The sequence below is a fragment of the Heterodontus francisci genome, chromosome 40 (genome assembly GCF_036365525.1).
Source record: "Heterodontus francisci isolate sHetFra1 chromosome 40, sHetFra1.hap1, whole genome shotgun sequence".
Taxonomy (NCBI): domain Eukaryota; kingdom Metazoa; phylum Chordata; class Chondrichthyes; order Heterodontiformes; family Heterodontidae; genus Heterodontus; species Heterodontus francisci.
Window position 1 is genome coordinate 18,556,502 of NC_090410.1, and position 119,999 is coordinate 18,676,500.

At 44.2% G+C, this 119,999-nt stretch overlaps 1 protein-coding gene across 3 annotated transcripts; it reads left to right on the forward strand.

The window, feature by feature from the left end:
- The first annotated feature begins 24,687 nt into the window (after nt 1-24,687).
- On the forward strand, nt 24,688-105,125 carry LOC137353229 (regulator of microtubule dynamics protein 3-like). 3 transcript variants are annotated; one of them, XR_010969820.1, is made up of 14 exons: nt 24,688-25,249; nt 32,091-32,213; nt 34,954-35,203; nt 46,806-46,908; nt 48,921-48,981; nt 50,045-50,117; nt 69,735-69,778; nt 75,641-75,728; nt 85,081-85,130; nt 86,445-86,523; nt 87,672-87,721; nt 94,742-94,829; nt 99,131-99,539; nt 104,642-105,125. XR_010969820.1 is itself a non-coding variant. In XM_068019306.1 (13 exons), exons 1-13 carry the CDS (start codon nt 24,774-24,776, stop codon nt 104,675-104,677), a joined length of 1,521 nt encoding a protein of 506 aa, XP_067875407.1. In that variant the 5' UTR covers nt 24,688-24,773; the 3' UTR covers nt 104,678-105,125. The 3 variants fall into 3 exon arrangements, 1 of the variants encoding a protein (XP_067875407.1); XR_010969819.1 differs by having other exon boundaries at nt 99,131-99,534; XM_068019306.1 differs by lacking the exon at nt 99,131-99,539.
- The last annotated feature ends 14,874 nt before the right edge of the window (nt 105,126-119,999 follow it).

Sequence of the window (119,999 nt, forward strand, 5' to 3'; positions counted from 1 at the left end):
TCCTTTTGTAGGTAGTTCTTGCTTGCAGGTAATTCTTGCTTTTATTCTTCTTAAGCCTTGTTCACTGTAGGAGACTTTTCTCTCTTGGAGATCCTATGTCTTCAATGGATTCCAAAGCTGGTGAAAATGAGATGAGAGCAGACAGGAGAGAGATGTTCTCAATACAGGAGCCAGGAGCTTTCTGAGTTCAAATTCTTTGTGGTGAGTCCAAAAAAAGCTGCAACAGCCAGTTAGTCATGTGATTAAACTGGTCTGACCATGTCTTCTGGTATTGTTAGTAGGGGATAGCTGCTTTATTCCAACACTATCTGCCAGTATGCAAAACATGTCTTTCCAGTCAGGGACTTGGTAATCCTTTGTAATAGGCCTTCTTTTCGTCCCAGCAACAATTTGAAATCTAATGTCCATGTGGCAAAATTAATATGCCTCATTTTTAGCAGGTGGGGGCCTCCCTGACACCATCCTAAGGTAAGGAGACCAAATCTGTACACAATACTCCAGGTGTGGTCTCACCAAGGCTTTCTACAATTGCAGCAAGACGTCTTTACTCCTGTACTCAATCCTCTTACAATAAAGGCCAACATACCATTTGCCTTCCTAATTGCTTGCTGCACCGGCATGTTAGCTTTCAGTGACTTAAAAACAAGGCTATCCAGGTCCCTTTGGAATTCAACACTTCCCAATTTCTCACCATTTAAGAAATATTCTGCATTTCTGTTTTTCCGACCAAAGTGATTAACTTCATATTTTTCCACATTATATTCCATCTGCCATGTTCTTGCCCACTCACTTAGCCTGTCTAAATCTTCTTGAAGGCTCTTTGCATCCTCCTCACAACTCACATTCCCACATTGTTTTGTGTCATCAGCAAACTTGGAAATATTACACTTGGTCCCCACATCCAAATCATTGATATAGATTGTGAATAGCTGGGGTCCAAATACTAATCCTTGCAGTACCCCACTAGTCACAGCCTGCCAACATGAGAATGAATCATTTATTCCTATTCTCTGTTTTCTATCCGTTAACTAATTCTCAATCCATGACAGTATATTGCTCCCAATCCCATGTGTTCTAATTTTGCTTACTTACTGTGGGACCTTATTGAAAGCCTTTTGAAAATCCAAATACACCACATTCACTCGTTCCCCCTTATCTATTCTGCTAGTTACATCCTCAAAAAACTCTTAACAGGTTTGTCAAACATGATTTCCCTGTCATAAGTCTATGTTGACTTCATTTTGTACTCTATGCCTTTATTTATACAGCCTTCTCAACTTGTCCTGCCACCTTCAAAGATTTGTGCGCACACACCCTCAGGTCTCTCTCTGTTCCTACATTCCCTTTAAAATTGCACCATTTAGTTCACATTGCCTCTCCACATACTTCCTACCAAAATGCATCACTATACACTTCGCTGCATTAAATTTCATCTACCAATTGTCTGCACATTTCGCGAGTCTACGTCCTCCTGAAATCTTCTATTGTCCTCCTCACTGTTTACTACATTTCCAAGTTTTGTGTCAACTGCAAATTTTGAAATTATGACCAGCTCATTAATATCTACCAAAAAAAGCAGCAGTCCTAAAAACAACCATTCACCACTCGACTCTTTCTGTCTTTCAGCTAATTTTTGTATCCCATGGGCTTCATGGGATGTAATGTAACTCATTGTAGCTGGCTTACAGTTGCATTAAGGGAGGCCTGGAAGCAAATCACTAACGAGGCTCTGCACATGACTGAATGTTGAGTGAATACAGCATTATACTTGATTGCAATGCCGCTCATGGTGGAATAGCTTGCTGACACTATTGTCTGGAGTCAAAATGCTTAAGGTGACTGGCATTGCTGTAATTTTGGATGCCAACTTGATTAAAGTTATAGGGAAAATAAATTGAGGGGGTTTATTAAACTAAAATAAAAAGTTTAAAAGAACTGTACAAAGTCTATCCACATGTACCTTAAGTAATAATTACAAATAGGGATAAACAATACAGATGTATAAATAATCCCTCCACCACTGGAACACCGTGGCTGCAGTGTGTACCATCTACAAGATGCACTGCAGCAATGCACCAAGGCTCCTCAGACAGCACCTTCCAAACCCACGACCTCTACCAACTAGAAGGACAAGGGCTGCAAACACATGGGAACACCACCACCTGCAAGTTCCCCTCCAAGTCACACACCATCCTGACTTGGAACTATATTGCCGTTCCTTCACTGTCGCTGGGTCAAAATCCTGGAACTCCCTTCCTAACAGCACTGTGGGAGTAGCTACCCCACATGGACTGCAGCGGTTCAAGAATGCAGCTCACCACCACCTTCTCAAGGGCAATTAGGGATGGGCAATAAGTGCTGGCCTGGCCAGCGACGCCCACATCCCATGGATGAATCAAAAAAAAAAAATTTGGGATCCTGATTAAAATTTCACAGCGCTTGGGAAAACAGTCAGTGAATGGGAGGTGGGAGCTGTCAGCTTCACAAGATGGGTAGATGCCTTTTACAGCAGTCCATGTGGGCCAGGAGAAGCAGCAGTGCTCCCCCCCCAGACCCCTAAAGGAAGCCTTTGGCCTCCCCCAAACATGACAGTTAATTTCTCCCTCCATCTCACAGTCACAGCCCTTCCAACCCCAATCACCAGCCTCCCCCAGCCCTCTTGAACGATGACCACTAACACCCCTCCCAGCCTCGATTGATGACCTCCAGTGCCACCCACAACCCTTTGCCCCACCCCCACCTCCCAATTGCCAGGGACCTGCCCCAAGTGTCCATGCTATGGCTTCCTCTTGCTGGTGTTCCCCTCCAACCTACCCACCAGACTTTTGGGCAGGAGACAGAACTACAGATATTGATGAAGTCCTGTGGAGACATCGCCCCATATGCCTGGCCACGCCATTTTTGGGCCTCCCCCATACCCTCCCTGTAAATATTGGGGCCTCTAATCATTTATCGCAAGTACAGCAACTAACCAGGAGAATCCCAAAGGAAATGCTTGGTGAACATCTTTGACATAAATAAACATTCCATGGTGCATCATGGAGGTGAAAACACTGAGCAGCAATTAAAGAGTTGGGGAAGGAGATTGAAAGCTCAATGGATGAGGCAGGTTTTGTGGAGGCTTTTGAAGGTGTGGAGAGAGGTAATCAGGTGGAGGGGTTTAAGGAGTCACAGAATGGAGTTAAGTCTCTATCACTAAAGGGGGAGCGGTGCAGAGGAGGCCACAGTCAAAAGAGTTGTCACATAGGACTGGAGCAGATTGCAGAGGCATCATGAAGAAGTTGCACCCTCAGTTTCAGTCTGGCTGAGATAAGCTCATTTCTTACCTCAGATTGATGACCTGATGAGGAATTGTACCTGGACCCTTTCAGGCCTGTATACTTAATGCAACCAAGGTGATGCATTTTACCCACTTGGGCATCTGTTTTGCTCTTTGTAAAGTTAGTAGTCCCCCAAAGCACCCATTCGTTCAGTCACCCCAATCCTGCCTGCTTGAAATTTATCCCCAAATCACTCCACCTTGCCGCCTATTTCAATAGCCTGCTGTAAACTTCTTTTTGTACATGCTTTCATCCTTCATCCTCCATCCCCACCAACCCCCATTTCTGTTCCCCTTTTTTCTGCTGGGTTGGCCACGTTTCTGCCCCATCCTTCATACTGCCAATTCAAGGCCTGCTTCCTTTCTTAATTAGGAAACGTTCATGTAGGAGATGCAAACACCACCCTCCCATAGATCCTTCACCTGGGAAGTATATTATCAGTTGGCCAACTGAGCTGTCAGGGAACTAGCTTTGGACATGAAAATAGTAATCAGAATAAATTACGTGGGCCATTGTTCGTCTACATAACAACAGTTAGTGAGTTTCAAAATTAGTTCATTGTGTGAAGGACTTTGAGATATTCTGTGATAAGATAATGTATAAATGAAACTAATATTATTTTTCTTGGATTCCTTTAATAATTTGAAATATCATCAGTCACAATAAACAATTGACAGCTTTAATCCCTTGCATGATGGAAAATGCCTTGGTGCCTGTGTTTACTTTCTCGTCTCTAGCAAAGGAAGGATGTTCTATTTTCATAAATCAGATTATTTTCTAGGGTTTTACCAGGCAGATAAAGTGCCTGTAAATCACAGCTGTTTTCTTAATTCCTTTTCCTTATCAGTGTTGTGAGAATATCCTGTAAATTATCTCATCGTTATATCATACCACTGATAACAGGCAGCTGAAATGATCATTCAGAGCTCGTCAACCTCACCAAGGCCAGACGACTTTAACCCCTTCTGCTGTTGTGATGAACTTACCAATGCCACTGTTTCTCCCCGAGGAGCGTTATTACTTGACTGAGGTGATCTGTTACATCATTTTATTCATGATTCTTTTCAAATATATTTATATTTCCTCCAAGCATTTTTTCCAATTATATTTCCTTGCTTGTCCACCGCTTACTTCTTTCAATCTTGGAGAAGGATCCACACCCGGAAGGTAAACTTCTCTGTTCTCTCCAAAGATCCTGACCCACTGGTTGTGTGATTTCTGTTTTCTCCCCTTCTAATTTTCTCCCTTCCTGAAGACACTGGCTCAGACTAGGGTGTGGGACCTCCGTTATAAGGCAAGAAGCTGGGGTTGTTCTCATGAGAGCAGAGAAGGTTAAGGAAAAATTTAATAGAGGTGTTTGTAATAATTAGACGTTTAATAGAGTAGGTAGGAAGAAACTGTTTCTGCTGCCAAGAGGATCAGTAACCAAAGGCACACATTTAAGATAATTTGCAAAAGTACCAGGAGGTAGACAAAGAGATTTTTTTTTTCAACCACAATCTGTAACCTCATGGCCCGGCATATCCCCCACTCTACCATTACCATCAAGCCAGGAGACCAACCCTGGTTCAATGAAGAGTGCAGGAGGGCATGCCAGGAGCAGCACCAGGCATACCTCAAAATGAGGTGTCAACCTGGTGAAGCTACAACACAGGACTATCTGCGTGCCAAACTGCGTAAGCAGCATGCGATAGACAGAGCTAAGCGATCCCAAAACCAACGGATCAGATCTAAGCTCTGCAGTCCTGCCACATCCAGCCATAAATGGTGGTGGACAATTAAACAACTAACTGGAGGAGGTGGCTCCACAAATATCCCCATCCTCAATGATGGGGGAGCCCAGCACATCAGTGCGAAAGATAAGGCTGAAGCATTTGCAATGATCCACCTCTGCCTCCTCCTGAAGTCCCCAGCATCACAGATGCCAGACTTCAGCCAATTCGATTCACTCCGCGTGATATCAAGAAATGACTGAAGGCACTGGATACTGCAAAAGCTATGGGCCCTGACAATATTCTGGCAATAGTACTGAAGACCTGTGCTCCAGAACTTGCCGCGCCCCTAGCCAAGCTGTTCCAGTACAGCTACAACACTGGCATCTACCCTGCAATGTGGAAAATTGCCCAGGTATGGCCTGTACACAAAAAACAGGACAAGTCCAACCCGGCCAATTACTGCCCCATCAGCCTACTCTCAATCATCAGTAAAGTGATGGTAGGTGTCATCAACAGTGCCATCAAGCGGCACTTGCTTAGCAATAACCTGCTCAGTGACGCTCAGTTTGGGATCCGCCAGGACCACTCAGCTCCTGACCTCATTACAGCCTTGGTTCAAACATGGACAAAAGAGCTGAACTCAACAGGTGAGGTGAGAGTGACTGCCCTTGACATCAAGGCAGCATTTGACCAAGTATGGCATCAAGGAGCCCCAGCAAAACAGAGGGCAATGGGAATCAGGGGGAAAACCCTCCGCTGGCTGGAGTCATACCTAGCGCAAAGGGGTTGTGGTTGTTGGAGGTCAATCATCTGAGGTCCAGGACATCACCTCAGGGTAGTGTCCTGGGCCCAATCATAAGGTCAGAAGTGGGGATGTTCGCTGATGTTCAGCACCATTCGTGACTCCTCAGATACTGAAGCAGTCCGTGTAGAAATGCAGCAAGACCTGGACAATATCCAGGCTTGGGCTGATAAGTGGCAAGAAACATTCGCGCCACACAAGTGCCAGGCAATGACCATCTCCAACAAGAGAGAATCTAACCATCTCCCCGTGACATTCAACAGCATTACCATCGCTGAATCCCCCACTATCAACATCCTAGGGGCTACCATTGACCAGAAACTGTACTGGAGTAGCCATATAAATACCGTGGCTACAAGAGCAGGTCAGAGGCTAGGAATCCTGAGGCGAGTAACTCACCTCCTGACTCCCCAAAGCCTGTCCACCATCTACAAGGCACAAGTGATGGAATACTCTCCACTTGCCTGGGATGGGTGCAGCTCCAACAACACTCAAGATGCTCGACACCATCCAGGACAAAGCAGCCCGCTTGATTGGCACCCCATCTACAAACATTCACTCCCTCCACCACCGACGCACAGTGGCAGCAGTGTGTACCATTTACAAGATACACTGCAACAATGTACCAAGGCTCCTTAGACAGCACCTTCCAAACCCGCGACCTCTACCAACTAGAAGGACAAGGGCAGCAAATACATGGGAACACCACCACCTGCAAGTTCCCCTCCAAGTCTCACACCATCCTGCCTTGGAACTATATCGCCGTTCCTTCACTGTCGCTGGGTCAAAATCCTGGAACTCCCTTCCTAACAGCACTGTGGGTATACCTACCCCAAATGGACTGCAGCGGTTCAAGAAGGCAGCTCACCACCACCTTCTCAAGGGCAATTAGGGATGGGCAATAAAGGCTGGCCTGGCCAGCGTCGCCCACATCCCATGAATGAATTAAAAAAAAATTCATGCTCATTTTAGAAGGGTGGGAGTAGGCAGGGAGTGTTCATGTGGACTCGGGCAGTTCCATTGCAAAGACTTGAGCACATAATCTAGGCTGACACTCCCAGTGTAGTACTGAAGGAGTGCTGGGAGCAAATGATTCACAAGCAAGCAGCTGACTCAATTTAGTGCTGGAGGCCACCTAGTTTACCATTTACTGCCTTGGGCTTAATTATATTTCTGAGTGGTACAATCTTAAGATGAAAAGATCTGCCATTGTTATCTCAACATATTTTATACCTGCTTAGAAAGGTTGGCTGAAGATTACATCCTTTGGGGGAAATTTTAACCTAACTCATTGGACGGGAAACCCACAGGGATGGATGCAATGCTGGTTTTATATCCTGTCCAATTTTGCTCTCCACTGACTTCAATAGAAAGTAAAATCAGGCAGAATGTGAAACCATCACCCAATCCCATTAGTTTGCCAATAACAACAACAAAGTGTATCTATATAACAACTTTAATGCAATAAAATATTCCAAGGCAATTCACAGGAGTGTTATGAAGCAAAACTTGATACCGAGCAATATAAGGCAATATTCGAGCAGATGACCAAAAGTCAGAGATAGGTTTTAAGGAGCATCTTAAAATAAAAGACACTGGGAGGCGGACAGGTTAAAGGAGGGAGTTGCAGAGCATAGGGCCTTGGCAGCTGAAGGCATGGCTGCCAATGGTGGGACAATTAAAATTGGGGACGCACAAGAGGCCAAAATTAGAGGAGTGCTGAGATCTTGGACAGATTGAGGCTGGAAGAGATTACAGAGATAGGGAACCTCTGGAGGGATTTGAAAACAAGGATGAATTTTTGTTAAATCAAAGTGTTGCTTAACCGGGAGCCAGTGTAGTACAGCGAGCACATGGGTGATGGGTGAACAGGACTTGGTGCGAGTTAGGACAAAAGCAACAGTGTTTGAATTACCTCAAGCTTACAGAGGTAGAACATGAGAGTCTGGCCAAGAGTGCTTTGCAATAGTCAAATCTAGATTCAAATTCTATGACTCAAATCCATAACAAGGTCATGGATAAAGGTTTCAGCAGCAGATGAGTTGAGCTGGGGCAGGGATGGGTGATGTACTGGAAGCTAAGGATGGGTTAGGTTAAGATTTCCCCCATAATTTCAGAAAGTGGCTGTATTTTGTTCAATGTTTGGTGGATAATAGTACTGTAATATGTAGCAGCCAGTTCCTCCTTGATGCCAAAGATATTTTATAACTAAAGAAAGAATAGGGCTATTGGGGACCATAAAGGTTACCTGCGTTTGGAAGCAGAGGATGTTGGTATGGATCTTAATGAATACTTTATATCTGTTTACACAAAAGAAAGGGCCAAAACATACATTGTAATCAGGGAGGAGGAGTGTGAAATATTAGCTTAAATTAACATTGTGAAAGAGGAAGTACTAAGTAGTTTAACATCTTTGAAAGTGGATAAATCCTCAGACCCAGACAAAATGTATTCTCAGCTGTTAAGGGAAGCAAGGGAGGAAACAGCAGAGGTTCTAACCATCATTTTCCAATCCTCTCTTGCTACAGGTGTGGTGCCAGAGGACTGGAAGACAGCTAATGTTGTACCATTGTTTAAAAAAGGGAGAAAAGGCCAGATCGAGTAATTACAGGCCAGTCAGCCTAACCTCGATGGTGGGAAAATTATTAGAAAGTATTCTGAGGGACAGGATAAATCTTCATTTCGAGAGACATGATTAATTAAAGACAATAAGCATGGATTTGTTAAGAGAAGGTTGTATCTGACTAACATGATTGAATTTTTTAAGGAGGTAACGGGTGGGGGTTGGGGCAGCGTCCATGAGGGTACTGCATTTGATGTAGTCTGTATGGATTTTAGCAAGGCTTTTGATAAGGTCCCACATACAGATTGGTCACAAAAGTGAAAACCCATGGGATCCAAGGCAAAGTGGCAAGTTGGATCCAAAATTGACTCAGAGGCAGGAAGCAATGGGTAATGGTCGATGTGTGTTTTTGTGACTGGAAGGCTGTTTCCAGTGGGGTTCTGTAGGGCTCAGTACTAGGCCCCTTGCTTTTTGTGGTCTATATCAGTGATCTGGACTTTAATATGGGGGTATGATTAAGAAGTTTGCAGACGATACAAAACTTGGCCGTTGTAGTTGATAATGAAGAAGAAATCTGTAGACCGCAGGAAGATATCAGTGGACTAGTCAGGTAGGCAGAACAGTGGCAAATGAAATTCAATTCGGAGAAGTGTGAGGTTATGCATTTGCAGAAGGCTAACAAAGCAAGCGAATACACAATAAATGGTAGGATACTAAGAAGTGTAGCGGAACAAAGACCTTGGAGTGCATGTCCACAGATCCCTGAATGTGGCAGGACAGGTAGATAAGATGGTCAAGAAGGCATACAGGATACTTGCCTTTATCAGTCGAGGCACAGAATGTAAGCACTGGGGGGTTATGCTGGAACTGTATAAATCATGACTGAGGCCACAACTAGAGTAATGCATGCAGTACTGGTGACCACACTCTTGTTAACTCTGTTTCTCCCTCCACAGATGCTGCTAGACCTGCTGAGTATTTCCAGCATTTTCTGTTTTTATTTCAGATTTCGAGCATCCACAGTATTCTGCTTTAGATTTCCATCAGTGGTGCTCTGGAGTGCCCAGTTATATTATGTTCCCACATTGAGCAATGGGGCTTGGACAAACAACCCTTTGACCCAGAGGCACAAGTCAGTGACTGTACCAAGCTGACAGCTAAGTGTTCTAATCGGTTGAAAGCAGATTAATTCCTAAATTGCACAATACAATCGCATGGATGCAAAACAAAATCATTTTGCCTCAACACAAATCCTGTTGTACAGCTGTTACATAAATTTTCAATTTCATCATGAGTTGAAATCCTGCTCTGCAATATTAATTATGGGTGAATTAACATACATATGGAATTGCTTTGATTGTTATTTAACAATAACAACATGTGGACATTAACCTTTCATTATAACAGTGGACAAAAGAATTTGTGAACCCTCAATGTGTTAATGATATCACTCGATATGATTTAAAAATCATTAGAATTATAAGAGTATCATTCAACTATTTGGTTGAGAAGTTAGTACTATTTTCATGTAAGCACAGGATTTAATCTTTTGGCCAAATGGTAATGTGGAACTAGCATTATAGCTCAGGTCTGCCAAATTCTTCACCCCTGCACTCGCTGACCTACTCGCTCCTAGTCCAACAATGCCTCAATTTTAAAATTTTAATCCTTGTTTTCAAACCCCTCCCAGCCTCCTCCAGTGTATAAGCCTCCAACAACTCTGCGTTCCTCCAATTCTAGCATCTTGTGCATCCCTGATTTTCATTGCTCCACCATCAACGGCTGTACCTTCAGCTACTAGGCCCTAAGCTCTGGAATTCCCTCTGTAAACCTCTCTGTCTCTACCTCTCTCCTGCTTTAAAATGCTCCTTCAAATCTATGTCTTAGACTGAGCTCTTGGCCACCTGTCCAAATATCTCTTTATGTTGTATGCACGCTCCCACAAACTGCAATGTGATAATGACCAGATAATCTGTTTTTGTGATGTTGATTGAGGGATAAACATTGGCCACTCCCTCAGTACTGCACTGGAGTGTCAACCTTGATTTTTGTGCTCAAGTTCTGGAGTGGGACTTGAACCCACAACTTTGTGACTCAAAGGAGAGTGCTACCAATTGAGCAACAGCTAACACAATAGAATGCAACTGGCTAAGAAACTCTTCGTCAAAACCAGCAAAGACAAACAAGACTGTATCAGAATGGTCTCAGTCCCTTACAATGCAGTCTGCAAACTCCTATTAATCCATGGAATAAACAACAAAGTATAATAAAAGCAAAATACTGCAGCTGCTGGAAATCTGAAATAAAAACAAGAAATGCTGGAAATACTCAGGTCTGGCAGCATCTGTGGAGAGAGAAGCAGAGTTAACGTTTCAGGTCAGTGACCCTTCTTCAGAACTGACAACTATTAGAAATGTAAAAGCTTTTAAGCAAGTAAAGCAGGGGGTGGGGCAAGAGATAACAAAAGAGGTGTTGATAGGACAAGGTAACTGACCAGAAGGTCATGGAACAAAGGCAAACGGAATGTTAATGGTGTGCTGAAAGACAAAGTGTTAGTATAGAGAGGGTATAATACCTTTTGCCGTATGGTGACAGTTTCCTAATTTCTGCATCAAAAGTACTTTAGCTTTATTTCAGCCAGCCATTTTTTTATTCGTTCATAGGATGTAGACCAGCATTTGTTGCCTATCCCTAATATTACACCCATTCTCATGCCTTATCCTCATAGCTCAGATATAGTTTAGTTTAGAGATACAGAACTGAAACAGGCCCTTCGGCCCACCGAGTCTGTGCCGACCATCAACCACCCATTTATACTAATCCTACACTAATCCCATATTCCTACCACATCCCCACCTGCCCCTATATTTCCTACCACCTACCTATACTAGGGGCAATTTATAATGGCCAATTTACCTACCAACCTGCAAGTCTTTTGGCTTGTGGGAGGAAACCGGAGCACCCGGAGAAAACCCACACAGACACAGGGAGAACTTGCAAACTCCACACAGGCAGTACCCAGAATTGAACCCGGGTCGCTGGAGCTGTGAGGCTGCGGTGCTAACCACTGCGCCACTGTGCCGCCCATATATAGGTAAAAAATAAAATCTATTATTGCAATCAGCAGATCAGATCTCATTCCCAAATCTTAATTGTTTTGAATCAGCTGTATCTACACAAAATAATGAAATAAGAGAGCAATTCACATCAAAATATTTGGCTCAGAATAAGGCTGCATTTCAAAACCAAAACTGATTACATGATTACCATTGTTATATGGGTTCAATAATTTAATATGACATAATTCTGTTGGTGATATCATATTTCTCCAGCTTTATGAATACTTCACCCTCTTTGATTCACTTTTCAAAATATTGTCAATATATTACTACATTACAGCAGTGACTACAGTTCTAAGATGTTTCATTGGCTGTAGAGCACTTTGGGACAATTAGATCATGAAAAGTGCTATAATAATGTGAGGTTTTCTTTCTTTATTCTTCCGCTATTCAAGAAAGGAGGGAGAGAAGAAAAACAGGGAACTAAAGGCCAATTAGCCTGACATCAGTCATCAGGAAAATGCTGGAATCTATTATTAAGGAAGTCGTAACAATGCACTTTGAAAATCATCGCATGATCAGGCAAAGTCAACATGGTTGTAAGAAAGAGAAATCCTGTTTGAAAAATTTACTAGAGTATTTTGAGGATGTAGATAAAGGGGAATTCCTAGATGTAGTATACTTGGATTTGCAAAAGGCATTTGGTAAGGTATCACACAAAAGGTTAATACACAAGATAAGGGCTTCTGGAGTTGGGGATAATATATTTGCATGATAGAGGATTGGTTAATGGATAGGAAACAAAGAGTAGGGATAAACAGGGCGTTTTCAAGTTGGCAGGCTGTAACTAGTGGAGTGCCGCAAGGTTCAGTGCTGGGGCCTCAGTTATTTACAATCTATATTAATGACTTAAACGAAGAGACCAAGAGCAAAATATCTACGTTTGTTGATGATACAAAGTTAGGTGGAAATGTAAGCTGTGACATAAAGAGACTGCAAAGAGATATAGACAGGTTAAGTGAATAGGCAACAAGGTGGCAGGTGGAGTATAATATGGGGAACTGTGCGGTTATTCATTTTGGTAGTAAGAATAGAAAAGCAGAATATTTTTAAAAGGTGTGAAACTTCTAAATGTTGATTTTCTAAATGTTTAAATGTTCAGAGGGACTTGGGTGTACTTGTACAAGGAACACAGAAAGTTAACATGCAGGTACAGCATGCAATTAGGAAGGCAAATAGCATGTTGGCCTTTATTGCAAGGGGATTGGAGTATGAGAATAAGGAAGTCTTACTACAAGGCTTTGATGGGACATGGAGTACCATGTGCAGTTTTGTTCTCCATATTGTCAGGGAAACCCTATATGTCAAATGGGACATAATAATTTAATCAGTTGGAAACTTACCTTAGAGTTTTAATGGAAAAATTCCTACAAGTTAACTTTTAAAAAACTAGCAGCCAAGATGGCCACTGCAATTTACATATCAAATACCAGGAGAGTGAACTGGAGGCAAAAAGTCTAACAAGAAGCCTAGCCAGAACAATGCTTTGGCTATCTGAGTAGATTAGCCAGATCAGCCTCATTAGTGGGACATTCAAAACCATTTCAAGGAATTCATAAATGGAGACTTCCCTCCTCTGGGTAAACACTGCCAACTCCACCTAAGTGAAGTTTTGGGTTTTAGACTTTGGACCTCATTAAAAACAAAGGGGAGTGAGATACCCATGTGACTGTTTGTTCATCTCTGAAGAAACTGAGGAAGCTTTATTATACAGACAAGCAGTAACCGAGTGGACAGTAGCTGAGAAGGCTGCTGCTCTCCTGTCTCTCTCTCTCTTCTGTCTCTCTCTCTCTCTCCCCAGAAATCACCACATGAAAACCATCTGCGACTGGGGACCCTCCAAGCCTACAAACTGCTACAGCCAGCGACAAGGGGAAGAGAGCCAACTGCAATTCTGCCTTCAAGCAACCCTGAGCAAAGCAGGCCAACCAAAGTGCACTTTGACCATCGAGGTCTTCAAGAATACAGCTTCAGCCGAGGACTACTGGATTTACAGACTGTATTTAATTTCCATTTATTCTGGACTTTAATCCAACCATCAAATCTATTTTCCCTCCTGTAATCTATTTGTGTGTATGTGATTCTTGTGTGAATGTGTGCTGAATGTGTAGCATATTTTTAGTATTTTTAAATCGAGTTGGAGTGTTAAGTATAATAAACTTACCTCTTTCTTGTTAAAACTCAGGAAAACCTGTTCCATCATTGAATATATTTAAGGCTGAGATAAACAAATTATCGATCTCTCAGAGAACCAAGGAATATGAGGAGTGAGCAGGAAAGTGGAGTTGAGGCAAAAGATCAGTCATAATCCTAATGAAAGGTGGAGCAGGCTCAAGGGGCCGTATGGTCTACTCCTCTTGATTCTTGGTTGGTTGGCATCCTTCCATCTACGAAAGATGATGGACACGCAGCAAACAATCTATTTAAGTGGGGTGTCTTCTCTTGGTGCGCCTTTGTTGATGGCTGTGAAGGCCAATCTTTCAGAGGCAGGTTCTGCCACAAGTGCTGCACGTGAAGCTGCCAAGTGACGCTGTGAGTTGTTTTTGACATTGGCGCCTATTTCCAATCTGCTGTAGCAACTGGTCATCGTGGTAGTCACACCAGTCCACAGGACGTGTCGTCATTTCCCTCTTTCGCCAGCTATTGACTCCCAGGTGCGAGTCGACATTTAGGGCCTTCATGCCATGCTCGCAAGCATCCTTGAAGCAGAGCTTTGGGTGACCCACTGGTCGTCTAGTCCCGGCTACCTCACCATACAGAAGGTTCTTGGGTATGTGACCATCTTCCATCCTGCGGCCATGTCCGATCCATTAGTTTGATTAGTGCCAACACACTTGGGAGCTCTGGCTTTGAGAGGACTGCCACATTTGTGACTTTGTCCTGCCAGGATATACCCATAATCCGCTGCAGACAGGGAAGATGGAAATTATTGAGCGTCTTTTCCGGGTAGCTGTAAGTCGCCCATGTTTCACAGCCATACAGCAAGGTGCTGAGAACACAGCCCTTATAAACCGTGAGCTTAGTCCTCAAAGATAGTAGCTGCTTTCCCTATTCGTGTATCGAGAATAGCGGAGCAGGTTCAAGGGGCCGTTTGGTCTACACCTGCTCCTGTTTCTTACGTTCTTATGTTTTGCTGCAAAAATGATTGGATGAACTAATCAGATATGGATCCCGTTACGATAGGTGAAATGTTAACCTGCCTGTGATTCATCCTAATTAATCTGGTGGTACAGAATTAACTGTGGGCCATTCCAACTTCAAACTAGCCAAGTATCTAGGCACAGTGAAAGAGGAATGGTATTTATCTGGTACTTGAAGAATGCCACCTTCAGGCCTTTCCAGTTGGAGCAGCCTGTGAAAGAGAAAATTTTTTTAAACACTTTGACAAAGAGTCTGCTCCTGTCAGGTTAACCCTGCTAGTCTCTCCACTGATGCTGTCTGATAAGTTAAGTTTTTGGCATATTTTGTTTTTATTTAAGAAAATCCTGTTATATATTTTGGGGAAATTCAGTGCGGAACAGAACCAAGGCTGAAAGGAATGGGAAGACAAGGTAAATCAGTAACTAGCGGCGCTATCATTAACCTTAAAACTCCTGTAATGGAGAGGAAAATCAACCAGAGCTCCTGCTTCTGATCACAATACAGCAACCTGCATTGGAGATGTGTGTGTGTATGTTGGGTGAAGAAAGGTTTGGACTTGCCTGTCATGTCACTAGGTTGTAAGGAGCACTCATGAATATAATGGCTATTTAGATATAGAACTGTACCTCAATGAAGGAGTCAAAATCTTCAGGGGAAAGCTGGGACAAGGCTGGAGATGTTACTATAATATTTCACAAAATCTTGCAGCAACTTAAGTAAATCATTACTACTTTAAGACTTTTAAGCCTTTCTTCGGTATGTCATCAATATTTTTGGGTTTTTTTAGGTGAGCTGAAAAGGAGCTTTGAAAATCAGCATGACTCACATCCATTAAGCCTGAAAAATCAAAAACACAAAAAAATTAAATATATTCAAGAAAATTAGATATAGTTCTTAGGGCTAAAGGGATCAAGGGATACGGGGAGAAAGCAGGAACAGGATACTGAGTTTGGATGATCAGCCATGATTGTATTGAATGGTGCAGGCTCGAAGGGCCAAATGGCCTACTCCTGCTCCTATTTTGTTGTGTTTCTATGTTTCTACAAGTCAAGCAAGATTCACTCACTCACAAACCTTATATTTGTTTCATTACACATGGGCTACACTAGCTCACTTCCAATAATTGTCCACCCTTAGTCGCCCTGATTGCAATCAGGCCACTTCTGAAGGCATTAAGAGTTAATTCTATAGACTGGATTGCAGTCATGTTGAGGCGAGATGTAGCGGTGGCAAGTTCCTTTCCCTGACGTGCATCAGTGAACCCAGTAGGGTTACTTCTATAATCTGGCAGTTTTTATGGTCATTATTTCTGCTAACAGTGCTCAAATTGTCACATTTACTGAATTCAATTCACAATTTCCCATGATGGAATTTGAACTCACCACCTCTGGCTTGCTCGTCCATAACCATTATACTACTCATAGTTTTAGGGGTTCAATCTTGGGGAGACTGAATTTTAAAAATGTATATTTTTCTGAAGTAAATGCTATTGAATCAATTCACTTGTCTGCAAGTGATTTGGGGTAAAGGCCTGCTCGGGTCTGCAAAAAAAAAAAACTCAACCTGAACCCGACAGAACCACATCCAACCCAAGCCCGACCCAGCCCGTGTCCTTTCATTTTTTCCCCCGCCCGACCTGACCCAACCATCAGTTAACTTACCTTCCATTTTTCACTTTCTTGCTGAGCTGCACAAGCTTAAAATAACTGTAACAAAACCACCTTTCTAGTCCAAAGATTAAACTAACAGTGGAGCCACTTACTTGTGATAGAAAGTGTCCGACCCGACCCGAATGCCAGATCTGGAAGTGCAACCTGACTCAACCCAAACCCGACACATGTCGTCGGGTCACGTCGGGTTCAGGTTGGGTAGCAGGCCTTTAATTTGGGGCATAAAACCTCTTTAAAATATTTTTTCTAAGACTCTTCCAACTGGTGACTATGTCCCACAAAGACAGCTGTACTTTTGCAACTCAAGAAGTGATCACTGTCTAACTACATCATACAAGCCACTGCAAATCGCTGCATGTCAGCTGTGGCTCAAGATGCCTCTAAGATGGAAGGATGTGGGTTCAAGACTTAGTCCAGGCTGACATTTCAGTGCAGTGTTGAGGGAGTGCTGTGTTGTTGGAGGTACTGCCTTTCAGGCAAGACATTAAACCAAGGCCCCATCTACCCTTTGAGGACATAAAAGATTCCATGGCACTACTTCAAAGAAAAGCAGGAGAGTTCTCCATGGTATCCTGGTCTCAATCACTAAAACAATATCTCATTGCTGCATGTGGGATCTTGCTGTGTGTAAATAGGCTGCTGTGTTTCCTTCATTATAACTTTGACTTCACTACAAAAGTACTTAATTGGCTGTAAAGTGCTTTGGGACATCCTGAAGTTGTGAAAGGCGCTATATAAATGCTTTTTTTCCCTTCTTTCTTTGTATCCTCCCAGCAAGATAAAACTTTAACTATTGTTTAAAAACTATTGTCACAGTTAAGAAAGTTTTTCTTCCTGTCGTTAAACATATTCTCTAATGACACAATTCTTGTCCAAAAGGCATAATTTGTTGTTTTAACACTGCACTATCACATGCACTGTAATATAATCATCCAAACACTGGAGACGGATCTAGAAGTGTTCTGTTGGAATACTGATGTTGGAGTGCTGGTATCACCTGTCAATACCAATGTCTTTTCCTGAAATTAAATAATCAGTATTTATTGAAAAATAATGAATATGACTTGCAGTCTTATTGGCTCTTTTCTTTCCTGGTACAATAATGATGTGCCCCTTTGCAAAAAATTGTGGATCTCCTGTGGCATTCTGCACTGAAAGTCAGGATGGAGTGAATTTCATTTGGTGCATTAACAATGCTGTAGGGAAGGTTTAGGGATCTGCAACTTCTGCAGCTCACGAGGCTGCATCTAGTGGTGGAAGTGTGTAGTTGCATATATGACCAGATTCCCAAATAAGAAGTGCACAACTTCCAAAGCAAATTTACTAATTGTTATGAAAAAAATACGTCACAAAATATGACTGATCCTTGATCATGGCTCACCATAACTCATGAACCAAACTGTAGAAACTTGCCAAACAAAAAGTTATCACTCAGTTTTGAAATGTTCAGTCCAACAGCTCCCAGCCTCAACAGTTTTTTGGGAGAGTTCCAGATTTCCACTACTCTTTGTGTGAAGAGCTTCCCAACATCACCCCTGGGTGACCTAGCTCTAATTTTAAGGTTATGCTCCCTTGTTCTGGAATCTGTCCACCAGAGGAAATATTTTAATCTATCCTATCAACTCTTGTAATCGACTTAAACATTCCGATCAGGTTACTCCTTAATTCATACTGAAGGGAATACCAAGTCTAGTCTAGGCAACTTGTTCCCATAATTTAACCGTTTAGCCCTGGTAAAAGTCTGGCAAAATTAATGACCATTCCCTGTTCTGGAAAGTTTCCAGCTATGTGCACGATGCAGACACATCAAACACTTAGTGTACATTAGGCGGGTTAAACTAAAGGAGCTGGTATATAAATCAGCATCAACATCCTGGGGGGTCACCATTAACCAGAAACTTAACTGGATAAGCCATATAAATACTGTAGCTACAAGAGCTGGCCAGAGGCTGGGAATTCTGCAACGAATAACTCACCTCCTGACTCCTCAAAGCCTGTCCACTGTCTAGAAAGTACAAGTCAGGAGTGTGATGGAATACTCTCCACATGCCTGGATGGGTGCAGCTCCAACAACACAAGAAGCTCGACAGCATCCAGGCAAAGCGGGCCGCTTGATCAGTGCCACAATCACAACCTTAAGCATTCACTTCCTGCACTGTGGCAGCATTGTGTACCATCTACAAGATGCCCTGCAGCAACTTGCCAATGCTCTTTCGACAGCACCTTTCAAACCTGCGACCTCCTACTTCCGAGAAGGACAAGGGCAGCAGACGCACAGAACCACCACCTGCAAGTTGCCCTCCAAGTTGCACACCATCCTATATCACTGATCCTTCATCGTTGCTGGGTCAAGAACCTGGAACGCTCTCCCTAACAGCACTGTTGGTGTACGTATACCACATGGACGACAGCCGTTCAAGAAGGCAACTCACCACCACCTTTTCCAGGGCATTTAGGGATAGGCTATAAATGCTGGCCTTGCCAGCGTCACTCACATCCCTTGAACGAATAAGTAAGTAAATAAATACCTTTTCATTATAGTACACTTGCCTGGGCTTTGTAATCTCTCAATCGCCAGTCGTGCATTACATTGAACCTACTTGGAAAATTTCAGACATACCTGTGACAAGTTTAGAGTGTAAGGTTATTTTCCTACTGGATTAATCCTATTTGTTAAGATGAGTTGTCCTTGTGCAGTGTCTGCTGAGTTTTTATCTTTTTGCTCATTTGGCACACACTGACATGCTGATGCAATTTGCGCTAAGCTGTATAAGTTCATCATCAGAACATCATGGTGTGGCATTTGGATGATGAAACTCATGTGCAGCTGCTCTGCCTCTCCTTCAATATGCTCATGTCCAGTAGCAGTTACCAGCTGGAGATAGAACAGAAAAAAAAATTGCTGGAAATCAGCTGGTGTTCTGCTGAAAAATTCACATAAAAAATAATCCTTAACCTGTTTCTCTCTTTCATAACCTGACTGACCCGCTTCGTGCTTACAGGATTTCTGCGCCTCACTCTCACCTCTGATCACCTGATCGTGGGTTCAAGTGCAACTCTAGAGACTTGAGCACGTAATATTTTTATATTTTATATTTAGATAGACAGCACTGAAACAGGCCCTTTGGCCCACCGAGTCTGTGCCGACCATCAACCACCCATTTATACTAATCCTACACTAATCCCATATTCCTATCACATCCCCACCTGTCCCTATATTCCCCTACCACCTACCTATACTAGGGGCAATTTATAATGGCCAATTTACCTATTAACCTGCAAGTCTTTGGCTGTGGGAGGAAACCGGAGCACCTGCCGAAAACCCACGCTGACACAGGGAGAACTTGCAAACTCCACACAGGGAGTACCCAGAATTGAACCCAGGTCGCTGGAGCTGTGAGGCTGCGGTGCTAACCACTGTGCCAATGTAGGCTGACATTCCAGTGACGGAGTGCTGCACTGTCAGAGGTGCCGTATTTTAGATGAGATGTTAAACTGAGACCCCGTATGCCCTCTCAGGTGGATATAAAAGATTCCCTGGCATTATTTCGAAAAGTAGAGTCATAACAGCAAAGAAGGAGGCCATTTGACCCATTGAGTCCATGTTGGTTGATGGACAAATAGTAACCAGGACATACCAGGAAAACTCCACTGCCCTTCTTCAATATAGTGCCTTTTACATCACCTGAGAGGGTCAGGGGAGTTATCCCCAGTATAATGGGAACATAGGAACAGAAGGAGATCATTTAGCCCCTCTGGCCTGTTCCGACATTCAATGAGATCATGGCTGATCTGCAACCTAAATCCATACACCCACTTTTGCCCCATATCCCTTAATACCTTTGGATAACAAAAATCTAGCAGTCTCACGCTTAAAATTAACAATTGATTTAGCATCAATTGCTATTTGTGGAAGAGAGTTCCAAACTTCTGCCACCTTGTGTGTAGAAATATTTCCTAGTTTCGCTCCTGAAAGATCTGACCCCAATTTTTAGACAATGCTCCCTAGACCTAGATTCCCCAACTAGCAGAAATAGTTTCTCTATATCTACCATATCTGTTCCACTTAATATCTTGAAAACTCCAGTCAAATCATCCCTGAATTTTCTAAATTCCAGGGAATACAATCTAGTTTGTTTAATCACTCCTTGTAATTTAATCCTTGGAGTACAGATATCATTCTGGTAAATTTATGCTGCATGAACTCCAAGTCTAATATATCCTTCCTGAGGTGTAGTGCCCAGAACTGGTCACAATACTCCAGGTGTGGTCTAACCAGGGCTTTGTACAGCTGAAGCATGGCTTCTATCCCCTTGTATTCTATATATAAAGGTGAGCATTCATTAGCCTTTTTGATTAATTTCTGCAGCTGTTCATGACATTTTAATGATCTGTGTCCCTGAAATATCTTTGGACTGCTACTGCTTCTGGCTTTTCACTGTTTATAAAGTACCCTATCTTTTTAGGTCCAAAGTGAATGACCTCATATTTGCCTACATTGAAATCCATTTGGCACAGTTTTGCCAAATAACTCAATCTATTAATATATCTTTATAATTTTATGCTTCTATCGACACTGCTTACAGTGCACCTATTACTGTGTCATCAGAAAACTTGGCCAATATTTATCGACCAACCAACATCACTAAAAAGAACAGATTATCTGGGCTGTTAGTGGGATCTTGTGCGCAAATCGAATCATAGAATGGTTACAATACAGAAGGAGGCCATTTGGCCCATCGTGTCTGTGCCACCTCTCTCTACGAGAGCAACTCAGCTAGTCCTACTCCCCAGCCTTGTCCCCATAGCCTTGCAAATCCTTTCTCTTCAGATAATTATCCAATTCCCCTTTGAAAGCCACAATTGAATCTGCCCCCACCACACTCGTAGGCAGTGCATTCCAGATCATAACCACTGATTCTCGATCACTCTGCTAATGGGAATAGTTTCTCCCTATCCACTCTGTCCAGACCCCTCATGATTTTATTTTATTTTATTTAGAGATACAGCACTGAAACAGGCCCTTCGGCCCACCGAGTCTGTGCCGACCAACAACCACCCATTTATACTAACCCTACAGTAATCCCATATTCCCTACCACCTACCTACACTAGGGGCAATTTACAACAGCCAATTTACCTATCACCTGAAAGTCTTTGGCTGTGGGAGGAAACCGGAGCACCCGGCAAAAACCCACGTGGTCACAGGGAGAACTTGCAAACTCCGCACAGGCAGTACCCAGAATCGAACCCGGGTCCCTGTTTTGAACATCTCTGTCAAATCTCCTCTCAATCTTCTCTTCTTTAAGGAAAACAGTCCCACCTTCACCAATATATCTACGTGACTGAAGTCTCTCGCCCCCGGAACCATTCTCGTAAATATTTTCTGCACCTTCTCCAATGTCTCATATCCTTCCTAAAGTGTGGTATCCAGAATTGGACAACACTCCAGTTGAGGCCAAACCAGTGTTTTATAAAGGTTCATCATTTTGTACTCTATGCCTCTATTTATAAAGCCCAGGATCCTGTATGCCTTATTAACCAATTTCTCAACCTGCCCTACAACACTTTTTTGCACATATACCCCCAGGTCCCTCTGCTCCTGTATCTCTTATTACACTCTTATTTTTATATTGTCTTTCCTCATTCTTCCCACCAAAATCACTTCACACTTCTCTGCATTAAATTTCATCTGCCACATCTGCCCATACCACCAGTCTACATCTTCCTGCAGTCTGTCACTATCCTCCTCATAGTTCACAATACTTCCATGTTTTGTGTCATCTGCAAATTTTGAAATTATCCCTTGCACACTCAAGTCTAGGTTATTAATACAGAACAAGAAGTGGCCCTAATACCGACCTCTGGGGAACACCACTATATACCTTCCCCCAGTCTGAAAATTAGCCGTTCACCACTGCTCTGCTTCCAATCACTCAGCCAACTTCATATCCATGCAGCAACTGTTCCTTTTATTCCATAGACTTCAACTTTGATGGCAAGTCTATTATGTGGCATTTTATCACACACCTTTTGGAAGCCCAAATACACCACATCAACCACAATACCCTCATCAACCATGTTACCTCATCAAAAAACTCAATCAAATTAGTTAAACACAGTTTGCCCTTAACAAATCTGTGCTGACTTCCCTTAATTAATCCACGTGTCCAAGTGACTGTCAATTTTGTCCCAGACTATTGTTTCTAAAAGCTTTCCCACGATTGAGGTTTAACTGACTGGCGTGTAGTTACTGGGCTTGTCCTTACACACTTTTTTGAATAAGTGTAATATTTGCAATTCTCCAGTCCTCTGTCACCGCCCCTGTATCTGAGGATGATTGGAAGTGCCTCCAGAATTTCCACCCTTACTTCCCTCAGTATCTTGGGTTGCATTTGATTTGGTCCTTGTGACTTATCAACTTTAAGTACAGTCAGCCTTTCTAATACCTTTATATCTTTATCAATTTTTAGCCCATCCAATGTCTGAACTACCTCCTCTTTCACAATGATTTTGGCAGCATTTTCTGTCTTGGTAAAGACAGATACAAAGTATTCATTTGGTACCTCAGCCATTCCCTCTGCCTCCATGCATAAATCGCCCTACTCCTCCTTTTACCACCTTTTTACTATTTATATGCCTATAGAAAACTTTTGAATTCCCTTTTATGTTGGCTGCCAGTCGCTTCTCATACTCACTCTTTCCTGCTTTTATTTCTTTTCTCACTTTTCCTCTGAATTTTCTATATTCAGCCTGGTTCTCACTGGCATTATCAACCTAATATCTGTCATATGCACCCTTTTTCTACTTCATCTACTCTCTATGTCTTTTGTCATCCAGGGATTTTTGGCTTTGTCTGTCCTCCCTATTCCCCTTGTGGGTATTGGTTGCTGCATTTCCTAAATTACAACAGTGACTGTACTTCAAAAGCACTCAATTGGCTGTAAAACACTTTGAGTCGCCCTGAGGTCATGAAAGGCACCATATAAATTCAAGATCTAGCTTTTCTTTGATTTCAATTCACTAACTTTAAAAATTGGGAAAACAAACTAACAGGAGTGGGACAAAATATTCTCTGACACATTTGACATCTTGCTGCATTTTACCAATTCTAATATTTCACTCAATCTCTTTCAAATTGTTAAAATATTCAGCAGATTTCAACAGCAACAAATGAAAAACAAATGATATTATCCTTACTCACTAAATTCCCATGCAACTACAAGAGGACCAACTTTTATGTCTAGAGGGGCAAGTCTAAATCCATGGTCAAATTTATTGCATGCAATCTCCCGGAATTTACAGGAATCCTTACCATTCTCTTTTCCAACTGCAAAAGGAGGACCTGCTGGGGAATTGTAGCACCATAAAAGGTGAGTGTGTTCCCCACAATTCAGAATGTCAGCAGGAATTTGCCATATCCTATAGCAGCAAAAGTAGAAACTTTCACCTATATAGCCTCTTTCAAAAATTTAAGACAGCTAAACCATTTTACGGACAATGAAGCACTTTTGAAATGTAGTCACTGCTCGAACATTGCAGCGCAGCACAGTCAGCTGCCATTAACAGCAATGAGACAATGACCAAATAATCTGTTAAAAAAAAACTGTTTTAATGAAGTTGGCTAGGAAGTTAGGAACAGGAGTAGGTCACTCAGCTCCTTGAGCCTGTAACACCATTCAATTAGATTGTGGCTGATCTGTATCTTAGCTCCATCCACCGGCCTTGTTTCTGTAACCATTAATACCCTCACCCAACAGCAATCTAACAACAGCAGATATAAAATTTTGGTTGTCTTAGAGTCATAACTGCATAGAAGGAGGCCATTCAGCCCATCAAGTCCACGTCAGATTTTGGACCAATATTAGTCAGGGCATCCTGGGAAAGATCCAATGCCCTTCTGCAAAATAATGCCTCTACATCGGCCTGCAAGGGTCAGTTTAATACCTCATCTGAAAGCCGGCCTCCCTGCCAGGGCCGCAATCCCTCAGCACTGGTGCCAAAGCACCTCATGCCCTTGCTGACTGACCCTGGTGCACAGCACCTGTAAAACTCTGCCTGATCCTCATTGCATTTACCTACAAGTTTTGACGGAAAAAACACAAACACAATTTAAATAAATAAAAGTAACACCAGATTTCAGTAAAACCTGGCCCATATTTCAGGGTTTAAATAGGTTTTCCAAGTGATGAACAGCCTCAAACTGGCCTGCTCACGTGCGACACCCTGCCAGGCGTTGCCATGGCGACGGGGCGGGCGGGCGACAAGGTCAGCCTTGCAATAGCGTTACTCTCGCGCCCGGTCCCGCGAGATTTCACCCGCTGTCTCGCGCGTCCCTAGCAACGGGGTGGGGCCTCATGTGAGCGGCCGCCCGTCACTCCGCGCTGGCCGGCTGTGCGGGAAGATGCTGTGGAGGGGCAAGATGGTGTGACTAGCCCTTCCCCATGTTCAGTCAGGAGAGGTTCAAGGCCCTGGGGGTGCTGGCGGGGGCCGGGGCCGGGCTGGCCTCGGGATTCCTGGGCTTTTACTATTTCTGCAAGCACCAGAAGAGCCACCTGGTCTTGGAAGGCTTGGTGCAAGAGGACAGTCTGAGGTCCCTGCCCCAGGACGAGCCGCGGGCCTCAGCCGAGAGCCAGGCCCAGATGGCCCCCAGCGGTCCCACAGAGGAGCAGCTCGAGATCCGTTGGCACCTGGACTCCATCCAAAGTTGCCTGGATGGCCTGAAGGAAGAGGTGTCCTCCCTGAAGGAGTGCATCCAATCCATTGTTGAGAAACAGACCACCCTGAGAAAACCCAAGAGTGCCAGGAAGAAGAAGCGGAGATACGAATCCAAGCGAGACAGCGACGATTCTACAGAGTCTGTGTCCATCTACTTCACAGCAAACGCGGGGAAAGCATCAGACAGCGAGAGTGAGGCGGGGTTAGTTAGTTATAACCTGCTCCATGGGGGAGGGGGAACATAGTGGCATCCCTCTGCCTTTTTTTTATTTCATGGGATGTGGGTGTCGCTGGCAAGGGCAGCATTTGTTGCCCATCCCTAATTGCCCCTGACAACTGAGCTTGCTAGGCCATTTCAGAGGGCAGTTTCGAGTCAGCCACGTTGCTGTGGGTCTGGAGTCACATGTAGGCTAGACCATGCAATTCCCTAAAGGATATTAGTGAACCAGATGGGCTTTTAGGACAAGCCATGATAGTTTCATGGCACTATTACTGGGACCAGCTTCAATTTCAGAATTGTATTAATAAATTGAATTTATTAATTGAATTTAAATTCCACCAGCTGCTGTGGTGGGATTTGAACCCATGTACCCAGGGCGTTAGCCTGGGCCTGGATTACTAGTTCTGCAAAATACCACTACACCACCATCTCTTTCTTAATATTCATTTTGTTAATTATGTGACTTTGAGCTTCATTTACATGAATGTTTTGCTGTTGGCCACCCTCACACTACTCCGTATAATACATATGGGTCTGTACATGTGTGTATGGAAATATTCATGTCAGCAGCATCTGTTGGGAGAGAAACAGTTAAAATTTCAGGTCTGGAATATTTCATCAAAACTAGGAAAAGGTAGAAATGTAATAAGTTTTGAGTAAGTGAAAGGAAGGAGAGTGGAAAAAAGAATAAAAGGGAAGGTATGTGATAGGGTGGAGGGCAGGAGATTAAATGACAAAAGGTTTCATTGTGCAAGGCCAAAGGGAGTGGTAATGAGACAAGTAAAGAAACAGAAGATGTGTGTAGAGGAGGGTGAATGGCAGGATTCTGAATAGCTGCTGTGTAAAAGCAAAGAAAAGGAAATGAGAGAGAAACAAAACTAGCAAAGAAAAAGAAAACAAAATGGGGGCAGGGATTATGATCTAAAATTGTTGAATTCACTTGAGATCAGGAGGCTGTAAAGTCAAAAGATGAGGTGCTGTTTCTTGAGCTTCATTGGAACACTGCTGGAAGTTGGGACAGAAAGGTCAGAGTGGGAATAAAATGGAGAATTAAAATGACAGACAACAGGAAGCTTGGGGCCATGTTTTCAGACTGAATTAAGGTGTTCTACAAAGTGGTCAGCTGATCAGCGTTTGGTCTCCCCAGTGTGGAGGAGACCACATCATGCACAGCGAATACAGTATACTAAATTGAAAAAGGTACAAGTAAGTTGCTGTTTCGTCTGAAAGAAGTGTTAGGGGCCTTGGATGGTGAGAAGGGAGGAGGTAAAAGGGCAAGTGTTCCATCTCCTGCACTTGCATGGAAAGGTGCCGCAGAAAGGGGAGGGTGTGTTGGGAGTGACTGAGGAGTGGACCACGGTATTGCAGAGGGAACGGTCCCTTTGGAATGCTGAAAGGGGAGGGGAAGATGTTTGGTGGTGACATCATCCTTGGGGTGCTGGAAATGAGGAAGGCTGATCCATTGAATACAGCGGCTAGAGGAGTGGAGAAGTGAGAATCAAGGGACCCCTACCATGGTTCTGGGAGGAAGGGCAAGGGATGAGAGCAGAAATGCATGAAATAGAATGGACACAGTTGAGGGTTTTGTCAACCACAGTGGGTGAGGATGGGGGTTGCTGGCGGAATCCTTGATTGAGGAGAAAGGAAGACATATTGGAAACGAAGTAACAGAAAGTTACACTGTCCAAATAGATGCAACGGAGACGAAGAAACTGGGAGAATTGAGTCCTTACAGAAAGCAGGGTGTGAGGAAGTGTAAGCAAGGTAGCTGAGGGAGTCGGTGGGCTTATAGTGAATATTGGTTGATGGCCTATCCCCAGAAGCAGGACGAGACTGGAGAAGGGGAGAAAACATAGAGTCGAGATAGGAAGTGTCACAATCGTGACTCTTTCAATGCTGTTCATCACTTTAACAGTTTACAGTTTCCTGCCCTTAACTGTCTCCTTTTCACCATGAGCTTACACTTTGCTCTTGTATTTGCTTTCGGACGGCAGCTATTCAGGGTCCTGCCATTCATGACTCCGATAGACACCTCTTCTGTTTCTTTATTTGTCCCATTACCACTCTGTTTGGCCTTGTACCATGAAACCTTTAATCTCTCCTGCTTTCCACCCTATCACAGACCTTCCCTTTTGTTTTTGTCCCACCATCTCCCCCACACCCAGCCCTTACTTAAAACCTATTACATTTCTTTTTCCAGTTGACGAAAGATCACAGACCTGAAGCGTTAACTCTGTTTCTGTCTCCACACATGCTGCTGAATATTTCCAGCATTTTCTGTTTTTATTTGAGTTGTAGCATCCACAGTATTTTGCTTTTGTACGTGTGTATATACGTACACATTTGAGTTTTTATCAATGTATATTATGTGTATATACATTTTCGTGTATATACTTCCATATGCTTACAGGTATGTGTGTGTGCGCACCTGTGCCGGTATTTGCATGTGTCTACATGTACTTGTGTGCAACTGTGCGTCGGTTTGTTTGTGTGTACTTGTGAGCATGCATGTGTGTAAGCATGTGTGCATAAGCACCTGTGTGTAAATACATGTTTGTAAGTGTGTGTGTGTAAGCATGCACATATACCTATGTGCAGGTGTGAATGTTTATGCATACATTTGGACGTTTGTGTGTATGAATGTGCACATCTGTGTATACGCACGTGTGCAGCACATGGGTATGGGTAGCGTGCGCTTGTTTTGTGAATGCACTTGTGTGTATATGCATGTGTTTAGGTATATAAATGTATTTAAATAAGTTTGTATGTGACCCTACATATATGCATATCGTCAAATATCTATATAAATATGCACACATACGTTTGTAGATGTATATATGTAAGTGTATGTATAGGTATATAGGGGCATATATGTAGATGTATATATGTCAGTATGTATGTATATGATATTGCATGTGTTATATATTGTTACAGATAAGTGGTACGGGGTGTGGGTGGTACCCACTATTCACCTCCCAACTGACTGCAATCGTATTTTGTTTAAAATGATGAGTTAGCCCCAAGTGTTTTTAGGGTCAAATAAACAGACAAATGACAAGTTTTCTTGTAGGTTTAAAACAGAAGAGTAACTACTTATTGAACAATATTCATTCCCTGAAATGTTCGCAATACCACTCACACTCATTCGCTCTCATGTGCACGCTCAAGAGAAGCTACATAGAAGGTAAAGGATAAGAGTTCAAGGTGTGGTAGGTGTTCATGGTTTATAGTAAACCTATTGAAATCTTCTAAGTAGGATAGTCTCTTTTAAAAGGTGTTTTATTTATGAACTTATTGAGATGTTGTATGTTTCTGGTGGTTAAGGTTTCAGACTGGAGGTGGCGGTCACTTTCAGTTCTCTGCTACACCAAGCTGAAATGTAGAATTAGCAGCAGGGCTTCTTCTTGTTTAGGCTGGATCTTTCCACAGCCCCTTTCCTGGACTGTCTTCTGTGATGTGGCTGTGATCTTGTCCTCGGTTACCTTTTAAGGTCACAATTCATCATATTACCATTGCTATTATTTGACCTTCTCCCATGGTGTGACCCCACAATGGACCAGGATGTGGCATCCATGGCTACCTATTAGTGTCTGCGTGAATCTCATTCTGTTATGATGTGTCTACTTCACACCACCTTTGTCTCAGAAGAATTCCGTTCAATTCAGGAATGTCCCTTGATGGTTTCAGGATGGGTGTAGTGGACACCTCTTAGTCTGGAATGTATTCTTTTGTCACTTCGAGGCAGTGAGGCAGTGTTTCAATACACGGGCAAGGTCATCTGACCTTCAGCCATCTTTTGCAGCACATTGAAACGTCATATTTCAAAGAGTCGACATTGAATAAAGTTTGTATCTTAAAAGTAGGAATATGGCATGGCTACTGAGCATGACATGATCCCGCCGCACAAAAAAAGAATCTTGATTACTTTGTTTTGCATTTCTTTCAGGGTAAGGTAAGAGAAACATGAGCACACATTCTGTGCTCATTTTGACATCCACACCCCAATATTACAACTGCTACAGCTGGCATTGTCTGCAATAGCCATTTCTTGTTCAGGTTTGAGTTTCTGATCACCCTTGTTTGGATGATACAATTATAATTGAAACTAAGAAGACTTCTCTTTAGAAAACTTGGTGCCTTCTATCCGTTTCCAACTTTTAAATCCCAGTTATATAATGTCTCTAGCATCTGTTTGCAGTACTTTGGGAATTTTAATACCAACAGAAATGTGGCTTTTGGTGAGTTTTGGGCTAAGTGGTAACTCAAGTTTGACTCGAGTCCTTGAAGATATTGAATTTCACAGGCTGCTGTTGAGACACCTTTTCTGTTCCAGGGTTTGTAATATGCAAAATTTAGTTACTTCATTGTTCCTCGCTGTTGTCAAATTTAATTGCCTTACAAGCCTTAACCCATTAACTGCTGTTTGCACAACTCATGAATTTAATAGTTCAGGTTCTGACACATTGGTAATTCTTATCTCGAGGGTGGTAAACTGTTTTTTAACCAATGTGAGGAGACTGGGTTCTCCTCCACTTTGTCCAGTTCTGAATCTAATTTGCTGGGTTCGGTTAGCTTTAGAAACTGATCGTTTCATTCTTCAGTGGGCAGATCCACACTGACCTCACTTTTACTTTTCTTGCGGCTTTCACAAGTGCTGTTTATCTTGTGGCATATTACCTTTCTTTTTCCCTTTACTTCGGGATGGGATTTTTTTCCCAATGTGCCCCATGTCCTCTGGGACACTACTGCTTGCAGGTGGCTGTCCAGCTTCTGCTGCATTCCCCTTACTCTTGGCTTGCCTGTTTGGGAACTTTCCTTGTCTCTATTTAAATCTTTAAAGAAGATTTCTGCTAATTATAGCTCTGGTGTATTCCCTTCAACCTCTGCTGTTTTTATCTCTTCCCTTTAGCTTTGTCTCAGCCTCTTTAAATTCTATTGGCTCCATCTTGGCCTCCTTAAATTCTACTGGCTTTCCTTTAGCCTCTTTAGTCTTTATTTGCCCTATTGCCCTCTATGAGATTTTTGGGATTTCCTCAGCCCTCTGCAGCTGCGCAGAATTTTACTTGTTCCCCTCAGTTTCCCCAGTATCTGCGGACTGCTCTGGACTTTCTCGAAACAATACTGTGCTCCCTGCCAAGTCATTGCCCAGCAATTGGTCGACCTCCTGCATTGGTAAATGCCAGTGACCAACTTACTCTGTAGGTGATTTTTAACTAAGGGAATCTTCAAGCATTTCCAGTAAGCCCGTTACCAATATTGTGGTATTTGTTCTGATTTTGGGTAGCATCTCTGTAACCTTTCTTGCTGCTTCCTCTCCTTTCTCTCTTCTCTGCAATTGTATTTCCTCCCTTTTCAAATGAAACACCCTTTCTTCTCTTTCCTTTTGATGCTAAAACACTCTCTCTTCCTTTTCTATTTGCATTTTCTTTTTATTTGCATCTCTTCCCTTTGCAACTGAATTTTAGCTAGGATTATTTTCTCAGATTTAGATTCTATGCTTCCTTCTTTGGGTTCAGAGCTAAGTTTAAAATGGTTAGCAGACTCTTCAGTATTTCAGCTTTCTTTGCCTTTTGTTTGAAAGTGACTCCCAACTGAGCAGCTAAGCTTTTTAAATCTTCAATACTTAATTTATTTAACTTATCATGGGATATGTCTCCCAGCTACAAACTCTTCAGCATTAAATGTGGCCATACTTCTGAGTAGGCTAGTCTCTTTTAAAGGTTCAAGTCTAGGTGTTTGTAGTCTTGAACTTGTGTTGTAGGTTTAGGGTGGTGAAGATTTCAAACTGGAGGTGGCGGTCACTTTCAGTTCTCTGCTGCATCAAGTTGAAGTATAGAATTAGCAGCAGGGCTTCATCTTGTTTCGGCTGGATCTTTCCACAACCCCTTGGCTGAACTGTCTGTGATGTGGCTGTAATCTCGCCCTCAGTCTCCAGAGGGTAAACTTTTAAGGTCACAATTCATCGTAATACCATTTCTGTTATTTGACACATGGCTTTCTCCCATGGTGTGACCCCCCCACAATGGACCAGAATGTGGCATCCATGGCTATCTATTACTGTCTGGATGAGTCTCATTCTGTTATGTGTCTACTTCACACCACCTTTGTTGAAGAAATCCATTCAATTCAGGAATGTCTCTTGATGGTTTCAGGATGGGTGTAGTGGACACCTCTTAGTCTGGACTGTATCCTTTTGTCCTCTTGAGTCAGTGAGGCAGTGTTTGAATACACAGGCCAGATCATCTGACCTTCAGCGGCCATCTTTTGCAGCACATTTCCTTTAAAGAAAAGTGGACAAAGTCAATTTCAAAGAGTCTACATTGAATAAAATTTGTATCTTAAAAGTAGTAATATGATATGTCTTTACTGAGCATGACAATATACAAGTATGTATGTATATGATTGTGCATATGTGTGTGTATATATCTAGATGTACATATACAAGTAAATGCATGTATTTGTATGTGTGCGTGATAGTATTAGTATAAACACTAAACTCACACACTATAAGAATGTGATCAATGGATCTGTTAAAATACACCTGTGTAAGAAACAAAATCCAGCAAAAGTAAACCACATGTCTTTCAAAGCAGTATATGCTGTTTCAGAACACATAGGATGGGGAACAGCTCCAATTTAAAGCTTTCAACTAGATAGCAGCAGTGTCCAGGAGATCTTAAGGTTAATAATCATAATTCTTTATCTTATGTTGTGAAAGCATCCACTTAAGAATTTTTTTCTCCTGGAATATTAATCTAATAAACCTTGCAGAACCTTGGTATGGAGCGAAAGTAAGAATTTATGTTTCCTTTGTAATCCACAGACAAATAGAAAACCCTGCATCATTAGACTGTTCCATGCTTGCCTTTGCAGCTGAATCATTCGCAGAGGACAAGACTGGACTGGATGTTGAGTCTCCATTTCTTCAATATCAGCAGGCAGCTGGGTAATAAATTGAACTTAATGCTATTATAACGTTATTCTTCCCTCCCAGAGGCCACTTTTGTCATGTGAAAAGTGTAAAAAGACCATTTGCCAAGAAGGGATTATAAATGCTCGAATAAAATTTCTTATTTAATTTTTTTTATTGAAGAGCGCTCCATAGTAAAAAGTCAGAGTAACCAAATGCAAGCCTCCTAAGCAGGGAATAATGAGTCAGTGGGACCTAATACTTTCATAAAACTGTCTGAAGTGTTTGCATGGCATTATTTATCTTGTCTATGCATCAGTGCTGGTCAAACTATTCACCATCTTCAGTGCATAAATGTCTGGACACAATCATAGTAGTTTGATTCAATGAAATGCTTCTAAGTATCCCTTTCTGCTGTATCTAAATGCACTTCCGACTTTAGGCACCAGCTTCGCAACCCTACAGTACCTCGACCAAGTGGTCATTCTTCATTGTGAGCCAGACACTGATTGTCAGTATGTTATTCAACTGTAGAGGCATCATAGCTGATGCAGCTCCTGTTTTCATCTTTCTAATGCACAAGAGAACAGGACCCTTCATTGGCATTTCCTCTCCATAACCCAGGATCGTTGAGATCACTTGTAGCACTCCTACCGTTGCCCTAGCTGGTACCATCTGACCCAGCACAGACTGCTAATTGAACCAGGAGCTTTGCAGTCTGCAGTTAAGTTCCATACCAGACAACATTTTTACCAACTGAGCTGTGGGGCAAACTGTAAATGGAATTTTAATGGCGAGATGCTAACGCTGTCCCATTGGTGTTGGACCTCTATGTACAAGTTGTAAAACTTTGTATTAAAATTATTCGTATAAGGTAGGCTTTGGAATGGCTGCAGAAAAGATTTACTAGAATGGCTCCAGAGATGAGTGATTATAGTTACTTGGATAGACTGGAGAAGCTAGAATTGTTCTCCTTAGAGAGAAGGCTAGGAGGAGATTTAAAATCATGAAGTGATTTAGATAGAGTAAATAAAGATAAGTTGTTTCCAATGACTGAAGGGTCGGTAACCAGAGGAGACAGATTTAAGGTGATTGTCAAAAGAACCAGAGGGGACATGAGTTAGGATTTGGAATGCACTGCCCGATAGGGTGGTGGCAATGGATTCAATAGTAGCCTTCAAAAGGGAATTGGATAAATAATTGAAGGAGAAAAAAATTGCAGAGACATGAAGAGTTGGTACAGACTCGATGGTCTGAATAGCTTCCTTCTATGGTGTACTATAATTCTATAAGGCAAAAACGGACCCCATATACTGTACACAGACAATATATAAGTCACTGTCCATATTTTGGTGAAATACATTCATTTATATTATTCACAAATGATACTTTCATGAGCTATTTTTCAGATCGCACCATAATTGGAACTATTTTTCCTTTAGAAACTTCTTGAGGAAATGTATATTCAGTGTATCATATAATAGCAAAATGGAGTATAGTCAATGTCTTTTAAATGGACTGAACATAAACTATAAAAGGAGTATAAGCCTTGAAATTATAATTTGCTTTATTAAGCTATGGAATTCCTCCATCTTTGAGACCATTTAAATAACTGCCACACTAAGGTTTAATGATTGAGACAACCACAATATTATGAGAACACTTAGACTATGACTGATTTAATACTGGTGGTGCTGACCCATAACTTAATTACTACTTTGTCGCTCACTTGTAGGGTATAAGTCATATTCTGCAAATCTTCGTAATGCATTCTCCATATATATCAACCTATATAAAACATTTTCCTTTATTTCAGAATTAGATGAAAGGCACACCCCCAGATCAAAATAGTCTCTTTCCTCCTTAAATATGCTGACTGATGTGCCATATATGTCCAGTTATTTCTGCTTTTATTCCCAATAAATCTGAGATGCAAAATAAAAGATAATTAACCTGCATGTCCTAGTACAAGAATGTACAGATTACAGGTTTTCAGAGGATAAAACATCAGTCTGAGCATTTTTCCACTTTTAGCTCCAGGGTTCAGCTGTCCTTAATTTGTTTACCTTCTCAATATTATGCTACACTCAACTTCAATATTGCCAATACTCAAAATTATTGATTCTGCACTATTTTTAATGCATGCATTTGATAGGGATATGAGGAAGAGAGATCATTTATTTAGAATCATAGAATCTTACAGCACAGATGGCCTTTCAGCCCATCGTATCTGTGCTGGCTCTTTGAAAGAGCTGTCCAGTTTAGTCCCACACCCCAGTTCTTTCCTCAAAACCTGGCAAAGTAGTCCTATTCACATACATGTCTAATTGTCTTCTGACAGTTCCTACAGAATCTGCTTCCACAGCCCTTTCAGATAGAGTTGTTAAGATCTGGAACGCACTGTGTGGAAACAAAGTCTCCTCATTTCCCCTCTACTTGCTTTGCTGGTAGTTTTACTCTGATCTCTGGTTACTGACCCACTTGCCAATAAAAAGTTTCTCCTTACTCTTTTAAAACCTTGCATAATTTTAAATACCTCTATTAAATCTCCCCTTACCCTTCTCTGCTCTCAGCAGAATAATCTCAACTTCTTCAATCTCTGTACATAACTGTCACAATGTGTGGGCTTTGGCTGCTAGGCAGTTCTGTGGGCCCAGTTTCTAAAATGTTTCTCCCAACTCCATTGACATCTCGTATATTAAAATAAAACTTGCGTTCGTCAACTGAACTTGGTAAACACCACTGAAATTTATAAGATTTTGTACATTTATTCCAGTTACACCACAGCACGTACTGACGTAGAGGTGGAGAAGGACGAAGAACACGACAGCAATTTGGTGCAGGTTCTGAATTTCTCCCCTGTTCTGGAACCAGAACCAGAGACTGGGGCCATACAATGCTTGATACCATCAGAAGTAGATCAGAATGAAATGAGTGCACTGCTGCAAGAAGTAGACAGGCTACACGGTGGAAGTAAAGAGGAACAAGAACAAGGATTTAAAGTCCTTTTAGACAATAAAAATAAGGTAAAAGCAATGCAAACCTTTGTTACACAATTATTACTGAGACAAACTAGCTTGCAATAATGCAAACAACTTGCAAGAAACAATTCATTGGATCCGTTTCTTTACTATTCACAATTTTGGCCCCAATGCTCATAATTCAGGAGTACAGTAGCATAGTGGTTCTTTACTGAACTAATAATCCAGAGGCCTAGATTAATGATTTGAAGACATGAGTTCAAATCCCAGCATGGCAGCTGGGGAATTTAAATTCAATTAAATAAATCTGGAATGAAAAGCTAGTATCAGTAATGGTGACCATGAAACTACCAGATTATTGTAAAAACCCATCTGGTTCACTAGTGTCCTTTAGGAAAGGAAATCTGCTGTTCTTACCTGATCTGGCCCAGCAAACCATTCAGTTGTATTCAAGAAGGCAGTTCATCACCACATTCTCAAGAGCCTTTAACTCTCAGGATTACATGGGAGTGATTCTCAGCATATTGGTGTGTTTTATGACAATTGAATATGTCTAACTGGTCAAGAAGGAAACAAGAAGGCTAAGACCCAACAGAGACTGAAAAGGTTTCACATTCCACTCAGTGTCCCATTTTAGTTCGGTGTGGGTCCAGTTCTGGGCCGAAGTGTCTGCCAAAAGCGATACTAAGGGCTGGATTTTGCTGCGGAGGCAGGTTAGAGGGTGGGTGAGCTAGCAATTTCACGCTGCAGCTTAGCGTGCCGGTTGCTGTCTTTGCGCGATTTTTTTCCCCGAGGCAGCTTCTTGGGAAGGATGGCCACCTGCCTGTTAGTGGTGGGTAGATAATTATGCTTGTTAATCAGGCAGTTGAACTAGTTTCAGGCAGGATAGCTATTTTATCAGCGGTGCACGGGCCCCAGGCTTTGTCAGCATCTTGCCCAAGATGATGAGGCAGCTGCACAGCAGGATGCCTTTCACTGAAGAGTCAGCCATAAAAACTCTGTATAAAACAAAATATAAAACAAAGGATACAATTCTAAAGGGAGTTCAGGAGCACAGGGACCTGGGTGTATATGTGCATAAGTCATTGAAGGTGGCAGGACAGGTTGAGAGTGCAGTTAATAAAGTATACAGCATCCTAGGCTTTATTAATAGGGGGTTATAGTACAAGAACAAGGAATTTATGTTAAACCTGTACAGAACATTGGATCGGCCTCAACTGGAATATTGTGTCCAGTTCTCGGTGCCATACTTTAGGAAAGATGTGAATGCATTTGAGAGAGTGCAGAAAAGATGCACGAGAATGGTTTCAGGGATGGGGAACTTCAGTTACAAGGCTAGATTGGAGACAATGGGACTGCTTGCCTTGGAGAAGAGAAGGTTGAGAAGAGAATTTGATAGAGGTATTCAAAAAGCATGAGTTGTCTGGACAGAATAGATAGGGAAAAACTGTTCCCACTGGTAGAAGGATGTAGATCAAGAGGGCACAGATTTAGGGTAAGTGGCAAAAGAAGCAATGGAGGCATGAGGAAAAATCTTTTCACGCAGCGAGTAGTTAGGATCTGGAATGCACTGCTGAGAATGTGGTGGAGGCAGGTTCAATCAAGGCATTCAAGAGGGAATTGGATTATTATCTGAAAAAGAAGAATGTTCAGGGCTACGGGGAGAAGGCTGGGAGTGGCACAAGGTGAATTGCTCCTTCAGAGAGCCAGCACAGACACGATGGACTGAATGATCTCCTCTGTGCTGTAACAATTCTGTGATTCTGAAAATGGGGAGCTAGCAACCAAGAGCTCATGCACAGCCACTGATTTTCCTTTGTTGAAGTAGAGCTGTAGGATCAGATATGCTAACTGTATACAGCAGGTGGTCTTGGAAAACTGCTCATTCATCAGGTGCAAGGGAAATTTGGCAGCTGACGTTCTAGTGCCTGAGGCTGTATGTGATAATGGAGCCACCTACTCAGAGTTGGGCTGGAGCAGTGGCTCCAACAATAAAGGCAGTCACCTGGTGCGCAGAGATGCTAGTCAGGGGGCAAGAGGAGCCAGCAGGTGATACCCGGAGAACCAAGCGTACCGCCAGAGGATCAGCTGTGCCACCAACAGCTTTGCTATCGAGGCAGATGGTGGCTGAATTGTGCACACTCTTGGAGGATGACCTTATCCCACAAGGCGCAGGGGACACCCCAAGTCAGTAGTTGTCAAGCTGACAGTGACCTTGAAATTTCTTGCTTCTGGCTCGTTTCCAGGGTCAGCAGCTGACCTGTGTGGGATCTCACAATCGGCAACCAACAAGTACACACCGCAGATGATGGTTGCACTTTTTTTGAGGGCTTCAGACTTTGTCATCTTTGTTAGAGAAACTTCCAAGCCGGTTTGTGAAGATACTGAGACTGGGACTGGGATGCTTTGGAGGAGACTGTTTGTTGATTGCCACAAAACTTGCTTCTCCACTCCTAACATCCAGCCATTGCTGGCTGGCTCTTTATATATACATCTGAGTACAATTAACAAATCACCCAACACCTGTTCACCCTATTACCTTCATCTACTAGGTATTTAACATCCATCAACAGAACTTCAGACACGAACAGATTCCCCTCTTTTCTTTAAATTAAATACATATATATACAAAAAAAGACAAAATATAAAGAAAAATGTCTTACATTATACCATCAACCTTCAACAGCACCAGCCATTAACATACTGTATATTCCCCCCATTAACAAAATAAAAACTTGTTTAAAGAATTACAAAGCAATTTTAACATTAAAAAATTTCATATTTTCCTATCTCATCATAAAACAAGATGGCCCGCATCGAGGACATCCAACAATTTCTTTGAACAAGCACCTCTCTTCGTAAAACAATTTGACAACTGATGACTTGTGTCGACCCATTTTATTTTGGAAATTTCTTTCCAACATTTATACTCGTGAGATCAATCCTCAAACTCCTTTCCGTGACACTTTTCATCAAATGGATGTTGTCCCAGAGAGAATGGTGATGTAGCATTCTATGTCATTTTCTGCAATTGCCCCTTCTGAATACTCAATAAATACAAACCCACATCTAAAGCTTCTTTCGGTGCAAGTGTCTCAACAGCGAAGATGCTTTTAACTATTCTCTTTATTTTCTTCGATTCCCAGGTTAATTGACAACATTTATAATTTCTTCCCGCCAAAAATATAATGAACCGTGCTGCGCTCAAATAACCATTGGGAAGATTAGCATGTGAGGCGTCACTAAAGTTGACGAGTTTCGTTTCTTCTGGGTCACCCAAGGCTGGAAACTTGAGAAGTAATTTGTCTAAACTCAGTTTCTTCAATGTCTTATTTGCTTTCATCACTTCCTTAACAGTAGGATGTTTCAGCATGGTGCTCAATTCTAATACATCATAGCAAGCATCCAGTTAGTTTGTGTGCACAACCAGTTTAATTGCCCGATTAAGTTCCGAACTGGTCTGCTTCTTCCTTGGTTGCAGAGTCTTCCTTTTGAGAGGATCTGGCTCGATTTATTGGGATCCTATTAACATTCTCTAGGTAAGACTGTTGATTTAGGGTTACCCTCAACTTCGTCTGCCTAATATTCAACCCTATATATTTTAAAGCTCCGGAAGCCCAATTTCCAATTTTAAATTCCTGTAGACCTTTATCTACCACAAATTCCTCAAATTTCGCAGATCTCCCAACAGAAAAATCGTCTAAGTACATCAAGAAAATGCCTGCTAGTTTTTCTTCATAGTACCAATAAAAACATTGCCGGATCAGCTTTTAGTAGGACAGACCTAACTGAAAATTACCACACCCTGGATACATCATTTAGCCTATAAACACACTTGTTCAGCTTCCATAATTTCCACTCTATATCTCCAGTTTCTTTTGGTGGCTTTAAAAATACTTCCTTTTCAAATTTCTCCCCTTGCAAAAATGCTGCTTTGATTTCAATGGACTTGCATTCCCAATAGTATGTCGCTAAAAGGGCTAGGAAAATCCTCAAACTTGCTTTTCCTGCTGTTGGGGAGTCTACTGTAACTTCTTGGTCACCTAGTCTTTCCTCAAATCCCCGAGCCACAGGTCTGGCCTTAGCTTTATACGTACCATCGGGAAGTACTTTCTCTATACAGATCCATCTATGGGACAATGCTGGTTGTCCTCTCTGGCACTTCCCTGTATACTCCAAACTCTCTCCAACTGTCAAGCTCTTTGTTTTGCATCCTTTACCAACTTGGCATCTAACTTGTTAGTAGCCACTAGAGCTTCTACTTCTTGTGGCGCTCCTCTCCTGCTCTCTGGTCCTTGCTCTTGTGAAACCATGTCTCGCACTAGATTTCCTATCCCTTTCTGGACTGCTACTACTCAACCTGTTCCTCCTACGACCAGATTTCCTTGGACTGTGATCATCTTCAGGCTCACGGTCTGAACTTACAGTACGTTTTCTGGCCTTCCACATTTTTACTTCCTTCTGCCAATCTATAGGTCTGATATCCTGACCCATGTCTTGCACATTCAGCCAATGTTTGTATTTCCCTATGGCCTTTCTTGCCCTTCCTATAATGGTGGCTTCCCTCCATTCACTAGCCCCTTCCAGCATATACGTCACTAGTCCCAACTTTCGGTAGTTGACCTTTGGGATAAATGGCCTTAACTTGATCTTCACTATCACTTGGTCCACTCTCAGTCAGTCCATTATCTGCCACAATCTGTTGCTCGCATAGGTCCGACATGTGTATGCGATTTACATGGTGCATCATCAGCAACCATCATTTGTTCAGTTTCTGTCAACGTTTAATCAGTGCCAATAAGCCACGAGGAATGTACTCTAAAGGTTTGGTTGCCATGTTGCAAAATTAACGTTTTGCCATCTGTACCTATAACTTTTCCTGGGCCTCTCCATTCTTTCTGCCCTTCTCTCTTGTAATACACCATATCCCCGGTATTAAAATTCTTTTCTGATGGCCTGATCCGATACCTCAAAGCTCTCCTGATTTTTTGTGAAACCTCCACCTTAATAAATGCTCTTCTCCCTGCATGCATGGCATTCAAATGTTCTGCAAAAATTGAATGAATTATAGTCCCCTCTAAAGCCAGGGGATGATCCCACATCACCAAAGGTATTTCTGGATTCCTGCCGTAAGCTAATTGATAGGGGCTGTAGTCCACAACCATTTAAAGAGTGTTTTTTGCATTTACTGCCCACACCAGAGCAGTTGTCAATTTACAATTTGGTCGGGTCAGCTAAAATTTTTCGGAGCATTTCATCAATTACGGCATGATTTCTCTCACAAATCCCATTACTAAAATGATTTTCTGCTGCCGTGTGCATTGCTACAATATTCATATTTTCACACGTACTCCTGAACTCATCATTGGTGAATTCTCCTCCATGGAGAGTTAGAAACCTAGCCAGTGCTCCCAGTCCTGTTCCTATCCGTCTTTCCATTATCTTGTCCACTATTAATTTTTTGTCTTTACTATAAACTACCATTGACAGACTGAATCTAGTCGCTATGTCTATAAATTGTAGCAAAAAAATGTTTGTCTTTCTCCCATACCTTCAGGTCCATGGTTTCATTAAAGTCCCTTGCTAATGGGAGACTCGTTACGGGTCGAGATGGCATCCTCCTGTATTTTTTACAGATATCACATTTTTAACTGATAGCCTCAATAAGTTTAGTCACCATCTATTACCCCTGCATCTTTTAACAGAATCTTTAACCTATGACAAGATGGATGTGCAAATTGTCGATGTAATTTTGAAATAATTTGCCTTTTCTCCTTTAAAGCCCTACCCCTGGATGCCATTAATACTCTTTAACATCCTGCTTAGAGATGTTAGGTCTTGCTAAAGGAATACAATAATGTTTCAACTGTGTAAACTGCAAAGCTACAGATTTCCCCAAAGACAATCACCTCATCATGTTCCATATCCATTTTTCATCTGAGCCTTTTTCATAGACAGTTTACTTAACAGCAAAAGGTATTTCACTGGATATTACATCCGTACTCATAAACTGGTCTACCCCTGCTATTTTACATGGAATTACCACGCTTTTTAGTGATTTAAACGTGTTGTCATCCCCAAACCTGAAACAGGTAGAACTGCCATATTCTTTGATCTTACTTTGGTCTTCCTTACTTAAAGAATCCATGTAACACTTTAACCAGTCCACTCCACATACCGTGGACATACACCTACAGTCTCGTACTGCACAATTGAATCTGCGACTAGGATGCTTATTCCCGGACTGAAGCTTCGAGTGACCAGTACAATTCCTTCTGATTCATCAGTAGCGTCATCCTCACCTTCCACATCGTGTGTCATCTCAAAAACCCTGTTATTCCTTTTTGGACAATGCAACGCATAATGATACTTTGAGTCACATCAGAAACACCTGTTGAGAACCCCTTGGTTGTCCCTGGGGTTCATCCTTCTGCCATAATTGCCCAATTCCTGCTGTCTGTTATAGCTGCCAAAAGGGTCTCTATCCTCATTCATTTTGTTTGTGACTCTCCTTTCATACTGATGTTTGGGCCCCATATTTGAATGGCCTCAGAATGCTGCTAGCATTGTATCCTCCATCTTCAGCGTCACCGCTGAAGAGCCCATTTGTGTCATGAAAGCGGCCGGAGAGGAATGTTTTGCTTAAAAAAATTTTCAGGGCTTCAGACATCTGATCAAAAAGCATATTTCTTTCTTTGAATCTAGCTCCAGTTAATATCAAGAGCCTATCCATGTTCGCTTTCCTAGCACATTCCAACAATTCGAAGGCAAGTACTGATTTAGGAATTTCCAAGTAGAATCACTACAACCTTGCATATAGTCAGTTAAACGACATAATATATTCTTCTATGGAAGAACCATCCATTTTTCTAACTTTATCAAAGTCCAACCATGCCTCATAGGCACTCAATAAGTCATTTTTCATATTAATGTTTTGAGATTGTCTAAACCTTTATGTCCAAATGATGAGCCTCTAGCTCTGAGAACACTTTGCCCCTGATCTTGCTTCTGGTGGGAAGCAAAAGCTATTTGCAAAAGGCTATTCCTTGCTTCCTTTTTGGTAAAGATGTAACCCCGTGTCCATTGATCAACTTCATTCCTCCATTGATCGTAAGATTTGGCTTCACAAAACAGCGGTGGAAAATCATATCCTGACACCTTCCACCCGATTTTAGTCATCTTACTTCAAAAAAAAACTCCAATTGCAGTCTTCCAAGAAAAAATTAACTCTAAGTCAAATCTCTTGTCTAAAAACAAGTCTTAGTCTCCAATCTTCACTTTTAGGCAGCCAATCTCTGCTACAAATGTTAGAGAAACTTCCATGACTGTGAAGAAGATACTGAGACTAGGATGCTTTAGTGCAGACTGTTTATTGCTTGCTTCTCCACTCCTAACAACACCAAGACACTGCTGGCTGTCACTTTATATATACATCTGAGTACAATTAACTAATCACGCAACACCTGTTCACCCTATTACCTTCAACTACTAGGTATTTAACATCCATTAACAGAACCTTGTAGACACTAACATCCTTCAACACAGTTGCAGCTCGTCAGGCACAGAGAGCTGTGGCATTTGCCTCAATGGTGGTATTCCCTCAGGAGCAGGGTGCGATCAACTGCACATATGGCCATCAAAGCCCCATTGTCTCAGGCTGCAGCATCCTTCAACAGGAAGGGGTTCCACTCATTAAACATGCAGCGGTTCCATCAGGTGTGTGCAAGATTTCCTGGCAGCTGTCAGGATCCTTTCATTCTGAGGCAGGTGCTGCAGTTGTTCTTTCCACCACGCAGACTCCGTGGATGACTCCCGGCAAACAAAGAGTACCTGATAAAGAGACGGCTGATGACCCCATTGCGACCCCCCAGACTAATGCACAGGAGCGATTCAACCGCTGCCATCTCAGCACAAGGGTCACCATTAAGGAGGCCATCAATCTCCTGAAGATGCTGTTCTGATGCCTTAACCCACTGGAGGCGGGGGGGGGGGGGGGGGTTCCCCCAGTATGCCCCTACAAGAGTTTCTCACATTGCTGCGTTCTGCTGTGCCCTGCACAACATGGCCATTCAGAGAAGAGTAGACCTGAAGGAGATCCATGGGGAAGACTGTGCTGCCTCATCAGAGGATGAGGACCAGCCGGAGGCGTGTCAGGGCCAATCAGAGATTGGACTCATGCAGCTGCACGTTGATCAGGGTGGCAGGGAAGCCCGGAATTCCCTGATTCAGGAACACGTCTGAGCACAACAGACCTTCCAATGGAAAAATCTAATCCGGACTGGCAGTTTATCCATTGCGGCCCCTATCCAGAGTACAAAGACAGATCCACTTCTCCTGGGATTTAGCACTCGATGCAGCGTGTCTTCTGCAAACGCACATGGCTCTCTTAGACCTCTCACAGGAAGGCCATAGTGACAAAGTCGCAGTTTCTCAGAACAAACAACATGACAAATGTTAGTTTTTGACCACAGCCATTTTACTCACATTAAAGTGAATGCATTGAACAAAAGGTTTATAATCTACACCCAGGTGAAACCCAATGTGATGCTGCCGCTGCTTCACTGTCCTCTTGCAAGAGCTCCTATGTGGTGCTCCCCCTGTGACTGGAGGAAATGTGGAGGCAGGCTACTCGAGAGGCTGTCCTGGCAGCTGAGATTCCCATGGTGCACTTCCTCGGGGCTGAGGTGCTTGCTGCATTTGTGCAGGGACAGCCTCAGTCATGGAGGCATGAAGCTTATCACATGTCTCAGTCAGAGGTGTGGATGGATCGGTTTCAGAAAATGTAGCACCATCTACATCATCCCTTTCTGCCTCAGGTCTTTTATGGTACGGCTGCACATCTGCCCTTAGCAGATGCATGAGAACACCTGATTGGGCGTGCGTGCATTCATGCGCCATCACTGCAACAGACCGGTCAATGCTATAGAATGCATCAGACCATCTGTTCATGCCTGTTAGCTGCTCCTGCATCCATTTGCTGAACTGCTGCATATGCACCCTCTCCATGAGGGTGGCTACTCTTTCAATGGAGGAGTTCATGCGCTCATACATTTGAGACATTGTGGTGCTTATGTCAAGAATGGGCATCTCCATTTTTTGCACAAGGTGCCACACTCAGGAAACTCTCCCATTGCTGCTCCACAAGCACCCATTTTGTATATGGTCTCTGAGGCTCAGCATCTCCGGCCGGGTAAGCATGCTGGAACTGTCCTCTGTCCTCCAATGGGGACTGCCCACAGCAGCCTCTGCCTCCATCACCTGCTCCTGTTCACATGTGCCATGATGCTCACCTTGTGCCACCTGTTTAAAAGTCGCTTGAGGTCCCATCGAAGTGCATGTATCTTCACTGATGGAGGGTGTGCTTGAGTCCTGTGATGGTGGTTCCTCCAAGTGCAAGTCTTCCTCTGAGGTAGCCATGGCCCCCTCACTCAGATGCTGCTGATCATCCAGAATCGGACCTGTGCAAGACAGTTACATCAGTTACATACGCTCCTTTGTCTCAGCAGATGCATCATCATATATCTGTCAGCACATCAAGTGGCACCTACTGGAAATGACTACACAAAGTTGGAAGCTGCTTCGAGGCACATTCATGGATCGTTCAATAAACTTTCACCCTCTCTCTGCTGAACACCAATCTTGCCATTGCCAACTTCCTGCACTACGGCCTTCCAGTGTCAAAGGCCTCCTCTTCCATGCGAGCCAATATTGCTAGATTGGCCACGCCACCCCTTGAATGACTCTCGGATGTTGTGTTATCTTTTCTCCTACAATGTAAGGATGAAGAATTCAGCTACAGTTAACCTCACCATTTGCCCATCATGATCTACAATCAGAAGTGATGATCCCATCATTGCACTGGCCCAAGGCTTACATTATCATCCTCCCAAGCATGCATAGCTTTCATCCCTTCCCTCCAGTGAGATTTGGCACTGGGAACACATCTCCTCGGTGAACCTGTGCATGCTTGCTTTGAGGCCCTCCTGCTCAGACAGTCGTGGCTGACAGCTTGGCTTTGCATCTTAATCACCTACCAAACTGCAAAAGGTTAATGAAGCACTTTCTGGACCCAAGTTCTGCTAACAACGTTGTGGCTGCTGACCTCTCTGGCGACCTCCAGCCATGCCTCCTTTGTTTGCCTGGCAGGTCTCTTCCTGCCGCTCTCCAGAAACAAAATGTTCCTCCTGGCTCAGACCCCAACTAGCATCACCTTGAGGCTGCCCTGCCACGACAGACTGCCATCTTATTAACCTGAAAGCCTGTTCCCTCAGGCCTGACACACTCTGACTGTATCCATTTTGAAGGCTGATGGGCGCGCTTTAAATGGGGCCCACTACTTCCAGCTCCTGCCTCCTTATCGCGCTCGCCATCTGTAATTTGATGGATATCACGGAGGTGACCCACTAATTGGTCGCCTCCTGCAAAATGCTGATGTGTGGCGCAATCCGACCTCCAGTGGGGTTGGGACCCAGAAATGGTCCTGATATCGGGGTGCCTGCGAACTGGGGAAAATCCAGCCCTAATTGTCAGTGTACTGTATGTGATTGATATATAAGTAGCTTTCAAACTGAAAGATTAACAGTCGCAATGTCATTGCTGCAGTCTTATTGAGAAATAATTTACAGTTCATAGTTTATAGAAATTTCTCAGCCGCTATATCGACAGCTACAAAATGTTTAAATCTGTCACACTTCAGATGTCACATTTTGTTGCCAATACAAATAATGTTGAAGAGAAAGGAAGGCAGCCATTTACTGCAGTTTTTCTGAACTTGGGCCGTGACCAGAGTTTTACACCAGCTGCCAATATCCAGAGAAATAATCACACTCTAATTGATCTTGGGTTGCATTCAAGGATTATTCTCTAGGTGACTTAAGAATGTCCCTATTATAGCAAATAGACAGTGTGGTCCTAAAGGGACACAGCATTATTCATTATTATGCACAATATGCATAACCTGATATAAAACACAAAATTAGGCTCACACTCCATTGCAGTACTGAAGGAGTGCAGCACTGTCGGAGAGGCCATCTTTCAGATGAGATGTTAAACTGAAGCCCTATCTGTCCTCTCAAGTGGACGTAAAAGATCACAGCACTATTTCAAAACAAGAGTGAGTTCTCCTCTATGTCCTGGCCAATTTTTATCCCTCAATCAACATAACTAAAAAAAAACATATTACTGGTCTTTGTCAAATTGGTGTTTGTGGAGTCTTGCTGTGGCACATTGGATACTGTGTTTCCTACATTACAACACTGACTACACTTCAGGAAGTATTTCATTGGTTAAAAAGAGGTTGAAAAGGTGAAACTGTGAATGGCGCAATATAAATGTAAGTCCTTGTTCTTTCTTTACACTGCAATTTTTTTAATATGTCGGTAAAGTGTACCTAACCAAGCAATTAATACAAAAACAAAATACTGTAGATGCTGGAAATCTCAAATAGAAACAGAAAATGCTGGTAACACTCAGTGGGTTTGGCAGCATCTGTGGGGAGAGAAACAGAGTGAACATTTCAGGTTTGTGACCTTTCTCTCCCCACAGATGCTGCATAACCTGCTGACCGGTTCCAGCATTTTCTGTTCTTATCTCACCAAGCCATTACCTTGTCGTATGGCACTTCTATTGACTCTCTTATGACTTACAGTATGGTAAAAGTAAAGAGTTCTGTTGGCGGATGATTCGTGCCTACAGCGACATGACTCAACTGACAGAAGATAAAGAAACACAGAAATGTTATGCTTTGGCTGGTAAGAAATTTAATTACTGAAACTCTAAAATTCAACAGTGTCCTCCCTGTTGAGTATGATGGTCTGAGCGAGACTGATTTGGGCATCCTAATTCATTTCCTAGTCAGCATGAGTCCACTATAACTGACATGGAATTATTACAAGGGTGGCTGATGTGGGAAATTACCATTTCACTGTGTTGAAATGAAGACTCATCATACTGTTTCCGTTCATTCTTACACAAGATCTGAAAACTGTAATTCCTTAGCTCCCTCAACCTGCCCCTTCTTCCTATAATATATAGGCCTTTCATATGAAAGCTTTGCATTACTTAAGCTCCCCTTCTTCATTTACCTCATTTTCTTTCTTCAACGTTGCAGGTTTGCTGCAATGTGGGTCTTAAAACTTGAAGCTTCTCATGCAAACAAAATTTCCTCCTCATTTCTGCCTCTCCCCCTCAAGTTTTCATCTTTCCCCTCAAGTTTTTAATTACCGCTAGACTTGACTATTCCAACTCAATCCTGGCCTCCCACATTCTGCCCTCTGTAACTTGAGATCATCCAAAACTCTGCAGCCTGTATCCTTACTCACAGCAAGATCTATTCACCCTTCACCCCCTGTGCTCGCTGGCCTACATTGGCTCCCAGACAAGCAATGCTTCGACTTCAAAATTCTCATCCTTGTTTTCAGATCGCTCCATGGCCTCACCCCTCCCTATCTCTAATCTCCTCCAGCCCCAGAACCCTCTGAGATATCTGCACTCATCTAATTCTGACCTCTTGAGCATCTCTTCTTTTAATTGCTCCACAATTGTTGGCCATGCCTTCAGCTGCCTAAGCCCAAGCTCTGGAATTCCCTCTCTAAACCTCTCCACCTCTCTTTCTTCCTTTGACACTCCTTAAACTTAACTCTTTGACCAAGCTTTTGGCCATCTGCCCTAATATCACCATATGTGGCTTGAGGTCAAATTTTGCTTCATAACACTCCTGCGAAGCACTTTGGGATGTTTTATTTCGTGAAAGGCACTATATAAAAGCAGATTTTTGTCTTTGCCCCTCAATTTTTAATCTTTCCCCACGGGTTTTTATCTTTCCCTTCGGGGTCGAGTTTTAGTTCCCCCTTGAGTTCTGTCTTTTCCCTTTGAGTTTCTGCCTTTCCTCCCTCAAGGTTCTGTCTTCTTCCCCCCCCCCGAGGTTCTGTTCCACCCCTCGAGGTTCAATCTTTTTCCCCTCAAGGTTCCCTCTTTTCCCCCTCGAGTTTCTCAGGTAGCAGCAGGACTCTGACACCTTGTCCAAGTGGCCGTTCCTCATGTGTGAGTTGTACAGTGACCATCAGTTGGTTATTCCTCCATGCATCACAATCAACCCCAATCTTGTCCTCACCTGATTTGCACATTTTCAACAGAGAACACTGGATCATAATCAGAAGCAGCAGCCCTGATGATTGTCCCACTCCATAGCCCAGTGGCACTGCTGCCAATTGTAGCACAAGTGCCTGTATCCTTGCTGAGTTTAGCCAATAGTGCAGAGCAAGAATCAAACTAGGGTTCTTCTTGGTATATATGGATCACTTCAGTTCAGGTCAGCACCCCTTACCCACTTATTCATCATTGAAATAATCTTTGAGTTTGAGCATGAGAATTTAAAGGTTTCTCTTTAACTGGTGAGTGCTATATTATTTTGCCATTGAGCAACCGGTTAGATTCAGACCATAGACAGACAGTTTGCAAGATTGAGTTTGTAAGCTCACTTACAAAGCTAAATGCTGCTACATTTAAAGGTTTCTCTTTAAGTAACATGACTTAAAATTATACTAAATCGAGTATGCTGTTATAATTTGACACTGCAGTAGTAGGAATTTAAAAATAATACAAAGGGCAGGAAAATCTGGGGAATCCATCAAGATTGTTTTCTAAATGAATACAAAACATTTTAAAATTATGATTAGCTCTGAGCAATCTGATCATGTTACATTGTATCCCTAAGTTCTCTTGTGATTTTTTTTTCCATTCCACTTTCCCTCATTCGTCGCAGGGAGAGATGAAGCAACTGCCAGTCTGCAGGACCATGGGGACAGTATAGAATGCCGCATATGGTACGGACTTATTCCTTCTTTTCTCATCCTATATTATTAGCCTAGCAGGTTAGTAAAACTAGTACAAAAAGGATAGCTCACGAAAATGTATATACTGGGATTTTTATTCTGATATGTGAAATAAGAGAACAATGCAAGTGAGGTTAGGTCAGAAAATGGGTAGTAAACTGTGGAAGCAATAGTTCTTCTGCTTGCGAGTTGTAGTAAGATTGTAAAACACACTGGCCCAGGTTTTGCTGCCAAAAAAACAGCAAATTTAATTCTGCATTACCTTTTATTACTGTGTAAATCGCCTAGCAACTTGTAGCGAGAAAAAGATCCCAAATGTTGCTGGACCATCGTTATCCTTTCAAAAATGGCAGCTTACTATCAACCTCCCCGTGAGTTTCAAGATATTGCTGTATTTGCGCTTTAATTACCAATGAAACTCAATACAGAAAGTTATAGCTGGTACTTAACAATGTAATAACCTTTTTATTAATGATGAGATTTATGTTCCTGCATTGCCACTTAATCTCTGCAGCCCAGAAAGAGAACAATTTAAACAGTGGAATCTCACTCGTAGAGGTATTAGATTTTAAAATTCTCTAACAATTAAATTTTTTAAAAACTTACATTTTTCTCTCTCTCAATTTCATCTTTCTTTCCCTCTCTTTTTTATGAACTAATTTGACTCTAATTCACCGATTTCCTTCTCTGTCATTCCTCTGCTTTTATTAATCCTTAAATCTCATAGACTGTTGGTATCATTGTTCACTAAGCTTCCAGATGCCCCTTTGCCTTCGCCACGGCGTTATCAGCTAACACTTCCAGCAACTTGCAGGGCAAAAATTTGAGCTGAAAGATGAGGGAAAAACTCTAATTAATAGGGAATGCCATGAGATGCCCTGCTGCAACAAACTCTGGGCCTTTTATTATTTCCATATAATTAGAAAACAGATGAGATCTTCCCCATGCATGTGATGATATCTCTGCTTCACCAAGATTATTAATTGTCATCTCCGGATGTCAGTTTAAACGATATTGTATTTTAATATTTGATTTTCTTTCTCTCATGATGAAGGCTTGCTGTTGTGTGTCAACATCTGCAGGACCATGACACTGAGGATAGGTGTGAAGAAAATAATGATCTCAAGGTCAGGCAAAATATTAATTGAAGTATCCTGAATGTACAAACTAGGATGACACTCCAGTGCGGTATTAGGGGAGGCTCTATTAATGGGCCTTCTGCCCTTCAGGTGATAGATCAAATCATGACTCTGCAACCTGTTCTAATGGCCACGTAAGAATTAAAGATCCCACTGTAGTATAGGAAGAAAATGGTGTTCTGGTCAATCCTTCTTTCTTAACCAACACCAACAAAAACAGATGAACAATTCAAATTATTGGTGTTCATGGGGTGTTGCCATATACAAAAGGGTTGCCATGTAAACACATTAACAAGTTAGGTCACTTCAAGTTCAATTTATGTGAAGCACTGTTACGTATAGGTGAGAAAGGTGTCGAGGGGTCCCTCTCAGCCTTCACCTGGTTTGACTGTAACAGGGTTTAATTTTTAAATACACCGTTTTTAACTCCCCCTTGGTGAATCCTTGCTCACCGCTTTCCAATTACAAGGCAAATAAACCAGCACAAACAGGCATTCTTAGGTTTAAAGAAGAAAAGTTGAAATTTATTAAACTCGAATTCGGTTAAAGCCTACATACACAACACGCCCACGCTAGCATGTATACGCGATACACACATGCAAATAGAAACAGAAAAGAGCAGATGAAAAATAAAGTGGAAAAGTTTGAGGCAATATCTTGCTTTTCGTTGGGACCCAGTATTCTTCTTGAATCTTGTTCGCTGTAGGAGACTTTTCTTTCTTGGAGTTCATGTGTCTTTATTGGATTCAGAAGCTTGTGAGAAAGAGATGGGAGCAGGCAGACAGGAAAGTCTGTGCGAGCCAGCCAGGAGAGATGATCTTAGTCCAGGAGCATTCTGCTTTTTTGCCCAAACTGTTTGTACAAATTCAAAAAACTCAGGTTGCCCAGCAGGTTAGTCCTGTGACTAGCTGGTTTGACCATGTCCGTTTGTGTATTCGGCCATCTTAGCAGTTAGCCTGGAATGCGAGCTCCCTTACCTTTAACGTCTGGTGATCAGAAGTCCATTGTGGGTTGAATGTGTCAGGGAATGGCTGCTTTGTCCTTCCAAACACTGTCTGTTAATATGCAAATGTATTTTCCAGCCATGGCTGATCTGTTTAACAAGTCCTTTCTTCACTCCTGTAACAGTTTTAAATCAATGTTCATGACAAAATTAATGTGCCTCATTCTTGACAGGTGGGGGCCAAGCATGACACCTCCACACCCAGCGGAATGAAGTGCGATTTGAGAAAAGCGCATTTCATTAAAAGGAGCGAGTGAAAAATGTAAGACACAGAAAAAAACATGCATTTCTCTCATTACTTCATAAATTCTAAAACTTATTACAGCTTGTCTTCTCTTTGTGCCAGTGCTGCTTTAACAGCCCCCTTTTTGGCATCCCAATAAACATGTTTTGTTTTGGGAAGTTTCTCTTCCGTTTGTCCATTTCCATGGCTGCCTAGGCTCTTTGTTCCTGCTGAGGTAATTATTTTTTTAAAAAGAATCAGTAGTGGGCGGGTCTATCCTGAACTCTCTTTCAGTGCTTTGTTGAGTCATGCAAAGGCTTTTGCCTTCAGGGGATGGGTGGTTCTCTTTTTTTCTGACTGTGGGGGAGGAATTTTTGCTCATCTCCCCTGTGTCTCAGAGCACGCTCCTGCCTGCAGGTATTTGTGCAGACTCCACTGCACTCCCCTGTGGCATTTCGACTAGGTGAGGCATCACCCTCACGGTTTCTGTGTCCTCCTAGAGGTCTTTCTTTGTCTCTGCAGGTTCCTGTAAATGCTGTTACCAACTCTGGTGGGGTGCTTATAGTGTCTACATTTACCTAGGAGGATGTGGGGTCTAATTTTTCACATTTTCTGGGGTTGGCTGACCGGACAGTAGGGGTTTTCATCTGGGATTCCTGCCAGACTTCCTTTAACCTGCCCTCTTGGTCGCTTTTTCCCCTTCTCTTTCTAAACTTTTGCCAGCCTTGTGCCTGCCTGTCCCCTTTTGTTCTCGGCGGGGGTCCCTTACTTTTCACCTACCCTCTGCTGGAGGGTCCTCCTAACACCAGTACAGGGGTGCAGGTTTCACTGTAGGTTGGGGTTTCCCCTCAACCTGGCACATGTGGCAACTCCTGCAGTACTCCATCACATCTTTGTGGAGTTTTGGCCAGTCAAACTGCTGTCTTATGCGGGCTTTGGTCTTTCATATACCGGCATGTACAGCCACTGTAGTCTTGTGAGCCCTTCTTAATATTTCTCTCCAGTACCTCTGTGGCACCACTAACTGGTGAACCACTGTCCACTCCTTGCTCTCAGGTCTGTGAGGAGAACTCCATGTCCTCATCAGTACCTCATTCTTTAAATAGTAGCAGTCAGGGACTCCCCCTGCTTCACTTTCAGACTGGGCAGCCTGTTCTAACTCTTGCAATACTGGGTTGGCTCGCTGAGCCTCAGTTAGGGAAAATCCATTTAATTCATTCCCTGGGTCTCCTAACTTTCCAAAGAAAGACTCAGATAGACAGACCTGGTCATCTGCCTGCAGTGTTAATTCAGTCTCCTCAGGGGGAACTGGTTTGATCATGGCCTGATCCACTACACATTCAGGGAAACTGCAGGGGTCTGTCTCCCTCCACTGCCCTGTCTGTCTGACCTCCTGCAGTCTTTCTTTCACTACTGGGGGGCTACCACCTTCAACCCCGCCAGATCATTACCTAGGAGCAGGTCAACCCCGTCCACAGGCAAACTAGGGACAATACCTACGGTCACCAGTCCCAAAACTAGATCGCACTCCAGGTGCATCCGGCGCACAGGTACAGGCATACACTACCCTCCGATACCATTCAGCACCATTTTTGGTGTTCACTGCACTCTCTGGGAGAAAGGTCAGGCCTTTTCCCAGTAAAAGGAATCTAGTGGCCCCTGTGTCCCTGAGAGGTATGAGGTTATTCTCCCTTCAGACACAAAACCCTCAGGAACCCTATTAAATTTTGCTGCACTTGCAGTGGTAGACTTCCTGGGTCTCACTCTTACTGCAGTTAAAGCCACAGCTTGTTCTTCTGTGCTTTCCATCAGGTTCTTTTTCACTGAGCGGATGTGCCCTGATTAATCCTACAGGTTTTCCTTTTAGTTTCCAGCAGTCAGCTCTTAAATGCCCTGCTTTATTATAATGGAAGCACACAGGTCTCCGGGTCTCACTCTTGCTCACAGCACCTTCCCTTTTGGCTAGAGGAGGGTCCCCTGTGTTTTCTGCTTTCCTTTCTCTCCCAGGACTGCTTGGGCTCCTATCACTTTTCCATCCTTTGTCCCTTTCAGATTTGTGGGAATGACTAGGAAAGGTTCCCCCCGGGAAACTGACTTATGAATTAAAGCAAACTCATCGGCCAGGATGGCCGCTTATCAGGCTCTTTACATGGGTCTTTATGGAGAGTGGGAGAGAGTGTTTAAATTCCTGCAACAGAATTACTTCTCTGAGATTCTCATAGTTGATCTGTACTTTAAGAACCCTCAGCCACTGGTCAAAAGCCAGTTGCTCACTTCTTTCAAACTCCAGATAAGTTTGATTAGCTTGCTTCTTCATGGTTGTAAACATTTGGCGAGAGGCTTCAGATACTAATTCATATGCCCCGAGGATAGCATTTTTGGTCAGTTCATAATTTGATGAACTCTCATCTGGCAACAGGGAATAAACCTCATGGGCTTTTCCAGTTAGCTTGTTTTGTAGTAAAAGAGGCCAGGTCTCAGCTGGCCATTTTAGCTGCCTTGCCAGTTTCTCAAAGGACACAAAAAACTTCTACATCCTCCTCATTGAATTTTGGAATTATTTGAGCTAGTTTTAACAATTTTGTACCCAGCCCTGAATTATGCTCCTCCATATTGGCCGTGTTTTCACTGGGGATAGCCCAGCAGGTTAGTCCTGTGACTAGCTGGTTTGACCATGTCCGTTTGTGTATTCGGCCATCTTTGCAGTCAGCCTGGAATGCGAGCTCCCCCACCTTCAACGTCCGTGATCAAAAGCCTATTGTGGGTTGAATCTGTCAGAAGATGGCTGCTTTGTCCTTCCAAATACTGTCTGTTAATATGCAAATGTCTTTTCCAGCCATGGCTGATCTGTTTAACAAGTCCTTTCTTCACTTCAGTAACAGTTTAAAATCAATGTTCATGACAAAATTAATGTGCCTCATTCTTGGCAGTTCGGGGCCTAGCATGACAAGCACTTTGAGATATTGCTGCTGCTAAATAAAAGCAAGTCATTATTTCTTTCAACTGGAATTTGTTCCTTCTAAATTATCTCCAAGGCAAGGATTTTATTCTGTTGGGTGGGAATGACGACATCCGGAAAAGGCGATGCCAAGATCCCCGCATCACCTCTTCTGTGGAAGGCCCACCAAATCTAGTGCCAATCAGGCACTTAAGTGGACTGCGGTGGGCTTTCCACGTGATCCTGTCACTGGAAGTCCCACCCTTGGAGAGATGACGGCCAATCAGAGGCTGGCAGCGGCAATGCCACTGCGGAGGCGGTAGATGCTGCCGGAGGAGCACCTACCGGAAGCTCAGGAGCGGTGCTGGACTCAGGCCACAGGTAGGTTGGGGTGGGAGGGGCGGGGTGAGGGTTGCGGGGGAGGGTGTGTAGGGGGGGGTCGGCAGCAAGGGCAGGGGAGTGGCTCTCAGGGGCTCCCTCCCACTTCCCGATGCCAGGTCCCTCAAACAGGCACTAAGTGCCTTTTATCGAGGGACCCCTCAACCTCCCCCACCACCCTGGAGTCGGGAAGCAGCCTGCATGGATTTTCGTGGCTTGCTTCCCATGCGGCAACAGAGCCACTCGCCACATGGCTAATTGTGGCGGTGGGTTGAGGCCCTTAATTGGGGGTTAATTGCCCAGTTAAGGGCCTCATTTGGCAGCGGGGTGGGAAGGCTGTTAACAAGTCTTCCGACCCCTGACTAAATTTTGGTGGAGGTGGGATAGCGGTGGAACCCCACCCCACCACCACCATCCCACCTGATTTTATGCTCTCCCCGCCTCCAAACCCACATAAAATTCCCCTCCCAAGTGTTTAATTTTCTCTGTGCATTTTTCGCACGAAGGTTAAAACATCCTTATTAACCAGTCCATTAAGAACAGCCCCAGACTCGGGCTGTTGCACATTTTGGTGCATTTCCTAGGGCTATAATCTGTCAGTAACAGAGCCCCAAGCAAGTAATAATGTAAGTGCAGGATAAAGTATAATTCTAATGCAAGTTATCCTGTATTATTATCAACAGACACATTTAAAAATCTGAGAAATGTCAGTGAAAACTCCAATAAAAGGAATCACTATGTTTTACAGCTGACTGTTAGGGACGTGCTGATTAAGTTTAGTTTAGTTTAGTTTAGAGATACAGCACTGAAACAGGCCCTTCGGCCCACCGAGTCTGTGCCGACCATCAACCACCCATTTATACTAATCCTACACTAATCCCATATTCCTACCACATCCCCACCTATATATTTCCCTACCACCTACCTATACTAGGGGCAATTTATAATGGCCAATTAACCTATCAACCTGCAAGTCTTTGGCATGTGGGAGGAAACCGGAGCACCCGGAGGAAACCCACGCAGACACAGGGAGAACTTGCAAACTCCGCACAGGCAGTACCCAGAATTGAACCCGGGTCCCTGGAGCTGTGAGGCTGCGGTGCTAACCACTGCGCCACTGTCCCCCGCCATGTTTTCTTTCCTAATCCTGAAGGTGGTGACAATGATGGGGTAAGATTGCATGGGCTCCAGCCATTCAATGGCATGTCACCCAAATGAGCCTAGACGGTGAGTGTTGACAGATTGCCAGCAGGTTTAGTCCACTGCTGTTTGTAGAAATAATGACACCATTAAAGTTGACATTTGGATAACAATGGTTGACACAGCTAAAACTGCCCAATAGATGGTGGCCACGGCAGCACTTATCATCACCTGCACCTGTTCGGAAAATTACCCCATATGTAAACTGTTGGGTTGAGCAACTTCATATTCATGAATATGTGAAAAAGTACAGGAAAAGACCAGCTGGTCCACTGGACATGTCCCATACAATCATGATGTGACTGAGCATCATGATTCCCAATGCTTTCCCCTCCCACCCATCAGCATTCACATGATTTTCTGACAGGCATAAAAACAGAGAAAAATACCCTGGGCCAATTCAGGGGAAAGAAATCTGGAAATCTCCTCTGAGGACACAAAACTGATGAAAATGAATTGTAGGAGACCACAGCAATCGGGAGACACATCTCACAGCACACCCGCCCCCTCGCCCCCCACCCAGTCCACCTACCTTTTATGCACTGTGATGTCAGCCATGGTTGTGAACCTGTCCAGCTTCCTTTTGAATGCAGTGGATATGACAACTTTTTAAAAAAAAATTTCCTGACATTTAGCCTAGTTCTGTACTTACATAAGTTATACACACATTTCCTGGTTTCCCCTAACCTATCTAAAGTAGTATAACTGCTTGGGCATAATCTAGTCCCTTTGTTATTTTAAAGAGCTCAATCAAATCATCTGGAAGTCTAGGTTTTTTGAGATTAAAACGATCCAGCCTTCAAAGCCTATTTTCTGGTAACTGACAGCCTTTAAGCTAGGTATCAATTTAACAGTCCACCACAAGCTTTTCCAGGGCCTCTAGATCACCCACCATGTGACCAAAACTGGACACAGTCTTCTAGATGAGGTCAAACCAGGGTCTTAAACAGGGACAATATAGTACTCTAGTTTTTTTAAATTGGATTCTCATAGAGTCATTATGACACGGAAGGAGGCCATTCGGCCCATCAAGTCCATTCTGGCTCTCCAGTCCAGTCAGTCCCAATCCCCTGCTCTATCGCAGTAGCCCTGCAAGTTTATTTCCCTCAAGTGCCCATCCGGTTTCCTTTTGAAATCATTCATCATCTCTGCTTCCACTGCCCTCATAGGCAGCGAGTTCCAGGTCATTACCACTCGCTGCGTAAAAAAGTTCTTCCGCACATCCCCCCCTTACATCTCTTGCCCAAAACCTTAAATCTGTGTCCCCAAGTCCATGTAAAATCAGCTAATGGGAACAGCTTTTCTTTGTCTGCCTTATCTAAACCTGTCTTAATCTCAGTCTCCTTTGCTCCAAGGAGAACAACTTTAGCTTCTCCAACTTAATCTTGTAGTTAAAATCCCTCATTCCTGGAACCATTATGATAAATCTTCTCTGCACCCTCTCAAAGACCTTCACATCCTTCCTAAAAGGCAGTGACCAGAACTGGACGCATTACTCTAGTCTAGTTTAATGGTGACCATGAAATTATCGTTGATTGTTGTAAAAACCCATCTGGTTCACTGATGTCCTTTAGGGAAGGAAATCTGCTGAACTTACCTGGTCTGGCCTACATGTGACTCCAGACCCACAGCAATTTGGTCGACTTTTAAAATGCCCTCTGAAATGGCCTAGCAAGCCACTCAGGGCAATTAAGGATGGACAATAAATGCTGGCCTAGCCCAGTGACGCCTACATCCCACAAACAAATAAAACCTCTAGTTGTAGCCCAACCAGAACTTTATAATGGTTCAGCATAACTTTCCTGCTTTTGTACTCAATATCTCTAATTATAAAGCCCAAGATCTCATATATTTTCGAACTACTCTCTCAATATGCCCTGCCACCTTCACAGATCCGTGCATGTGGACCCCAAGGTCCCTTTGTCCCTGCACACTCTTTAGAACCGTACCATTTACTCTGTATTGCCTTTCCATATCCCTTTTGCCAAAATGCAACACCTCACATTTCTCTGTATTAAATTCCATCTACCATTTGTCTGCCCATTCTGCTAACTTATCTATGTCCGGGTGCAGGCGGTTCATATCATCCTCACTGTCTGCCACACCTCCAAGTTTGGTATCATTGGCAAATTTTGAAGTTTTATTCTGTATTCCAATATCCTAGTCATTTATGTAAATCAAAAAAAACACTGACCCTTGGTGAACACCACTGTCTACCATCCTCGAGTCTGAAAAATGACCATTTACTATGACTCACTGTTTTCTGTCCTTAAGCCAGTTTTTTTATTCAAGCTGAAACTGACCCTTCTATTCTATGAGCTTCAATTTTGTTAACCAGCCTTTTGTGTGGTACTTTGTCAAAGGCTTTCTTAAAATCCATATAGGCAACATCCATTGCTTTCCCTTCATCTACTTTCTCTGTTACTTCATCAAAAATATCAATTAGATTAGTCAAGCATGATCTGTCTTTTACAAATCCGTGCTGGCTCTCCTTAACTCAAATCTCTCCAAGTGCCTGTTGATTTTTTTTCTTGATTATTGTTTTTTAACCCTTACCCACCACAGATGTTAAACTGATAGGCTTGTAGTTACTAGGAATGCCCTTACACCCTTTCTTGAATAAAGGTGTCACTCTGGAACCTCCTCCCCGCCCCCCTTCCCCCACCACTGTATCTAGGGAAGATTGGCATATTATGACAAGCACTTCCGCTATCTCCACACCCACTTACTTTAGCAACCTGGGATACAAGCCATCCAGACCAGTTGACTTATCCACGCGAAGCATAGCCAGCCTTTGCAGCACATCCTGCCAATCAATTTTCACCTCATGCATTACCTCTACAATCTCCGCTTCTCCTGATATTTTGTCAGTGTCCTCTTCCTCAGTAAACACCGATACAAGGTACTCATTAAGTATTCTAGCCTTGCCCTGCACCTCTAAGGATATATCACCCTCTTTGTCCCTAATAGGCCTCACCCCATTTCTAACTGCCTGCTTACTATTTATATACCAGAACAAGATTTTTGGATTCCCTTTTATGTTAACTGCCATTCTATTCTCTCATTCTCTCTTTGCCAGACATATTTTCCTCGCGCAACTCTCAACTTAGAGTCATAGAGTTGGCCTGGTTCCCGCTTGAAGAATTCACCTGACATGCATCATGCACTTTTTTTTTGTTTCATCATATTCTCTATCTCCCACATCATCCAAAGATGTTTCCCTTACCTTTTGCCCTTGTTGAAATGTACCTAGCCTGTACCTGAAAAGTCACCTCCTTAAAGATCACCTATTGTTCCATTACAGTTTTTCTGTCAATCTTTGGTTCCATTTTACCCTGGCTAGATCCACCCTCATCCCATTGAGGTTACCCCTCTTCCAATGTAGAAGTTCTACTTTAGATTGTTCCTTGTTCTTCTCCATTGCTAATCTAAACCTTATGATACAGTCACTCTTACCCAAGTGTTTCCCTGCAGACACTTGGTACTCTTGGCCTGCCTCATTCCCCAGCATCAGATCCAACAATGCCTCCTTCCTAGTTGGGCCAAGAACATACTGGTCAAGGAAATTTCCCTGAACACATTTCAGAAATTCCTCCAACTCCTTACCCTTTACTGTAACATTATCCCAGTCAATCTTTGGGTAATTAAAGTCCCCCAGTATCACCACTCTATAGCTCTTGCACATCTCTGTCATTTCCTCTGTCTCTCTCTCTCTCACTATTTGGAGGCATACAGAATACCCCTAGTAATGTCATCATCCCCTTTTTGCTTCACAATGCTAATGAAATGGATTCAGTCTTTGCCCCCTCAAGGATATCCTCTCTTTCCAACACTACACTGTCTTCCCAAATCAGCACTGCCACCTTACCTTCCTTTTATCCTTCCCTATCTTTTCTGAACACTTTGTATCCTTGAATATTAAGCACCTAGTCCTCACCATTTTAAGCCACGTTTCCATTATTGCCATTACATCATATTCCCACACAGATATTTGTGCTTGTAGCTCACCAATCCTATTCACCACATTTTGTGTATTTACATACATGCATTGTAAACCTGGATTTATACTCTTCATAGTCCTTCCTAGTCTGCTCCTATCTAATATGGTACTATATCCTTCTTTAGTATGATCCAACACACTCACTCCTTTATGCAAATTATTCCTCTATTCTACTTCTATATGCTGGTGCCCATTCCCCTGCCAGTTTAGTTTAAAACCTCCACAATCACACTACTGAACCTCCCGAGTGGACATTGACCATTGATTCTGTTGCGGTGCCTCCTGCCCCAAAACTGGTCCCAAGGTCCTAAGAATCTGAAGCCCTCTGTCCTGCACCATGCCTCAAGGCACGCATTGATCCTCCTTATCTTCCTGTTTATACTTTTGCTAGTGCATGACACTGGGAGTAATCCAGAGATTACAACCTTCGAGGTCCTACTTTTTTACTTCCTCCCCAGCTCCTGAAAATCTGACCGTAGGACCTCAATACTTTTTATCTTTGTTGTTGGTACCGACATGTACCACAACTTCTGTTTCACTCCCTTCCTCCTGCAGAATATTATACACCCTCAATGATGTCCTTTACTCTGGCACAAGGAGGAAACAGACCATGCGCAACTTACGATGACGGTTGCAGAAGTGCCTGTCTGCCCTCCTAATTATGGGATCTCCTATGACGACTGAATTGCTATTCTTTGCTGTTCCCTTCTGTGCAGTCCCTTGCCCATTTGTGCCATAGTCTGGACTGCACTCTTTCAAGATATCGTCACTCCCAGCAGTCTGCAAAGCTATGTACCGGTTTGAGAGTGGCACACACCCCAAAGAGTCCTGCGCTTCCTGCCTCTTCCTATTCTTACAGATGGGTACCCATCCACTATCCTGAACTCTCACTGCCTGTGGAGTGACCACCTCCTTGAACATATGATCCAGGAAACTCTCCAGCTCCCTGGTGCTCCGCAGTGACTGCAGCTGCCCCTCAAGCTCAGAGATCCTGAGCTCAAGCTCACGCAGCGGAAGACGCATCCTACACATGTGATTCCCCCAAGACACATGAGGAGTCCTGAAGTTTCTTATGAATTAGGAGCAGGAGTAGGCCATTCGGCCTCTCGAGCCTGCCTCACCATTTGATAAGATCATGGCTGATCTGACTGCAGCGTCAACTCTACTTTCCTGTCTAGGCACTATAACCTTTGACTCCCTTGTCAATCAAGAATCTGTGTAATTCAGCCTTAAAGATATTCAATGACCATGCCTCCACTGCTCTCTGGGGAAGAGAATTCCACAGACTAACAACCCTGTAAGAGATAAACATTTTCCTCGTCTCCATCTTAAATGGGAGACCCCTCATTTTTAAACTGTGTCCCCTAATTCTAGTTTCTCCTATAAGGGGAAACATCCTCTCAGCATTCACACTGTCAAGTCTCCTCAGGATCTTCTACGTTTTAATAAGATCACCTCTTATTCTTCTGAACTCCAATGGATACAGGCCTAACCTGTCCAGCCTTTGCTGACAAGATAACCCCTTCATCCCAGCAATCAGTTGAGTGAACCTTCTCTGAACTGCTTCCAATACAATTATATCCTTAAGTAAGGAGATCAAAACTGTACGCAGTACTCCAGATCTGGTCTCACCAATGCCCCATAACTGTAGAACAGCTTCCCTACTTATATATTCCATTCCCCTTGCAATAAATGACAACATTCCATTTGTCTTCCAAATCACTTGCCGTGCAATCTCTCTATTTAAATAATATACTGCTTCTCTGTTTTTCCTGCTAAAGTGGACACGTTCACTTTTACCTATGTTATACTCTTATCTGCCAAATTTTTACCCAGTCACATAACCTGTCTATATCTGTTTGCAGACTCTTTATGTCCTCTTCACAACTTACACTCCGACCTATCTTTGTGTCATCAGCAAATTTAGCAACCATACATTCAGTCCCTTCATCCAAATCATTAATATAGATTGTAAACATAGAAACATAGAAAATAGGAGCAGGAGTAGGCCATTCGGCCCTTCAAGCCTGTTCCGCCATTCATTTTGATCATGGCCGATCATCCAACTCAGTAACCTGTTCCCGCTTTCGCCCAATACCCTTTGATCCCTTTAGACCCAAGAGCTATATCTAACTCCTTCTTGAAAACATACAATGTTTTGGCCTCAACTGCTTTCTGTGGTAGTGAATTCCACAGGCTCACCACTCTCTGGGTGAAGTAATTTCTCCTCATCTCAGTCTGAAAGGTTTACCCCGTATCCTTACACTATGACCCCTAGTTCTGGACTCCCCCACCATCGGGAACATCCTTCCCGCATCTACCCTGTCAAGTCCTGTTAGAATTTTATACGTTTCTATGATATCCCCCCTCACTCTTCTGAACTCCAGCGAATAGAATCCTAACTGACTCAATCACTCCTCATACGTCAGTCCCGCCATCCCAGGATTCAGTCTGGTAAACCTTCGCTGCACTCCCTCTATAGCAAGAACATCCTTCCTCAGATAAGGAGACCAAAACTGCACACAATATTCCAGTTGTGGCCTCACCAAGGCCCTGTATAATTGCAGCAAGACATCCCTGGTCCTGTTCTTGAATCCTCTCGCTACGAAGGCCAACATACCATTTGCCTTTTTTACCGCCTGTTGCACCTGCATGCTTACCTTCAGCGACTGGTGTACGAGAACTCCCAGGTCTCGCTGCATATTCCCCTCTCTCAGTTTATAGCCGTTCAGATAATAATCTGCCTTCCTGTTTTTGCTACCAAAGTGGATAACCTCACATTTATCCACATTATACTGCATCTGCCATGCGTTAGCCCACTCACTCAACTTGTACAAATTATCCTGAACCCTCTCTGCATCCTCCTCACAACTCACCCTCCCACCCAGTTTTGTGTCATCTGCAAATTTGGAGATATTGCATTTAGTTCCCTCACATAAATGATTAATGTATATTGTGAATAGCTGGGGTCCTAGCACCGATCGCTGCAGTACCCCACTAGTCACTGCCTGCCATTCAGAAAAAGACCCATTTATCCGTACTCATTGTTTCCTGTTTGCCAACCAATTTTCTATCCATCGCAATACACTACCCCCAATCCCATGCGCTTTAATTTTACATGCTAATCTCTTATGTTGGACTTTGTCGAAAGCCTTCTGAAAGTCCAAATAAACCACATCCACTGGCTCCCCCTCATCAACTCTACTAGTTACATCTTCAAAGAATTCTAGTAGATTTGTCAAGCATGATTTCCCTTTCATAAATCCATGCTGACTCTGCCCGATTCTACCACTGTTCTCTAAGTGCTCTGCTATAAAATCTTTGATAATGGACTCTAGAATTTTCCCCACCTCCGATGTCAGGCTGACTGGTCTATAATTCCCTGCTTTCTCTCTACCTCCCTTTTTAAATAGTGGGGTTACATTAGCTACCCTCCAATCTGTAGGAACTGTTCTAGAGTCTATAAAATCTTGGAAGATGACCACCAATGCATCCACTATTTCTAGGGCCACTTCCTTAAGTACTCTGGGATGCATACCATCAGGCCCTGGGGATTTATCGGCCTTCAATCCCATCAATTTCCCCCACACCATTTCTCTACTGGTACTGATTTCTTTCAGTTCCTCTTTCTCACTAAGCCCTGTGTTCCCCAACATTTCTGGTATGATATTTGTGTCCTCCTTTGTGAAGACAGAACCAAAGTATGCATTTAGTTGGTCAGCCATTTCTTTATTCCCCATAATAAATTCCCCTGTTTCTGACATTTGTCTTCACCAATCTTTTTCTCTTCACATACCTATAAAAACTTTTACAGTCAGTTTTTATGTTCCCCGCAAGCTTGCTCTCATACTCTATTTTCCCCTTCTTAATCAATCCCATGGTCCTCCTTTGCTGAATTCTAAACTACTTCCTATCCTCAGGTCTGTTGTTTTTCCTGGCAAATTTATATGCCTCTTCCTTGGATCTAATGCTATCTCTAATTTCCCTTGTAAGCCATGGTTTGGCTACCTTTCTCCCCACACCCTTTGGTCCCTTTAGACCCAAGAGCTATATCCAACTCCTTCTTGAAAACATACAATGTTTTGGCCTCAACTGCTTTCTGTAGTAGCAAATTCCACAGGCTCACCACTCTCTGGGTGAAGAAATGTCTCCTCATCTCAGTCCTGAAAGGTATCCTTAGACTATGACCCCTGGTTCTGGACTCCCCCACCATCGGGAACATCCTTCCTGCATCTACCCTGTCAAGTCCTGTTAGAATTTTATAGGTTTCTATGAGATCCCCCCTCACTCTTCTGAACTCCAGCGAATATAATCCTAACTGACTCAATCTTTACTCATACATCAGTCCCGCCACCCCAGGAATCAGTCTGGTAAACCTTCGCTGCACTCCCTCTATAGTAAGAACATCCTTTCTCAGATAAGGAGACCAAAACAGTTGAGGCCCCAGCACTCATGGTGCAAGAATTGCAAGCAACAGGTCTCAGCTGCCCACCCATGATCTAAGAAAAATATCTCCGTTCCCTTGTTTATATTTTAGTTGGTAATAAATTTAGATATTTTTCCTACTGAACAGTCATTAGTTTAGAACACTGCACGGTATATGTATACCTTGTGTTTACCCTACCCACATGCATGATGCTACATCTATCTGCACCAAATGGCACCCACTGGATGCCCATTCCCTCATAGTATTCAGATCTGATGAGAGTCATTTTTTTTCCTGCAAAGTCCTAACTCTCGCACAGATCTTTGTATCATCTACAAATATGCAAACAGTTCCTTACAAAACCTTCATCCAGATCATTAATAAAAATTGTGAAGAGCAGCAGCCCTAACACCAAACCCAACAGGACTCCACTGGTAAAATTAGTCTCCGTGCAGAACCACTGCCATTAATAACAACGTACTGCCTGCGAAAATGCAGCCAATTCCTTTTTCAACCCAAGATCTGCCTACTAATCCCACAGGACTATCTTATACTGTAACAACTTTGTCAAAAGCCATTTGAAAATGCAAGTATGCAATATCATAGAAAATCATAAAAATCTACAGCACAGAAGGGGGCTACTCGGCCCGTTGTGTCGGCACCGGCTGACAGGTAGCATCCTGCCTAATCCCACTTTCCAGCTCTTGGTCTGTAACCTTGTAGGTTACAGCACTTCAAGTGCATATCAAAGTACTTTTTAAACATTATGGGCCGGATTCTATGAGCCCGCTGCCGATCTCGGCAGCAAGCTGAAAAACTGGTGCCAAAGAGCCACCGCGATTCTAAGCGCGCGGCTCATTTAAATAGTCGGGGTGGCCTGCCCCTTCAGTCTGTCCCCGGCAATGGTGTCAGCTACCTGTGCGTAGGCGCTGGTGCCATTTTTAAAGGGTAGCCATACATGCTGGCTTATTTAAGTATTTAAAGAAATATACAGCAAAATTTAATAAATACACTTCTTTTGCCCCTTTCCCACCCCCCAATAACTATTACATTAACTATTTGCCCTTACACCCCCAAAACACTTAGCTTTTACATCTCATCTTCCGCGCCCCCCCCCGCCTCCAAAGTGCACAAAGTTTAAGGTTCAACCCTTCCCACCATTCCCTACATCCATTACATGTATTTGACCCCATCTGTCCCTCCTCCCTCCTGCACTGACAAACTTATCTCCTTCCCTCCTCCCAACCAATGTCGCGCCTCGTTTCCCTGGACGGGGATATGAAGGCGCGGGAGTGCCAGCCGCTGTGCCGAAGATCGCGGCAGGCCCTCAAGAATTAAGGTAAGCATATTTAAATTTATTGATTTCATTAATTTGAGTGACAAATAATTGTGGTCCCGTTGCCCAGCAGCGGGAGGGCCACCATGGAGCCTCGCCACTGTCGGGAGGATCGGGCCGTGCCCTGCCAGTATCAAGGTCCGTGGCGGTCCTCATCCAGAGCCATCTTAAGCACCCCCCCCCCCCCACACCCCCGGCCATGAATTGACATTGAGAGCTTCTTAAAATCCAGCCCTATGAAGGTTTCTGCCTCTCCTGCCCTTTCAGGAAGTGAGTTCCAGATCTCCACCAACCTCTGGGTGAAAACATTTCCCCTCAAATCTATGTCCCCTGTTACGGATCCCTCAACCAAAGGGAATAGGGCCTTCCTAACCACTCTATCTGGACCCCTCATAATTTTACACATTTCAGTTAGGTCTCCCCTCAACATACTCTTCCCAAGAAAACAACCCTAGCCTATCCAGTCTTTCCTCATAACTAAAATTCGCCAGTACAGGCAGCATCCTCATACAAACATATGAATTAGGAGCAGGAGTAGGCCACTAGGCCCCTCGAGCCTGCTCCGCCATTCGATAAGTTCATGGCTGAAATGATTACTCCACATTTCCACCTACCCCCGATAACCTTCCACCCACTTGCTTATCAAGAATCTATCTACCTCTGCCTTAAAAATATTCAAAGACTGTGCTTCCACCGCCTTTTGAGGAAGAGAATTCCAGACTTGTGACCCTCTGAGAGAAAAAAACTCTCCTCATCTCTGTCTTAAATGGGCGACCACTTATTTTTAAACAGTGACTCCTAGTTCTAGATTCTCCCACAAGGGGAAACATCCTTTCCACATCCATCCTGTCAAGATTCCTCAGGATCTTATATGTTTCAATCATGTCACCTCGTAACACTTCTAAATTCCAGCAGATGCATGCCTAGCCTGTCCAATCTTTCCTCATAAGACAGCCCACCCATAAAAATCCTCTGTACCCTGTCTAGTGCAATCACATCTTCCCTATCGTGCGGTGACCAGAACTGCATGCATTACTCGAGTTGTGGCCTCACTCGTGTTTTATACAGTTCCAGCATAACCTCTCACCTCTTATATTCTATGCCTCGGCTAATAAAGGCAACTATCCAGTATACCTTCTTGACCACCTTATTTAACTCTCCAGCCACCTTTAGGGATCTGTGGACATGCACTCCAGCGTCCCTCTGTTCCTCTACACTTCTTAGTATCCTACCATTTATTGAGTATTCCCTTGCCTTGTTAGCCTTCCCAAATGGATTTGCTCACAATCTCAACTGGACTACCACCAACTTATAATTCCTCAATTAGTTCAACCAAATTGGTGAGACATGATCTCTTTTCCCAGAAGCCATGTTGAGAGTCTTTAATCATCCCACTCTGTCCTTGTTCTCAAACAATCCAATCTCACTCCAGTCTCACTGAAGTCACGCTAATGAGCTTATAATATCCCCGTTCTGACTTCTTGCCCTTTTTGACTATTGACAGCACATCTCTCTCTCTCCCCAGTCCATGGGAACACTCCCTGACTCTAGTGAGCTGTTAAGTACATATCCAAGAGGTTTACTGAGCATAGTTGTCAGGACCTGCAGCCCTATCTGATTTGAGGCCTCTTATACTATTCAGGACCATAAATAACTGCATCCACTTTGACAGTTTAGTTTAGTTTAGTTTAGTTTAGAGATACAGCACTGAAACAGGCCCTTCGGCCCACCGAGTCTGTGCCGACCATCAACCACCCATTTATACTAATCCTACACTAATCCCATATTCCTACCACATCCCCACCTGTCCCTATATTTCCCTACCACCTACCTATACTAGGGGCAATTTATAATGGCCAATTCACCTATCAACCTGCAAGTCTTTGGCATGTGGGAGGAAACCGGAGCACCCGGAGGAAACCCACGCAGACACAGGGAGAACTTGCAAACTCCACACAGGCAGTAGCCGGAATTGAACCCGGGTCGCTGGAGCTGTGAGGTTGTGGTGCTAACCACTGCGCCACTGTGCCGCCCACAGTTAGTGAAGAGTCAGCTATGCATTGAATTATTGGTAACTGAGCATTGAGTAAAGACTTCCTGTACTTACATATACAGATCAATAACACAAAAATCTATTAAAGGTGTAAATTTTGTGTAACTTGCACGGACATTTGTTATGAACGCTGGTCTTTGTAACATGATTGTTTTAAAAACTGATTTTTAAAAAAAAGTTTAAGATGTAGTCAGAGAAGTCAGGTAACCTCACATCAACTCTGCTTAAAGACAAGATAGAAATTGTGGTTACCAGGGCAACAGAGAACACAGATCAAAGACTTTTTTTTGTAAAAACACAGACTACATGGGTATAACACCTGAAGACCAATGAGTTTCACCCTCCCAGACTTTCGGACCGTAAACAAGGAGTCAGTGATTCTGAGAATGCAAATATGCATGACAGCTGCTAACACCTGGAAACAATGGAAGGTCCAGGCAGCTCTGCTGAAACCTGACTTCTGGACTTTGCATATTGGAAAAGGACAATGAACCATTGACCTTTGATTCCAGATAAATTTAACAGATTTCTGAAGGCAGACAGGGTGTAGGAAAGAAAACGAGCAGTTGCAGCCTCATAGCAGGCTGTAAGAAAGGAAGACAACCAGTGGTGGCAGCCTCAACAGAGAGAGGGGGAACACCTGCTCTCAGAAAACTGATATAGCAAAAGGCTGCGAAGACTTGAACCTGTTATTTTTAAAGTTGAAGTTTGCAAAGAAGGAAAAGACCAATAGGATCACCAAAGGATCACCTTATTCATGGACATCCAGGTTGGAGGTGCTCGGAGAAGTGAGCGAAGAGGTATGGGAAATCTGACCCATTGCAACTGGGAGGAATTTGGTATTTTTAACTGCAAAGATTTCTTTATCGAAGAGGACTGTGTAACATACAAGTGTGGTGTGAGGTTTTCAAGTATTTTAGTAAGCAAAGAAAATACCTTTGTAATCTGGTATATCAGCTACTTACAAGTACTAATTAAATAACGGGGATTTCTTTTAGTTTAGTTGTTATAATAAAAGTCTTAAAATGTGAAATGTTGTCATTCTTTAAATTGGTCTGGGGGTTCATATCTCGTATTTTTAACGTTAACTGTCTCACTAAAGTCATAACACATTAATGGTTTCTTTGCACTAAAGGCATAAATACTGTAGGTATGGTTGACATACACTGCCAAATTTTTTTTAAACACTGCTTATGTCTTAGCTCCAAAATGACAACAGGCTGTGAGACCGAGTGTCAAATTACTATGACCATTCCAAAGCATGGAATTACCTCCAATGGCCAGCTCAGCACTTTCTAAGTGATTGTGTTGCTGCTCTGCATTGAATTTCTGAGCTGTATTTAATAAAAGAGTTAGTGTAAGGCCTTCATTTGTCTACCAGTAAAATTTGACAATATGAATCAGTTTAAAGTCAAAGAACAGTCGGTAATAGGCTAACAATTCTTTCCGCAAAGTTTCTGGTCAGTCTCTTGCCGTGAAGGAGCTGAATACATGGCACAGTGTTTTGGTTTAGGGTACCTTGGAACACTCTTCAGATCAGTGTCAAAACTACAGCAAAATATTACTAGTGGTGAACTGGCCCTCATCAGAATGTTGATGGAGGATAAACAATTTTATCTTATTCAGAAAATACAAGGAAGAGCATTTAAAAGATTTTGATGTGAGCCAAGGGTTGTCATTGCACCCCATTAAAAGGTTTCTGAAAAATAGCACCCTCTTCTCATCACCTGTTGAGAATTTCAGGAAAAGCTAACAACTGAGGTGGCAATGATCAGCAGTATTAATGATTAAATTGAAGACAGTAACCAAATTCAAAGAGCAAATGGAAAACATCACTAACTAAAACAAGCATGGTTTGCAAATAAGAGAACGACTGGGTTTGTGTTCCAAAGATGTCATTCATCATCTGCTCAAACTTCACTCTATTTGTGATATCAGTGGAAATCCTCAGATCTAATTTAAACTGTTACTCCTGTGCAGACAGGTCATCAAGCAAGCAGTGTACTGGCAAGTATTAACCGTTAAAATGTGAATTCCATCTCTTTCAGGAGACACAAGATGAGACTGTTGGGCTGGTCGAAGACATTACCAGGCAAGTTTACCACAAAAAGGTCAGCTGGTGCCATGACCCAATGACTGAGTTGGCAGTACCAAGCTATACAGTAAGCCTCAGGTTCAATTTCTAGTCTGTTCTGAATTAGACATTCTTAGCTAAGGTAGCATTTGGCGGATGAGTTACACTGACTCTTAGTGCTCCTGAACTTGGGAGACGTTGCTCAGATATAGACATCGCGGGCTGAATTCTATAAGCCCTCTGCCGAAATCGGCAGAGGGAGAAATAAATGGTGGGCCGAATGCCAAAGAGCTGCCGTGATTCCAAGTGCAGTGGCTCATTCAAATAGCCGGACTTGGCCGCCCCCCTTACCATCCCACCCCGCCCCCCCTCAATCAGGTGGAGGGGGCGGGCTGTCCAACCCCAGCAATGCCATCAGCCCTACCAGGACATTTAAATATTTAAAGTGAAATTGAAGTAAATTAAATAAATACATTTCTTTTGCCCCTCTCCCAACCTCCCCCCACCCATATTAATTAAATGAATTATTGGCCCTTTCCACCCCCCCCCCACCAAAACACCTTCACAATCTGAGCTTTCCCTCCATACTGCATAAACTTTAAATTAAAACCCTTCCCACCATCCCCTACACCCTTGATGATCATTTAACCTCCCCCCCCCCCAACCCCACACTGAGAAACTTACCTCCTTGCCCCCTCCACACCAGTGTTGCGCCTCGTTTCCCCGGACGGGGATCCGAAGGCGTGGTAGTGTCGGCTGCCAGGGTGAAGATCGTGACGGGACTTCAGGAGACAATGGGAGACTCATTAATTCAAGTGATTTAATTTATTTAAATATTTAAATGGTAGTCCCGTTGCTGGGTGGGGGGGGTGGGGGGTAGGTGCGCCGCCACAAGGCCTCACTGCTGCCGGGAATCGGGCCTGCCCTGCCGGTGTTGAGCTCCATGGCGGGTCTCATCCGGGGCCATCTTCATGCCGTCTACGCAACCCCCCCACCCCCGCCACGGATCCTGACGTCGAGGGCTCTGTAGAATCCAGCCCCATGTGTGGGATTGGATTTTATCCCCTCCACTGTCAATTCTTGCCAAAATTCAATGTCAGGGCTCCCATCTGAAGTTTCATTTGGGTGCATTAATGTAAAAAAATTCTTCCAATCCCCAAAGTTCAAACTCCTACAAAGCTCTGCTTGGCACACTTTGAACTTAAATTTGATTAGTAATAAACACCGCATATTATGTTGGTTCCTTGCATCATTGATTGCAGAGATTTTTCTGTACATTATATTTTATGTTATACTTTTTCTGAAATAAGAAAATAAATATGATATAGTATAAATATCTTCTTCTTTGGCCTCCTTGTCTCGAGAGACAATGGGTAAGCGCCCGGAGGTGGTCAGTGGTTTATGAAGCAGAGCCTGGAGTGGCTATAAAGGCCAATGCTAGAGTGACAGACTCTTCCACAGGCACTGCAGATAAAATCGATTGTCGGGGCTTTTACACAGTTGGCTCTCTCCTTGCGCTTCTGTCTTTTTTCCTGCCAAAAGCTAAGTCTCTTCGACTCGCCACTCTTTAGCCCTGCCTTTATGGCTGTCCGCCAGCTCTGGCGATCACTGGCAACTGACTCCCACGACTTGTGGTCAATGTCACAGGACTTCATGTCGCATTTGCTGACGTCTTTAAAGCGGAGACATGGACGGCCGGTAGGTCTGATACCAGTGACAAGCTCGCTGTACAATGTGTCCTTGGGGATCCTGCCATCTTCCATGTGGCTCACATGGCCAAGCCATCTCAAGCGCCGCTGGCTTAGTAGGATGTATATGTTGGGGATGTTGGCCGCCCCGAGGACTTCTGCGTTGGAGATACGGTCCTGCTACCTGATGCCAAGGATTCTCCGGAGGCAGCGAAGATGGATTGAATTGAGACGTCGCTCTTGGCTGACATACATTGTCCAGGCCTCGCTGCCATAGAGCAAGGTACTGAGGACACAGGCTTGATACACTCGGACTTTTGTGTTCCATGTCAGTACGCCATTTTCCCACTCTCTCTGGTCCAGTCTGGACATGGCAGTGGAAGCCTTTCCCATGCGCTTGTTAATTTCTGCATCTAGAGACAGGTTACTGGTGACTCTTGAACCACTTCCAGAGCGTGGTCGCTGATATTGATGGATGGAGCATTTCTGACGTCCTGTCCCATGATGTTCATTTTCTTGAGGCCGATGGTTAGGCCAAATTCATTGCAGGCAGCCACAATCCTGTCAATCAGTCTCTGCAGACACTCTTATGTGGGATGTTAATGCAGCAAAGAGGAGTTCCCTGATGAGGACCTTCCGTACTTTGGTCATCGCTCTTAGACGGGCAAATTGAACAACCTGCCATCTGATCTTGTTTGGAGGAAAATTCCTTCTTCTGAAGACTTGAAAGCATGTGAGAGCAGCAGGGAGAAGAAAATCCCAAACAGTGTAGGTGCAAGAACACAGCCCTGTTTCACGCCACTCAGGATGGGAAAGGGGTCTGATGAGGCACCTATGCTGAATTGTGCCTTTCATATTGTCATGGAATGAGGTGATGATACTTAGTAGCTTTGGTGGACATCCGATCTTTGCTAGTAGTCTGAAGAGACCACGTCTGTTGACAAGGTCAAAGGCTTTGGTGAGATCCATGAAAGCAACGTAGAGGGGCATCTGTTGTTCGCGCCATTTCTCCTGTAGCTGGCGAAGGGAGAACAGCATGTCAATGGTGGATCTCTCTGCTCGAAAACCACACTGTGCCTCAGGGTAGACATGCTCAGCCAGCTTCTGGAGCCTGTTTAAAACGACTCGAACAAAGACTTTCCCCACTATGCTGAGCAGGGAGATTCCACAGTAGTTGTTGCAGTCACCGCGGTCACCTTTGTTCTTGTAGAGGGTAATGATATTGGCATCGCGCATGTCCTGTGGTACTGTTCCTCTTCCCAGCACAGGCAAAGCAGTTCATGTAGTGCTGAGAGCATAGCAGGCTTGGCACTCTTGATTATTTCAGGGGTAATGCCGTCCATCCCAGAGGCTTTTCCACTGGCTAGAGAATCAATGCATCACTGAGTTCCGATTTTGTTGGCTGTTCGTCCAGCTTATCCGTGACTGCCAGAGAATGGGCTGCATTGAGGGCGGTGTCAGTGACAACATTTTCCCTGGAGTACAGTTCTAGGTAGTGCTCCACCCAGCGTTCCATTTGCTTGCATTGGTCAGTGATCGTGACCTCTGATTTAGACTTGAGGTCTTCTTGATGGTTGGCCCCAAAGCTCTCTTAATTCTATCATACATTCCTCTGATGTTTCCGGTGTCGGAGGCCAGCTGAATACGACTGCATAGGTGTTGCCAGTAGTCATTTGCACTGCGCCTGGCTGTTCTTTGTGCAGTGTTCCTGGCTACTTGATGTTAACTCTAGTTGGTGAGAGTGACTGCCCTTGACATCAAGGCAGCATTTGACTGATTATGGCATCAAGGAGCCCTAGCAAAACTGAGGTCAATGGGAATCAGGGGGAAAACCCTCCGCTGGCTGGAGTCATACCTAGCGCAAAGGAAGATGGTTGTGGTTGTTGGAGGTCAATCATCTGAGCTCCAGGACATCACTGCAGGAGTTCCTCAGGGTAGTGTCCTAGGCCCAACCATCTTCAGCTTCCTTCAATGACCTTCCTTCAATCATAAGGTTAGAAGTGGGGATGTTCGCTGATGATTGCACAATGTTCAGCACCATTCACAACTCCTCCGATACTGAAGCAGTCCATGTAGAAATGCAGCAAGACCTGGACAATATCCAGGCTTGGGCTGATAAGTGGCAAGTAACATTTGCGCCACACAAGTGCCAGGCAATGACCATCTCCAACAAGAGAGAATCAAACCATCTCCCCTTGACATTCAATGGCATTACGATTGCTGAATCCCCCACTATCAACATCCTAGGGACTACCATTGACCAGAAACTGAACTGGAGTAGCCATATAAATACCGTAGCTACAAGAGCAGGTCAGCGGCTAGGAATCCTGAGGCGAGTAACTCACCTCCTGACTCCCCAAAGCATGTCCACCATCTATAAGGCACAAGTCAGGAGTGTAGTGGAATACTCTCCACTTGCCTGGATGGGTGCAGCTCCAACAACACTCAAGAAGCTCGTCACCATCCAGGACAAAGCGGCACGCTTGATTGGCACCCCATCTACAAACATTCACTCCCTCCACCACCAACGCACAGTAGCAGCAGTGTGTACCATCTACAAGATGCACTGCAGCAATGCACCAAGGCTCCTTAGACAGCACCTTCCAAACCCGCGACCTCTACCAACTAGAAGGACAAGGGCAGCAAATACATGGGAACACCACCACCTGCAAGTTGCCCTCCACATCACACACCATCCTGACTTGGAACTATATTGCCGTTCCTTCACTGTCGCTGGGTCAAAATCCTGGAACTCCCTTCCTAACAGCACTGTGGGTATGTATACCTACCCCAAATGGACTGCAGCGGTTCAAGAAGGCAGCTCACCACCACCACCTTCTCAAGGGCAATTAGGGATGGGCAATAAATGCTGGCCTGGCCAGTATCGCCCACATCCCATGAATGAATTAAAAAAAAATAACTCGCTGGGGGCTTTCTTATAGTTCAACAGTGCAATGTGCTTAGTGTCTATGACAGGTTCCAGCTCTTCAAAGTGAGATTGAAACCAGTTTGTATTCCGCTTCTCACGTTTGCCAAAGGTGGTCATTGCTGAGTCATAGATGGCGTCTCATGTGGGCCCTCTTGGTCTCTGCATCCCCTGTAGGAGTGTTTTGAAGGGCTTTTTCAAGTGAATTTAGAAACTTATGTAACAGCTGTGGATAAGAAATTCTGTTAGTGTTGATGCGTGGGCGGCCCTTCTGCTTGGAGTGATGCAGCTTCTTTGGTTTGAGTGTAATCTTGCTGCACACCAGGGAGTGGTCGGTGTCGCAGTCCGCACTGTGGAAGCTGCGTGTGATTTGGACACTGTTTATCGAGGCTCGCCTTGTGACGATGAGGTCCAGCTGGTGCCAACGACGTGATCTTGGGTGCCTCCATGAAACCTGGTGACAGGGTTTAGTATGAAAGAACGAGTTGGTGATGCAGAGGTTGTGATAGGTACACCACTGCAGCAGTCTCTGTCCATCCTCATTCATCCTTCCAATGCCATAGCATTTATGAAATAAGAAAATAAATACAATATAGTATAAATATATTGAGTAATAAATATAAGGATACCATCCATATTTTTGAATAGCATAAAATGTATAAACTGCAACAATGAGAACAGAACAGGTAGCTCAGGTGCAGTGACAGCACCAACACAGGCACGATGGCTTCTTCTGTTCTAAAAATTCTGCACTTTATAGTGATGAGAAATTGTACTAAGCTTTACTTATTTACCTCAAAGGCCCGCTTGAGCTTTGAAAGGGATTATCTTGCATGTGCTCTCCAATATGAGAAATACCAGTCTATTTTTTTCGAAAGTTGTGTTTAATCATGGAATGTTTGTAATTATGGAATGTTTGGAGCTATTTCGTAAAATGTTTAATGAAATAAAAAGTTACGCATGCCAGTTTCCATGCCAGGTCTGTGTTGAGTCACCTGATCTCAGCTGGGATGACAGTCAGGGTGCTACACTTGACCTCAGCACCCCTGGGTTTTGAAGAGGTGGAGAGAATATCAGCAGGGTTTCCAATCCTGATAGCTTTCCCTTAACCCCAGTTCGACAGGTGATATGCATTGTCTAGACTCGTGCATTGAGAACGAGCACTTACAGGAAGTAATAGAGGCCTGCTAGTGTCTGTAAACCTGTACTTCAGCAACCGACAGAAAAGGTGTCACATGAATAGACTTGGTTTTCCTATTTCCACAGTTATGACAACATAGACCCAGGTTCTGGCAGTATCGCTTTCATTGACACAGCTGAAATAACCGAGGTCACTGACAAAATTGAAGAACAGGTAACATAAAAATAATTTGAAAATGTGGAATTGTTCAACAATATATAATTGTACAGAATATCTTATTATAGAGGTGTGAAGTAAAGAGAATTTTCTTTGTGTTTTCTGGGCTGATTGAAAGTCAATTCTAGCTGCATTGCTAATACATTAACAGGCATCAGATGTGTGGGAACACCATCACTTCCAGGTTTCCCCTCCAAGTTACAACTGATCTTAACTTGGAGATATATCGCTGTAACTCAGTCAAAATCTTGGAAGTTCCTACCTAACAGCATTCTGGGAGCAACTTCACCACACAGGACTGCTGCCATTCAAGAAGGCAGCTCACCACCATCTTATCTAGGGCAACTAGGGAATAGGCAATAAATGCCAGCCTTGGCGGTGAAGCATATATCCCATGAATGAATTTAAAAAGTCAGTCTTGTGAAAATGCTTTTGCAGTCTCATGAATATGGTGCCTCTGGTAATGAGCTGGCCGCTCTATGTCTGGGCACCAAAGGGCCCACGACTGGAGGATTAGGGTGACGTGCCTCCATACCCAATGGGAATGTATACAATCACCTACCATTCCATCAGACTGCTGTGACCCCAATTAGCAAAACAGCTTCACATTCGCTTTATAGCTCCTTCCTGGTGAATGCCTGCTATCCTCGCAGCAGCTAAGGTGCCTTCATAATAGGAAATACAAGCAGTAGACCATACCTCAAGCCTGCTCCACCTTTCAATGGCTGATATTTGACCTCAATTCCACTTTCCTTCCCGATCCCCTTATCCCTTGATTACCCTAGAATCCAAAAAATTGTCTCAGCCTTGAATATATTCAACAACTGAGCTTCCACCACTCTCTGGAGTAGAGAATTCCAAGGATTCAAAATTCTCTGAGTGAAGAAATTTCTCCTCCTCTCAGTTTTAAAGTATCGGCCCCTTATACTGAGACTATTACCCCAGTTCTAAACTCAACAACGTTCACCTTGTCAAGGCCCTTCAGAATCATGGAAGTTTCAATTAGATCACCTCACATTCTTCTAAACTACAGAGATTTTAGGCCCAATCTACTCAATCTCTCATCATAGGACAACCCTCTCATCCCAGGAATCAATCTAGTGAACTTTCACTGCACCACCTCCAAGGCAAGCATATCCTTCCTTAGATGAGGAGACCAAATTTGTGCACAGTACTCCAGATGTAGTCTCACCAAAGTCTTGGACAATTGTAGCAAGACTTCCTTACTCTTGTACTCCAGCCTCCTTGCAATAAAAGCCAATATGCCACTTGCCTTCCTAATGCTTGCTGTGCCTGCATGCTGACTGTGTTTCTTGTATGAGGACAACTAAATCTCCCGATGACATGTCAAACTAGCTGACCTGTAGTTCCCTCTCTCTCTCCTTTCTTGAATAGCAGTGTTACATTTTCTACCTTCCAATCCTTTGGGACCATTCTAAAATCTAGGGAATTTTGGAAGATAAAAGAAAGAAAGCCTTGCATTTTATAGTGGCTTTCATGACCACAGGATGACCCAAAGCACTTTACAGTCAAGAAGTACCTTTGAAGTGCATTAAAGATCACAATCAATGTATCCATTATCTCTGCAGCTACCTCTTTTCGAAACTCAGGATGTTGGCCATCAGATTCAGGGGATTTGTCAGCTTTTAGTCCCATTACTTTCTCTACTACTTTCCCTCTATGAGTAATTACGTTCAGTTCCTCACTCTCATTAGCCCCTTGGTTCCCCTTTGTTTTTGATATGCTTTTTCTATCTTCTACTGTGAAGACAGATGCAAAATATTTGTTTAACATCTCTGCCATTTCCTTATTCCTCAATATAATTTATCCTGTCTCAGCCAAAAAGGACCAATGTTTACTTTTGCTCCTCTCTTTTTACATTCTTGTAGAAGCCCTTGCAATCCTTTTTCATACTTCTTGATAGTTTACTCTCATATTCTATTTTATCCTTTTTATCCATTTTTTGGTTCTCCTTTGCTGGTTTCTAAAACTCTCCCAATCCTCAGGCTTAGTACTATTCTTAGTGACTTTATAAGCTTCTTTTTTAATCTAATACTGTCCTTGTTTAGTCAACCACCAATGCATCACTTTTCATGTTGAGTTTTTGTTTCTCAATGGAATGTATTTTCATTGAGAATTTTGAATTATTTCTTTAAACGTTTGCCACTGTTTATCTGCCTCTATATCTTTTAATCTATTTTCCCAATCAACCTTAACAAACTCACCCTCCATATCTATGTAATTGGCTTTATTTAAATTTAAAACTCTTGTTTCATATTTAAACTTAATGTATAATTCATCATGTTATAGTCATTCTGCCTCATAGAATCTTTTACTTTGAAAATAACCTATTAACCCTATCTCATTAGACAATATAAGATCTAAAATAGCCTTATTTCTGGTTGGTTCCACAAAGTATTGTTCTAGGAAAATCTCTCAAATGCATTCTATGAACTCATTCTCCAGACTACTTTTGCCATTTTGATTTGACCAGTTGACATAAAGATTAAAGTCCCCCATGATTATTGCATTGCCTTTGTTACAAGCATCTATTATTTCTTGATTAATATTCTGTCCAACGGTATGGCTACTGTTAGGGAACCTGTAAACTATGCTCACCAGTGTTTTCTGCCCCTTGTTATTCCTTATCTCCACCCATACATATCTTACTTCCTAATCTTCTGAGCCAAGATCCTTTCTCACTACTATCCCCATGTCATCCTTTAGAACCAGGACTACCCCCCTCCTTTCCATTCTGTCTGTGTTTTTGAAATGTCAAGTACCCTGGCATATTTCGTTCCCAACCTTGATCACCTTGCAACCACGTCTGTAATGGCTGTTAGATCAAACCCATTTATCTCTATCTGTGCCACTAGTGCACCTGCCTTGTAACGAATGCTTTGTGCATACAGATAAATGGGATTTACTTCTAAACTTTTACCATTAGTCCCTACTTTATTTATCGATGCACTATTACCATTAAACTCTCTGTCCCTTCCTGCTATGCGCAGTTTATATTTATCCAAATTGCTTTCCTCTTTAGATTTATAAATTTCCCCTCGCCTGACACCCCTTTTTCCCTTCATCCATCCCACCTTTTTGGTTTAAAGCCCTATCTAGACTTCTAATTCTAACAGATTCCTATGGTTCTGTTGTTAGCACTCTTGCCTCTGTGTCAGAGGTTGTGGGTTCAAGTCCCAAAGCAGGACATGAGCATGAAAATCAAGACTGACAATCTATTGCAGTACTAAGGGAGTGCTGCACTGTCTTTTGTGAAGATGTTAAACCGAGGCCCAGTCTACCCTTTCAAATGGATATAAAATATCCCATGGCATTATTTCAAAGAAGAGCAAGGGAGTTATCCCTGGTGTTCTGGCCAATATTTATCTCTCAATCAACACTACAAAAACAGATGATCTGGTCATTATCACATTGCTGTTTGTGGGAGCTTGCTGTGCACAAATTGGCTGCTGCATTTCTGACATTACAACAGTGACTAACATTTTAAAAGTAAATACTTCATTGGCTGTAAATGCTTTAAGATGTCCAGCGATCATGAAAGGCACTATTTAATGCAAATCTTTCTTTAATTATTCGATTCACCATACACTGATCTCAGCCCGGTTTAAGTGGAGTCCATCCTAGTGCTACAGTTCCTTCCTTCCCCACTACCGGAGCCAGTGCCTCATGAACCGAAATCCTTTCCTCCCACACCACACACCCTGGCACCCGCTCTCACTGCTTAATCACAGCTCCTGCAGCCTTATTCCAGCTCCCGCTCCTTTGTCACAGCTCCCACTCCCACTGCTTTATCCCAACTGCTTTATTCTGACTCTTGTTCTCACTGCCTTATCCTGGCTCCCTCTCCGGCTGCTTTATCCCAGCTCCTGCTGCTTTCTCATAGTTCCTGCTCCCACTGCTTTATCCCAGCTCCCACTGCTTTATCCTGACTCCTGCTATCACTGCTTTCTCACAGCCCCTGCTATCACTGCGTTCTCACAGCCCCTGCTCTCACTGCTTTATCCCAGCTCCCACTGCTTTATTCTGACTCCCGCTATCACTGCTTGATCAGAGCTCTCACTGCTTTATCCCGGCTCCCGCTCCCACTGCTTTATCCCAGGTCCCATTCTCGCCGCTTTATCCCAGCTCCGCTCTTGCTGTTTCATCCCTGGTCCACTTGCTGCTTAATCCTGGCTCCCACTGCTTTATCCCAGCTCTGCTCTCGTTGCTTTATCACAGGTGCGGTCTCACTGTCTTCATCCTGCAGCAGTCTTCCCTACCCACTGTCTGCATGCCTTCAAGAAAACCCAGGGTCAGGCTGTTTGGGAGCAAGGGCTGCGTCCTCTACGCATGGCTGATGACCCCCTTCCGGCAGGCGTTCAGCCTTCTGAAACAATGGGCCGAATTTTCCTGGCCCTGTGATAGCGGACTTAGCAGCAAGGGGGCCGGGAAAATAGGGGGGAGCAGCTTTGGGAGGGATCCCCAACCCATTCCCGCTGGTGGGGAAGTTTCCCAGGGGAGACCTGGGAAGCATATCATCTGCCCACTGCAAGGGGGCGGGCAGGCAATTTAAATACATAAGGCCCCAATTAAGATCGATTATGCGGCACCGCCATCACTCTGCTGTGTCCTCTGCAACCTGGCTTTCATGAGGGCTCAGTCCAGAGTGTGAGTGGCCATTTGGACTCCAGTTCCCCTAAAATCTCATCCCAACCTTTCCATGTCAGAATCCATGAGGAAAGGCATCATCACCCTCATCTACAAGCGGAAGGGGGAGAGGGCAGAAATCAGAAATTGGCGGCCCATCTCACTGCTTAATGTTGACTACAAGATTCTGTCCAAAGTCATAGCCAGTCGAGTCAAGTCTGCTCTGGAGTTGGTGATCCACACTGATCAGACCTGTACTGTACCCGGCAGGAAGATCTCCGATAGCCTCGCGCTACTCAGGGATACGATTGCCTACGTACGGGACAGGAGGATGGAGGCCTGCCTCATCAGCCTGGACCAGGAGAAGGCTTTTGACAGGATATCGCACACCTACATGATGGACGTGCTTTCCAAAATGGGGTTTGGGGAGGGAATCTGCAATTGGATCAAACTGCTCGACACAAACATCAGTAGCGCAGTCTCCAATCAATGGGTGGGAATTGGAAAGTTTCCTGATCCAATCTGGAGTCAGACAGGGCTGTCCTCTCTCCCCGGTCTTGTTTGTTTGCTGTATTGAATCATTTGCTGAGTCTATTCAGAAGGATGCGAGCATAAGAGGGGTGACAATCCCAGGCAGCGGAGGCACTCAGGTGAAAACCTCCCTGTACATGGATGACGTCGCCGTCTTCTGCTTGGATCCGCTGTCCGTGCGCAGACTGATGAGCATCTGCGACCAGTTCGAACTGGCCTCGGGAGCCAATGTTAACCACGGCATGAGCGAGGCCATGTTCTTTGGGAACTGGGCTGACCGATCCTTTGTCCCCTTCACCGTCAGGTCTAACTACCTGAAGGTGCTGGGGATATGGTTCGGAAGGGCCGGGGCGTGCACCAAAACCTGGGAGGAGCGAGTAGCCAAGGTACAACAAAAGTTGAGCATGTGGGGGCAGCGATCTCTTTCCATTGTGGGTAAGAACCTGGTCGTCAGGTGCGAGGCGCTCACGTTGTTGCTGTACGTGGCGCAGGTCTGGCCCATACCCCACTCCTGCGCTGTGGCGGTCACCCGAGCCATTTTCTGCTTCATCTGGGGATCTAAAATGGACCGGGTCTGGAGGGACACAATGTTCAAACCTCTGGATAAGGGCGGGAAAAATGTACCCAACGTGGCCCTCATCCTGATGACTACCTTCATGTGCGGCTGCATCAAGCTGTGTGTAGACCTCCAGTACGCAAACTCCAAGTGTCACTACGTGCTGAGGTTCTATCTGCCCCCACATGCTCCAAGTGTCACTACGTGCTGAGGTTCTATCTGCCCCCACATGCTCAACATTTGTTGTACCTTGGCTACTCGGTGTTGCGAAGGATGGGCCTGGTCACATTGCCGTGGAACGCTCCATGCAGTTGGACCACCTATCCTTCGTGGAGCAGTTTCTGCGGGAAAACACCTTTGACCACCGATCCATCAGGCAGTGGTCTGCACGGAATGTCCTCAAGGCCCTAGGGGAAAGGGAGACGGTGGATCCTGTCGGATGGTTCCCCAAGCAGACCGCCAAAGTCATTTGGCGGAATGCCTCATCACCAGAACTTTCAGACAAGCACCAAGATGTAGCTTGCCTGGTGGTGAGAAGAGCCCTCCCCGTCAGATCCTTCCTGCACGCCCGAAGTCTCGCCCCCTCCGTGCAATGCCCCCGCGGTGGCTGTGGTGGGGGAAGAGACGGTTGCCCACCTCCTCCTGGAATGTGTCTTTGCAAAGCAGGTGTGGAAAGAGATGCAGTGGTTTTTGTCGAGGTTCATCCCAAGCAGCTCTGTAACACAGGAGTCTGTGCTCTACGGCATGTTCCCAGGGACGCACACCGAGACAAACATCAACTGCTGCTGGAGGACTATCAACTCGGTGAAAGACGCCCTTTTGTCTGCCCGAAACTTGCTGGTCTTCCAGCACAAAGAGTTGTCCACGACCGAATGTTGCAGACTGGCACATTCCAAGGTCCAGGACTACGTGCTGAGGGACGCACGAAAGCTTGGGGCAGCCGCAGCAAAGACTCAATGGGGAAAGACCACTGTGTAAGGTCCCCCCACCAAGCTGAACGGAGGGGCTGGATCCATGGGAAACCACTCGAACTGTATCGGGAAAATTTTCATTTGCTGTAAAATGTAAAAATGTTAATGGCATGACAAATGTGAAATGGAAGGTTTGTGAGGCAACTCATGATTGTATTGAAGGAAACTGATCACCTTTGCACTGTTTGTATTTTTTGACTTGATGCTGTTTTAAACTGTTTGGGAATGTATTTTTTACAGATTTTTATGAATAAAGTATATTTTGGAAATAAAAAAATTTAAAAAAAAATCCCAACCTTTCCATCCATCTTCCACAAAAAACTTGCCATAACATCCAACACACATTCAACTATACAAACAAAAATGAACTGTTCACCCATATCCGTTCTCTTAGTGCCTATCTCCCATGTGCCTTCACCTGTTCTAGTGTTTCGAAGCAGTGCTTCCCAGCATATCTGTTGTAAGACTGTTGACTTTCAGTGGGGAAGGCTACAGAGATGGCCTTACAGGACACCCTCGAGCAGCTCTGGGTCTTGAGGCCCTGGCTTCAGACTACAGCACCTTGGCATAGGCAGCAGCAGTCTGAGCTCGCTGGCTAAGAGGCAACTGCAAGGGCACTGGTGGAGTGGCAGTGGTGGGAGGAGAAATGATTTCATCCTGAGAGAGTATAGCAGGTTCATCCCCATGGGGCCACTGCCACTCCCATGCAGCGGCACCTCAGCAAACCTCTTCATCAGCTGGAGCACAGATTGCTGGAATGCTGTGAGAGCCTGCTTGCCCTGTTGAGCACTGAAATCTGTATCCACGATGCGGCAGCCATGGATCCTATGCCCTCTGTCTGAGATTCCACTGCAGCACTGAGGGTTTGGGAGGATTCCACCTGTGCTGCACTGGAAGCTGAGACAGCAGCCACCGGACCCTCCATCATGGGTTGCTCCTATGGAGTTGGCCATCACTTCCACACTGTGGAAAGGATGGACTCCAAGCTTTGCTCAATGGCCTGGTCCGCATTGTAGCCAGAAACCTCTATGTGTCTTGACAGTGGCAGGAAGTGATCTTTAGGCCTGCCAATGTCTCAAGCATCTCAGTATGCATGTTCATCAACGTTCTCTTGTAGGTCGTCCCATCAAAATCTTCATCTGAGTCCCCTGCAGCAGAACTCATCGGCGACCTTGCCCTCCAGGGAGCTGGGATGCAAGCTACCCTTTCCCTCTGACCTAACTGCAGCCCACCTGTGCCCGGTGACTCATTGTGTGCTGACCGCGACTCTATAATACACTCTAAAGTCTTTGCAGTGCCAGTATCTGAGCTAGTGGCTGCAAGTATAAGGTCAAGTGACGGTGCACCCTCATCGCTTTTGTGGGGTAGCGCTTTATCTTCCTTCTGCCTCTGCTGAGGCTGTCCAGGTAGCAGCTCTTCTGTGACTGAAAGCGTACAAGGTTGGGTGTGAGGGAAGGGGTTCTGGTGGGGAGGAAAGCAATAGTTCTGTGGTCACACCATGTTCAGCTTCCAATTGTTGCCACATCTCAGGATGAGGGTGAATTGAAGAGGGTCATAAGACTGTCACTTACCATCATACTGGACAGCCTCTGCTGTGCCAAGTGCTATGGGTGTGTTGCCTCCAGCCTCATGCTGCATAAGCACCATCTCCTCTGGGGGCTCAGGCAATGGTTTCATGGAGCACACACCAAGGCCCCCCCTCCCCCCACAACCCAGTTTTCTGCCTCTCCTTTGTGTTATGGGCAACCTTCTGCAAAAGAGAGGGCAAAGTATCAGTGGTTGCGTGGCACTGTACTTGGGTGATCTGCCTGCTATAGCTGAATAGCTAAAGGTGTGTGGAGGCAGGGAGAGGCGAGGGTGATCCTGGCAGCATTGGTAGATGTGTGGGTGAGGTGGAGTATGTGAATGTAAGGCATGAGTCCTGAATGCCAGGGGGAGTGATGGGGCTGTGGTGCATTGAACAGGGTGAGAGGTTATTGGTATGGTGGGCTTGAGATGTACTGTGAGGATGAAGTCACTCACCTGGAGCACCTGCGTGAGGTCATTGTATTTCTTCCTGCATTTTTGCTATGATTGTGGGGCCACTCTCCAGACTTTCACCTCCCATTCCCTCTTCAGGGTGACTCTGGAGGGTTTCTTTCCCACATGGCGAAACAATTGCCTCCCACATAAAGAACTCATTACATCCTGGAATCTGCCTCAGTCACTAGCGTATACAGTACGATGTCACTAAAGCAGGGAGCCCTCTTCCCTTGCCTGCTACCAGTGTTGAAAATTGATTTTCTGACAGGCATGACTGCAGGTGTGCAGCCTTCCTTTAATAGGCGTGAGCCTTTAAGAGCATCAGACTGCCTGGATCACATGCTCAGTGAATGACCCAGGACCTGCAGGTAGCTTGAAGGATAGAGAAGCAGTGCTGGAACTGCTTGTGTCAATGCAGAAATCATGTAACAAAGTGGTTCCCACCTCAAGCTGCATGAGCGCAGGCAGGTCGTGAATTGCGACCTCCATGCCCAAAATTCAGTTTAAATCAATGTCATACCCTATTACTCCTATACAGACCATAAGCTGATGTTATAAAAAGATCATGCAAACCAGTGTACTACCAGTGCATAATGTTAATCATGAATTCTCTCTGTTGTAGGACACGCAGGGACAACATGAAGGTAACATATTAGTTGATGGTATTAACAGGTAAGCTTACCACAAATTCAAATCACAGTAGAATTGATAAATGTGCCGCCACAATGAGTTGTGGATAATATGATCTCGTAGCAAGTGGGAAGTCCCAAGCTCGAATTCTGTTTTCTTCCGGGTTTATTGACCTCAGCTTGGGTAGCAGTTGTGCATTTCAATAACTTTCAGTGCCTCTGGGCGTCTTTGCTCCTGGCTCCTGACTCCTGATTGTGGAAAGATATACATCAGTCTGGCCACTTTGCACTTTCTCCAGTGGTTCTGCGTCATTGTAGTATGGAGACCAGAACTGTGCACAACTGCGGCTTGATCAGAGTCCTATATAAGTTAACATAACTTCGCTACTTCTGAATTCTATACCCTAGAAATAAACCCCACTGCTTTGTTACCATTTGTACAACAGCACTGTGGGTATACCAACACCACGTTGACTGCAGTGGTTCAAGGCGGCAGCTCACCACCACCTTCTCAAGGGCAATTAGGAATGGGCAATAAATGCTGGCCTTGCCCGCAATGCCCACATCACGTGTAAGAATTTTAAAAATCGCTTTGCTGACCAGCAATACTGCTTTTAATGATTTGTTCACCTGTAATCCTACATCCCTTTGCTTCTCTACCCCATTCTGTTTCTTGTTTTCTAAGGTGTAAGGGATAGTTCTATTTTTTCTTATCAAAAAGCCATCACCTAACATTTGATCTCTGTTAAAGTTTGCAATGCCATATGCCATTTAACTGCCCAGTCTGCAAGTTTAGTGCAAGCAATGATGAGAAATTGTCTTAAGTTTAATTTGCTTACCTGAGAGGACCCCACACACCATCAATCTAATTATTTTGTATGTGTTTGAGAATTTTTTTAAGTAGCCATAGAATCTTAGAAGACATTTCAGGAAATACTTTAAGCAAAATTAATAGAAGGCACAGTTGAACAAAGTCAATTCATGAAAAGGTCTTGGAATCTCTCTCTGGTTTGTGCTGAAATACCTGCTCTCAGGTGAGCTGGCTTAGGCCTCTGGGCCAGGAAGGATCCCACTCCGAATTGTTATCCAGTGATGTAAAGTACATGTGGGGATGTCAGGTGCTGACAGGATCAGGCTAGGCTGTTAAACCCCTCCACCTCTGGACAAAAAAGCTGTTGACACTCATCATCCTGGCTCACACCTTATGAATGATTAGTGGCATGAGGTGCTGGAGGCCTGCTGGTGCCCATTAAATTGTGTCTCAGCAACTGTCAATGCCTTCGAGAGAGAAAAGGAAGGGAGAAAGATTGGCATGTGTGAACCAGAAGAACTGCTGAACATTTCCATATTTCCACAGTTATGACAACATATACACACAGCACTACGCCATGTCTATCACTGACATTACAGAGTTGGAGGACAGAAACAACGAAGAGGTAAAAAAAAATTAAGTGATATCTGTTGAAAATGTTATTGCATAGAATATCTTAGAGGCATAAATTGAATATTTCTTATGTGAGCTGGTCAAAACTCAGCTGCTTATCGATTAGCGGATGGGTATCATCAGGATACTTGCACCCACACTACTGCAGAATCCACATGCACTTGCAATCTTATTTTTGGCAAGGGTTATATTCTCTCAACACAAATAATAATGAATGGAATTGCCTACTGCTCCTACAAGACTACTGTGACTCATCAGTCATATTACCAGACCTGTTCCAAATCCCAGAATTGTCCCAATGTCTGCTCCAACTCTCTAGGTGTAATTGAAAGTAATTTTAACTTTGGACAATACTGGATTAGATGCCTGTCAATGCATCTCTCCTCATTTTTGTTTCCATTGAAGTCAGTAGAGAGAGATTTATAATGGGAGGCTGCTCCAATATTGCCCATTTTACACTATTATGCAAAGTCACAATGACCCCTCCATTGTGTCTCTGCTGTGCACAGATACTCTGAACTGTGAACTGATTCCATCCCATCCCCAACAGTATCCCGCTCCCTCCCACCTTTGCGCTTCTCTTCGCTGCTATCTGCTTCGCGAATGCCTCCCCTCAGCCACTTGCTCCCGGACTCGCCGCTGCCTCCCCTTGGAAAATTGCTCCCAGCCTTGCCGCATCCCCCCTCGGCTGCTCGTTCCTGCCTCACCACGTCCCCCCCGCCCGGCTGCTTGCTCTGAGCCGCCGAGGGACGCAGGCGGCCAAGGGGGGGAAGCGGTGAGATGGGGAATGAGCGGCCAAGGGGAAGCGGCGAGTGGCCGGGGGGGGAACCGGAGAGGCCGGGAGCGAGCAGCCAAAGCGGGGTACTGTTGGGGGGGTGGGGAAATGGAGGCGGCAGTTGTAGCCATTGAGAGGTGAGGCAATGCTCAGACGTCATTACGTCTGGCGTCAGTGGATGGTGATGTCAGTGCGTGCATGTGCAGATTCAAGCTGGCAACTGTTCGGATGCATTGATGATGTCGGTGATTGCTCTGCGCATGTTCTGCGTTGTCAGGAAACACTCCGTTAAAAGAATGCCAGCCAAACTAGCATACCAGCAAATATTAATGCACAATGTTGATTACGAACTCCATCTCTTACAGGACATGCAGGCACTCGAAGAAGCTAATCTGATGGTCCAATTCATTGATGGGTGAGCTTACCAAAAACTCAAATTACAATAAGAACCACAAGCATTTGCCTCAATGACAATATAGGCTATATGGACGATAGGATGCCAGGATCAACTCCTTGTCTCTTCTGACTTAGCTGATTTTCGCTGGGTTAACAGTTGGGAGGAGTGGTTATAATAATGGCTGTGATTATTTACACCACAACTGGGTTGGACTCGATTTTGATTGGTTCTTTTGGAGGATAAGACAAACCAACATAATAATAAAAGCAAAATACTGCAGATGCTAGAAATCTGAAATAAAAACAAGAAATGCTGGAAACACTCAGCAGGTCTGACAGCATCTGTGGAGAGAGAAGCAGAGTTAACGTTTCAGGTCAGTGACCCTTCATCAGAACTGACAAATATTAGAAATGTAAAAGGTTTTAAGCAAGTAAAGCAGGGGGTGGGGCAAGAGATAACAAAGGAGAAGGTGTTGATAGGACAAGGTCACAAAGAATAACTGACCAGAAGGTCATGGAACAATGGCAAACGGTATGTTAATGGTGTGCTGAAAGACAAAGCGTTAGTACAGATAGGGTGTGAATTGACTAAAGCAAAAGCAGTCCAAGCACAAACATTAAAAAAACCCAAAACAGTAGGTAGGCACAGTAGAAACAAATTAAAAAACGTTAACTCTGCTTCTCTCTCCACAGATGCTGCCAGACCCGCTGAGTGTTTCCAGCATTTCTTGTTTTTATTTAAGACAAACCAATCCCTGTGACCGCGGGTGCTCCGGTTTCCTCCCACAGCCAAAGACTTGCAGGTTGACAGGTGAATTGTTCATTATAAATTGCCCCTAGTATAGGTAGGTGGTAGGGTATTGAGGGAAGGTGGGGATGTGAGAGGGTAATGGGATTAATGTAGGATTAGTATAAATGGGTGGTTGATGGTCAGCACAGACTTGGTGGGCCGAAGGGCCTGTTTCAGTGCTGTATCTCAAAATAAATTTTTAAAAAAAATAGTTTGTCAGGAATATGTAATTTCATCCTGTCTGCTGGAGAGTAATTCATTGTCCTCTGAAATTTATAATTTGATCCAGTCATTGTCGGACAGCCTCCAAAGCTCACACTGCTAACACAACTGCTTTCAGCTAACACACAGCGCTCACACTCCCGAGTTCAGAGAACACAGAGCACTCACTCTCAAATTAGAGAACACACAGCACTCACACTCCCGAATTCAGAGAACACACAGCGCTCACACTCCCGAATTAGAGAACACACAGCGCTCACACTCCCGAATTCAGAGAACACACAGCGCTCACACTCCCGAATTAGAGAACACACAGCGCTCACACTCCCGAATTCAGAGAACACACAGCGCTCACACTCCCGAATTAGAGAACACACAGCGCTAACACTCCCGAGTTCAGAGAACACACAGCGCTCACACTCCCGAATTAGAGAACACACAGCGCTCACACTCCCGAATTAGAGAACACACAGCGCTCGCATTTCTGAGTTCAAAGAAAACACAGCGCTCACACTCCCGAGGTTAGATCACATGCAGCGCTCACACTCACGTGGTCAGAGCATACACAGCGCTCACACTCACGTGTTCAGAGAACAAACAGCACTCACACTCACGAGTTCAGAGAACACACAGCGCTCACACTCCCGAATTAGAGAACACACAGCGCTCACACTCCCGAATTAGAGAACACACAGCGCTCACACTCCCGAATTAGAGAACACACAGCGCTCACACTCCCGAATTCAGAGAACACACAGCGCTCACACTCCCGAATTCAGAGAACACACAGCGCTCACACTCCCGATTTCAGAGAACAAACAGCGCTCACACTCCCGAGTTCAGAGAACACACAGCGCTCACACTCCCGAGTTCAGAGAACACACAGCGCTCACACTCCCAAGTTCAGAGAACAAACAGCCCTCACACTCCCGAGTTCAAAGAACACACAGCACTCACACTCCAGAGTTCAGAGAACACAGAGCACTCACTCTCAAATTAGAGAACACACAGCGCTCACACTCCCGAATTCAGAGAACACACAGCGCTCACGCTCCCGAATTAGAGAACACACAGCACTCACACTCCCGAATTCAGAGAACACACAGCGCTCACACTCCCGAATTAGAGAACACACAGCGCTCACACTCCCGAATTCAGAGAACACACAGCGCTCACACTCCCAAATTAGAGAACACACAGCGCTCACACTCCCGAATTCAGAGAACACACAGCGCTCACACTCCCGAATTAGAGAACACACAGCGCTAACACTCCCGAGTTCAGAGAACACACAGCGCTCACACTCCCGAATTAGAGAACACACAGCGCTCACACTCCCGAATTAGAGAACACACAGCGCTCGCATTTCTGAGTTCAAAGAAAACACAGCGCTCACACTCCCGAGGTTAGATCACATGCAGCGCTCACACTCACGTGGTCAGAGCATACACAGCGCTCACACTCACGTGTTCAGAGAACAAACAGCACTCACACTCACGAGTTCAGAGAACACACAGCGCTCACACTCCCGAATTAGAGAACACACAGCGCTCACACTCCCGAATTAGAGAACACACAGCGCTCACACTCCCGAATTCAGAGAACACACAGCGCTCACACTCCCGAATTCAGAGAACACACAGCGCTCACACTCCCGAATTCAGAGAACACACAGCGCTCACACTCCCGAATTAGAGAACACACAGCGCTCACACTCCCGAATTCAGAGAACACACAGCGCTCACACTCCCGAATTAGAGAACACACAGCGCTCACACTCCCGAATTCAGAGAACACACAGCGCTCACACTCCCGAATTAGAGAACAAATAGCGCTCACACTCCCGATTTCAGAGAACAAACAGCGCTCACACTCCCGAGTTCAGAGAACACACAGCGCTCACACTCCCGAGTTCAGAGAACACACAGCGCTCACACTCCCGAGTTCAGAGAACACACAGCGCTCACACTCCCGAGTTCAGAGAACAAACAGCGCTCACACTCCAGAGTTCAGAGAACACACAGCACTCACACTCCCGAGTTCAGAGAACAAACAGCGCTCACACTCACTTGTTCAGAGCAGACACAGCACTCACACTGCCGAGATTAGAGAACACACAGCGTTCACACTCCCGAGTTCAGAGAACGCACAGCGCTCACACTCCCGAGTTCAAGGAATACACAGCGCTCACACTCCCGAGTTCAGAGAACTCACTGCGCTCACACTCACTTGCTCAGAGCAGACACAGCACTCACACTCCCGAGTTCAGAGAACGCACAGCGCTCACACTCCCGAGTTCAAGGAATACACAGCGCTCACACTCCCGAGTTCAGAGAACTCACTGCGCTCACACTCACTTGCTCAGAGCAGACACAGCACTCACACTCCCGAGTTCAGAGAACGCACAGCGCTCACACTCCCGAGTTCAAGGAATACACAGCGCTCACACTCCTGAGTTCAAAGAACACACCACGCTCATACTACGGAATTTTGCTCGAAAGGCATAAGGGATGGAGGGATTTCAATGTGAGGAAGAATACTTTAAAATTGTGTTGCTAGACCAGGAGCCAATGTAGGTCAATTAGCGCAGGGGAGATGAGTGAATGGAACTTGCTGCGAGTTAGGATATGTGCAGCAGAGATTTAGATGAACTCAAGTTCATTGAGGGTGAAGGATGGGAAGTTGACCAGGGGAACATTGGAATAGTCAGGTCTTGCAAATAACACATAAATACAAAGTAATGCATGTTGTTAGCATCATAGAATACACTCAGTTTCTCTAGTCTCTCCACCTAACTAAAGTCTTTCATCCTTGAAACCATTCTAGTAGATTTCCTCTACATCCTCTTTAAGGCCTTGCCATCCTTCCTAACATGACCTCCAGCCCCCCGCCAACCACCGAGTTCCAGACCTTCTGCCCCTGCTGCCTGAGTTTCAGATGGGTGCGCATGATACGCCGTATAATCACTCCGTATAATAACCTACTGTGGCCCTGAGCTAGGGAGAAAAAAAAATCAACCCATGCTCCTGATTGCTATAAAACCACCCCATTAGGAAGTGTAGCATGAACATTTAGGTAGACATAATCAGCATCAGTTGTGATGCTTAACTACCCATACCCATTACTTAGATTTACACTGAAAGAATTGTCATTTGGTGAGGTGCCAAAGTCAAGTAGCACCCATGGAACTGTACCCCAGTGCATTCAGAACAGGAGGGGAAACCCCTGCATGAGTCAGTGCCTCAGGAGAGATGGGGAGAACCCCAGCATGAGTCAGTGCTTCAGGAGAGATGGGGAGAGCCCCAGTATGAGTCAGTGTCTCAGGAGAGATGGGGAGAACCCCAGCATGAGTCAGTGCCTCAGGAGAGATGAGGAGAACCCCAGTATGAGTCAGTGCCTCAGGAGAGATGAGGAGAACCCCAGCATGAGTCAGTGCCTCAGGAGAGATGAGGAGAACCCCAGCATGAGTCAGTGCCTCAGGAGAGATGGGGAGAGCCCCAGCATGAGTCAGTGCCTCAGGAGAGATGGGGAGAACCCCAGTATGAGTCAGTGCCTCAGGAAAGATGGGGAGAACCCCAGCATGAGTCAGTGCCTCAGGAGAGATGAGGAGCACCCCAGTATGAGTCAGTGCCTCAGGAGAGATGAGGAGAACCCCAGTATGAGTCAGTGCCTCAGGAGAGATGAGGAGAACCCCAGTATGAGTCAATGCCTCAGGAGAGATGGGAAGAACCCCAGCATGAGTCAGTGCCTCAGGAGAGATGGGGAGAACTCCAGTATGAGTCAATGCCTCAGGAGAGATGGGGAGAACCCCAGTATGAGTCAGTGCCTCAGGAGAGATGGGGAGAACTCCAGTATGAGTCAGTGCCTCAGGAGAGATGAGGAGAACCCCAGTATGAATCAGTGCCTCAGGAGAGATGAGGAGAACCCCAGTATGAGTCAATGCCTCAGGAGAGATGGGAAGAACCCCAGCATGAGTCAGTGCCTCGGGAGAGATGGGGAGAACCCCAGTATGAGTCAGTGCCTCAGGAGAGATGGGGAGAACTCCAGTATGAGTCAGTGCCTCGGAAGAGATGGGGAGAACCCCAGTATGAGTCAGTGTCTCAGGAGAGATGGGGAGAACTCCAGTATGAGTCAGTGCCTCAGGAGAGATGGGGAGAACTCCAGTATGAGTCAGTGTCTCAGGAGAGATGGGGAGAACTCCAGTATGAGTCAGTGCCTCAGGAGAGATGGGGAGAACTCCAGTATGAGTCAGTGCCTCGGGAGAGATGGGGAGAACCCCAGTATGAGTCAGTGTCTCAGGAGAGATGGGGAGAACTCCAGTATGAGTCAGTGCCTCGGGAGAGATGGGGAGAACCCCAGTATGAGTCAGTGTCTCAGGAGAGATGGGGGGAACCCCAGTATGAGTCAGTGCCTCAGGAGAGATGGGGAGAACTCCAGTATGAGTCAGTGCCTCAGGAGAGATGGGGAGAACCCCAGTATGAGTCAGTGTCTCAGGAGAGATGGGGAGAACTCCAGTATGAGTCAGTGCCTCGGGAGAGATGGGGAGAACCCCAGTATGAGTCAGTGTCTCAGGAGAGATGGGGAGAACCCCAGTATGAGTCAGTGTCTCAGGAGAGATGGGGAGAACTCCAGTATGAGTGCCTCAGAAGAGATGGGGAGAACCCCAGTATGAGTCAGTGTCTCAGGAGAGATGGGGAGAACTCCAGTATGAGTCAGTGCCTCGGGAGAGATGGGGAGAACCCCAGTATGAGTCAGTGTCTCAGGAGAGATGAGGAGAACCCCAGTATGAGTCAGTGCCTCGGGAGAGATGGGGAGAACCCCAGCATCATATTTTTGAAATTACTTTGTGCTTGGGAAGTGGGCAACACCGATAAGGAAGGTTTATTGTCCATCGCTAGTTGCCCTGAGAGTATTTCAGATCAATGGTGGAGTAGCAGATACTGAAGGGGACTGTCAGAGAATACAGCAGAATATAGATAGACTGGAGAGTTGGGCAGAGAAATGGCAGATGGAGTTCAATCAGGGCATATGCGAGGTGATGCATTTTGGAAGATCCAATTCAAGAGTGAACTATACAGTAAATGGAAAGGTCCTGGGGAAAATTGATGTACAGAGAGATTTGGGTGTTCAGGTCCATTGTTCCCTGAAGGTGGCAATGCAGGTCAATAGAGTGGTCAAGAAGGCATACGGCATGCTTTCCTTCATCGGACGGGGTATTGAGTACAAGAGTTGGCAGGTCATGTTACAGTTGTATAGGACTTTGGTTCGGCCACATTTGGAATACTGCGTGCAGTTCTGGTCGCCACATTACCAAAAGGATGTGGATGCTTTGGAGAGGGTGCAGAGGAGGTTCACCAGGATGTTGCCTGGTATGGAGGGCGCTAGCTATGAAGAGAGGTTGAGTAGATTAGGATTATTTTCATTAGAAAGACGGAGGTTGAGGGGGGACCTGATTGAGGTGTACAAAATCATGAGAGGTATAGACAGGGTGGATAGCAAGAAGCTTTTTCCCAGAGTGGGGGTTTCAATTACAAGGGGACACGAGTTCAAAGTGAAAGGGGAAAAGTTTAGGGGGGATATGCGTGGAATGTTCTTTACGCAGAGGGTGGTGGGTGCATGGAACGCATTGCCAGCGGAGGTGGTAGACGCGGGCACGATAGCGTCTTTTAAGATGTATCTAGACAGATACATGAATGGGCAGGAAGTAAAGAGATACAGACCCTTTGAAAATAGGCGACAGGTTTAGATAGAGGATTTGGATCAGCGTAGGCTTGGAGGGCCGAAGGGCCTGTTCCTGTGCTGTAATTTTCTTTGTTCTTTGTTCTAATCACAGAGTGCAGGATTAGGATTACATGTCAGCCAGACCAATAGAGGGGACAGTTTCCCTTCCTCCTTGGTCATTTCCTGGTGCCAGCCCAGATTTACCAGATTTCTGAAATTATTTTCATAACAGTGAGATTTGAACTCTCAAACCACTGGGCGATCTATGACTTAAATGAACGATGAATGTCTTTCATATTTCCACAGTTATCCCTTGACATACTCAAACGAGTGCAACATCAGTACCTCTGACATGACCCAAACACCAGACACAGAGACTGAAAACGAACAACAGGTAAAAAATATCATTTTAAACTGTTTGCTTGTCAATGTGCCTGCAATCTTTTATGGAGCTGTGAAATGAGGAGAATATTTGCATAAGTAAATTGATTGAAACAGCCACTGCTATGATGCAGCTCATGAACTGGCAGGTCAATCTGATGGGTTTTTTAATAGGTTGAGCAAACTTAAATATTTTCCAAGAACAATTACCAAGTGGCACAATAGCACCTTCAAGGACTGAAACTATCAATAGTTGCAGGTTATAAATGAAACTGGCTTGTTTATGATAACACTAAAATGCCTTATCCTCGGACTATAGAACCAGCATCACTGACATTTATACATAACAGTGAAGTTAATAAATGTCTCTGTGATTATCTATTTTGTGCACTGTAATTGATTCGTGGAAATCACATGACAGCACATCTCACCTATCGTTGGCCTATGATTTTTGATCAGCTGTTAACCAATGAAGAGGAAGATTTAACACTGGCTTGATGAATGTGAATGAAAGTTTTAGTAAAGGGCAGGATTCACAACGCAGCACCTTGATTTCATCCTCCATTAGTTCTGGCTTCTTGCACAGCTCCGATTTCCATCACTCCGTTCTTGGCAGCCATGCCTTCATCTACCTAGACCCTAAGCTCTGGAATTCCCTCCCTAAACCTCTCCACCTCTCTACTTTCCGCTCCTTTAAGTCACTCATGAAAATCTCTTTGGCCAGAATTTTGGTCATCTCTCCTAATAGTTGGCTTGTGTGGCTCAGTGTCAAAATGTGTCTGATAAAACTCCCATAAAGTGTGGTGGATTATAATCCTAGCCCCTTTTTGGGACTATCCCGTATCAGGCATACTCCCCAGGTGATCACTTTCATTTAAGGTTGAGAAAGGTAGATCCTAAAGGCACATGAATGGGTCTGATGGACTGATCGATCTCACTCAAGGGAAAGGAAGCAGCTGAAAATATTACCGTCCTCCAGATAGCCTTTTTAAAAAGCCAAATTATAATAACCTGAATATTATAAGGGTCCGGGTATCTCTCCTCAGTAATGTGCCTCCCCACCAAAGAGTGTAGAGAGACGGGTTCACGAGTTAATGATACAGAAGGCCATGTGAGACAAAATGATTTATAAGTTATATAACAGCGCAATTCGCAGTTGGTGAGGCAGTCAATCGCAACATTAATAGTCCTAGGAAAAGAATGTATAATCTTGTTTCTAATAGAGAATCCAATTTTAAAATCTAAATATTGTTACAGTAAAATATTTAAGGTATCCATCAATTTTTAAAATAACATTTACCTGAAATTCCAGAGTAGAAGGCAACAGAGTTCAGCGAGATACCTCTGTCCCAGTTAAGGGGAGAACTCATGTCTCCTCACGTCAATAGCTGTACCTTTACCGTGAGACACGTTGGAGCAAGTCCAACAAATCTAAAAATCCACTGTGTGTTTCCAATATTTATATAGTTTCTAAGTTGCATAACTAATTTTGTTATGTATGGGGGTGTTGCCTCTTTTGCAAGTAGATTCGTCCCCCTTTATTTCCCAAATAGGGCTGTATAACTGTTAATTTCTAGTTAAGATCCACCTTCTTTAATTTCTAAGCAGGGCCAAGCCAGCAGTAAGCTGCGAGTTCTCATGGTGGTCAATATCCATTAGTCATCGAACTGAGTTTCCAGATTATAATTCTATTTTTCAGCTTTGGTCAGTTTTGTCAAAAATGCAGTTGACTGTAGTTAAAGACTGTCCACATAAAACCATCTTATCAACTATTACACTGTGGTAGCTTACGTGACCATCTGTAAAACTATGTTATCAAAGTTTCATCATGTGATGAGATTCATGACTTTAGGAGTGAATCCCTCATCAGAAGCTGCCTGTATGCTCTAAGATGAGGAAAGCCCTTCAACACAGGCATGAACTTTTTTTTAAACCTTTTTAGAAGATGAACCCTGCTTTTAATTTATTAATCCCCAATTCATAGGAAAATAACTCCTTTAACCTTATAACCCCTCATTATGCTGGATTCCTTCAAAGAATCAGCTTCGGATGTTTTACTCTGTCTATAAGTGGAAGTTGTTGTTCTAGTTATCTAGGTGAAGCTGTGGGCTGACAAGTCTCTGGGTCCTGATGGACTTCATCCTAGGGTCTTAAAAGAAGTGGCTGTGAGATGGTCAATGCATTGGTTTTGATTTCCCAAAATTCCCTAAATTCGGGGAAGGTTCCATTAGATTGGAAAATAGCGAATAGAACTCCTTTATTCAAAAAGGGAGACAGAAAGCAGGAAACTACAGACCAGTTAGCTTAACATCTGTCTTAGGGAAAATGTTAGAAGCTATTATTAAAGATGTTGTAGCAGGGCACTTAGAAAAATTGAAGGTAATCAGGCAGAGTCAACATGGTTTTGTAAAACGGAAATCATGTTTAACCAATTTATTGGAGTTCTTTGAAGAAGTAACATGTGTTGTGGATAAAAGGGAACTGGTGGATGTACTGTACTTAGAGCTCCAGAAGGCATTTGATAAGGTGCCACATCAAAACTTATTGCGGAAAATAAAAGATCATTGTGTAGGGAGCAACATATTGGCATGGATAAAAGATTGGCTAGCTAACAGGAAACAGAGAGTAGGCATAAATAGATCATTTTCTAGTTGGCAAGAATGATGTGCCACAGGGATCCATGCCTTGCATGAAGGGACCAAAGGTATGTTTGCTAAATTTGCTGATGACACAAAGATAGGTAGGAAAGTAAGTTGTGAAGAGGACATAAGGAGGCTACAAAGGGATATAGATAGGTTAAGTGAGTAGGCAAAAATCTGTCAAATGGAGTATAATGTGGGAAAATGTGAAATTGTCCATTTTGGCAGGAAGAATAAAAAGTATATTATCTAAATGGTAAGAGATTGCAGAGCTCTGAGATGCAGAAGGATCTGGGTGTCCTAGTGCATAAATTGCAAAAGGTTAGTCTGTAGGTCCAGCAAGTAATTAGGAAAGCTAAAAGAATGTTATCATTTATTGTGAGGAGAAATGAATACAAAAGTAGGGAGGTTATGCTTCAGTTATACAGGGCATTGGTGAAATCACATCTGGAGTACTGTGTACAGTATTGGTCTCCTTATTTAAGGAAGGATGTAAATGCGTTGGAAGCAGTTCAGAGAAGGTTTACTAGACTAATACTTGGAATGGCGGGTTATCTTCTGAGGAAAGGTTGGACAGGCTAGGCTTGTATCCGCTGAAGTTTAGAAGAGTAAGAGGCAACTTGATTGAAATATATAAGATTTTGAGGGGTCTTGACAGGATGGATGTGGAAAGGATGTTTCCTCTTTTGGGAGAATCTATAACTAGGGGTCACTGTTTAAAAATAAGGGGTCACCCATTTAAGACAGAGATGAGAATTTTTTTCTCTCTGAGGGTCGTGAGTCTTTGGAACTCTCTTCCTCAAAAGGCAGTGGAAGCAGAGTCTGATTATTTTTAAGGCAGAGGTAGATAGATTCTTGATAAGCAAGAGGGTGGAAGGTTATTGAGGGTAGGTGGAAATGTGGAGTAATCAGTTCAGCCATGAACTTGTTGAATGGCGGAGCAGGCTCGAGGGGCCGAGTGGCCTACTCCTGCTCCTAATTCATATGTTCTTAAAATGTCATCTCTGGAATCACCACCTCCCTAGTCCTGATTCCTGCATCATATCCAGTAACATAAGTCAGATACATTCTGGCTAACAACTTTTCATTTAAGTTGATTCAACACCTAGCATTTCACTCCACCTGGACTGAGCAACTAGAAAGATTTCTGCCCACCTAGATCTCAAAATTTGACACTCCTTAGCTATCAGCTGTGGTTCGGTGGTAGCATCTTGCCACTGCCTCAGAGGGTTGTAGGATCATATCCCGCTCCAAAGACTTGAGCACAAAATCCAGTCTGACATTCTATTGCTGTACTGAGGGAGTGCTGCACTGTCAGAGGTGCCGTCTTTCAGATGAGATGTTGAACCAAGACCCCATCTTCCCTGTCAGGTAGATGTAAAAGATTCCTCAGCACTATTCTGACGAAGTACAAGAGTGTTTTCCTGCTGTCCTGGGTAAGATTTATTCTTCTACCAAAACCTAAAAACAGATTATGTGGTCATTACCTCATTGCTGTCTGTGGGACCTTGCTGCGTGCAAATTGGCTGCTGCATTTCCTCTGCAACCGTGACTACACTTCAAACAGTACTTCATTGGCTGTAAAGTGCTTTGGGACTTCCTGAAGTTATAAAAGACCCTATATAAATGCAAGTTGTTATTGGTAGTGTTATAGTTATGGTTATGTCCCCAAAAGGTGTTCATCTTTGGATGATATCAAGACCAGCTGAATGCATTGGAGATGACAAAGACGAAGGGCCCCAACAACATCTCAGCTGCAGTGCTGATGACCTATGCACCAGGACTAGCTGCGCCCCTGGCCAAGTTGTTCCAGTACAGCTACAACACTGGCATCTACGCAACAATGTGGAAAATTATCAGATATATCCTGTCCACAAAAGGCAGGACAAATCCAAGCTGACTAATTACTGCACAGCCTACACTCAGTCATCAGCAGGTGGAAGGTGTTGTCAACAGTGCTATCAAGCAGCACCCACTCACCAGTAACCTGCTTACCGATGCTCAGTTTGGGTTCCAGCATAAATCTAGACCTTGTTACAACCTTGGTCCAAACATGGACAAAAGAATTGAATGCCAGAGGTGAGGTGAGAGTGACTGCCCTTGACATCAATGCAGTATCTATGATTTGACTGAATGTGACACCAAGGAGCTGTAGTAAAACTAAAGTCAGTGGGGATCAGGGGAACAGCTCTCCACTAGCTGGAGTCATACTTAACACAAAGCAAAATGGTTGTGTTTGTTAGGGCAATAATCTCAGTCCCAGGGCATCCCTGCAGGAGTTCCTCAGGTCTTTGTCCCAGGCCCAATCATCTTCAGCTGCTTCTTCAATGACCTTCCCTCCATCATAAGGTCAGAAGTGGGGATGTTCGCTAATGATTTCACAATGTTCAGTTCCATTTGCAACTCCTCAGATACTGAAGCAGCTCGTGCCTGCATGCAGCAAGCCCTGGACAACATCCAGGCTTGGGCTGATAGGTGGCAAGTAATATTTGTGCCATACAAATGCCAGACAATGACCACCTCTTCTTGATATTCAATGGCATTACCATCACTGAATCCCCTGCCATCAAGATCCTGGGGGTTACCATTGATCAGAAACTTAACTGGACCAGGCACTTAAATAAAAGCAAAATACTGCAGATGCTGGAAATCTGAAATAAAAACAAGAAATGCTGGAACCACTCAGCAGGTCTGGCAGCATCTGTGAAAAGAGAAGCAGAGTTAACGTTTCGGGTCAGTGACCTGCTCCGAAGAAGGGTCACTGACCCGAAACGTTAACTCTGCTTCTCTTTTCCCAGGCACTTAAATACTGTGGCTACAAGAACAGGTCAGAGGCTGAGAATTCTGCAGTGAGTAACTCACCTCCTGACCCCCCCAAAGGCTTTCTACCACCTAGAAGGCACAGGAGTGTCATGGAATACTCTCCACTTGCCTGGATGAGTGCAGTTCCAAAAACACTCAAGAAGCAAGCAGTCCCTTTGATTCACTCCTTCCACCACTGACGTACAGTGGCAGCAGTTTGCACCATCTATAAGATGCACTGCAGCAACTCACCAAGTCTCCTTCAACAGCATCTTCCAAACCCGTGACCTCTACCACCTGGAACGACAGCAGTTGCTTGGAAACACTCCCTCCTCCAAGTTCCCACCATTCTGACTTGGAATTATATCTGTGTGCATGAGGTGGGTTTCTGGAGCAGTACGTTGAAGAACCAAATAGGGATCGGGCTACTTTAGATTTACTTATGTAATGAGAAAGGGCTAATTAATCTTGCTGTAAAGGAACCTTTGGGAAATAGTGACCTTAATATGATAGAATTTTACATTAAATTTGAAAGTGAGATAGTTCATTCTGAAACTGAAAATCTGAACAAAGGAATCTACAAAGTTATAAGGGGCAAGTTGGCTATGGTGGATTGGGAAAATACACTAAAAGGTTTGACAGTAGACAGGCAATGGCTAGTATTTAAAGAAGTATTACATGGTCTACAACAAATATACATTTTGTCTAAGACCCAAAAACACAACAGGAAAGATGAATCAACTGTGGTCAACAAAAGAAGTTAAAGATTGCATTAGATCAAAGATAGTAGCTTATAAGGTTGCCAGAAAAGAGAAAGTGGCAAGAATCATAGAAAGGTTACAGCATGAAAGGAGGCCTTTTGTCATGAGGATTGGGAGCAATTTAGAATCCAGCAAAGTTTAGTTTAGAGATACAGCACTGAAACAGGCCCTTCGGCCCACCGAGTCTGTGCCGACCATCAACCACCCATTTACACTAATCCTATACTAATTCCATATTCCTACCACATCCCCACCTGTCCCTATATTTCCCTACCACCTACCAATACTAGGGGCAATTGCTAATGGCCAATTTACCTATCAACCTGCAAGTCTTTGGCGTGTGGGAGGAAACCGGAGCACCCGGAGGAAACCCACGCAGACACAGGGAGAACTTGCAAACTCCACACAGGCAGTACCCGGAATTGAACCCGGGTCGCTGGAGCTGTGAGGCTGCGGTGCTAACCACTGCGCCACTGTGCTGCCCTAAAGGATGACTAAGAAACTGATAAAGAAAGGGAAACGAGAATATGAATGCAAGCTAGCATGAAACATAAAGGCAGACTGCAAAAGCTTCTTTAGGTATGTGAAAAGGAAAAGATTAGCAAGGACAAATGTGGATCCATGACAGGCAGGGACAGGAGAATTTATAATGGAGAATAGGGAAATGGTGGAGAAATAAAGAGGTGGTACTCAAAAAATTAACTGGATTGAAGGTTGATAAATCCCCTGGACCAGGTGAGCTACATCCCAGAGTGTTGAAGGAAGTGGCTATAGAGATAGCGGATGCATTGATGATTATCTTTCAAAATTCTATAGATTCTGGAAAGGTTTCTGCAGACCGGAAAGTATCAAATGTAACCCCACTATTTAAGAAAGGAGGGAGGGAGGAACCACAGACCTGTTAGTTTGACGTCAGTAGTAGGGAGGAAGTTAGAATCAATTATAAAGGATAACTAGACACTTAGAAAATAATGATATGATTGGGCAGAGTCAACATGGATTTATGAAAGGGAAATCATGTTTGACAAATCTATTGGAATTTTTTGAGGATGTTATTTGTAGAATAGACAAAGGAGAACCAGTGGATGTGGTGCATTTGGATTTTCAGAAGGCTTTTCATAAGGTCCCACACAAGTTAGTAAACAAAATTAGAACACATGGGATTTGGGGTTAAAATACTGGTATGAATTGAGAATTGGTTAACAGATAGAAAACAGAGAGTGGGAATAAAGGGGTCATTCTCAGGATGGCAGGCTATTACTAGTGGGGTACCGCAAGGTTCAGTGCTGGGGGTACCGCAAGGTTCAGTGCTGGGGCCACAGCTGTTCACAATCTATATAAATGATTTGGACGTGGGGACCAAATGTAATTTTTCCAAATTTGCTGATGACACAAAACTAGGTGGGAATGTAAGTTGTGAGGAGGATGCGAGGATACTTCAAGGGGACTTGGACAGGCTAAGTGAATGGGCCAAAAACATGACAGATGGAATATAATGTGGATAAGTGTGAAGAGATTCACTTTGGTAGTAAAAACAGAAAAACAAAGTATTTCTTAAATGGAGAGAGGTTGGGAAGTGTTAATTTTCAAAAGGACCTGGGTGTCCTTGTTCATGAGTCACTAAAAGCTAGTATGCAGGTGCAGCAAGCAATTAGGAAGACAAATGGTATGTTGGCCTTCACTGCAAGGGGTTTTGAGTACAGGAGAAAAGTCTTGTTGCAGTTGTCTAGAGCCTGGTGAGACCACACCTGGAGTATTGTGTACAGTTTTGGTCTCCTCATCTAAGGAAGGATATACTTGTCATAGAGAGAGTGCAACAGAGGTTCACCGAACTAATCCCTGGGATGGCAGGATTATCTTATGAGGAGAGATTGATGAAACTCGATCTGCATTCTCCAGAGTTTCGAAGAATGAGAGGTGATCTCATTGAAACTTGCAAAATTCTTACAAGGCATGATAGGGTGGACGTAGATAGGAGTTTCCCCTGGCTGGTGAGTCTAGAACCAGGGGACTTAGTCTCAGAATAAGGGGTAGATCATTTAAGTCTTGATTTTTTTTCTTCACTCAGAGGGTGGTGAATCTTTGGAATTCTCTAGACGGCTGCGGCAGCTCAATCATTGAGCATGTTCAAGACAGAAATTGACAGATATCTGGATACTAATGGCATCAAGGGATATGGGGATAGCGCAGGAAAGTGGCATTGAGGCAGATGATCAGCCATGATCTAATTGAATGGTGGAGCAGGCTCAACAGGCTGAATAGCCTGCTCCTGCTCCTCTGTTCCTATATTGCAGTTCCTTCATTATTGCTGGGTCAAAGTCCTGGAACTCCCTCCCTAACAGCACTGTGGAAGCATCTTCACCACACAGACTGCAGTGGTTCAAAAAGACGGCTCATCACCATCTTCTCAAGGACAACTAGGAGCTGGGCAATATATGCTGGTCTTGCCATCAAAGCCCACATCCTGGGAATTAATAAATTATTGACTTTTAAAGTTCTGTCAATCCCATGTTCTGCTCTAAACCCCAGCTTCAGGCTAGATTGTGCTCAGCTCCCTAGCTGTAGAGCCAGGGCAGCCAACTTCAGGCCACATATTTGTCACTGCCAGTGCTGGAGTTGCTGCAGACCCAGGTTGATCTGCTCCAAGCTCTAGAGATTGTCATTGCTGGCCCTGGAGTTATTGCCAGGGGAGATATCTGCATCCTGCTCAAAGCCAGCAGAGAGTCACTATTTTTCAAATCCGTTTGAGAAACTAATGAATCTTTAAAAACCAGAAGCTCAAGAAAGAATTGCCTTTATATAGTGCCTTTCATGACCACAGGACTCCCAAGGCATTTTACAGCCAATGAAGTATTTTTGAAGTGTAGTCACTGTTGTAGGAAATGCAGCAGCCAATTTACACACAGCAAGATCCCACAAACAGCAATGTGATAATGAGCAGATAATCTGTTTTTGAAACGTTGTTTGTGGGATAAATATTGGCCAGGACATTGGGGATAAATTGCCTGCTGTTCTTTGGAAAAGTGCCAGGGGATCTTTTATGTCCACCCGAGAGGGCAGGCAGGATCTCAATTTAATATCTAATCCAAAAGATGACACCTCTGACAGTACAGCATTCCCTCAGTACTGCACTAGATTGTTATGCTCAAGTCTTTGGAGTGGGATTTGAAGCCAGAACTTTCTGACTCAGAGATGAGAGTGCTACTCACTGAGCCACAGCTGACACACAGTGAAAGGCTAATGGCATAACTTGGGACTTTTGTCCCTACTTTATCAAGTCAGTATCTGTAGCTTGACAACCGCAGATCAGTCAAGTATTCAAGGCCTAAAAGAAAGACTTGCATTTATATAGTAACCTCAGGACATCCCAAAGCACTTTACAACCAACCAAGTGCTTTTGAAGTGTAATCACTATGGTAATGTAGGAAATGCAGCAGCCAATCTCACACAGCAAGCTCCCAATAAAGTTGTTTCACCAGGACCCCAGCCCAATGCAGGAACAAGCTGTGCAGCAGCAGGAATAAGAATCATGGGATTACATTTGCCTTCAGTACAACGTAGCAGAGTTCAGTTAATGAGCAAACCACTGAATTTGATTGTATTTTTGTCTTCTTCCCCTTCAGGACGAAGCTGATGAGGGCGGAGATTTGCAGGACTGAAGAGATGCAGTGTTTGAGGAACCAACAGAACCAACCCAGGACTGACCATGAGCTACCAGCACCACAGACCTTGTCATCTTCCTGCAGCTATGGTTAACGATTTGATTTAAAATAAAAACAATGCTTGAGCATTATATAAATAAGGAGATTTTTCAAAAGGCAATCTATTCTCCCTTCCTCTCCTCAAATATAGAAACCCCTTTACTCTCAGTCGCTCATGCTCCTCCAGCATACACTAGGCAGTATTTGTCACAGACATCCTGGTCAGGAACGAAACATTCTTTGGGTCTAAATATGCAAGTACAGAGGAATAAGAAATATTCAAATTGTTTTAGTCATAAATAGAATGGCAGTAGGTAATATAATGTAAGCAATTCATTTAGCAGTGTATTTTACCTCTTTTATAGTCAAACTTGGCTGGTGTTTCATTTAATTCATGACATGTTTCAATTTAATAAGAATTCTTGCAACGTAATAAACATGTTATACCAAACGAAAATGTGTTTGTTCCATCATGCAAGTAGGAATCAACTGAAGGTTTCAGTTGCACTCATGAGGTTTGTGAATTTTTAATTCCAGAGCCTCACATGACAAAGCATCGAGACTCACCAGTACACGGTGGAGGCCAAATGGCCTCTTTCTGTGTTGTATGATTTTCTAGAGATGCAGCCAACTGCAAGTGCGTGGTCTCCCTCCAATGACAGCACTCAACCACTCAACAGAGTAATTGCCCCTGCATTCTGGAAGTTGATGCCATTGCTAGGTTGCCACCCCTCCAGGAATTGAAGATTAATCTCCTGGGCATGGTTGCGCACCACACCCAAGAAGAATCATACGAGCATTAAGAACATTTTATTTTTGTTTTCTTTGAACACTTTTAAGCTAGGAAGGACTGTTTGACCAAAAGAGGCAGTTGGAGGTGATAGGTCATGTGATGAAACCTCCAGGAATATGTTCAGCCAGAGTTGGCAACCCCTGGCATCACAGATCCACAAAAATGAGAATCGTATGAATCTGCTTTGTCCTTCTTGACCTGTCTGCAGCCTTTGACACAGTTGACCACACCATCCTCCTCCAAAGCCTCTCCAGTTGTCCAGCTGTATGGGACTACACTCACCTAGTTCCAATCTTATCTAATCATAGCCAGAGAATCGCCATCAGTGGCTTTCCCATTACCTCCGGTGTCTACCAAGAATCTATCCTTGCACCCTCCCCACTATTTCTCATCTATGTGCAGCCCCTCAGAGACATCATCCAAAAACAGTCAGCTGATAACACTCAGCTTTACCTCACCACGACCTCTTGACCCCTCCATTTTTCTAAATTGTCAGACTGCTTGTCTGACATCCAGTACAAGATGAGCAGAAATTTCCTCCATTTAAATACTGGGAAGACTGAAACCATTGTCTTCGGTCCCTGCTGCACACTCCATTCCCTAGCCACCAACTCCATTCCTCTCCCTGGCAACTGTCTGAGGCTTAACCAGTCTGTTTGCAACCTCAGTTTCATATTTGACCCCGAGATGAGCTTTCAACCACATATCTGCTCTAAGACCACCTATTTCCACCTCCATAACATCGGCCAACTGCACCCGTCATATCTCTTGCTACTGAAACCTTCATCCAAGACTTTGATACCTCCATACCTAACTATTCTAATGCACTCCTGGACGGCCTCCATCATTCTACCCTCCATAAACTTGACGTCGTTCTAAACTCTGTTGCCCGTGTCCTAACTTGCACCAAATCCCGCTCACCCATCACCTCTGCTCATTGACCTACACTTGCTCCTGGTTCAGCAAACTTCAGTTTTAAAATTTTCATCCTCGTCTTCAAATCCTTCCATGTCCTGATCCCTCCATATCTTTGTAATCTCCTCCAGCCCAACAATCCGCCGAGGTATCTGTCCTGCTCTAATTTTGGCCTCTTGAGCATCTATGATTTTAATTGCTCCACCATTGATGGCCGCACCTTCAGAAGCCTAGGGCTTAAGTTCTGGAATTCCCTCCCTAAACCTCTCTGCCTTGCTTTCCTCCTTTAAGACACTCATTAAAACCTACCTCATCGACCAGTTTTTTGGTCATCTGCCCTATTATGTCCTTATGTAGCTCGGTGTTACGACCAGTTAAGAAAGGGCTCTAGGGTTCCCTCTCAGCCTTCAGCTGGTCTTACTGTAACAGGGTTTAATTTTAAACACACCGTTTTTTTTAGCTCCCCATTAGTGAATCCTTGTTCACTAACTTCCAATTATAAGGCAAAGAAACTAGCCAAACAGGTTTTCTTAGGTTTAAAGAAAAAGGTTGAACTTTATTAAACTTAAACTCTAATTCGGTGAATGCCTACAGATACGCGACGCACCCACACTAGCATACATACGTGATACATGCAGATAGAGACAGAAAAGAGCAGAAGAAATAAAGTGGAAGAGTTTGAGGCAATATCTGAAGATGGTTTTGCTTACTGTTCTTCGAACTCGCTGTAAAGTCCTTGATTGTAGGTCGGTCTTGCTTTTCGTTGGGACCCAGTATTCTTCTTAAACCTTGTTCGATGTAGGAGACTTTTCTCTCTTGAAGTTCATGTGTCCTCAGTGAGTCCAGAGGTTTGGTTGGGGGGGGGAGTGGGCAGGGACATGACACTCAATATCATATTTTGTTTTATAATATCTCTGTGAATCACCTTGGGACGTTTTATTATGTTAAAGGCCGTATGAAAATACAAATTGTTGATGTTGCCATTGATCTGACGGTTGCCCTGTCAAGATAAGTAATCCAGGGAGTTAGTTTCACACATTAGAACGCTGTCTTTTCATACTATGCAGAGAGGTCCAGCATGTTTTTGGAGGCTGCTTCCCAGTGCTATATGTAAAAGAACAAACAGCAGCAAATATGTCTCCTCAAACAGAAACAAGAAATGCCCCTATGACGCTTTCTGATGTCCGAAGCACTTTTTCTTTTATGAACTCAAACATCATATGATCATCAGAAGAACTAGGAGCAGGAGTAGGCCATCCGGCCCCTCGAGCCTGCTCCGCCATTCAATAAGATCATGGCTGATCTTTTCGTGGACTCAGATCCACTTACCCGTGCTCTCACCGTATCCCTTAATTCCTTTATTGTTCAAAAAGATATCTACCTTAGCTTTAAAAACGTTTACTGAAGAAGCGTCAACTACTTCACTGGGCAAGGAATTCCATAGATTAACAACCCTCTGGGTGAAGAAGTTCCTTTTTAATTCAGTCCTAAATCTGCTCCCTCTAATCTTGAGGCTATGCCCTCTTGTCCTAGCTTCACCTGCCAGTGGAAACATCCTCTCTACTTGAATCTGATCTATTCCCTTCATGATTTTATATGTTTCTATAAGATCCCCCCTCATTCTTCTGAACTCCAATGAATATAATCCCAATCTACTCAGTTTCTCCTCATAAGCCAACCCCCTCAACTCCGGAATCAACCTAGTGAACCTCCTCTGCACCCTCTCCAATGCCAGTATATCCTTTCCCAAGTAAGGAGACCAAATCATCACTGCAATGAAGGGTATAAAGTGCATAAACCACTGAAAAAAAGGCTCAAGACTTAGTGAAAACTGCAACTGAAATTGTTATTTTGTCTGAACTGCATTTAATTGTAGGGAAACAAAATAGTGAAACTGGTATCAAATTGCTGTAAGCTTTTCAGTTCATAGATTAGGAATAAAATGTTCCATTGCTGTCTGGGGTAGAGAATTCCAAAGTTTCACAACCCTCTGAGAAGAAATTCTTCCTCATCTCCGTTGTAAATGGGCAACAACTAATTCTGAAACTATGCCCCATAGATCTAGATTCCCCCCGAGGGAAAACATCCTTGCAGCATCTACCCTGTCAAGCCCCCTCAGAATCTTATGTTTCAATAAGATCACCTCTCATTCTTCTAAACTGTAATGAATATAGGCCCAATTTTTCCTCATAAGACAAAACCCTTCATCCCAGGAATCAACCCAGTGAACCTTCTCTGAACTGCCTCCAATGCAAGTATATTCCTCCTTAAATAAGCAGACCAAAACTGTACACAGTACTCGAGGCGTGGTCTCACCAACACCCTGTACAGCAAGATTTCCCTTTTATACTCTAACCCCTTTGTAATAAATGACAACACTCCATTTGCCTTCCTAATTACTTGCTGTACCTGCATAACTTTTTGTGTTTCATGTATGAGGACATCCAGATCCCTCTGTACCACAGCATTCTGTAGTCTCTCTCCATTTAAATAATGTTTCTGTTCTTCCTACCAAAATGGATAACCTCATGTTTTCCCACATTTACTCCATCTGCCAAATTTTGCCCACTTAACCTATCTATATCCCTTTGCAGACTCTAAATGTCCTCCTCACAACTTGCTTTCATACCTATCTATCGACAACAAATTTGGCTACAATACACTCGGTCCCTTCATCCAAGTCATTAATATAGATTATAAATAGCTGAGGCCTCAGCACTGATTCCCTGTGGCACCCCACTAGTCATAGTTTGTCAACATGAAAATGACCCATTTATCCCAACTCTCTTTTCAGTTAGTTAGCCAATCCTCAATCCATAATATATTACCCCCAACACCATGAGCTCTCATCTCATACAGTAACCTTTTATATGGCACCTTATAGAATGCCTTTTGGAAATCCAAATACATTGCATCTACTGGTTCCATTTTATCCACCTTGCTCATTACATCTTCAAAAAATTCTAATAGTCAAACATGATTTCCATTTCATAAAATCATGTTGACTCTGCTTGATTGTATTATGATTTTCTAAATGTTCTATTACTTCCTTAATAATGGATTCCAGCATTTTCCCACTGACAGATATTAGACTAACTGGCCTATAGTTTCCTGCTTTCTGTCTCACTAGTGCACTGCCTGACAGTGCGGTGGAGGCAGGTTCAATCGAGGCATTCAAAAGGGAATTAGACTTATCTGAAAAGGAAGAATGTGCAGGGTTACAGGGAGAAGGCTGGGAATGGCACGAGTAGAATTGCTCATTTGGAGAGCTGGTGCAGACATGATGGGCCGAATGGCCTCCCTCTGCACTTTGACAATTCTGTGATTCTATGAATAGGGGTGTTTGTGGTCTTCCAATCCGCTGGGATCTTTTCAGAATCCGGGGAATTTTGGAAAGTAAAAGCAAATAAAAACAGAAAACGCTGGAAATTGTCAGCAGTTCAGGCAGCATCTGTGGAGAAAGAAACAGAGTTAACGTTCTAGGTTTCAATAGATTTTATTTCAGATTTCCAGAATCTACAGTATTTGCTTTTATATTAAGGTAAAAGTAAAAGCACTACTCAGTGTAGCTAAAGTCACAGAGGCCATTTCTGTCTTAGCACCCCAGGATGAGAAAACAGTAAAATCAGTGGGGGTTCCCCACGCCTGTTCACTTCAGAATGACTCCAGCTGCCCAGGGCCTCTGTGTGTTGACATTTAGGTAAGGGCACAGTTGATTGATTGGTATAAAAACTATTTTTTGGACATGCAATAAGAGTGAAAATCCCTTGAAAAACAGATTACATTTCAAGCCTACCATCACTCATTAACTAGACTCACATATGAAGAATGGCCACTTACACCAAATACTTGAGGGTAGTCAGTCCTCAGCAAGCAGGTAAATTTCCACAGAGTATAAAAAAATGAATAGCAACACAGGCATGTTATCTAAGCTATGTAGCCTGTCATCAGCAAATTACCAGAAAAAAAAATGAACAAATATATATTCATAATGTATAACACTAGCCGATCAGCCACGGTGTCAGCATTAAGTGTAGCCTTCAGGTGAAGTAGATTAGAGGGCAGTTCATGATTGAACCAAGATGTGCAGATAAAATTCAGTCCTCGTTTTCAAATCATACATTATGTTCTTGTATTTCACATACTTTGATACCGTAACTAAATAGTAAAACTTAATTTAGGAAACTGAGAAACAGAACTCTCTGACTGGACAATAACCTGCACACCAACGCTCTGTTTGGGTTTATCCAGGACCACTCCACTCCACTCCAGACTTCATTAGTCTTGGTCCAAACATGGACAAAAGAGCTAAATTCCAGAGGTGAGATGTGAGAATGACTGCCCATGATATCAAGGCAGCATTTGACCAAGTATGGCATCAAGGAGCCCTAGCAAAACTGAAGTCAATGGGAAGCATAGGGGAAACACCACTGGGTTGGAGTCATACTGAGAACAAAGGAAGATAGTTGTGGTTGTTGGAGGTCAATCATCTCAGCTCCAGGACATCACTTCAGGAGTTCCTCAGGGTAGTGACTTGGCCCAACCACCTTCAGCTGCTTCATCAATGACCTTCCACCCACCATAAAGTCAGAAGTGGGGATATCGCTGATGATTGCACAATGTTCAGTACCATTCGCAACTCCTCAGATACTGAAGCAGTCTTTGCCTGCATGCAGCATGGCCTGGATACCACTCAGGCTTGATAAGTGGTAAGTAAAATTCGTGCTACATAAGTGCCAGGCAATAACCATCTCCAACAAGAGAGAATCTAACCATCTCCCCTTGATGTTCAACGGCATTACCATTGTTGAATCCCCCACCATCAACATCCTGGGGGTGTCATCATTGATCAGAAACTACACTGAACCGGCATTATAAACACTATGGCTACAAGAGCAGGTCAGAGGCTGGGAATCCTGCGGCAAGTAACTCACCTCCAGACTCCCTGACGCCTGTCCATCATCTACAAGGCACAAGTCATAGAGTTATACAGCACAGAAACAGGCCCTTTGGCCCATCATGTCTGTGCCAGCCATCAAACACCTAACTATTCTAATCCCACTTTCCAGCACTTGGCCCGTAGCCTTGTATGCTATGGCGTTTCAAGTGCTCATCTAAATACATGTTAAATGTTGTGAGGGTTCCTGCCTCTACCATCTCTTCAGGCAGTGCGTTCCAGATTCCAACCACCCTCAGTGAAAAAATTTTCCTCAAATCCCCTCTAAATCTCCTTTCCCTTACCTTAAATCTATGCCCCCTGGTTATTGACCCCTCCGCTAAGGGAAAAAGCTTCTTCCTATCTCACCTATCAATGCCCCTCATAATTTTGTACACCTCAATCAGGACCCCCCTCAGCCTTCTCTGCTCTAAGAAAACAACCCTTGCCTTTTCAGTCTCTCTTCATATTCTCCAGCCCAGGCAACACCCTGGTGAATCTCCTCTGCACCCTCTCCAGTGCAATCACATCCTTCCGACAATGTGGTGCCCAGAACTGTACACAGTACTCCAGCTGTGGCCTAACTAGTGCTTTATATAGCTCCATCATAACCTCCCTGCTCTTATATTCTCTGCCTCTGCTAATAAAGGCAAGTACCCCATATGCCTTCCAAATCACCTTATCTACCTGTGCTGCTGCATTCAGTGACCTATGGGCAAGTACACCAAGGTCCCTCGGACCCTCTGTACTTCCTAGGGTCCTACCATCCATTGTATATCCCTTGTTTTGTGCAGGAATGTGATGGAATACTCTCGATGAGTGAAGCCCCTAGATGAATGCAGCTCCAAAAACACTCAAGAATCTCGACACCCTCAAGGACAAAGCAGCCCCCTTCGTCAGCACCCCATCAACCACTTCACTTCCTCCACCACCGAAGCAGTGGCAGCAGTGTATACCATCTACAAGATGCACTGCAGCAACTCACCTCAGCTCCTTTGACAGCACCTTCAGTGGCAGCAGTGTGTACCATCTACAAGATGCACTGCAGCAACTCACCTCAGCTCCTTTGACAGCACCTTCCAAACCCGCAAACTCTTCCACCTAGCAGGACAAGGGCAGCAGACGCATGGGAACCTGCAAGTTCCCCTCCAAGTCGCACAATCCTGACTTGGAACTATATCTCTGTTCCTTCACTGTCACTGGATCATAATCCTGGAACTCCCTCCCTAACAGCACTGTGGGTGTACCTACACTATATGGACTGCAGCAGTTCAAAGCGGCGGCTCACCACTACCTTCTCAAAGACAATTAGAAATGGGCAATAAATGCTGACCTTGCCAGTGATGCTCACATCCCATGAACAAACAAAAAAACTGATTACAGCAGAGGAGTTTTTCCGCAACAAAACTGAGCAACTACAAGTGAGTGCATATAATTAAGTACAACAATTTACTTTGACAATTTCCATTATAAATGTTAGCATTGGAATTTATAATGAAAAAGTTGACACAGAAATTAAGATTCTTACTACATTATTGATACAAATATATTAACGTGGATGAGCTTTCCGGACGTCGATGGTGGGCACTGAGGAAATGGCTTATTACCTGCACCAGATTCCACCCCCCCTCCCCCCCCCTTTACCCCCCTTCCACCCCCCCCCCACCCCGTCCCCTTCCCTGCTCCACCCTCTCAGCTCACCCCCTCACAACCCCGTCCCAGCCCGCCCCCCCCTCGCACCATCTTCACCCCGCACCCCCTTCCCCTGCACCCACCCCCCACCCCCTCCCTCTACCCCTCCCCCTTGCATCCCCTCCTCCCACCGGCACCATCCTACACCTGTGTAGGGGCCCCAACAACCCCACTGCCTTGTGGGCGTCTCGGGAGAGACCAAGGCTAAGGGAGTAAACCCTAACAGAAAATCCGGAGCGGAACCCCGTAGGCGGTCATGTGTCACCTTTGGCATGTTTCCGGCAGTTCCTGCAGCCATACTGGTGCCAAACATCGTGTCCTGCACTCCTTTGGACCCCACCAGAAAGGCCGAGAGGGGGGTTTTGACGACTGGGCAACTCTCAACCTCCATAAATTTGCCCAGGCATGCGCCATGGAGAGGTCACTCCATAGTTGCCTCACAGCGACTGAAACAACACGGAAGGCAGCAGTTACGGGTTATAAGTCCAGATAAATTGGCGTAGAAACTGGGCGCCACGGGTTGCCTTTGTCGGTGGGAGAGGTCATTGCACCTCACTGGACAGCTACCGCCCGCCTCAAACCGGGCAGCCCCCGGTCAATAAGGTTCTGTCCCGCCACAGTCTGCCTGCTTCAATGGGTGCTTGGAGCTCAGGGTCATTGCCCGAAAGGTGGACTGATACACCGCACCAAACAACATGAAAAAAGGAAAGAAGGTACCAGCCCTTCGCTTTGCAAGCTGGAACGTCAGAACTATGTGTCCTGGCCTGTCGGAAGACCTTACACAAATCAACGATTCTCGGAAGACCGCCATCATTAACAACGAGCTCAGTAGACTCAATGTGGACATTGCAGCACTTCAGGAGACTCGCCTCCCCGCGAGTGGCTCTCTAGCAGAGCAAGACTACACCTTCTTCTGGCAGGGCAGGGATCCTGAAGAACCAAGACAGCATGGAGTGGGCTTCGCCATCAGAAACTCCTTGCTCAGCATGATAGAGCCTCCCTCAAATGGCTCGGAACGCATACTGTCCATCCGACTGCTCACCACCTCTGGTCCAGTACACCTACTCAGCATCTATGCTCCAACACTCTGTTCCGCACCTGAAGCTAAAGACCAGTTCTATGAACAACTCCATAACATCATTAGCAGCATCCCCAACACCGAACACCTATTCCTGCTGGGGGACTTTAATGCCAGGGTTGGGGCCGACCATGACTCATGGCCCTCCTGCCTTGGGCGCTATGGCGTTGGAAGGATGAATGAGAACGGGCAGAGACTGCTTGAGTTGTGTACCTATCATAACCTCTGCATCACCAACTCGTTCTTTCACACTAAACCCTGTCACCAGGTTTCATGGAGGCACCCAAGATCACGTCGTTGGCACCAGCTAGACCTCATTGTCACAAGGCGAGCCGCCTTAAACAGTGTTCAAATCACACGCAGCTTCCACAGTGCGGACTGCGACACCGACCACTCCCTGGTGTGCAGCAAGGTTAGACTCAGACCAAAGAAGTTGCATCATTCCAAGCAGAAGGGCCACCCGCGCATCAACACGAGCAGAATTTCTCACCCACAGCTGTTACAAAAATTTCTAAATTCACTTGTAACAGCCCTTCAAAACACTCCCACAGGGGATGCTGAGACCAAGTGGGCCCACATCAGAGACGCCATCTATGAGTCAGCTTTGACCACCTACGGCAAAAGTGCGAAGAGAAATGCAGACTGGTTTCAATCTCATAATGAAGAGCTGGAACCTGTCATAGCCGCTAAGCGCATTGCACTTTTGAACTACATAAAGCCCCCAGCGATTTAACATCCGCAGCACTTAAAGCAGCCAGAAGTACTGCACAAAGAACAGCTAGGCGTTGCGCAAACGACTACTGGCAACACCTATGCAGTCATATTCAGCTGGCCTCAGACACCGGAAACATCAGAGGAATGTATGATGGCATGAAGAGAGCTCTTGGGCCAACCATCAAGAAGATCACCCCCCTCAAATCTAAATCGGGGGACATAATCACTGACCAACGCAAACAGATGGACCGCTGGGTTGAGCACTACCTAGAACTGTACTCCAGGGAGAATGCTGTCACTGAGACTGCCCTCAATGCAGCCCAGCCTCTACCAGTCATGGATGAGCTGGACATACAGCCAACCAAATCGGAACTCAGTGTTGCCATTGATTCCCTAGCCAGCGGAAAAGCCCCTGGGAAGGACAGCATTACCCCTGAAATAATCAAGAGTGCCAAGCCTGCTATACTCTCAGCACTACATGAACTGCTATGCCTGTGCTGGGACGAGGGAGCAGTACCCCAGGACATGCGCGATGCCAACATCATCACCCTCTATAAAAACAAAGGTGACCGCGGTGACTGCAACAACTACCGTGGAATCTCCCTGCTCAGCATAGTGGGGAAAGTCTTTGCTCGAGTCGCTCTGAACAGGCTCCAGAAGCTGGCCGAGCGCGTCTACCCTGAGGCACAGTGTGGCTTTCGTGCAGAGAGATCGACTATTGACATGCTGTTCTCCCTTCGTCAGATACAGGAGAAATGCCGTGAACAACAGATGCCCCTCTACATTGCTTTCATTGATCTCACCAAAGCCTTTGACCTCGTCAGCAGACGTGGTCTCTTCAGACTACTAGAAAAGATCGGATGTCCACCAAAGCTACTAAGTATCATCACCTCATTCCATGACAATATGAAAGGCACAATTCAACATGGTGGCTCCTCATCAGAGCCCTTTCCTATCCTGAGTGGTGTGAAACAGGGCTGTGTTCTCGCACCCACACTTTTTGGGATTTTCTTCTCCCTGCTGCTTTCACATGCGTTCAAATCCTCTGAAGAAGGAATTTTCCTCCACACAAGATCAGGGGGCAGGTTGTTCAACCTTGCCCGTCTAAGAGCGAAGTCCAAAGTACGGAAAGTCCTCATCAGAGAACTCCTCTTTGCTGACGATGCTGCTTTAACATCTCACACTGAAGAATGCCTGCAGAGTCTCATCGACAGGTTTGCGTCTGCCTGCAATGAATTTGACCTAACCATCAGCCTCAAGAAAACGAACATCATGGGGCAGGATGTCAGAAATGCTCCATCCATCAATATTGGCGACCACGCTCTGGAAGTGGTTCAAGAGTTCACCTACCTAGGCTCAACTATCACCAGTAACCTGTCTCTAGATGCAGAAATCAACAAGCGCATGGGTAAGGCTTCCACTGCTATGTTCAGACTGGCCAAGAGAGTGTGGGAAAATGGCGCACTGACACGGAACACAAAAGTCCGAGTGTATCAGGCCTGTGTCCTCAGTACCTTGCTCTACGGCAGCGAGGCCTGGACAACGTATGCCAGCCAAGAGCGACGTCTCAATTCATTCCATCTTCGCTGCCTTCGGAGAATACTTGGCATCAGGTGGCAGGACTATATCTCCAACACAGAAGTCCTTGAAGCGGCCAACATCCCCAGCTTATACACACTACTGAGTCAGCGGCGCTTGAGATGGCTTGGCCATGTGAGCCGCATGGAAGATGGCAGGATCCCCAAAGACACATTGTACAGCGAGCTCGCCACTGGTATCAGACCCACCGGCCGTCCATGTCTCCGTTATAAAGACGTCTGCAAACGTGACATGAAATCGTGTGACATTGATCACAAGTCGTGGGAGTCAGTTGCCAGCATTCGCCAGAGCTGGCGGGCAGCCATAAAGACAGGGCTAAATTGTGGCGAGTCGAAGAGACTTAGTAGTTGGCAGGAAAAAAGACAGAAGCGCAAGGGGAGAGCCAACTGTGCAACAGCCCCAACAAACAAATTTCTCTGCAGCACCTGTGGAAGAGCCTGTCACTCCAGAATTGGCCTTTATAGCCACTCCAGGCGCTGCTTCACAAACCACTGACCACCTCCAGGCGCGTATCCATTGTCTCTCGAGATAAGGAGGCCCAAAAGAAAAGAAAAGATATTAACTCATCAGTTTCAGGACTGTTCTGAATTGTTTGTTTAAAGGGAGGGAATGCCTGTACCATGTCTTTATTTCAAAGAAATACTTGAGTCTATTTAAGATATATATTTTGCTAAAAAAGTTCATGATTCTATTTTTAGAAACATCACTTTTTTCGAACCTCATACCAGTAATGTCATTAACAATGAGGATCTCTATTTGCTTGGGAGTGGTTCCATTCATTTCAATAGTGATTTGGACCAGGGCTGATTGTTAATCCAGAGCCACGGACTCCTGGAAAACAAGCTACCGTATGGATCTGCTGCATACTCTTTCATCAGGAATGTAACTACTCAATTCTGCCTTCTGGGAACACAGAGAGCTCCTCCAATCAGGGGTATCACAGCAGCAGCCTCAACAGCATGGGGTATGGAGCTACTGTTATAATTTAATGAAACATCGGCTAGATGAAATACATTTGGAAAAGATGGTAAAGTACTTTAAACAGAAAGCACTTGCCTTGAACCTGCAAATTGTTGAATGTAGAATGCAAACATGGAGACTTAACATCTGAACTCAACCACAAACAAAACCTTAAACTTTAAGCTTTTGAAACGGGACTGGTTTATTTACTGAAATAATACTAACTTGTCTTTACCAAGTGGCACCATCTGCTTAATGTAGGAATTGGTCATATTAAAACTGTGCTCAAGGTGTGGGAAACAGTCTACATAAAACCAACACATTCTATGATCAAAATTACAAGACAGACAATTTTCATTGTATTTACCAGTAACAAAAATAAATTTGCAGGTACAGGATATTATTTGCAGGCGGGTACCCAGTGATTCCTGGTCAAGGAAAGTATTTGAAGGTAAGGGATGTCAGTGCTGGGGAATGGAAGACTTTCATTATCAGGCAGTTGACAGTATTAAGCACTCCCAGGTCAAGTATAGCATGCTTGGATGTTTCACTTACACAGCCATGACAATGTGCCCCAACTTGGGAGAATATCTGTGTTATTCTTCTCCACTCCCAAAAATCATAGCAAGTTACAGCACAGCTACTCGGCCATCGTGCCTATGCTGCTCTCTCAAAGTGCAGTCATGCTTAGTCTCACATCCCTGCTTTTTGTCATCACCTTATAAATTCCTCATCCTCAAGCACCTGTCCAACATCCTTTTAAATTATCTATGGAATCAGCTTCCATCACCTTTTCAGGCACAGCTTTCCAGATCCGTGTCTTATCTGAGTGAGATTGATTTGGGGAGCTGCCACAGACTATCCAACCCCATTTCATTTAAACCCTCCCTACCAGCAAAGGAAATCTTCACCCCAGAACAGCATCAATCCAACTACACTACCCATTCCCATCCTCCCCACAACTGTTGATGTTTCAGTGGACTGAACTCCAGCTGAACACAAGAAGTAAGAGGAGGAGACGGCATTCAGCTCTTCGAGCCTGCTCCGTCATTCAATGAGATCATGGCTGATCTTTTACTTCAACACCATTTTCCTGCACTATCCCCATAATCCTTGATGTTTTTAATATGTAGAAATCCATCAATCTCAGTCTTGAACATATTCAATGACTGAGCCTCCACAGCCCTCAAGGGGCAGAGAATTTCAAAGATTCACCACCTTCTGACTGAAGAAATTCCTTCTCATCTCAGTCCTAAATGGCCTGCCCCTGAGACTGTGTCCCCCTTGTTCTGGACTCCCCAGCCAGGGGAAACATCCTGCATCTACCCTGTCAAGCCCTGTAAGAATGTTGTATGTTTGAATGAAATCACCTCTCATTCTTCTAAACTCCAGAGAATAAAGATCCAGTCTATTTCATCTTTCCTCATAGGACAATTCCTCCATCCCAGGAATTAGTTTGGTCAACCTTTGTTGCACCCCCTCTATGGCAAGTATATCTTTCCTTAGGGAAGGGGACCAAAACTGCGCACAACACTCCAGGTGTGGTCTCACCAAGGCTCTATATAATTGCAGTCAGACATCTTTACTCCTATACTCAAATCGTCTTGTAATAAAGGCCAACATACCATTTGCCTTCTTAATTGCTCGCTGCACCTTCATGTTAGCTTTCAGTGACTCATGAACAAGAACACCCAAGTCCCTTTGAAATTCAACACTTCCCAGCCTCTCACCATTTAAGAAATCCTCTGCATTTCAGTTTTTCCTACAAAAGTGGATAACCTCACATTTCTCCACATTACATTCAATCTGCCAAAATTTTGCCCACTTGCTTAGCCTCTCCAAATCCCCTTGAAGCATCTTTGCATCCTCCTCACAACTCTCACTTCCACCTAGGATTGAATCATCTCCAAACTTGGAAATATTACATTTAATCCCCACATCCAAACCATTGATATTGATTGTAAATAGCTAGAGCCCAAGCACTGATCCTTGTGGTACCGAACTAGTCATAGCCTGCCAATCCGAAAATTACCCATTTATTCCTACTCTGTTTTTTGTCCGTTAACCAGTTGTCAGTGCATGCCAGTATATTTCCGCCACCCCCTCCCCACCAATCCCATGTACTCTAATCTTGTTTTGCTAATCTCTTGTGTGGGACCTTATCAAAAACTTCCTGAAAATCTAAATATACCACAAAAACAGGTTCCCCCTTATCTATTATCCTTAAAAGCTCCAACAGGTTTATTAAACATGATTTCCCTTTCACAAATCCATGTTTACTTTGCCCAATCCTACCATTATTTTCTAAGTGTCCTGTTGTCACATCCTTTATTATAGATTTTCTCTACAACTAATGTTAGGCTAACACGTCTGTCGTTCCCTGTTTTCTCTCTCCCTCCTTTCTTAAATAGTGGGGTTACATGCCACCTTCCAATCTGCAGGAACCATTCCAGAGTGCATCTACTATCTCTACAGCCACCTCTTTCAACACTCTGGCATGTAGATCATCGGGTCCAGGGGATTTATCTACTTTAAGTCCCATTAATTTCTTTAGTACCTTTTTTAAAAACTTATTAATATCTTGCAGTTCCTC

Excerpts from the sequence above, each read along its gene's own strand:
- LOC137353229 (XM_068019306.1), top strand. The coding sequence starts at position 24,774 with ATGTTCAGTCAGGAGAGGTTCAAGGCCCTGGGGGTGCTGGCGGGGGCC. Across the intron at positions 25,250-32,090 it reads GACAGCGAGAGTGAGGCGGG|ACAAATAGAAAACCCTGCAT; the intron begins GTTAGTTAGTTA and ends TGTAATCCACAG. Across the intron at positions 46,909-48,920 it reads GAAATGTTATGCTTTGGCTG|GGAGAGATGAAGCAACTGCC; the intron begins GTAAGAAATTTA and ends CATTCGTCGCAG.